The 139,310-nt window shown below is 33.6% G+C and overlaps 15 protein-coding genes, 4 long non-coding RNA genes, 2 other non-coding genes and 1 pseudogene across 38 annotated transcripts in view; 16 read left to right on the plus strand and 6 right to left on the minus strand.

Moving 5' to 3' along the window:
* Window positions 1-3,394: 3,394 nt before the first annotated feature.
* LOC105107464 (B3 domain-containing transcription factor VRN1-like) lies at window positions 3,395-7,244 on the minus strand. The gene is made up of 4 exons (XM_011001390.1): window positions 6,921-7,244; window positions 4,429-5,044; window positions 4,138-4,337; window positions 3,395-4,046 (listed from the first exon to the last, which is right to left on the minus strand). The coding sequence occupies exons 1-4, from the start codon at window positions 6,978-6,980 to the stop codon at window positions 3,777-3,779; spliced, it is 1,146 nt and encodes a 381-aa protein (XP_010999692.1). The 5' UTR covers window positions 6,981-7,244; the 3' UTR covers window positions 3,395-3,776.
* A 2,154-nt stretch (window positions 7,245-9,398) lies between these two features.
* LOC105107468 (cell division cycle-associated protein 7-like) lies at window positions 9,399-12,741 on the minus strand. The gene is made up of 5 exons (XM_011001401.1): window positions 12,289-12,741; window positions 11,483-11,716; window positions 10,904-10,987; window positions 10,441-10,570; window positions 9,399-10,097 (listed from the first exon to the last, which is right to left on the minus strand). Exons 1-5 carry the CDS (start codon window positions 12,615-12,617, stop codon window positions 9,705-9,707), a joined length of 1,170 nt encoding a protein of 389 aa, XP_010999703.1. The 5' UTR covers window positions 12,618-12,741; the 3' UTR covers window positions 9,399-9,704.
* A 1,218-nt stretch (window positions 12,742-13,959) lies between these two features.
* On the minus strand, window positions 13,960-24,267 carry LOC105107475 (phox domain-containing protein). Of its 4 annotated transcripts, none has more exons than XR_838897.1 (16): window positions 23,849-24,267; window positions 22,819-23,224; window positions 22,468-22,645; window positions 22,224-22,363; window positions 20,112-20,994; window positions 19,831-19,931; window positions 19,514-19,658; window positions 19,361-19,429; window positions 19,167-19,212; window positions 18,178-18,653; window positions 17,033-17,112; window positions 16,344-16,479; window positions 15,597-15,633; window positions 15,326-15,515; window positions 14,623-14,705; window positions 14,283-14,489 (listed from the first exon to the last, which is right to left on the minus strand). XR_838897.1 is itself a non-coding variant. In XM_011001414.1 (15 exons), the coding sequence occupies exons 1-15, from the start codon at window positions 23,946-23,948 to the stop codon at window positions 14,367-14,369; spliced, it is 3,156 nt and encodes a 1,051-aa protein (XP_010999716.1). In that variant the 5' UTR covers window positions 23,949-24,266; the 3' UTR covers window positions 13,960-14,366. The 4 variants fall into 4 exon arrangements, 2 of the variants coding, with proteins under 2 accessions (XP_010999716.1, XP_010999721.1); XR_838896.1 differs by having other exon boundaries at window positions 15,597-15,681; XM_011001414.1 differs by lacking the exon at window positions 15,597-15,633 and having other exon boundaries at window positions 13,960-14,489; window positions 23,849-24,266.
* A 5,875-nt stretch (window positions 24,268-30,142) lies between these two features.
* On the plus strand, window positions 30,143-31,858 carry MEE14 (maternal effect embryo arrest 14). Its single transcript, XM_011001434.1, has 3 exons — window positions 30,143-30,466; window positions 30,784-30,857; window positions 31,260-31,858. Exons 1-3 carry the CDS (start codon window positions 30,241-30,243, stop codon window positions 31,572-31,574), a joined length of 615 nt encoding a protein of 204 aa, XP_010999736.1. The 5' UTR covers window positions 30,143-30,240; the 3' UTR covers window positions 31,575-31,858.
* A 326-nt stretch (window positions 31,859-32,184) lies between these two features.
* Window positions 32,185-36,444, plus strand: LOC105107501 (Leucine-rich repeat (LRR) family protein). The gene has a single exon (XM_011001447.1). It carries the CDS (start codon window positions 33,055-33,057, stop codon window positions 36,067-36,069), a length of 3,015 nt encoding a protein of 1,004 aa, XP_010999749.1. The 5' UTR covers window positions 32,185-33,054; the 3' UTR covers window positions 36,070-36,444.
* Window positions 36,445-37,160: 716 nt separating this feature from the next.
* On the minus strand, window positions 37,161-37,772 carry LOC105111231 (two-component response regulator ARR22-like). Its single transcript, XM_011006545.1, has 2 exons — window positions 37,494-37,772; window positions 37,161-37,337 (listed from the first exon to the last, which is right to left on the minus strand). The coding sequence occupies exons 1-2, from the start codon at window positions 37,770-37,772 to the stop codon at window positions 37,161-37,163; spliced, it is 456 nt and encodes a 151-aa protein (XP_011004847.1).
* A 3,880-nt stretch (window positions 37,773-41,652) lies between these two features.
* LOC105107525 (BAT2 domain protein) lies at window positions 41,653-47,045 on the plus strand. Its single transcript, XM_011001482.1, has 9 exons — window positions 41,653-41,973; window positions 42,823-43,026; window positions 43,408-43,505; window positions 44,210-44,300; window positions 44,386-44,589; window positions 44,675-44,931; window positions 45,362-45,452; window positions 45,550-45,766; window positions 46,539-47,045. The coding sequence occupies exons 1-9, from the start codon at window positions 41,818-41,820 to the stop codon at window positions 46,748-46,750; spliced, it is 1,530 nt and encodes a 509-aa protein (XP_010999784.1). The 5' UTR covers window positions 41,653-41,817; the 3' UTR covers window positions 46,751-47,045.
* A 979-nt stretch (window positions 47,046-48,024) lies between these two features.
* On the plus strand, window positions 48,025-49,813 carry LOC105107516 (1-aminocyclopropane-1-carboxylate oxidase homolog 1-like; annotated as a pseudogene).
* Window positions 49,814-50,417: 604 nt separating this feature from the next.
* Window positions 50,418-52,107, plus strand: LOC105107509 (gibberellin 20 oxidase 1-like). Its single transcript, XM_011001458.1, has 3 exons — window positions 50,418-50,981; window positions 51,079-51,406; window positions 51,659-52,107. The coding sequence occupies exons 1-3, from the start codon at window positions 50,527-50,529 to the stop codon at window positions 51,917-51,919; spliced, it is 1,044 nt and encodes a 347-aa protein (XP_010999760.1). The 5' UTR covers window positions 50,418-50,526; the 3' UTR covers window positions 51,920-52,107.
* Window positions 52,108-57,498: 5,391 nt separating this feature from the next.
* On the plus strand, window positions 57,499-58,137 carry LOC105107539 (uncharacterized). The gene is made up of 2 exons (XR_838902.1): window positions 57,499-57,626; window positions 57,765-58,137. It is a non-coding gene; the product is annotated as an uncharacterized LOC105107539 (long non-coding RNA).
* A 4,918-nt stretch (window positions 58,138-63,055) lies between these two features.
* On the minus strand, window positions 63,056-63,992 carry LOC105107533 (uncharacterized). The gene is made up of 2 exons (XR_838901.1): window positions 63,332-63,992; window positions 63,056-63,186 (listed from the first exon to the last, which is right to left on the minus strand). It is a non-coding gene; the product is annotated as an uncharacterized LOC105107533 (long non-coding RNA).
* A 3,028-nt stretch (window positions 63,993-67,020) lies between these two features.
* On the plus strand, window positions 67,021-68,418 carry LOC105107545 (phragmoplast orienting kinesin 2-like). The gene is made up of 3 exons (XM_011001509.1): window positions 67,021-67,336; window positions 67,904-67,962; window positions 68,026-68,418. Exons 1-3 carry the CDS (start codon window positions 67,112-67,114, stop codon window positions 68,078-68,080), a joined length of 339 nt encoding a protein of 112 aa, XP_010999811.1. The 5' UTR covers window positions 67,021-67,111; the 3' UTR covers window positions 68,081-68,418.
* A 548-nt stretch (window positions 68,419-68,966) lies between these two features.
* On the plus strand, window positions 68,967-69,038 carry TRNAW-CCA (transfer RNA tryptophan (anticodon CCA)). The gene has a single exon. It is a non-coding gene; the product is annotated as a tRNA-Trp (tRNA).
* A 1,897-nt stretch (window positions 69,039-70,935) lies between these two features.
* Window positions 70,936-75,213, minus strand: LOC105107554 (serine/threonine-protein kinase SRK2E). The gene is made up of 9 exons (XM_011001521.1): window positions 74,472-75,213; window positions 72,967-73,041; window positions 72,759-72,860; window positions 72,596-72,649; window positions 72,409-72,501; window positions 72,173-72,265; window positions 71,935-72,039; window positions 71,756-71,854; window positions 70,936-71,478 (listed from the first exon to the last, which is right to left on the minus strand). The coding sequence occupies exons 1-9, from the start codon at window positions 74,646-74,648 to the stop codon at window positions 71,188-71,190; spliced, it is 1,089 nt and encodes a 362-aa protein (XP_010999823.1). The 5' UTR covers window positions 74,649-75,213; the 3' UTR covers window positions 70,936-71,187.
* An 8,832-nt stretch (window positions 75,214-84,045) lies between these two features.
* Window positions 84,046-87,240, plus strand: OTP51 (endonuclease). Its single transcript, XM_011001531.1, has 2 exons — window positions 84,046-84,778; window positions 85,096-87,240. Exons 1-2 carry the CDS (start codon window positions 84,200-84,202, stop codon window positions 86,974-86,976), a joined length of 2,460 nt encoding a protein of 819 aa, XP_010999833.1. The 5' UTR covers window positions 84,046-84,199; the 3' UTR covers window positions 86,977-87,240.
* Window positions 87,241-88,756: 1,516 nt separating this feature from the next.
* Window positions 88,757-97,371, plus strand: LOC105107571 (upstream activation factor subunit spp27-like). 14 transcript variants are annotated; one of them, XR_838912.1, is made up of 13 exons: window positions 88,760-89,252; window positions 90,199-90,307; window positions 90,411-90,585; window positions 91,222-91,351; window positions 91,820-91,937; window positions 92,051-92,225; window positions 93,801-93,854; window positions 93,979-94,020; window positions 94,124-94,165; window positions 94,298-94,379; window positions 94,908-95,033; window positions 95,390-95,435; window positions 95,538-95,627. XR_838912.1 is itself a non-coding variant. In XM_011001560.1 (11 exons), exons 1-11 carry the CDS (start codon window positions 88,930-88,932, stop codon window positions 97,354-97,356), a joined length of 1,317 nt encoding a protein of 438 aa, XP_010999862.1. In that variant the 5' UTR covers window positions 88,757-88,929; the 3' UTR covers window positions 97,357-97,371. The 14 variants fall into 14 exon arrangements, 6 of the variants coding, with proteins under 6 accessions (XP_010999862.1, XP_010999846.1, XP_010999856.1 ...); XR_838909.1 differs by having other exon boundaries at window positions 94,908-95,435; window positions 95,538-95,811; XR_838910.1 differs by having other exon boundaries at window positions 95,390-95,629.
* A 9,863-nt stretch (window positions 97,372-107,234) lies between these two features.
* Window positions 107,235-109,826, plus strand: LOC105107622 (uncharacterized). The gene is made up of 5 exons (XM_011001623.1): window positions 107,235-107,696; window positions 107,980-108,230; window positions 108,352-108,721; window positions 109,055-109,131; window positions 109,297-109,826. Exons 1-5 carry the CDS (start codon window positions 107,462-107,464, stop codon window positions 109,582-109,584), a joined length of 1,221 nt encoding a protein of 406 aa, XP_010999925.1. The 5' UTR covers window positions 107,235-107,461; the 3' UTR covers window positions 109,585-109,826.
* Window positions 109,827-112,747: 2,921 nt separating this feature from the next.
* Window positions 112,748-115,835, plus strand: LOC105107629 (la-related protein 6C-like). The gene is made up of 10 exons (XM_011001633.1): window positions 112,748-113,335; window positions 113,780-113,861; window positions 113,951-114,045; window positions 114,155-114,226; window positions 114,323-114,402; window positions 114,506-114,584; window positions 114,677-114,724; window positions 114,810-114,878; window positions 114,963-115,079; window positions 115,261-115,835. Exons 1-10 carry the CDS (start codon window positions 112,985-112,987, stop codon window positions 115,510-115,512), a joined length of 1,245 nt encoding a protein of 414 aa, XP_010999935.1. The 5' UTR covers window positions 112,748-112,984; the 3' UTR covers window positions 115,513-115,835.
* Window positions 115,836-115,910: 75 nt separating this feature from the next.
* TRNAI-AAU (transfer RNA isoleucine (anticodon AAU)) lies at window positions 115,911-115,984 on the plus strand. The gene has a single exon. It is a non-coding gene; the product is annotated as a tRNA-Ile (tRNA).
* Window positions 115,985-118,735: 2,751 nt separating this feature from the next.
* Window positions 118,736-119,976, plus strand: LOC105107637 (uncharacterized). Its single transcript, XR_838922.1, has 3 exons — window positions 118,736-119,001; window positions 119,480-119,671; window positions 119,779-119,976. It is a non-coding gene; the product is annotated as an uncharacterized LOC105107637 (long non-coding RNA).
* A 4,142-nt stretch (window positions 119,977-124,118) lies between these two features.
* LOC105107645 (uncharacterized) lies at window positions 124,119-124,955 on the plus strand. The gene is made up of 2 exons (XR_838925.1): window positions 124,119-124,528; window positions 124,635-124,955. It is a non-coding gene; the product is annotated as an uncharacterized LOC105107645 (long non-coding RNA).
* A 13,293-nt stretch (window positions 124,956-138,248) lies between these two features.
* Window positions 138,249-139,310, plus strand: part of SQN (peptidyl-prolyl cis-trans isomerase / cyclophilin-40 (CYP40) / rotamase) — a 4,027-nt gene continuing 2,965 nt past the window's right edge. The window contains exon 1 of one of the 2 annotated variants that reach the window (XM_011001655.1): window positions 138,249-138,616. In XM_011001655.1, the coding sequence (XP_010999957.1) occupies window positions 138,446-138,616 (171 nt within the window). In that variant the 5' untranslated portion in view covers window positions 138,249-138,445. Of the gene's footprint in view, window positions 138,617-138,804; window positions 139,261-139,310 lie in introns of those variants that run through there. The other variant, XM_011001665.1, reaches the window with a different exon arrangement.

Consider the following 139,310-nt stretch of genomic DNA (forward strand, 5'->3'; position numbering starts at 1 on the left):
TGTAAAAAGTTATGTAAAAGTTTTACAATAAAATATATATTTTATTCTTATTTAATATTCATAAGTATATTTTTTATATAAATTTTAACCATCCTTGTAAGAGCATTGGACAGGCCATTCTTTTCCCACCCGAAACCTGAAAAGTGACAAATCCTGTAACCCTTCTCAAAAAAAAGTCCGTGCAGAACGATGGGATGTGCTGTAAAAGCAAAGATCAAAACATTATATACATTCTTTACAAATGAAATCTGGATTATTTTAAACCATCCAGTCCAAGGGCTGACCAGAAGAAACCCCCTCCCCTGTATACATAGGATGGTCGCAAGACAACCTGGAAAAAAGGATTATCAGACCTGAACATGGGAGCTGCACGAATTGTCCTTACCTTTTCTTCCGGTGTTCCAGCTCTCCACCTCCTTGTCACAGTTTCAGAAGCGATTTTTGCACGGGCCGACTTTAGTTTCACATTCTGGTTGTTTAGTGACTCATGTTCATCAACATCTTCAACAAACTTGTAATGTGAAAGTGATTTGAGAACATATCATAAAGAGGAAATGCAAGTTACAACGCTTACTAGTTTCAATCATCCGTTTGCTTCGTCTGGTCTTTTCTGCTATGCCTGAGATAAGGGATCTAACTCCATCCTCAGTACTCGTAAGCTCCCTCCCATCTAATTGTGTACCTATGTCTCGAGAAGATGAGAGATTTTTCTCTCAAACTGTATGCATCCGTCCTTGCATGTGGCTTTTCTAGACTAGCAGTGCATGTAGATTGAACCCAGATGGAATGGACATGTTTATTAAATTCTCGCTTGTTATCGAGGAAAGGGATTAGAACATGGAGGTCTGAAACCCAAGATTTTTCAAGGCCATCATCTTCCTCATGGGGTAATAGACTTGGATATTCATGATTGGATTCTCGCAACCTACCAAGAGTATTACACGGATTCTTTATCTCTGAAACCGTCAAATCAAGCATATGAACATTGAAGTTTGAAGTTGATTTCTCTTCATACATGAAGACCAGGAAATGCCCAACACCAATGGAGAAGCATTCCACAAATTCATGCCAACCCTTGTGAAACCATAACTTGTTAACTTTTTGCAGTTCCACTAGACAGACACGACCACAGGGGACAGCGACTGTTGCAATAGAAGAAAGTTCATCTCCATATTTGTTAACCAAACTTTTTTGCTATCTTCTGTTGGCATAAGCAATTAAGTCACATTTCGAAACAAAGACACCATCTTTCAAGACAGTCGAGGCACTTTCTTTCAAGTCAAACAAAGCATTGAATCTTCTGGTGCACTAAACAAGAGCAAACCACAGAAAATACTTTAAAATGGAAAAACAAACAAGAAATTAAGGCTAAGGAAAACCAAAGAGAAATGAGAAATAACACCATTCAAGGCCAAATACAGAAGAATCATGCAGAAGAAAGACCCATCAAGCAAAAGATGATCAACAACTCAAACTATATGTCAAAACAATCTGAAAACAGTACAGACATTAGCAGTAAGCATTTCCAACTCTTTCTTCAACCTTCCCAAACCAATAGTCAACAAATTCGAAAAGTTTCAACTCCCATAAGGGCAGAAAATCATCAAGCAAAGTTTGTAAAAAGGGAAAAAAAAAATGATAAAAAAAGTCATTAGCAAAGTTGGATTCTAACTGAAGAACCATAACTCCTGCAATTTTCACGAAAACCAAACAAATTTCTAACTTTTTAAAAAACTTGACCGATTCTTGTACAGTAATATTGTCTGAGCTAAGGAGAATCTTCACTCCTCCCCCAAACATTAGCTAGAATAGTAATAGAACAACTTTCCTTTTCCTTTTCTCTGTAACCAAACAATCAAAGAGCTAGAAAGAACAGACTACAAAAGTTTCAAGAAAAAGTGTACCTGCTTTGTCTTGGAGAATGGAAGCAACTATTAACTTGTAAGACATGCAATATCTTCTTGCCGGAGAATTAGAACCGTCTGGCCCTACTGCTGCTTGTTACATTTTTTTCAGTTAGCTTGTAGCTATCTGATGATCATGACCTAACTATAAGTTTTACAATTACAGGAGAATTAGTACATCTCTAAGCAATGTACTAAGAAATAAGATTTTCGGTGGCAAGTGCCAACCAGGGTGCATGAACCACTGGATGATTAAGATCAACGGTTAATGATTACATCAGACTTCTTGATTTGGATCGTTTCGGTAGCCCCTCGTTAATATTGATGAATCAAAACGGTTGCAAATTTACCGTGCAGTGGTAAGAATGTCAGCATATAATCACTCTTGTATTCTTGAGGTTTTAACCAATAGTTCACTAAGATTTTACCACCTTTGACCACTTTATTGACCCCTCACCTATTTTCCTTTCTTTAAAGATGGCCTCATTCTGTATCTCAGTAATTACTTGGAGCTTCAACGATACTAATTCGATCATCAATTCTTTACGAAATCATTATCTCTCTGAAGAAAATTATTTTGAAAATAATGAATTCTATGAATGAATCCTACAAAATTAATGGCGGAGATGTTTCCAATATTGAATTCGGAGAGAATCTTTTCGTAGAATTAACAGTAAGTATCATTGCAGCTTAAACGGGAGCATGCAACAGTTTTTCTTTTTTACTGTGTCCTTGAAACTGGACAGAGATTTATAAGCGAATTGGCTGAGGAATTTTCACACATCGCTAACCTGGGAAACGGAAGAGCAACATGTCTGACAAATTCTTCGATCGTAACAGAGGGCTAGTAGGTTCAAAAATCAACTTGTAAGGCTTTGTTTGTTCATGTGAAGTGGTATAATATAGTTGTATTTCACACCAATCATTTTTGATTAATTAATATTTATTGCAATTTTGCCTCAAAATTCTTTAAAAATAATTATAATTTATAGTTCTTTTTTAAAACATTATTTAAAAAATATATATAATTTATATTTTTTCTTAAACCCTATGTGTTTAAGATTGTGATATGTAATGTTTTTCAAAATAGTATTTTATTTAAAAATATATTAAAATAATTTTTTTAATTTTTGATAGTAATATATCAAAATTATCAGAAAAATACTAAAAAATATCAATTTAATATTTTTTTTAAACAAAAACATTTTTAAAAAACACTCAAAAACATATACACTCTCAAACACACCCTCAAGGTGTGTCAAAAGCAAGGTCCAAATGATCATGCCGATCGCAGGCATCATACGCTTGCAAATTTGGCTCTCGTGCAAAGATGCTTCACAGGTATTTCACACAAAACAAGAAGCATATTGATGTTGGGCAGATAGTTCACAAAAACCACCATGGTTCACCAGACGAATTTGATACCTAATTAGCATATCTATGGAAAATTTTCTGCCATAGTTTACACCATGGGGAGATGAGCTAAACACTTCGAGTTAACTTTCAGACCATATTATGATGCCAAACTCTCTCCTGACACGCAATGAAAACGCAAACTCCCAGCAAACAAGCAAGCAGTAGATGAATACAAGGCAGTGAATGATACTGCAAACCTGACAAGAAATTAGGCCTAAGATCTGATGTTCTGGTCCATTGATGCCAACTGCATTGGACAATATATTTACAGGCCTAATAAAGCCACAAAATTTTCTGTTCAAGCACCTAAACAGTTAAAGTTCTACAAATTTGCTTTGACATCAAACATACCACAAACGACAGCTACACATCACCCAAAAGAAGAGTTGCTTAATAAAGTTTACCAATCCAGAAATGACCAACCATCATATGTCTATCTAAGATGACATCTTATTGTTAAGGATGATTCATAAGTCCACCATCTTCAAGAACACGGAATAATGTAACTTTCAGCACCACATCCCTTGATTTCAGCAGCTCAAAGATACACACATCACCTTCCCCTAAGTTATTCTCCAATGTGAATTCATACCATCCCTGACTAAATTTAGCTCGGCCTCCCCTGTAAAGGCATCGAACAGGCCATTGTTTCCCATCAGGTAACTGAAGTATAATGAACCCTGAAACTCCATTTAGATTTTTCTCGGCAAAGCCAGATGGCAAATACTGCACAAAGAAAAGGCATTGCTTCTTTATGCAAAGCGAAGTACACTGTGAATTGCAAAATTAGCATAGCAGATCATTGTTAATAACTCACCATAATGCAACCCCTGTATAAGTACGATGGTCGCAGGACAACCCTACAGTAAGGATTATCAGGTGCATATGCTTTAGCTGCATTCATTGCTCTTTCTCGTTCTTCAGCAGTGACAGTTCTCTTTCTTGCAGAAGCACTTTCATAAAATCTAAAGCGCATTTCACTATCATCATCATGTGGAGACGACAGCTGCTGCTCATCTGCAGTTTCATTGAGTCACTAACAAAATGAGAACATTCTATCCTAATGGCATAGTAAGAAGAAAACAAAACCTGAGTTAAACAAACTCACTAGGATCGGCTTTCAGCCTTTTCCTTCCACGTTTTTTAGGTTTTGGTGTTTCTCCATCTGGACTGTAGAGTTTCACTTCATCTTGGGAATTATAGAGCTCATTGTAATGAGCACCTACATTCCGTGCTGATTCATTAGCAACTTGTGAAATGCTAGAACCCTTTGTCAACCGCATAGTATCTTCACCACTCCAGTTTATGCAATTATTAAGTTTTGATCCACTGAACAAATTCTGCAGAGGAGGAGGATTGTAACTTTTGTTAACTATCAGTTGTGGAGGGGGGATGCCCGAGTTTTCAGCATTCTCATCATTGTCCAATTCTTCAAATGCAAGATATCTTTTCCCACTAAGAGAGTTGGAGTGGTAATTTATCTCAGAAGTGGGCAAATTGAATATATGAACATTAAAAATTGCATTCCCTTCATATTGAAAGATCAAAAAGTATCCAATGTGTATAGCGAAGCGTTCCACAAATTGCTGCCAACCATCATGAAACCATAATTTTTCATCAGCTTTTATTAATCCTATGCGAGACACATGACCACCGGGAACAATGAGTCTCACAAAACTCGATATGTCATGTCCAAATTTCTTGACAAAATTATCTGGGATCCTCTGCAGAAAACCAAACCAAGTTAGGCTCTGTCTCTAAAAGGAGACTCAAATATTTTGTCCTCAAAATTTAGTGTTGCAGATGACAATGATGTGGATAAGCTCAACTCAATAAAAGATTTGCACAAGAAGTAAACGCATAAAGTTGGAACATCCCATTTCCTTATAGTACACAGCATCTCTAATACAAAATACAAAAAAAATAATCTCCAAGACAAGCAGGCTCAATATCTTAGAACACACAAACGTGAAGTTTGCTCTGTGAGCAAACAGTGAAGAAGATTATCAAGAGAACATATATCTCCAAATACCCAAATATGATGTTACATGATAAGTACTTTCATGAGCCATGCAAAACCACAAAGCAAAATATCAACTGCAGACTACAGTTGATTCTTGTGAACTAGTTGTTTTTGTTTTAATTGAACATGATTGTTATTCTCAACACCGCCACCTGTTTCCATATACGGTATATCCAAATGATCCTAACTATCAGGTATGGAAAGATATAGCATTGTTTAAATCTAAAGCACAACATACAACAGAACTTACAAGCTCAATGTCTAAATATCAAGAAAATAAAGGACATGAAGTATAGAAGTTTTAGTCTTTTTCTAGAGGACATTATTGGCAAGCTAAAGAAAGCTTTTCAAATCTCTAGAACAATTAAATGGCAAGGCAGATTCATTAAAAAAAATTCCATGCTTCATTTTTTTTCCAATCATACAAAGCAATGCAAGAATAGTGACAATCCAGTACATTAAAACAGATTTTGAAGTCGAATATTATCATGCTTTCTTTAATTTCCAAGAAATCCTGAGAAGATAAACTAAAACTTTTATGTTGTGGTGCAGCGGAATGTTATGTAATGCAAGGAGAAACTGTTACTTGTTTTCTTCTTCATCCATTGCATTGCATTATCGTAACATATCTGTAGCGGTAATCTAAAGCTTCTTTTTTTTGGCTATCTTTAATAGCTGTATCATAATATCTTAAGCTTTTGTTGTAAAAAATTGTCAACAAACCACAAACTAACCTAAACAAAATTCCATAAGCTGAACAAGAAAGGATTTCTTTCAACAATATCTAAGCAAGCATTTCTTTTCTCAGGCATAATTCCAATTCTGATTTTCCACTGAAATCTCAATTCTTAGTTCCTATAAAAAATTCAATTGATATTTTCCACGTAAAAATTCTTTCTGTACATTAAACAGAGAAAGAGGAAAATTGAAAATTTTGACGTTATCATGTTTTCAGTTCTCAACACCACAAGGCTGCCTAAAAAAGGAGAGAGAAAAAAGGAAAGGAAGAAAAGGGAGCAGCGTTATTAACTGAGCTAAACTAAAAAAAAAAAAAAAAAAAACTATGAAAGCATGAGGGTAGAAACCCAAATTCCAGTTGGCCTTCCTTCACTTAGTCCACTCCTAAGAAAAGAAAAGTTAGAATTCTTGTCAAAACCAAGAAGAAAAAAACACGAAAACAAAACAAAAAAGAAATAAAATCTAAAAAACTTTGACAAACCCCTTTCTCTCAGGTATCATTCTATTCAATCTCATCCACTAAAAGAAGGTTTGGGTTCTTATCATTTCACAATTAATCTCACAAAGATTCAAACTTTATGAAAACCAGGAAAAAAAAACACTACAAAAGAAGCATTGGATAAGCAAGAATCTAAACAGCTATGACAAACCCTTTAACTTAAAATCACTCCATCTAATCTCGTCCACTACAGCAAGTTTTGGATTGTCATCAATTTAGTTCATAAAGTTTCGAACTTTATCAAAACCCCGCATGCAAAACAATCAAAAGACGCAAAAATGCAAGTAAATTAAAAGAAAAAAAAAACAAATGGAGGGATAAGGAAAGATTTTTTTTGTACCAGTCTCTTTTCTCTGATGGTGCTAGAGAGAATTAGCTTCTGAAAAAAAGGTCTAGGCATTTCTCTTCTGGGGATTTTAAGTACTGTAGGACAGATGAAGTGAGGAGTGAGTCAATTTAGATCATAGTACACTAGAAAGATGAGTTTCTTTGATTTCAGATCTGCTGCTTCTCCACACAACACTAACTGATTGCTATTCAAATAGTGTTTTTCAAAATTAAGATTAAAACCTCAGAAAAATAACACAACTTGACCTAAAAGGTGAACGAGTTATGTGTTTTCTCAGTGACTCACTGTATGGAAGAGGTGTGACTCGGAGGGCTGACCCACATGTTAATTATAGGTTAATGTTTTCCTAGTTGTATTTTTCCTTTTTTGGACCATATGGGCCAATCATTAAAGTGTAGAGATTCTCTACTTTGTACTTTCCTGTACTTGCTTAAATCTCCACCGTCTGATCTTATTTAGAAATCTGTTGATACTTGAAGATCTTCAAAAAAAAAAAAAAAACCCAGCTGTTATGAATGACAGGCTGCTTAAACCCACTGATCATATCCATGGCAAAAACTAACCTGTTTTTTTAGTCAATTCAATAAAAATAAATGATTTAAAAAAAAATATCAACAGGTTATTCATAATTGGAGTTTCGTGTAATAATGTTAGTTGTTTCGTATTAAATAGACAACGAACCTCGCCATTTAAGTATACCTGCATGAGTTTTTTAATGATAATTTTTAATTATTTTTGCGTATTAAGACTAAAATTGTGCTGTGATGAGAAATATACTTAATTAACTAGTTATTTATAAGTTACAGACCAAAAAAAATTATTTTCCTAAACAATCACCCACGTAATATATTAATTTTTATTCCTTAAAAAACATAATTAATTTAGAAAACAGGGAAGGAAAAGACAGTTTACACTAATGACTCAACCACCGAGACCTATCCACCACCACCACCCCCACCTCCTTTGTCCTGGTGGAGGCCCTAAACAACTAATAAAAACACGGGATTGGCCACCTCGAGGAATCTTTGCATTTTTATTTTTTATATATCAACTACTGCATAAAAAAAAAGGGTATGAAAGCTTAGCAAGTTGGGTCCAGTGCAGAAATTTATTTTCAAGGATGGAGAAGAAGAGTCGTTTTCATATGGGTGAGAAAGAGGTAAAGTGACTCAGTTTGGATTTGAAGTTGACTCAGTGTGGAATCAACCACATAGGAAACTCCTCTATTTCAAGACAAGGTTTCTGTGCACGTGTCAATCAAGGGTGAGTAGGGGACCATCATAGGTACATCACCTTCTTGGCTGTTGCAAGTGTTGGAGAGAGTTCAGCTCTGTTCCTTGTGGGCATGTTGCTGGAGAATAGTTGCCTTGCATTAATTAACCTCGAAGATATTGTTTGCCTGATAATCAATTTTATTTTTATTTTTTCTTTATAATCTAATTCTCAATTTTGTTTTCCAGCACTCATATAAGATGCCCGGTGTTTTAATAATACCAAGAAATCAATATCACTTGAGTTAGAAACATATTGATGTGATTTCTTATTTGATTTCCAACTATATTAATTGCAAATAATCTTATTATACAAAACATTAAAATATATATTCGAGGTGAAAATTACTAATTAGGGAACCATCTTGGTTTTTTTTTTATTGAGTCTTTTTACTTTTTTATTTATCAAACTCCAACTTTTTTCTTCATTATCATCATTTTCTATTAGATTTTTTTTTACTTTTTATTTGATAATTGTAATGTAATTATGTAAAATTAATATTTAATAACTCACGAAGTAATATTTAAAATCATCAACACGCTGTTTTTGCTATGTTCAAATCAATATGGTCTCAATTGCATGAGAAAGCAACACGAAGTTGACTGGTTTTGCTTTCAATGGGACTTGATTTTATCTCACTAGCTGGTGTCGACGGATTTGACAAATCGAAAGTTGATTTTTACAGATCTTGTGTTTGGTTAATATCTTAAAATAGAAAAAAAAATTAAAAAAAAAAAACGTGTTTGTTACAGAAATAGACAATACATAAAATAAAATTTGAAGTACATTTATATTTTTTCAAAACATTAATGATGAAAAAAACAAGTCTTTTTATCCCAGATGTGTTCGTCTCTTTTCTATCACTATCTCGATACGGTAAATAAAAAAAACTACCTTAGATACTCCTACTCGTGTCATCCTCCATAGTAACCATCTTGAATCCCACTTTTTTGTTCTTTTCTTTTCCCCTTTTTTTTTTTTTCATCTTGAATCCCACTTTTATGTGAGCGAATGAACAACCCCTCTGAAAGTGTAAGATGCGATTAATCATATGCAGAACAGTTTCTGAAAGATAATACACTACAGTAAGGATATGAATTGATTTTCTGCACTAAACGATTTCGGTTTCACTTGCTGGAATTGCCACATAACATGACACGCTAGTTCATCGGATTTGTTGTCAAGACTTTCAGGGCATCTCAAAGTGAATGATCATTCATTTCCATTAGCACTTGGTAGACCATCACTGGCAGAAGATGGACTTGCACAGAATGAGATGCTAATTCGCAGCATAGCATCACCATTCCAAATGTTCAACAAAAGGTTACAGATTTGCCAAATCGGTCAACAAAAGCTAGAAAGTTCACAAAAATGTATACATACTGCTTCCTTTGTATACAAAGCCATAGGAATTTCATCTTCAAAAGAAGTTTCATTCTGCTAGGTCTTCTAGTAGTAACTACACTGGGACAAAAGCTGATTCCACTTATATCTTGAGACAATCTATATCTTTGAATCGCCAACTTCCTGCACCGCAAGGGTTTCGTTCCTTTCCTTCAACTTGTTATCATTATTGACAGTGTTATCACCATCAGCATCCTCATATCCATCACTGCTACCATCAGAGCTGTTCACTTGCTTTTCCTCTTCTTCATAGCCATCAGGATGAGGATTGGGACATTCATTAAGAATGGGGACTTCAATTATGTTTGAAAGGCGGTGCTCATCTGCATTCACAGATTCATTGCAGGTGACAGGTCGTGATCCTTCATCTGCTGAGGACAGTTCTCCCTCTTCAGAGACCAAACTTTCAGCACCAGAGTCTTCCGAGTGTGTTTGAGCTCGACGTGTTTGAATGAGATAGTGTGCAACTGATTTAAAGCCAAGGCTTATAACCTGAAAGCAAATCAAAGTAAACCACTGCATCTTCCATTGGCCTAATAGTTCTTCTGTTGCCAAGCACAGAGGTAATATTCATTGCAGAAGGTTATTGACATCACCATAAAGAAGGTTATTGACATCACCATAAACCAAATATGGATGCCAAGCACATGAAATTGTGCACCTGTCTGAGATGGCATTACGTTTTGCAATTATAAAACTAAGAAATTGAACAGCTGAAAAGGTAAGATGCACCGTCAAAAAAATAAAGAATTAACCTGCACAGATCAGGGTTGTGGAGGAACAGTAGCTAAACAACAAGAATGACTTCTATGGACACGAGATTAATGGTATTAACCTTTCGATAGAGATTCCCAGTGGGTGCCCATCCTTTTGCATGCCGGCAAAGACTACAGTTACAAATTCCTCGACAAACAGGGCAAATCCAACTTGGATTTTGGTTGACTTCAATCACATTCTCTCCATATCTGTAAAACATGAAAAAGAGAAAATTGAATGGTCATCTATGAGCCCAATTCAGGAATTCATACTCATGATATAGAAACACATTAATAATCATATGGATTACATGTTACAGAACTTAGAAGTGGATGGAAATAAAAGGAAACTTCGATAACCTTAATCCAAGCCAAATCATTTCATCGCCAATATTTGCGTACACAACAGTATTTTTCTCATACTTTCTTTATTTCTTTGAAGAATAAAATGGGATTTTCAAATATGGTGTTGAGGATATAATGTCTTATTTTTTAGGAAAGTGTTAATATGATCAGCGCAAACTCTCAAATATCAATAAATACCTCATGAACAAGCAATCTCCACAAAACTGTCCCTGGACCAAGTTGCATTTGCTGCAATGGGTATGGAGACCAAGAGTTTTCTGCCTGCAAGAAAGTAGATCATCTCTAAGCAAAATGATGGCATTGCTTCAGTGAACTAAGCGGGGGAGGAGGGGATATACAAGCATCTTCTCGAGCAAGGCACCATCCTTGAGTGCTAACAAATTGAATTTCTATTTCATGTTAAGTGGATAAAATTGACAAATTTTATATTCACAATAATGTAACTAAATTGTGTACAGTGAGTTTTAGAGCAGTTATCGTATGCCATTCTTTTCTTGGAGTATTGATGAGTTGCGAAAGCTGGGATTCAAACCCCAGTTCTGTCCTCTCTTGCTTTAAAAGCGTAGCAGTGAGCTACAAGCCCATTGGTTTTCCATGCCACATGCATAATCTTTTTTCATCATTTGCCTCGAGCAAACGGTGAAGACAAATGGATGAAAGGCATGGAAGTAAAATGATAACGACATGAGGAAAGCATTAAGTTTATACTAACACTCTGCAGTGTGTACAACTTAAAAAAAGGAAAGAAGCAATCACCTGCATTGATGGCATGTTTCTCCCATCTCTGGATCATAGACGCGCCTCCCATCCTTGCCACATCCATCCACATTCAGAGTCCAGGTAGTCTTATGGTCACCCAAAAGATTCTCATCTTCTTCTGTGTATATTTCTGGCTGTGAACCTTCTCGTAATTGAATCTCTACATCCATAGAGGTCTCCTTTCTTGTAGGCCGTATCTCCATGTAATTAATTGGATCCATGATTTTCAACCTTGAAAAAAACACCAGACAAGATAATAACATATTCACAAGCGTAAGGTTAGACTTAAAACAGGGAAGAAACAATCGAGGCCCAAATACTCAGGATACAACATAAGGTTAGACACCAGAAGTTTTCATTTTCCAGCGCAATTGAGTTATTTCTTTCCTGGCAAACGAAAAACAACAAAAAAAATTCTATTCACTTAATTGTCTTAAGTCACAAGTTTTTGAGACCTAAGTTTGCTAGAACCGTTTGTTGAGTTCCTCTCTCTTGCTTTCTTTTCTAGAAAGTTTAAAGTTTCCCCTATAATTTGTAGCGGTAACCTTATTTTAAACAAACAAGAGTACAGGACATTCGGAATTCTTTTTCTACTCATGCCTTAATACCTCCAAATTGCAGACAACCAAAAATTGGAAAATGGGGCCTTGCATTCTGTGAGTTTGAAAGTTGGTAATCCCAAATTATATCCAATTCATCTTCAAAAACACAGATTATAAAAGCAAGGCACAGAAAAACTGCTCTTTCCTTTGCTTAACTATCCCAATAACCAAACAGAAAATTCATAGAAAAGGTAAATTTACCTGGAGGAGCGTCTTGGGGAAGCAGAGACAGGCAAAGGGGTATGGGGTTTCTTTTCAGAAGAAACAATTCCTGGGGTTTTCTTAGGTCGGCCTAGTTGTGCCTTGAGCTTAAGAGAAAGGTCAAGGAGACCCAACTTCTGCATTCTTTCCTTGTTCTCTTTGATCCTCTGGTCCCTGAACTGCTCATACCCTGACATTGCCCCTGAACTCGCTTCATTTCCCTTCTGTACAATCCTTTCATTGTTACTGTTAACACAGTGGCTCACATTCTCACTGGCAATAGTGTTAGTGTTGTTTTGCTTTGTTCTCGTTCTCCTGGTTGACACCATCTTTTTACTTCCCTCCCTCGCTCCCAAGTCTCAATCAATTAAGATTCAAGACTGTCATAATCAATAATGTTAGAAATGAAGGGACTTTCTTTTTAGGGTGGCGGGAACAGAAAAGGCGACGGATCGAATGAGAGAGTGACACGTAACGAGAAGCGAGTTTATGCCTTAGAACGTGTTTGTATTAGTTTTTAGAATTTTGATTTGTAAAAGTTTGTTTAAAAAAATGATAAATTATAGTTTTTTATTTTAATTAAGGTTTTATATTGAAAGTTTCTACTTAGATTCTATTTGTTTTCTAAAAAGTTTTTTCCTGAAAAATATTTTTTTAATTTTTTCATGTTTAACTATATTATAAAAAATTGATTAATAAAATTTATTTTTCATTAAAGAAAAATATAAGTTTTAGATGGAGAGAATTTTTTTTCAATTTAAAAAAGAAAAAAAAATTCCATGAAGAAATAAAAACTAAAATAGCATAATATTTTATTGTTTATATATATATATATAGTATTAAAATATATATATATATAGTATTAAAAAATAATAATTACTAAATATTTATGTAAGAAATAATATATTAGGATATATCAATAAAAAATAAAAAATTATATTAATTTAATATATTATTGCACGAGATGTATTAAATCAGATAATATTGCTAAAAAAATACACTGGAACACCAAATATATTATAATATATATCAATTATACATTTTAAATCATATAAATTAAATTATAAAATTAAAATACTATAAAAAATAAAATTATTTTTAATATTCTTCAAATATCAAAAAAAGTATTTGATAAAATAAAAATCCAGTTATTTTAAAAAAAATTATAACTCAAAATATATTATTTCTCAACTTATTTTCTTTGACAGGTCTAAAAACAGTAAAATGATTTGCACTCATTTTTCATTAAACATGAAAATTAATTCACTTTCTTATAAATCAAATAATTTATTTTCCATGAAAGTTATTTTTCTAGAAAATACTATTTTTTAACAAACAATAAAGGCTCAAGACGTACAACGTTAATTATACAGTGTCAACAACAGTCGACACCAAACAAATCCAAAGTCACATTCCATGGAGTTTGTCGCCTCGATCTCCTCACTTTAGTTAGTGGCACTGAGGGGGTTTAAGGAAAAATATTACTAAAACAAGTTAAAAAGAGGTTTGATTATTTTAAAAAACAACATAATTGATAGATAGTACAGTACGTACAGCCTTTTCTACCCTTCTGTTCTGTTACTCTTTGTAAACTCGGCAAGAAGATGCGGGCAAACGTGCGTGTGAGAGGAAATAAAATAAATAAATAAAAGCTTGGAAACACCCTAGGGATGAACCAATGTGAGTTAAAATTATATATCACAGATTTTGTTTTTAAATGTGCGACGATACAAAAACCCCATATCAAGGGGTACAGCTTGAACAAGAAGAACACAATACAAAAATAAAAAAACCCATCCTCTATACAGAGCTCTAACTTTGCAGCTTATGTACTGTTTGAATATTCGAGCTGTACAGCTAATACCCGCGTCCCGGAAAAAAGGTTCAACACATCATCTAGCCCTGTTTTGGCATTCCTAATATATAGCCTAATCGTTCTTTGAGAGCGAATGAAATCAATTGTTCAAAAGATGAAATCATGTAATCTATTGATTCTTGGAAATGGTTATTATATTTTGAATTCCAAAACAGTTGGTACGATAATCAACCAGCTTAGTAGTGATGGAACCAAGAAGTTGCTATGCAGGTGGAGCACGCATCTTCCCGTTGAGACCCAGCAAAAGATCCCGGAGCTCAGGGAAAACTGATAAAACTAATAGTTCAAGTATTCCGTACGTGAGTTGCTTCACACAAATAGTAGACTGCAATTCACAATAAAGGAACTATATCAGTCGGTTTAAACTAACATGACTCCAAAAGGAATTTATGACATGAAACAATAAAACGATTTCACAGCTCCCTAACCCATAACATAAAAAGGATTGAGGGCTAAACCTGAGTGAAGTAAAAAATGTCTCTTGCACAGCGTTTGTACTGCTTGGTTCCAATCAAGCTGACCAAGGTTGATGGAGCTCCATCTGACAAAAAGGGGAAATTTTCTAACTATGTTCTTGATAAACGTATGTAATCAAGCACTTAAAACTAGAATCCCAAAGTTAAAGGGTCTGCTTATCCAAAATTGAAGAGAACCTTGAACCTCAACTTGCAAGTTGCAAACAAACTACCATCGACAAAATCAGACCAACACAACTTTCCATGACTTGATTTTGCTAAGCACGCAAACATAAAGCAAAATATGTATGCGGCCTGTTTGGATGACAGTTGTAAGGAATGAAATCAAATAACTTTTCCCCTCTTGAGGAACAAAAGGAGCAAGAGGAAGAAAAGCAAGAGGGAGGATTCCAAACCATTAAATAAACTAACACTTTCCTGTTTTTCTTACCCTCTAACCACACGGTTCATGTTGTTCTAAACAGATTCCTGAAGCCCAATGGTAGCTGTCAGGAATGGAACTTGTAAAAATCAAAGGATCACGACCACAGAATTGGAGAAAAAATTGTTCACGCTATTAGAAGGAAAAATAAATCATTCAAACTAATGCAAATATCTCAAAGAGATGATAAATGAATCCACAATGACCACAGTTCCAAACTCAAGAAAAGTAATTATTGAAGTATCTTAAGAAAACCATACTCACCAAAGAGCATTTTCTTGATATCACTTGCTCTACGAGCAGCCTCAAGTTGTTCCTCAAATGAACCTTTATTAGAGACCTTAGTGCCACCCAGTTGGCTAATCTGAAAAGGCATGAGATTTTGTTGATCATCGTCAACTTTGCTTTGTGCACCTCCTGTTCTTGTAAAGAATATGCCATCCGGCCAGAGAATCTGCAAGTAATTCATCATAAGAAAAGGACAAGAAATCAATGAACTCCCTGTCTGATCAGGATAAGCAAGAAAGCAACATACCCATACTGTAGTTCAGTTCACAACTTGTTCAGAATAACTGTTTCAAATGGTTCATCTCAACATCAGATGGATGCCTTGATAAGGGCTAACCACACAATCCCCAATAGAAGCAATGCATTAACTAATAGGTAGCCAAGCAGAACAGTGACAAAGTAGAACAGTGAAATCAAACTTAACAGAAACACAACTTAATATAGATAGCCACGTCAATGCTTTACCCTTTGATGCTTTTTAACATGTTCACTATCAAACACAAGAAAAGCAGCCCATGTGCAATCCAGCCTCCGCAACTAGAAGACATACCAACGTAGATTTTTACCAAGCACCATTCACATGTGTTGGCAAACAGTTTAGGCACCTTTGATCTATGTTACAAATTAATTTTCAATTAGGTCTCTGGGATGCAACATGCATAGCAGCAAAAGCACATCAGTACTCCTATGATAAACCTCATTAACCTAAGCTGGTAGCCCATACTCAAGATCAAATAGGCCCAGAGTAATATTGAAAAGGTTAAAACGCCAATGAAAAATACATCTCCCATTATTTTGGTGTTACATGCAGGGTTTTAGGCGTCAAGCCCTCTGGGAAAATTTGCTTGTTAGAGTTGACAAGCCCCAGTCATACATAAGATGGCAAAAATTAACTGGCATAAGGTAAATTGTATTGCATAAATCAAGTATGCTGTTGATCCAGGATTAGTACAGTAAGTTTAATGAAGAAATAAAAAATTGTTTCAGTACTTACACCTTGCACCCACTGAATCCCAAGAGCAATAGTGTCCTCTCTCCGAAGCCAGTAAATTTGCCTCAAAAGCCACTCATCAATAGCATCTTCCATTATCAACTGCAGTATTTGCTTTGATATCCAGAAGACCTGTCTTCTGTATTAATAAAGATAAGCACATGTGAAAAACTGGCTGATGATACCACGATAACAGGCTGTGGAAGGTTATTCATACCATGAAAGGGAGCAGGATTATATTATACTCGGAAAAGTTGAGTAGAATAACTTTTCACAGAAAAATTATCATTGCATTTCGATTTCATCAAATGTAATCTGGAATTCACCAAATATGCACTTACATTTCTTAGCTCAAATACTAGAGGATAACCAAACTTCAGCAGACTTGAGTTCAATGTGTAGACTAAATTGCACAAATTCAGCTAAAGCTAAAGAATCTGTCTCAGAATTTTCAAATGGAATAGATTTTGAGGTTCTTTCCCAAATTTAAGTCCAACCATCAGTATGTAAAATCTTCCATAGCTAATTGTTTTTCCTGTGATATAGTTCTTATTATACATTTCATCTGATTCTTATCATATACAATTTAGGGCAGCATACACAACTATAAGGTCGGAGACAGAACAAGGATTGCTGTAAATAGCATATGCACCCCTTCCTCAATGAACTAATGAGAAGAAAAATGAACCAACCTCAGCCATCCTCTTCTTTTAAGTTGAAACACCTTATCAACTAGATTCAGCAGAGGTAAACTTACATTAGATGGTGTCCACTGCAAAAAACAAAAAAACAAAAGAAGAAATCAAGCTTCCCAAGGTTGCAAATTAAAACAAGCTTCAGAGATCACGTGGAAAACTAAACATCATTAGAAGAGCAATGTCTCATCTGAACATTGTGAGAAGACTGTAATATCAGACATCATCATATTGTGAAATACAGATTCAGTACTGCAGTTATTTTACTCACTTACTGTGTACCTAACTCAAAAAATTCCCACCTCTAGCAACATTTTTTTATTTCGATATGTTAGTGCCCTTGCCCAACATTCACCTTTCTTATCTGCCACAAAGTTTTTGCCAAGTTTAATCCTACATCTGCCGTTTACTGTCTTAATGCCATTTAATCTTGTGATCCTCAACTCCTAGAACCAAGTTTTTTTAATATATTTGATATCCAACAACCAATGTGCCACTCTATATGCCACTTCAGGCTTTCCCCAAGATATATGATTTTATCAACAATGCAAACTCCTCGAGGACCTCCATTACAATTCCTAAAGGACCTCACAATGCACATTCAGCTTTAAATCAATGGTCAACAACCTCAGCAATTTTTACCATGAAGTCGATCATTCAATCTGTTTAGATAAAAAAAAATTGAATGCATCTCTTGCTAATCTACCCGAACAGTTTTCCTCTAGACGTTTCTTGGCTTAAATGCTTCCACCAAAATGAAAATAAAAAGTTGATTAGTAAAAGTTCAGAATCAGCTGCTCTTTGATATAAAACATCAGGGAGACAGCAATCATCTAACAAAAGTGCAAGAAATAATTCAAAGGTGGGAAGCAGAAGGTGGTAATCTATATGTTTATAAGATTCACGTGTAAGGTTAATTAATTAAGAAGGAACAAGACTCAACTAAATGCAATTTCTTAATTTAACTTGTAGGAAAACACTCAACTGAAAATGAAAAATCTACAAGAAAAGCCTGTTGTTTTGCTCTATGAACTCAAACAGGTAATATGATTTGCATTAACCTCCAAAAATCTTTGGCAGCAAAAGGTCATGAGTCATGAAGAAAATGAGAAAGAAATTGAAGAAAACCAAACTCAAAATACCTCAGGTGGCATTCCAACTGGATCGTCCATATGACTGGACACTACTGCAGAGTTTTCAACAGAAAACCCACCATGGTTAATCTGTTTGCTTTTCTCCTCTAAAACATGTTTTTTCTCTAAACCTAAGGTCTGTGACTCATCACCCTGTTTGATCACCCGAGGAGGAAAACCCTTTGCATTCAATTCATTATCTGAATGCCAACCATTGGCTTGCGCAATATATCCAACTCCCTTCTGTTCCTGACTTTCTTGAATATAACTTTCCTCAGTATCAGAAAAGCTGTTCGCAGGTTCTAAGGTATCCTGCCTCAAGACATGTTTATTCACATCATCTGAATGCCAGGACACGTTCCTGCTGTAGATTGAAGAATCAGTTTCATCAAATGGAGAAGTCGAACCAACAACTTTACGCATAAAGCCATCTGAAACCCCTTTGAACTGGCGCACAATATCATCCACAGCACCATCCACGTTTACTGTTTAAGTTAAAGTACAAATTGAAAAGAGGAAAATAATTGAGCAGAGGTGATAGACAAGAAACGATGCTCAAGGTTTGCAAATAAGATCCGCAACAGTAAACTAACATTAACAGAAATGACTGTATTGTACTCAGATTGAAAGGGTTATAGAGGTCTTCAATAAATGACTGGCTTTCAAACTAACTACTTGTTTGCAAAATTGAGCCCAAAGCCCGTGATCTATACCCTACCCTCAAGTGGATGGATGGTGCAAAAAAGAATCAGAAAGATAGATTCAATTTAAGGCAAGAAATGCATTGTCTTTGATTCACTCATATTTCACGTATACAAGCCAAAGGAAGCAAAGCCTCTCTCCAAGATAGGAAAACCAAGGTCCCAAGAAATTCTCTATCATGCATGTGTGTGGGAGAGAGATAGAAAAGATATGAACAAGATGGTGCATTAGAAGTGAAGGCATATTTTCAAATAAGAAGCTAAGGTGAAGCAACACAGAAGACGACACCCACATACCTGCCAGGGTTCTCATGACCGAGGAAGATTTTCCAAAAGAGTAATTCTTCAGAAGGAAAAAGAAAAAAGAAAAAGAAACAAATGAAATTCAGAGTCATTCACCTTGACAAGTGAAAGCATAGATACGAAAAGGAGCAACAACATGCTAAACAAAAATCAACAGCAATGGAATACAATTTCCACAGAATCCATACTTTTGAGGAAACACTTAAGAAATCCCACACTTCATGCTGCTCCGCCACATTGGCTATGGACAAGAGATCCTGGGAAATACAATAAGATTAAAGAAGAGGACAAACGAAATAAACATTATTAAGAAGAAATACAGAGTACAGATTAGACACTACTTGAAGATATTTATCAAGCTGAATACAGCGTTGATGAACAAAAGCATCTTCAGTGCTTGACGAGAATATCCTTTTCGGAGGCAAGTGTAATGTGTAATTAGGGATCTCTTTTAGATGTTTATGCAGTCTCTCGAAATTCCTGTACCTGCAAAGGAGGAGGTGGAAATTGATACAATAGCAAAAGAGCTTCTAGTTATATAGAAACTCTGGATTTTTCACATGGATTACATCAATGCAGTGATATCAGCTATGGAGTGGAGTGGATCAAGAAAACATAAAAATATTTAGCTTTAAATCATCTTTAGATGAGAGCAGACCTTCTTTTCACAAACCAAGTTCTGTTCTCTGAATCTGTGACTGCTATTGAGTAAACTGCAAAAGAGTTTGACCCAAGTTTCTCAAAATATGCTCCGATAACCTGTAAAGACATGAATATACAAGCTTTAAGATATTTTAATTAGATTCAAGTATGATGACAGGAAAAGAGCACGGCTTAAGAAGCTGCTCTAATTTAAATCCCTTATTGCACAAAGAATCTAGTGACAATTTATGTTCTAAATCTGTATGTCTTGCAGTGATTTCAGAAAAGGATGCACACCCGACACTTCAACTTGGGACTATAAGGTCCCTCGCTGCGAAGTACTATGTCTGAAACCTTCTTAACAGCATGATCTGCACTCCTGTGAGATTCCGGGCTGTAAAACTCTGAGATAATGGACCCCCCACCATCTCCTGTAAATGCCTTCTTTTTATCAGGCAATACTTCTAGAGCAGAGGTGCTATTGGATCTCTTAATCCCACCTCTGTTTTCTTTTGAAGCGAGATTGTCAGCATTCTCCCATTCACCACCAACACGCGACCCTTCAAAAGACATTTCCTGGCTACCATTCTGCATAAACTGTCTCCCATCTCTATTCTCATGACTTGTTAAAGTATCTAGACTTAATCCATGTGTTAGATGCAATACTGCTTTCTCCTCCATCTTTGTAGACATTGTGTTGCTATTTATTGGCATACTTTTTCCCAAATTTGTAGTAGCTGCGGTGCTTGTAACAGAACTCTTTGCCATTGATTTCGGAACCCCTGCTTTGGCATTCTTGTTCTCTTTCTTTTTATAATTTCTTCCTTTTGCCCACATATTTTCCAAATTTTCAGGTGTAAGAACTTCCGTTCTTCTATGGTTCGCCACCTCTAATATTCGTGCCCACTCCACTGAATGTGGCTGCATAGGCTCTTGTTGGTATGAGTTATAATCCAGGCATGTTTCTCTGTGATCATCAATTTTAGCCAAAGTTTTATGAGTCCCTCGATAATCCATTTTGTTGTCAAAAATCTCAGATCTTTGACTATTTAAGGAAGGATCTTTTCTTGAGGTAGAGTCAACATTATGCACACTCCCTGCAGGGTGATCACCGCCAGCATCTTTTGGACTATCCTCTTTAATGGCAAGTAAGATCAATTCAAGCACCTCATTGATATACCTGGTCACATAAAGCATAACTATAAGATTCAATATGGTAAGGTGCATATTAACAGAAAAGAATTCCAAAAATTTATCTAATCTTGCAGGGTATTACATGCAAACAAAAACATGATTGTAAAACATTTGTAGACAATACACCTATCAGGATGGTCATAGCACCAAATACTTTGAAAAATGGTCAACTCATGAAAGATAAAACATTTGGAGAAGGATAGCACTGATTGGCACTTCTCCAATCAGACAATCCAACCAGCAGCAACAGGTGATAAGACAGCTTGTTGGGAAGAATTCAAGAATACAGTTTTTCCTACATTGAGAATAAGAATGCATAGCCGATGCAATACCAAGAAAATATTGTCCATAACAGTAAAAGAAATGTTGTGAGAATATTCTATTTTACCTTACAGGTATACTATATCAAGTACACAGCTTAGAAATGTGCATTTTAGCACAGTGCGCTGAGTTATCCAAGCTAAAAAACAAAATTAAGTGCGTAGAGCTGATAATTACATGGAATAGACAATATCAGTGCCAAGTTAATCTTGTACATAAAAAGACCTAAAAGAAAAGCTGTCAGAACAGCCTACTTCACCTTAAAGGGATCTTATATCAAGTGCACAATCCAGAAATACCCATTTTAGCAGAATTCATCAATAATTCAAACATATATAATCAATGAGCGCGTATTGCTTAACTGTTTGTATTCCATACAAGTGGTTCACAGTAAAATATAGCAAGTTCTTGGTTGACAGATTACAGCATTAAGCATTCACAACCAGCTGCTCTGAAAAAATATGATTTTTTCTTCTCTTCTTTTCAGGAAAACTTGCTGTAAGCTGCTTCACAGAATGTTGTCAATTTTGTTTCAAAAGGTTCCTAACAATTAGACAGCAATGAGCTTTCCCAAGAACTAGTAGAGCCACTTGTCCTCAACCTCCCCCAACCCCCTCCTTCCTCTTCTTCTTCGATAAATTTGTCTTTTTCAAGATTATATTTCATGTTACTTCTTTCCTATGAGCACGAAACATCAGGAGACAAATGGACACATTCTTAGAATGAGGCCTTAAGCAAAGCATCATCCAATTACCTTTAAATCCAATATTTCCTCAAGTTCTCATGTTGCACCTAAAATAATCTTTTTTTCTTTTTCTTTTTTTTGAAATCTACATTTACAAAGAAAAAAAAAAAGAGGCCTAAAACCAAGACTGGGTAATCTTGTATACTTACGCAGGGCTTGCAAGGTTTATAAGCGGCTGCATTACCAAGCAAGTTACGATCTCTCGAGCAATAGTCCAAACCAGTGGACACTGAGCTTCACGAGGTCTCAGTACTATAGCTAAAACTCCACCAATCAACTGTTGAAGAACCTTTTTGGAAGAGAAAATGGAAGCAAAAGAAAAGTATTGTTGAATAAAATAAAGACAGTATATATGGAAGGAGAGAAAAAAAAATTGGAACGCTCCACTCACACCTTGTACTCACTCTCGGGAGATATCAGTGCAGGGTGAAGCTCCTTAGAAGCAATTAGATGGTGTTTCAACCTTTCATCTCTCTCTTCAGTAGAAAGAGTTGCCATCACATCAGCTCCTATAGCTGCTTGATTTCTTCTAAAGAGGTCTAAGTGATCCCCTATTAAATCAACTATATCCCTGCAACAATAGACAGTCTTGAATTCTGATGTTTTCACACTTAAAGCTTCTCAATGGCTTTTTAACTAAGAAAAGTTTCTCAATGAATTGTGTGACCATTTTAAAAGTTTCTCGATGAATTGTGTGACCATTTTCATTTTAAAAAGGCTATTACAGGACAAAGAAAAACTCACCTTGTTAACAAGTCAATGAGGTTTATGTCTTTAGCCCTTCCAGATATCTCACCAAGCGCATCCATGATTACTGACCGCATCAGTTCAGGTGCCTCCCTATCTGGTGTAATTTCTGAATACCACAAATCTACCACGAAATCCTTCAATATCTTATCAATGAAATCACTAATTGCAGCCTCGACAACTGGAGAATCAATTTTCCTCTTCCACTTTGGTGGCGGCGGCACAGAAGAAAGTCGTGAATCATTCAGAGACAGTTGTTTCTTCTCCAAATGTGACAAATAAGAAGGTCGACGGGCTGACCGGCGCACTTTCCAGCTGAACTCCACCTCATTACACAAAATTCGTAACAAGGAAACAAAGAGAATTGATATGGGAAGATTCATCCACATTGATGAACTTGTATCTGTAATGAATGGCAATGATCATCACCGAAAAACACATTAAATTGATTGTTTATCATCATTATTCTGTTAGGCAAAGGACACCGGAAAATGCATCACACGCACGCAAATAACCAAAAACATTTATTTAAGTAATAAATCTAACCTATGAATCAACTCCATGCCACTCAACCTGCTTTTTATAGTTAACCTCAGCTGATTTAATTTCATCATTTTTTAACAAAAAGAAATGAAAACAGAGAGGACTCGAAAATTTAATTTTCTACCAAGTCCTTAATTTCCACAGGCAACCAAAACATAATCAGGTAGGAAAAATATAGTAAGATAAAATAATTAGTTTCAAAAAGTCACAGAAAAATTTGTAAAAAGCCTGGCTTAAATTAAAACTGAGTACCAAATAAAACAAAAGCATTTCACCTTGAAAGAAAGGTAAAATAATCACTGAAAAGCAACCAATGCCGTGTCAACAGCAAATTCCATAAAATGCTAACCCTGGCTCAATTGACACGACACCGGAACACAAATTCACTTATTAATAGATCAAAAATACCTAAAAATTAAACCTTCAAAACGAACTTCATTAGGAGTTAACAGGATCAAAATAGCTTAAGAAAGCGCGAACTTACGAGATAAGAAGTAAGTGACGCAAAAAATACAGAGACACCACCAAACCATTCGAACTTTAGCTTCTTCAATCAGATCCTGTATTGTCTCCATAGCCTTCATTTTGTTTGTTTTCTAAACCCTAGAATTCCTCAATTTTTTATCGCGATCATGAAAAGAAATTGAAAATCGAGGTTGCGGGAGCCCAGGGGAATTCGGAGTCGATTTTTATTCGCATTTGAATGATACGTGGAGAAAGAAAGGTGCCGGAGCTGGTGCCTTCTCCAACTTGGTTTTGCAGTTGCCACGTCGGAAAGCAGCAGTCCTCGGTCACGACCAACTCCAGTTTAAAGGGGGAAAAAACACAACGGGAATTTCCTAGAAATGATGAGCGATTTGGTCATCTACCATTTTTTATTCATTTTCACATTTATGAGCTACTTCTCCGTTGACATGTTAGAAATTCTATATTAGATTTAAATTATCTCATTTAACCGTCTAAATAAGATTTTAAATTAAGATGATTTTTCGATATTTAATTAAAAATCTTAATCACAAATGGTAAAAGTTTACTAAACCTATTACTATCTTAAATCACCTAAATCAACAACAACCAAAAAAAAAAATAAGCTTATGCAATTCATGGAAAAACAAATTTTAAAAACTTGATCATGTAATATCTAATCTAATAAAAATAGAAATGTGTGTTTATAAAAAAAAATTAAATTTTTTTATTTGAAATTAATTTTTTTATTTTTTTATTTTTTTAATATATTAATATTAAAAAAATTAAAAATATATATTTTAATATTTTAATGTGTATATATATTAATTTAAAAAAGTACGGATTAATGCTATGTTTAAATCAGCATGCGAAAATCTTAACAAATTCGATGTACCAAAACTTGTGATATCTGTTGATAAAGTTTTACCAACATGATGGAAATCTTAGGAAATCACACCCAAAGGCACCACGGCTTTGATTTTTTTTATATATATATATAAAGTGTGGAATCTAATAATGGGATTTGGCTTTGCATCATTTGTGTGGACAGGGACAGCCATTGCCAAGGTGGCCATGTTGATAAGGCAGATTTATGTCCAGCTACGCTGTGGAAATTGAGAACAAGATGGGCCGATGGATCCAAATTCTTTAAACGATTGTACCATTCGTGGAGTGAGAGGCTCAGTCAAGCCCAGAAAGTTAATCTGGGCTCGCCCTGAAAACAACAGTCAGCAGCCTTATATCTAGATCCGTGGGCCTGGAGCTGCCCAGTTTAAGTTTTTTTCTTTTTCCTGTTTTTGTTGGAGATGATAAGATAATAAGTGTGTGTCTTTTTTCAATAAGTTTATAGACTTTCAAAACTTTAACAATCAAGTAAAATTTGAAAAATGGTATGTATGGCGTGTAAACATTGTTTATGTGGCATTTAAGTTAAAAAAGAAGAGGAGTGAAAATAAAGAAACGAAAAGGAAATTCTTTTAAAAACTTTTTATTATTATTAATGAAGATGTCTAAGTTAATTTATGCATATCTCAACTAATTTTACAGGTTTTAAAGTTAATGATAATATAAGTTTTCAGTGGTTATAAGATTCGTGAGACTTGAACCAATGATATCTCGAAAACAAATTTAGAGTTTGACCAATTAAATTATACCCTTTTGGGTTCTAAAAACTATTTTTACATATTATTGACATCATTAATGTTTTATATTATTGCTTAATATATATGTTACAAGTTATAAACATCATGGTTTGAATAAAATCTCGATAATGTTTTTAGTTTTCATGCCATGCATATTTGCTTTGTAAAAATAACTTGATTGTTATAATTTTAAAGATCTATGCATTTAAAAAAAATCGTTTTTGACATGTTTAATTGTAATAAATCTCAAAATATATATACTTGTTGTGTTGTTTTTAGTTCCTGTTTATAAAAAATTTTCTTTTAACGCTAGGGAACAAAACAAGAAAGGAAGGAAGTATGGGAAATATTTTCCACTTTCCTAGATAAACATATATCTTAATTTTCACCATAAATTCTACTGGTAATTTATTTTTGAATTGAATAGTATACCATGAAGAAATTAAGTATTTACATCTAAAAACATTAAAAGAAACTAAAAGAGGTATTTTTTTTTATTATTGTCTATCTACACGCATAATATTATAGATGGAAATAATATTTTTTAATTTTTAATATCATCCTTAAACTTTTATTTTGTACAATTTAATTTTTTTAAGCTCATATTAACACCCAATTATATATTTTTTAAGAATAGAGGGTTCAATTGATTAAAGTGAAAAAAAAATTTGAATGGAAGCTAATTTGAAATTTATTTTAAAAGTTTGTTTTTATCTCTTATCCTTTTGAGCTATCAAGTAACCAATCCATGTAATTTTTAAAAGTTCAATTTTGATATTTTGATACTAATTTTTAATTTTATTTATTTTTCAGTTGGTTTTTATAGGGAGAGAGAGAGGAGAAGAGAGTGTCATTGGATTTTTAATTTAATTTTTTTAAGCTCATATTAACACCCAATTATATATTTTTTAAGAATAGAGGGTTCAATTGATTAAAGTGAAAAAAAAATTTGAATGGAAGCTAATTTGAAATTTATTTTAAAAGTTTGTTTTTATCTCTTATCCTTTTGAGCTATCAAGTAACCAATCCATGTAATTTTTAAAAATTCAATTTTGATATTTTGATACTAATTTTTAATTTTATTTATTTTTCAGTTGGTTTTTATAGGGAGAGAGAGAGGAGAAGAGAGTGTCATTGGATTTTTAATTTAATTTTTTTAAGCTCGTATTAACACCCAATTATATATTTTTTAAGAATAGAGGGTTCAATGGATTAAAGTGAAAAAAAAAAAATTGAATGGGAAGCTAATTTGAAATTTATTTTAAAAGTTTGTTTTTATCTCTTGTCCTTTTAAGCTATCAAGTAACCAATCCATGTAATTTTTAAAAATTCAATTTTGATATTTTGATACTAATTTTTAATTTTATTTATTTTTAGTTGGTTTTTACAGGGAGAGAGAGAGGAGAAGAGAGTGTCATTGAATTTTGGTATAAAAAGAAAAAAGTTGTTGTTGGTGACAATATTGACCACAAAAGTTATTGTTATTTGTATCAAATGGTTCCATATAAAAAAGAAGAGTTCAAATTAGGTGTTTGTTTACCTTGAGATTTTAAATTTTAGGTCATTTCTTTGTATTTTTTAAGGCCATGGGTTGGTTTAGCAATGTTCATATGATGTTTTTTTTCATGTATTTTAAGTGAAAAAAAAAAGGATTGAAATTGGGTTTACTTATAAAAAAAACTCTAGGATCTTGTTTTTTTTTACCATCACAACAACTAGATTTTAGGGATTCTCAAATAATATGTCATCTATTGATGCGATGATGTGTATTTTTTTCAAATAATTAGAGTTAATGACATGTTGTTTGATCTATTAACTTTAAAAACTAAAAAATCGCACATGGGAATTTGTTTAATGAATCAAATGTTAGGGCCGGTTTACAAGCTTGATAATGCTTGGTCGAATTTAAAAAAAACAATTGTATTTTTTTAAGTATTACCTTATCTAGTATGTATTTTTTTTTGAAATAGTTGTGGTGTGCATGATTTAATAAATACCTTTTTTTTGGTGAATTTTCCCCTTGTTTATCTTTTTTTAAATTATATTTTTTTTAAATGATATTGAGTTTGTTTGATTTTTAAAGAGATAGACATGATTATTCTATGATTTTTTTTATATATAAATTTTGATTTTTCATAATATTTTTAATATATCCAGCCTTATATAATATTTTTTTTATTTTATTTAATAAATTTTATATGTGTTTTAGTTCCTATTAATAATTTATCTTGATAAACATACTCATTAAACATAACCAAGTAAATTACATGTGTTATAATATTAGATATCTTTGATTTATATTTATTTTTTAGTTTTTTAATTTTGTTTTTGTTTATTGCTGATGACTATTTTTTTTATTTCTTTACACAATAACATTTGATTTGTTTGGTTAGAAATGTGCATAAACTTTTAAATTTACATAAGGGTTTTTATGTAAAAAAAGAAATTGGAAAATTTTGCTTGTTCAATATTTTTATTATTATCATGTTTTGATATTTTAGATTTGATTCTTATGCTTATAATTTTTAATTTTTTCCCTCTACTCTTTCATAAAAGATTTATTTTTTTAAAATTTTATTATTCAATCAAAGTTTACATTATGTTGTTTTTTGTTTATTTTTCATCTTGATCTTTAATTTTTTGATTTTTAATATTATTTTTATTCTTTCAATTTAATTCTCAAATTAATTTTTTTGTCACCCCTTGATTGATTAATTTAGTGTTTCTGGGAGTTTTATCATCATTATTTTTATTGCTATGTTTTATTTTGATTAATTTTAACTTTCATAATTTTTTGTACCTTGGCAACCAAAAATGGCATTGTCGATTTACAACATGATCACGATGCTCTAATGGCATCTCCGAATTTCTACCATGGCAGCCACAAAAGGTATTGTTTGGCTATTTTTCTAAAACCTAAAATTATCCCAGAAAAATATGACATCTAAAATTATAAAATAACAAATTTACGAGCTTGGAATCACTCTACATGCATCTAGAATATCCCAGTCATTAATATTTATAAAAAAAGTGACGCCAGCCATTCTATTCTAATCTTAGTAGTTCAGATGAGTTATTTACTTTTCTGCCCGAAATAATTTACCCCTCGGCCTCCTCCTGTACAGTGGGTTTTGCACCTCAAGTTACCCATGGAATTTTCTTTGCTCGTAATTTGAAAAAAAATAAAAAATAAAAGAAAATCAGTGTGACCACGTGTCAATCGGCCATGCAAAAATAAACAAACGACAGAATATACGAAAGACTTTTCCTGCCCACTGATCTGCACACCACGCCGCGTTTCGCTAACTGTTTAAAAAAACCAGCGTGCGCCGCTTCTAGTTCTTGCTTTTAAACTCGGCCCGGTGGTCGGCCCGGTCCAAGGTTCGGGTTCTGGGTTTTGACCGGGTCACTGGATTTTAACCAGGTCGGCCGAGTCGGCCGGGTCAATTTTTATTTTTTTAAAAAAATTAAAACAACGTCGTTTTAGTAAAAAAAATTAAAATCAACGGGTTGCAACCGGGTTTTTGACCAGGTTTTACCGGGTCGTCTGGGTTTCCGAATCAACCTGTTAGGTCATCCGGGTCACACTGAATCATGACTTATTTTATTTTTTCATTAACTCAACCCGGTTCCAGCCCCAGATCAGCTGGATCCCCGGTTAATCCACCGAGCCAAGCCAAATTTTAAAACTATGGGCAAAACATCTCTTCTATCACCAATCAAACGGCCACTTCGCCGTCTCTTTCACTGCAATAAAAATATCTCCAAGAAAGTATACTACCACTACTAAAAAAATCTAATCCTTATCCACTTAAGGCAAGGTCCCCTCGACTGCACTTTTCACGGCTATTGGTGTATTTAGTCCCCTTACTTTTAAATTTACCCATTACGATCCCCTTAATAGTTTTTATATTAATTTCATCCCTTAAACTTTATTTCATACTAATATATTTCTTCTTTCAATTGCAACTGAATGAAAATATATCACACTGTTATTGGGTTCAAATTAGTACAATTGTTTTTATTAATTTAATATAAATTTCCTGATTTTTTTAAACTTGTGAAAACAAATATAATTCATACTATTAACATATATTTCATAAAAAACAATTATGATGTAAATTCATCTATTTTTTATATTTTTATTCTATTATCAATGTTAAATGTAATCAAGGAAAGATGTGAAGTGGGAGGGACAATAAGATATTTAATTCTTTCAAATATTTTACAATAATTTTTTTAATATTTATAATAAAAATAAAAAGAATAGTTTTTATCTTTAAAAGAAAAGAGTATGTATTAACAACCTTTTTACTAGCTAACATGAGTGGCTGGAATATGATATTAATAACATATTTGAGATTGTGGTAAAAATTATTTATTATTTTAAAATATTTTAAAATAATAAATATTTTTTAAATTTATTTTTAATATTTTTATATTGCTACAATTAAAAAATATTAAAAATAAAAAATATTTTTTTAAAAAATACAGTGAAATTGCAAAAATAAAGACTACTTGATTATAGAAATAAGAAGAAGATGGATGATACTCGTATAAAAAACATTAAAAGGACTAAACTGAAACAAAACTACGACTAAGGACACCACCAAGTAGATCATCATCACTCTCCCCTTTTTCCACAGTATTTAGCACCCTGTCATCCCATGATTCTGTCTCTCAAGCCTTATCTAAAACACTCAACCTGAAGCTCTCTCTGTGATCCAAAACTACAACCAAGAAACCAAGAGACTATTGTTTTGATACAATGATAAAATCACTTCTCTCACGTTCATTTCCTTCTCCTTTACTCATAGAAGCCCGAGATGTTAATCGTTCTAGCAAGAAAGTTGTTTCTTCTACCATTACATGTTCTTCTTCAAGAAGCGATGATGCTTGTAATATTCCTAAACTCGACCCCTTTAGCCGAACCAAGATTGAGCGAGCTATTAAATCACCACCCCTGATTCAAAAATCCGAGAACGAACTTGCTGGTAATTGTTTTAAACTTGATCTCTTACAATTTTTTTGATTCTTGATTCTCTAAAGACCATGACATGATGATTTTGTGTTTCTTTTTTTATTTAAGGTTCGATCTTTCGATTTTTTATCTGATGCAATGATTTTCTTCAAGTCTCGTTCGTTTCTTGATTGGAATCTTGTATGTTTTATATCACATGGGCTGTTTTCTTGATTTTAATGAGGTTCTGTTACTTATGTTGAAATATTTGAATTTGTTAGTTTGGATGTTCTTTATTGATATTGGCTATTAGTGATGCCAACAGTGTAAATATGGTGTTTTTGTATGCAGATTATTGTTCAACCCTTGAAGGGGATGATTCTTATAGCTGCTGGAGAGCTTATTTTGAACTGAAAGATCTTGAAGTAAGTTACATATAGCATTGATCATTGAAATCTAGAGTGAAAGGGAAGGTTTGAATTACAAGTTTCATTTATATTAATCTCTTGATATTGAGGTGAGTTTGGTATATGATAGCCGTGTAATGGCATAGAAGGATCCATATAGGCGACCCAATTAATTTGGGATGGAGGCTTTGTTGTTGTTGCTGTATTAATTCAATAACTAATCTTAACACAAGCAGCCAACGAGTTAACTGATTCCAATTTGATTGAGCTGGTTCATTGGCTTGCTAGGAATCAGTTTATCAATACTGATATGTTCTGTTAAAAGTTGAGGGATAAACTTAAAAATTAGAGAAAATCCAATATGTATCAAGTACTTGAGAACCATTAAGTAAAGTCTTAACAAGTTGTGATGCGCTGCAGAGAGAGTCACCGAAAGAGGATGTAGAGAGGCTAATTATCCAATCTGGTGGTGTTAAGTCATTAATTGGGTGCTTACATGGAATTTCATCAATGCACAAAGGGAAAAAGAATGCTTTCAGTATGGCGGCACCACCGAATGTGATGAAAGAAAGAGAGAGACTGTGTCCAATACCAGATGGTTTGCCAAAATCGCTGGAGGAGCTTGAAGAGGAAGAAAGAGCTAGAATGCCGGATTCACCATTTACTAGAATGCTTAGAACTAAAGGAAGGTTCCCTGCTTGGTACTCTCCTGCTCCGGACCACGAAACAGATTGATTAACAAGTTGTGTCGTGTTGCATGCCTGTGCTCGGTTGCTTCTTTGCATACCTTGTATGCATGGATGTGGTGTGAATATGTGAAATTTCTATAGATGATATTGATTCATATGGTGTTTATATACTCCGGGATTTTTATCTGATCGTCGTTCGTCGTTTCTTCAGGTTGCGTCATGGGAAGTTCTTAGTGCTAGACAATCTGTTTGCAACATTCAATGTCTGCAAATTTTGTAAAAATTTGTTTCACGGGTTAAGAAGAAGAAATTATTTTTTGTTTTTCTTAATATTTTTGCGAGTTTTTGAGCATTAATGGATGCGAATGAAAGTGTTTTCTTTTTGTGGAGTTGGATTTTCCAATAAACTGTAGTTTTTTCAGTTTTGCATTGAACCTTTATTATCTGTTTTATGTATATATGCATTTGACTAGGGTGTGCCCAAAGAAGATTAAAATGATTAGCTTTGGTATTCAGCATTTAAGAGAGATAAACCACGCAAAACTTTCATTAACTTAAGAGCAGTTTAATGCCTAATATCTTGTCATATTTCGAGTTCTCCCTTCTGGGCCAATTTAATCAGGTCCCGATGTTTCCATGCAGCGGTGAATTCGAAATCAAATGTTTCAAGTTATATTGAAAAATTCCTACTTAGTTGTAGGATAATAATACAATTTGTGCATAATGGTTACTCGATGTTCGTAAGGGGGCATTCTGTTACAAATCTCTGGGAAGATGGAACGCAGGGGACAGTATATGCTACTCCAAAATAGCTCTTGCAACGCATTTGATGCAAACTACAGGGTTGTGCTCTTACCATTCCTATCGCTACCATGTCAATCTTACTTTCTTTCCCAATCCTAACAGCCTTAGTGCAGCTCGGAGGAAAGTAAGAAGCCATAACATTACTTTCCATGACAGCACGTGGAGGAGCAGAGGTATTTTTTTTTCCCCTCATCATCAGAAGAAAAAGAAAATAATCATGTTAATTCGACAAGAGATTCTCGCGTCCATGGTGGCAAAGGGATCGAACTCTTAGTAGTTCCTCACATCACTACCAATAAACCCATCTGAAATACCACAGGCACCACACAAAGATCCATTGTTACTATAAAAATAACGTAGATGAAGATGGTGACACCTGTTCTCCAAAATGGTTCTTCTCCAGTATTTAAGGTGTTATTTTGGTACCCAAGATTAGTTACAGATTGACATGGTCAATTGGTAGTTTTTTAGTTATTCTTAGTTTAGTTTCATCGAGTCATGTTCCCCACAATCCAAGCAAAACCTATGCTCTAATATTAGAGGTGCAGCCAAATTCCTATGGTGTCAATAAACTGCATAAATTTCGGGTGCCTAAAACTGGAGATCTCTTTCCACAACCTCTCAATGGCTGTCAAACCTTTCCTTTCTTTTCCTTGATATAACATCCTTCTCACATTCATTCCCTCCTATAAGCAGCCTTGGGACTTCCAAGGTAGTCAGTAATGGCTGAACCTCTCAGAGTCTTGGGCTGCTTTTTCTTTTTTTCCTTTCTCTCATCTTCTTTCTCAAACTTCTCTCTTGCCCTAACTGATGCTGAAGCATCTTCTATTGCTCGTCGCCAGCTATTGACATTACATGAAAATGGTGAACTTCCCGATGATTTTGAGTATGAGGTGGATGTGAAAGAAACCTTTGCAAACCAAAGGCTCAGGAGGGCATATATTGGTCTCCAGGCTTGGAAAAAGGCAATGTACTCCGACCCGTTTAATACAACTGGCAATTGGGTTGGCGCCGATGTGTGTGCTTATAATGGTGTGTTTTGTGCACCGGCTCTTGACGACTCTGGTCTAAGCGTTATGGCAGGTGTTGATCTTAACGGTGCTGATATTGCTGGGTACCTTCCAGCTGAATTGGGGCTTTTGACAGATGTTGCCTTGTTCCACATTAACTCTAACAGGTTTTGTGGAATCATTCCCAAGAGCCTTTCCAAGCTCACACTCATGTACGAGTTTGATGTCAGCAACAACCGCTTTGTTGGTGACTTCCCTTCTGTTGTTTTAACCTTGCCAAGCCTCAAGTATCTTGACATCAGATTCAATGATTTCGAAGGTAGTTTGCCTCCAGAACTCTTCAACAAGGACCTCGATGCTTTGTTCTTGAATGACAACCGGTTCACATCCACCATTCCGGAGACAATAGGCAACTCCCCAGTTTCTGTAGTCACATTTGCGAACAACAAATTCACTGGCTGCATTCCACACAGCATCGGCAAGATGACCAACTTGAACGAGGTCATCTTTATGGGCAATGATCTTGGTGGTTGCTTCCCAGCGGAAATTGGGCTGCTTAGTAATGTGACTCTGTTTGATGCCAGCCACAATGGGTTCGCAGGAATCTTGCCGTCCAGCTTTGCAGGGCTAAAGAAGGTTGAACTCTTGGATCTTGCAGACAACAAGCTGACAGGATTTGTGCCTGAGAACATTTGTAGGTTGTCAAGCTTAACGAACTTCACATTCTCGTATAACTACTTCAAGGGGGAGGCTCAAGCCTGCGTGCCTCCATCGAGGAAGGACACCGTGTTGGATGATACCAGCAATTGCCTTTCTGACAGGCCAAAGCAGAAGTCAGCCAGGACATGTTACCCAGTGGTGAGCCGACCTGTGGATTGCAGCGAGGACAAGTGTTCTGGAGGAGGAGGTTCTTCGAACCCCCATCCAAAGCCACAACCCACACCACCTACTCCAGAACATAAACAAACCCCATCTCCACCTGAATCTACTTCTACTCCAACACCATCATCACCAACCCCTGCCCCTCAAACACCAGAATTACCAAAACCAGAACCTAAGTTACCGCTGGCTCCAGTTGAACCAATTAGTCCATCAACACCAGAGGTATCCTTACCACCATCCTTTTCAATTAGTCCATCAAGTCCGGAGATATCCTCACCACCATCTTCATCAATTAGTCCACCTACCCCATCATCGGACCCATACAATCCAGGATCGAGCGGGCATGGCCAGACACCACCATCACTAAAGTCTGCACCGTCACCCGATCCATTTAATTATTCACCAGTTGGGCATAGTGAAACACCACTATCAATGAAATCTGCACCATCACCTGATCCATTCAATAATTCACCAGATGGACATGACGAGATACCACAATCACCAGAGTCTGCACCGTCACCCGATTTATTCAATAATTTACCAAATGGGCACGACGAGATACCACTATCACCGGAGTCTGCACCGTCACCCAATCCACTCAATAACTCACCAGATAGGCACAACGTGACACCACCATCACCGGAGCCGTCACCAGATCCATTTAATAATTCACCAAATGGGCACGACGAGATACCGCCACCATTATCTGAGATATCTATACCACCATCACCCTTAATTAGTCCACCAACATCGGAGAAACATATACCACCATCATCAGAGTTTGCTCCATCACCTGATTCTTATAATTTACGATTTGGCGGGCATGATGATACACAACCATCACCAGAATCTGCACCGTCACCTAATTCATTTGATAATTCATCAATTAGGCATGACAAGACACCACCACCATCATTTGAGATTGGTATACCACCATCATCCTTATTTAGTCCATCAACTTCAGAGAAACCTATACCTCCATCACCTAATTCTACACCATCACCTAATTCATATAACCTCGAACTTGGTGGGCATGATGGAACACCACCATCACTAATGCCCTCAGCAAAGCCCGAGACACCAAAACCATCACCACAACCAGAAATACCAATAGTAAATCATCATTCTCCTCAACTCCTAGTTCACTCACCTCCACCACCATCACAATCCCTATCCCCTCTAGTTCATTCACCTCTACCACTAGCACATTCATTCCCACCATCAATTCATTTCCCACCACAACTTGTACATTCACCCCCACCACCTGTATACTCTTCTCCACCACCCCCTCTGCATTCACCACCACCACCACTTATCTATTTCCCTCCACCACCAGTTTACTCTCCTCCTCCGCTAGTATATTCACCGCCACCACCAGTACACTCCCCCCCACTGCTAGTGCAATCACCCCCACTAGCACACTCTCCCCCACCACTACCGGTTTACCCTCCCCCTCCGCCAATACAATCAATCCCACCACCAGTGCACTCTCCTTTATCGCCGGTACAATCAATCCCACCACCAATGCACTCACCTGCTTCATCACCTATACACTCACCCCCGCCACCTATGCAATCTCTCCCTCCACCACCTAAAAACTCACCCCCACCCATAAACTCACCCCTGCCACCCGTGCAATCTCTCCCTCCACCACCCGTGCACTCCCCCCCACCACCAGTTAGATCACCTCCACCTCCAATTTTCTCTCCACCACCAGTAATTGTATCTCCTCCTCCACCTCCTCATGCTTTTCCTCCACCGCCCCCGAAAGAAGACCTGGTCCTTCCACCAAACCTCGGATTCCAATATGCATCACCACCTCCACCGACGTTCCCAGGCTACTAATTAGCATACATGACCATTGTTTGTAGTTCCAAAAGGCTAACGTACGCCGCTGAAAATAAACTTGGGTACTTCAACTTCTCGACGAGGAAATATAACGTTTCCCCCCCTCTTCATGGAATGGAAGTTCTTGTTGTTTACGTTACCAGAGATATGTCTCTTCCATTTTCTCTCTCTCTCTCTATCATATCTAAGCAAAAACTGAGGAACTGGAACAATATGTTGCTAACTTGACAGTGACAGTGATTTGCTTGTAAACTACATTTTCAAGGATCTGATATACAGAAGAGAATAACATAATTTTTTTTCCTTGTCAATGCCACATGACTGGTTTTTGTACTTGGTGGTGTGCATGCCATCAGAATTTCATGCAAGGTATTCCTGTGGAATGAAAGATCATAGCTAATTCACCAATGCTTTTTCTTGCATTTTGATTGTAATTTTGACAATTTCTCTGGCATATATGTAACCTCATTTTCAGACTGAAATCGAAGTGCCAACGTAAGCAAATAAAAAAATAATAATCCTGGTCTTCATTTCCTGAAGCATCTGCATCATTCGATCCTCGAAACGCCTGCTTTTGGAGTAAAATGGACTCCTTCTCTTCCTAAACCATAATAATTGATGGCTGGTTAAGTTTCTAGATCATCCTGCAGGGTGCCTTTCAGTTTAAGCGTAGTCTATCGAAGAATAGAGACTGATCATTAATAGATGTTCAACTACATATACATTGTTCTCCATTAAACATTTCAACACAAGTTCAATTTCTTTGATATATATGAAATCCTTGCAAGTAAAAATTTATCTTCGATCGTGAACAAGATCATTATACTATTAATAGGAAATTTAGAGGTTACACTGATTATTACAGGTTACAAGATATAGTCAACAAGGGAGTGATAATCTGACAACACAAACCCACCCACATCCATAGCTGGATAAACTTAGCAAACCAAACACAAGACATGGCAGCGAGAAAATTGAACCATTGTGCTCGATATCCTTGTTATAGGTAACATAAAAAAGGCTGGTTCCATAATTTGTCCTAGTCTGGGAAATTTATCAGCTACTGTGCCTTTTCTATTTGGTAAAGATCAGCTATTGTGGTTGATCTGATGGAGGATGGAGATGACCTTAGAACTTGTCAAAGGCTTCTCCTGATAATAATCTAGGCCAGCATCCATAAATTCTTGTATTTCTTGCCCGAGGGAACGTGTTGATACGCCTACAATAATGCTACGTATGCCCAGGGCACGGAGTTCCCTTGTTGCCTGCCATAAAGAAGAGAAAATGTTTTTTAACTTAGCTTTGATACTATGAAATTGCTTTGATACTGTGAGACAAGAGTATGGTTAAATCCCCCTGGAATGAAATCATGCTAAAAAAATGTATTGTACTTAATATTGAATGTTTAATATTCGATATACCTCGATCCCATTCATGATAGGCATTTCCCTGTCCATCACAATGAGGTCAAACTTTTTGCCTGAACAATGGAGGTCAACAGCTTCCTTTCCATTGGCAGCAACGTGGTTTTCGATTCCCAACTTACTCAAGAGCTTACTATGAATGGTTTTAATGATTCTATCATCATCGACAACAAGTGCAGTTATCTTGGTTCTGCCATTGCTTGTTGCCATCTCGTTTCTCTTGTTTAGTGCCAAAACCAGTTGAAGCTGATCTCCTATAGCTGCAGAACAAGCCATTATAAGGTCTTAAATAGATGAAAATCATCAGATACGTTTTAAACCATCTACAAGATGTGATTATCCTTATTTTAGATGGCCATAATGAAAGACGTTTCCACAGAATATCTGCAATGTTCTGCTGAGAAAGGATAACAACACACTGTAAAGATATGCATGCATGCACCAATAATTCCAACCTGCTTTAGTTTTTCTCTTTTACCCTCCGTAATAACAATTTAGTTAATCAAATCTTGTTACTCCTTGTAAGATAGCCAACGATTTGTTGTGTGAAACAGCATTTTGAAAACAATATCATTTTCTTTCCCTTTGGGAGTTATATATGCTAGGTCCTTGCTTTGCATATCTGAATCACAATCTAGCATGCAATATTCTCTTGTTTGGCTAAAAGTTACCCATTATAAAATATTTTATCTTTCAATTATATCCAATATGGAATAATATAATACTTCAAGAGCAGATGATTATTGCATTTTTTTCAGGCTTCCATTCCAGTGAAAACTTAAAAGTGAAGCAACTGCTACATGTTTGATTAAGTTTCGGTAATCAATTAAACGCCACAGATTTGCATGCCAGAATTGATGCAACCAATTCTACATATTCCTCTCTCTATATTCTAATTATTCATCATATCTTGGTTTAGACCTCTGTATTTGAACCTTTTCTAAAGACCGGTCCTCATCTTCTCATTAAAGTTGGAAGAATAGTGATTTATGCCAGTTTGTTTTGTGCAGATGATGCCTAAACCCTAGCTGTGTATTCTGCTGCTAAAGTTTTGTTCCGGATACACAAGTCATGGGGTGATGCTAATGTTCATAGAATATAGTACAAAATTGAAGTGGTGGGACGGTCAGGTTGTTGTAAACCAAACTGAAGCATGGATTGGCAAGCAGTTTTTCGAAGAACCAAGTCAATCTCTCTTCCGTTGTGCTAATTATATCAATGCTTTTCAAGTTGTTGATCAAGTAGCAGCTGTTGCTAATTAACTAAATGACTCAAAACTTAAGACAAGCGAAGGTCATATTTGATTCTGATCCTGTTAGATTTGGTCACTTACAATTTATGTTATTGGGTTATGCCGGCTTGAATGGCTATTAGAGGAATGCCCTTGAATTGTTTGTTGAAACGGAAACGAAGAAGAAGTGGGATTGGGATTGATGAGTTTACTCTTACAATATAGCTAACTTTTATGCTAAGTTATGCAACTTGAATCATGGGAGGCAATTACATTCGTATACGGTGAAAACTGGCAGTGATGGTAGTGACTTTGTGGTTGGTTCTTTGATTGACATGAATTAAAAATGTCGGTGTTTTAAAGAAGCTCTTGGGTTTTTTTTCGAGATATATGAAAAAAAAGAAGAAGGATTTTATTTGGTTTCGAAGAATGCAATGGTGGCAGCATGTTGTGCAGAAGGTGAAATTGTAATGGTTGGATTGGAAGAGTGGAGATTTAATGATTCTGCTTCGTGAAATACATTGATTTCAGGTTATTTTCAAAATGGCTGTCAAATTAGCCATTGAAGTTGTTGTTTGTACGAGGGAGAATGGTGTTAAATGGAATGAGAATACTTTTGCTTAGCTTTTTGAGTGCTTGTGCTGATTTAAGGAACTTGAAGATTGGAAAAATAAAAACCATGCTAGTGTTGGAATATGAAGTTTGCAGGGTAATTGCATTGCAATGGACTGGTGGTCCTAGAAGCTTGTAAGCTTTTTAAGCCAGTCGGAGAGAAGGATTCCGTGGTTTAGACTGCCTTATTTACTGGTTATGTCAAATTGAAGCAATACAGAGCTTCGAACTTTTAAGAAAATTTATTACCAAGGAGACTGTAATTCCTGATGCTTTGATCCTTGTCAGTGTGCTTGGTGCATCTACATTCCACCTCCAAGCTGCACTTGGTCCTGAACTTGATTAAGAAGAAATATATTTACATAGAATGTGGTTGTATTCTTTTTTTTAAAAAAAATAAAAATCTTTAATTATTACAATTAGCTAACTAGTTTCATGCTAAAATTGCAACAAAATGTGAATCATTTTCTTCTTCTTCTTCTTCTCACTCTAACTCGGTATAGTGAGAAGGCAGCAACTGCAGGTATCTGATCTTGATCTTGATATTGTTCATGATGAAATAGGTAGGAACTGACTAAACTTGAAATCAGAATACTTCATGGTTATGTTGCTTGAGAGCTCGTAGGTCTAATTGGCTGTGTTGCTTTTGTTCCCAAGGTTCTCTGATTTGGAGATGAGCTCTATGAATTAAAGTTTTTGACTAGCTAGTTATGCTATGAAGATAATGAGTAGTTTAAGAAACAAAAGATAACTTCACTCCAAGCCGAACTGGGAAGTGGTGTAGTGGCTTACTTTGTTCTGATTTTGATCATTCTGAAGAACAAAAGAAACGCAACTCTCAATCAACATCCAAGTAAGGTTGGGTCTTACAACCATGTTTTCACAAGAAATCTAGAGGCACCGTCCATTAAAGAAGGCACTGCGTTTCCCTACTGAAAGTTGATAGATTTATGTGGAGAAGCAATTTGATTTCAACTATGGGCATGAACAGAACAAAACAAAACCCAACTCGCAATCAACACAGCAAGATACTGACATGCCAAAGAAGAAAGGACTTCCACTGTTCAATTAACGGTGAAAGTCCTTTTTGATTTTTCAATATTCATGTTTTTCAGATTTGGTTCCTGTAATTTCAGTGAAAACTAAAAGAGAATGAGTTTCACTGTAGTCCATTTTGATCCCTCATTTTTCATATGTTTCCAGATATAGTTTCAGTGAATTTAGAGTGGACCTTCACTGTTCAGATAGCAGTGAAAGTCCATTTTGGTCCCTCAATATTCGTGTTCTTTAGTTTTGGCCTCGATAGGAGTCATTTCATTTCAATGAAAACCAAAGAGAATGGACTTCATTGTAGTCTATTTTGGTGTCTCTATATTCATGTTTTCTAGATTTGGTCCCTGTAGTTTTGATGAACACTAAAAGAGAATGAACTTTTGCTGTTCAATTAAATAGTGAAAGTCCATTTTGGCCCCTCAATGCTTGAGTTTTTTAGATTATGTCCCCGTAGTTTTAGTAAAATTTCCTTTTAAAGACTCAATTGATAGTGAAAGTCCATTTTGGTCCCTTAATATTAATGCTCTCCATATTTGATACCCCTAGCAGCAACGTAATTCCATTTTGGTCCCTCTTTTTTCATATTTTCATATTCAACCCCCATTGTTTTCATTAAAATTTAATTTTGATCCCTTGATTTCTTCGTATTTCTTAGAGTTTGTCCATGTAGCTTTAGTTAACATGCATTCTAGTGCCTCAAATTCTCCAAGAATATATATTTTAATTATCACATAATTAAATGAAAAAACACCCACCCCGCCTCATCATGCGAATATATTAACTAATTTAAACTAATTATTTCGACCTACCCAGGACTCGATGATACATGAGCTTGGAAGATTTAAAAAAAAAAAAGAGGCTAATTATTCTTACCACTTTGCACATTTCGGCTCGAGACCTTGCATGGACTCTACATTTGTTTTCTTTTTAACTCACGGGCTAGTAAAGCAAAATCAAGATTTTCCAGGGGCCAAAATCAAATATTTTGAGAGAGAAAAATAAGGTGAGGAAAAAAAACGAAAGAGGAAAAGCTTCTTTTACGAGTCTGGTCATGTGTCAACTGTCAAGTGCCGACTTACAGTTTATTTGTTTTTTTTTTTAACATTTATTTTTATATTAATATATTAAAACAATTTAAAAAAAATTTAAAAAATTAATTTAAAAAGATAAAGAAATTAAAGTTTCTTCAAAATCGCTTTTGTAATCCAAAATAAAAAACAAACAGGTCGTTATAATACTTTAACCTGTGTCGCCAGATACCCATGTAATTTCAACAAAACGCTGCCGTTTTAGCCCAATTCCTTAATTCCCACGTCGAATCAGACCGATCCTCACCTTAAAAATCAGAAAGACTTGAAACTCAAAAACAAGAAGAAAGGAAAAGCTTCGAATTTCAATACCGGTCCATTGATACAGAAGACAGCAATGGAAGATGGCACAAACCCTCAAATTAAAGAAGAACCCCATGAAGAAGAAAAACATGAGGAATCACAAACAAGCAGTGGATGGGGAGGGTGGGGTTTCTCTGCTTTCTCTGTTTTATCTGATCTTCAAAAGAAAGCTGAGGAGATCTCTCGCAATGTGAGTCTTTTTTTTTTAATCACTCAGTCATTCACTCCCTTAAGTATTTGCTTTCTTTTTGGGTTAATGAAATCTGGGTTTGGATTTATTTGTTTTCTTTAGTGCTAGATCTGGTTTGTTATGGGAAAAAATGTTTTTTTTTTTTTAAGTTTAGAGTAGTGTTTTTTTATGAATTGTTTTTTTGATTTGGATTGCTTTTTGATTTTTCGATTTCGGTTTTCTGTTTTCCGGGAAAATGCTAGTTTGTTTTTGCAAATGAATGTGATCTTGGACTGATGGTGATTTTTTTAACCTCTATGGAAATATCTACTTTGTGATATTACACCTTTTTTTTCATTACACTTTTTTAAGTTCTATGGAAATATCTACTTTATGGCAAAGCTATATGTTAAAACCGTTTTGCTTGCGGGTTTGCAAATGGAAGTTTTCATCGGCAAAGTTTGATCCCGTTTCTTCATTTGAACTTTTAATTTAATTTCTTAGGGCGTTAAGCCCCGATTCATACCAAAAAAAACTTTAAACTGTTTTGGGTTTCTTTCTATTTAAAGAATATGAAAAAGAAAGGTAAGTTTTGTTATTCATGTTTAAGTGCGGTGTTCAATAAAACCTGACTTGGATGAAGCCACCAAGGTTTCTACTTGGTTTCCCATCTGTTGGGACATGATTGCTCAAAAGGATTAATTTTTTGATGAACAATTGAGTGTTTGTTTATGAATTACTGGGATTACGCAAAAGGTGGGATTTGGAATTGTTTTTTTTTCAGAATATGTTGTCCTATTTATTTTGCATTTGCATTGTTGTTGGTGGATTTGGCTTGGATTTCTTTTAATAGTTCCTCTGCGTGTGCAGGCTGCTGTGGTTGCAGAAAAGGCAGCAAAAAGCATCACAGATTTGAATATTGCCGAGGACTCAGAATCTTCAAAAGGGGAGCCAGAGGAAGAAGAATCTGCAAGTGATAAGGAAACCAAAGGTGAGGAAACTGAAGATGACAAGCTTCGGAAATCTGCTTTGGAGAACTTGGAAAAAGCAAGTGAGGATTCCATCCTTGGCCAGGCAAGTTACTTGCACATTGCTGTTTCAAATTTGACGTGTCATTGTAGTTCCACTGGACACAGTTATAACTATTTTTTCTTGCATCTTCAAGTTCTATAACTTGCTTTGGCTTCTAGTCCCTTTACTTGACACCTGTTTAAAATTTTAATATGTATTGCCTCACTCTTGTTTTCATCACACCTTTTGAAGTTCTGCCTCATCATGTTACAGCTTTATTCTTGTGAATTTCTTCATTTGGCTGGCGCTAATATTTGTTTTACAGAATTGTGTTTTTTTTTTTTGCACATGGGTACTTGAAGTGCATTTCTTATTCATCTTTTTGTGATATTAGTTGCCTTGTTTAATTCTGCAAGCAGTATCATTTTTTCCCAACATTTTTAGGGCTTGAAGGTTCTTGATCACTCTGTGGAGAATTTGGCTTCAGGAGCTTGGCAGGCATTAGGAAGTGCTTGGAAAGGGGGTTCTAATCTGGTTCAAAAGTAAGGTTTTTAATCATCACAGCTAAACTTTGTTATTCATGCAATTGAAAATCTCCTTTGTAATTGAGGGAAATTTATTAATGGTTAATCCTGAAAGCATAACAGACTTTTCTTGTCTCTTTCCTTTCCAAACTCAATGTAGAAACTAGTTGAGAATAACAAATAGAGCTGCTATGGGGATTCTTTTTGGTGGTGTTGTTTCCTTTTTCAGCTTTTGTCTTTGCAGCTGTAAGCCTTGCCTCCATCTTTGTGCATGATATTAATTATAAATTTTAGTTTGATTGGAAGAAAAACCTAAACCATATAAGGATTCATTTACATATCTAGTCTTAACCATCCATTGGAAAGAGGAGTATAGGAGATCAGGATAAGATCCAATAGGAAAATGCCATGAAAGGTAGCAACATTTCATGAGATAAGGTCATGAAGGGTGTCTAGTTTGCACCGGCCTATGAATTTTAAAGGAAAATAATGGTACAATTGTGAGAGCACCGCATTTTGGAAGAAAGGTAGCAACATTTTTGTTTTATGTATGCTCTTAGAACTCCCAACCACCTCTCCTTGTCTGATTTTTTTTTTATTTTTAAAAACAGAGAATAGAAAAGTGTAACTCGAGTGGTAAGCTGCTGTGAGATCCTATATTTCAACCCAGATGTCTTATTTTCACACTCTTTTTGTGCTTTTTTTCCCATGTCTTTCTTCAGGCTCGAGAATTCTGCTGTGAACCTTGCGGATTCAATTCAGCAAGGTAGCTTACCAGGATCAGCCGGTTCAGTTGCACCATCCTTACTTGAGGTTGTGAATCCTGTTGTTTAGCTCTTCCTCTTATTTTTATTTTTTCCAAATTTCATTGTTGGTTACCCTAGCCATCATGTTGCAGACTGGAAAAGCTTTTACAGCAAAGGGAATGCAAGTACTTGAATATGTAGGCAAGGAAACCATGGATCTACTGATCACAGAGACTGGTATTGAAGTTGAGAAAAACACTAAGAACTCTGAAAAAGGAGCTGATGAGGATCATTTACTTGAGGAGATGACATTTGATCGGTGTTTCTATATATATGGAGGTCCAGAACAGTTGGAGGTCATTTCTCTAGCCTTTTACTTGAAACTTGCATTTGTTTGAATTGATAGTGAATATTGAAAGTGTTGGTTTGTAATTCTATCAGGAGTTGGAGGCATTGTCCAACCATTATGCTCTGTTATTTAACCGCAAAAAGGCTAAATTGTCATCAGAAGAGAAGTCTGCATATGATGGAAAGCTTAAACTGGTTCAGCAAATTTTTAGTTTAAGCACTGAAATGGATGGGAATGCTGCAGAGTTTGAAAAAGGAAAGAAAATAGAGTCTGCAACTGAGGGAAGTAGTGACGAGATGAAAAATTTACATGATTCAAGCGTCAGCAAGGCTGCTGACATGGCTGCAGGGTAATTTTGCTTGACGCATACAAGTTTTTTGTATTCGGTTTGGAAATTTAACATGTACTCTGTACTTCTCTTCACAAGTCTGTTATTTATGAAGCTGTTTTGGGTTTCCAGGATTTTCAGTAGTGGAACTATTGTTTTCCTGTATTTAGTGTTGGTCTATTCCTCATTATCTTAATCTTTTGATTTGTATATTTTCTACCTCACACAACCTTGATTTTTTCTCATCGGTGTTTAAACTTGATGCCGCATGTTCGCTTTGTTATTTCATTATAATCACTGGTTGCAAGGCAGATGTCACAAGATCCAATCATGAGTGGTGACAGTTGTCATTTGTCAACCACAGCAATAGAAATATGGCTGTCTGCTGTAGTTGAACTTCTTCTAGTTTTTGTTGTACACATGTCCTTGAAACTTTTCCTGTCATTTACAGGTTCACAAATGCTTTAGCAGGACAAGTTTTGAATGACATAATTCAAAGGACAGCTGGAAGACTTGAAACTCTTCACTCAGAGGGGGTCCATGTATGGGGATATCTTTTATTTATTTGTTTTTCTATGTTCACATTTCGTTCACTGTTTGAAGATGGCAAAATATGATAAACTATGCATGCCTATGCAGAGACTCTCTGAAATGTGCTGTTCGGCAGTGTCTCAACTTCTGATGCTTGGTAAATCTGTCATATCCAATACTAACAAAGGTCAGCAAGAAGATGCTGATGGGGATATTGTGGACATTGACTGGCCTGAAGATTCTGTTGAAAAAGCTAAGGTGATGCGCGCTAAGGCACGATCAATGGCAGGATATGTGGAAGCAGTTTCTAACAGCTTTATCACAGGTAGATTTACAAGACTCCCCCAGCTCTAATCTTATTGCTATTTTCTCTATTTTAAGCATTTTAGGCATCTTATTGAATCTCTACTTGATATGGTCTTTACATGATAAGGCCCTCCAAATCTTTTAGCAGTTCAGGTTTGCTCCTGAAATCATTGACCCAAGTAACAAGTTCTAAAGTTCTGCCATTTAGAATGAATTCTCCGAGTTTCTGATTTCTTGTTATTTAAATCATTAGTTTTTTCAAATCCATTTTATTGGAAGAAATCACCGCTCTTAATAGGCATGTATAAACTTATGTAGCACTGAGCAGATGCATTGTTTGTAAGAACTGTCCATGTGGGTTTTGTTAACGAAAGACCTTCCTACTAAAATCAGTTACTTATGTTATATGAGGGAAAGCCTGGCATTTTGGTGCTGAGAATATTATGGAGTTGACTTCTAGAAAAGAGAAGCATGCACATGTAGAATGTAATCAAGTTGGTAATTTAGAAAATGGTTGTCTGGGTGTCTTGGTTTATTTAATTGTTGTCTTTTCTTTTGGAATGAAAATATTTGGTCTTGTAAGATCTATTCGAACCATTACAAGACTCATTAGAATGATGGCAGTCAAGTGGCATGCACATTATGGGTTTCAGGATATCACCATTTATTGTCTACCTATTTATGCATTCATATATTTTTTTTTCCATTGTGGCATTGCGCATTGTCTACAGGTAAAAAAGATATGGATAGGTGATTTTATCTGATAGTTTGAGCTTATTATTTTGATCCAGGCATCTCCGATGTAGCAGAAGCTTACGCAGCAGCCATAAACGGTGCTACTGCAGATTCCCATGAAAACTTCCAACAATCATCAATTCAGGACAAAGTCAATGCCTTCTCTGAACTTCTCCGCACTGACCGGACCACTGCAGTGAGCAAAATCCAGGATGGGCTCCAGTACTTGTCATATGTAGTCATTTCCACATCTATGCCTGCTGCTTGATCACTCGATTTCGACCAGTTTCTTTTTTCTTACATCCTCCAACTTCTCACTAGTTATGTTTGTAAATAGATAAATTCATCTTAAAATGGGTCTTGCTGTCTGATCCTAAATCAACGGATCCACGTTAGCTTGAACATTCTTTTAGATCATTTAAGGGTTGAATTTTGAATGCTAGCCTCAAAAGCTGAACAGCTTATATCCCATGTCAGACAATATAAGAACAAAAGGAGAAATTGTTATGTTTGACATGAATTTGATTGGTTTTTAATGAATCAGCAGTTAGGAGTCTTAATAAGATTTATAGACAATGCGGGACTAGTTTGTGTTGCTCTTTCATGACCTGTTTTTGCCTGAATGAGCCCCCCCAATGCACACAATCTCTCGGGTCTCTGCAAGTGAAGGGTTTGCCTCTTGGCTTGCGAGTAACTATTCTCATGCATATCGTGCCATTTCAATTTTTAACTCTCATGAAAGTTTTTATTTAAGAACTGGAAGGGTGGTGTGTATGTGCTCTGAAATGAAATGAGAAACACATGAACTGATAAATTATATAAAATTAAAAATTAAAGTGAGAAATTGATTTTCATTATAAGAAATAAAAGATGGATGCTCGAATACGTGTTTGATCCTAAGATTTGGCTAATTTTATTTTTTAATTACAAAAAAAAATTAAAACTTTTCTTTTTAATTATTGTTTTTGAAATTATAACTTCTTACAATCTTAAAAGCAAGTTTTAATAAATAAATAAAACTCTAAATGGATAATTTTTAGGTAAATAGATCAAAATAATATAAAAATAATAAATAGAATAAAAATCATATAGAAAATCTACGATAGAAAATAGATGTTTTATTTGTATTGAATATTAATGAGGAAATATATTAAGAAAACATCAAGCATATTAGCTTCATATATAAATATTAAAAAAATATTTGTTAATATTACTATATAAAACACTATTATTATTAGCTTCATACATAACTTGATAATTATTTAAATACTTTCTAATAAATTTATTTAATATGAATTTTATTAAAAAAATATATATATAAAAAATCATTAAAAAAAAAACTTAGACATGCCTAGAATCAAAATCATAAAGCCTAAATCACCGGTTTTTTAGCTTTAAATTATTATTTTTTATATTTTTAAATTATTTTGATATATTAAAAAATTAAAAAAATATTATTTTAATATATTTTAAAATAAAAAATAATTTTAAAAAACAAATTTTACCGTACTCCCGTCGCTAAACAACTCTATGCAACATTTTTCTTCGATCATTTGGGGGTAGTCTAATAAAATGTCTAGATTCAGTGCACCTGAAAGCCCCCTTTAACACACGTTCTCCTAGTTTCTGTTGCAAGAAACACAGACCATTTGCTTCATACTAAGATTTATCTTGTACCATGGGAGATTTAGATTTGTCCTTCATTCAAGATCTTGAAAACAGACCTAATGTCAAAGTCATAGAACCTGAGGAAGTCCCGGTAATCAATTTCTTCACTTCAAGCCAGGAGGCACCAAAGAAATTGTCTCAGAGATAGGAAATGCATGCAGGAAGTGGGGATTCTTTCAAGTAATTAACCATGGTGTACCTCTAGAGTTATCTAAAAGAATGGTGAAGATGGCGAAAGAGTTCTTTGATCAACCAATCGAGGGAAAAAAGAAGGTGAAGCGAGACGAAGGGACTTCTATGGGGTATCATGATAGTGAGCATACTAAGAATGTTAGGGACTGGAAGGAAGTGTTTGATTTCTCGCTGGAAGATCCTAGACTTGTCCCAGCCATGGATAACCTAGATGATCAGGAATTGAGGACCATAAGTAATCGTTGGCCTCAGTACCCTACTGAATTTAGGTAACTTGCTTATTTTCCTACGCAATAGTAAGGCCAACACTCTCAGGATACTTTTATTAGTTAATTAGGGATGTGTCTATAACTATAATAATTTATATATAGATTTACTAGTCCTAAATTATCGAGCTGTTCGTTTAATATATACTTATAGAAGAATTAGACAGTATGTTTGATCAGATAATTTTTTTATTTGATTTTGTATGATTGGTTTGTTTGTAAATCATTTTCCTATTAGTTCAGATCTTACAGCTACTAGTAGTTCTGGTCTTAATGTTGCTCTTCCACTAGATTGTGTATCCTAACTAATAGATTGTAATCTTACCAGCGAAGCATGTCAGGAGTATTCTCGAGAAGTGGAGAAGCTTGGTTATAGGCTGTTGAAACTTGTTTCTGCTTAGGTTTGCCTGCTAACAGGCTAAATGGCTACTTCATTGACCAAACCAGCCTCTGTAGGATAAATCACTGTCCTCCTTGCCCTAACCCCCACCTAGCTCTTGTGGTTGGTCGACACAAAGGTTTCAGTGCCTTAACTGTCCTTGCTCAGGATGATGTTGGAGGATTGGAAATAAGAAGAAAATCAGACGGTGAATGGATACCAGTTAAGCCAATTCCAGGTGCATTTATCGTTAATGTCAGCGACATTATTCAGGCATGAAAATACAAAATACTGGCATTAATTGGCTAGCTGAAATCTTGACTGTCAAGTTTCATCTATAGTTCAAAGTACTATATATATTGTTTACTGAATCATTGAATTTGTTTGTATAGGTTTGGAGTAATGACACCTTTGAGAGCGTGGAGCACTGGGTGGTAGTGAACACTGCGAAGGAAAGGTTCTCAATTCCAGTACTAATCTTACCTTCTCACCATGTCAACATCGGGCCACTGGAAGAGCTACTAAATGAGCAGAACCCTGCCAAATACCAACGATATAATTGGGGGAAGTTCTATGCTAGCAGAATCCGCGGTGATTACGAGAAACGGGATGTAGAAAATATCCAGATTCATCATTTGAAAAAGTAACTTCCATAGCTAGAGTGAGATTTATGAGTATAGTTTATGTGCAGTAGCAACTTGGTTTAACTTCTTTGTATTAAGGTGACCAAGATGACATTCTGTTAAAATTTGGAAGAATAAATCAGTTTGCAATGTAGCAAGGGTCGTTCCTGCTAGGTAATACATGATCCTTTACTGGTTAGCTAGCTAGGCTGCTATTATGCTATACCTGCAAACACAGATGGATTCTCAATGATCCCTAGCTTAATGCCATCTTCAGTGTTAATTTTCATCTGCTTAATGCTTGCTTTGTGTGTCCTGTCAGGTTAAGGGGGACCTAACATATTGACTAACAACGTAGTTGATTAATAGGGAGCAAAAATTGGAGAACTCATGGGATAAAAAAAATCTTACCTTCAAGAACAGGATACCTACCTCTATAGTATCCTAGAACTCGCAATTGAAACTGTTCTTATCGAGAAAATGTAACGAAAGTTACCTCCACTAAAACCTAGAGGTAATTTTAGAGTAGGTATTGAAAACTCTATTTAGATGCTAGTAGATGTGGACTAAAAAACCAATATTAGATTAGTTCCGGCCTCTTTCCCACTAATCTGTCGTTGTGGTAACCTATCCATTGATGCAACCTGGCACCCGACAGCCCACAAATTCGATTGTTGGCTGGTGATGCGTAATTTGGTTCACCTACCCCAAACCAAGAAAAAAGAAAGGAAGAAACTGTCCATGTTCAATGTACGTTAAAAATTATTGCAGCGTGACGAAGTCATAGCCTCGTCTAGTGCAATTGGTTCTTTTTCGTGCGTTGGGGGATTCTATTCCAAATTATAAAACCATTAAGCACCATTTAAAAGGAATTATAAAACCATTAACATTTTCAGTCTGTCAAACTCTTGTGGCCATGGGAGAAATCGATCCAGAATTCATTCAAGAAACAGAATACAGGCCTAAATTCAAAACAATAGAGGCTGATGAAGAAATCCCAGTTATTGATCTCTCTGTTTCCACTCCAAGTGACACAAAAGAAGTTGTGTCAAAGATTGGAGAAGCGTGCAAGAAGTGGGGATTTTTTCAAGTGATCAATCATGGGGTACCGTTGGAACTAAGGCAAAAGATAGAGAAGGTAGCAAAAGAATTCTTTGATCAACCGATGGAGGAAAAACGGAAGGTGAAGAGAGATGAGGTGAATCCTATGGGGTATCATGATAGTGAGCACACCAAAAATATTAGGGACTGGAAGGAGGTTTTTGACTTCTTGGTGGTAGATCCAACTTTAATTCCTGCTTCTGATGATCCTGATGACAAAGAGCTAAGGGCTATGACTAATCAATGGCCACACAAACCTTTTGAATTCAGGTCTTCATTTTCTTCCTTCATCTTCTTATGTTTGGACATAAGTAATTCATTCCTTAATCTTATTATGTTAATTAGTGTTGTTCGTTGTTTTGGTCAGGGAGCTGTGCCAAGAATATACAAGACAGGTGGAAAAACTAGCTTTCAAGTTGCTGGAGCTTATTTCTTTGAGCTTAGGGTTGCCTGCTGATAGGTTAAATGGTTACTTCAAAGACCAAATCAGCTTTGCTAGGTTCAACCATTACCCTCCTTGTCCTGCACCACACCTAGCTCTTGGTGTAGGTAGGCACAAGGATGGAGGTGCCTTGACGGTCTTATCCCAAGATGATGTTGGAGGACTACAAATAGGCCGCAGATCAGATGGAGAATGGATCCCTGTTAAACCAATTCCAGATGCCTTCATCATCAATATTGGCAATTGTATGCAGGTACTTTCTTCTGATCAGCCTAATTAGCTTAATCTGAATTATTGCCGACGAATTCCATTCGTTCTTGCTAGCTGTAGAACGTCCTTCACCCACCACAGTCCCCACTCCTTTATCTTGTCCATGGACCCAACATGAATGATTGATGGGGGATTAGGTATGCATAGGACAGGCGTCATCGTTAACATATAAGAAGATGGTACAAATGTCCCATTTTCTTCCTAATCAGGGCTTGGGTTGTTGCCTCATGTGCAGGTTTGGAGCAATGACTTGTACTGGAGTGCAGAGCATAGAGTGGTGGTGAATTCTCAAAGGGAAAGGTTCTCGATACCATTTTTCTTTTTCCCATCCCAATATGTTGATATTAAGCCACTGGATGAGCTAATTAATGAGCAGAACCTTGCAAAGTACAGGGAATTCAACTGGGGAAAATTCTTTGCCAGTAGAAACCGCAGTGATTATAAAAAACGTGAAGTGGAAAACATCCAAATCGATCACTTTAAGGTACCAGAGTGATTAGTTTAGAGTGGGTTTTCTATGTATGTGCCTATACCCTACATACGTGATGTCGAGGTTGTGTGACCTTTTATGATTACTAAAGCATGGACTTGTATGTGAAAGTTTTCCTCGAGATATCTTAACTGTTATGGGCTCATTTGGGCAAAATTCCGGTTAATTTTCACCAGTCATTGAGCTTTTTTAACGAATTCTGATCATATATATATATATATATATATATATATATATATATATATATATATATATATATATATATATATATATACATATATGCTATCCTTGATCAGTGTGCGTGTGTGTGTATTAGACAATGAGAAACTTTTTTACTTCCCTTATGATAGTTCTGACTGAACTTCTTACAGGGATTTGATAACTTTAGAAGCCGGAGTGATATATACATGGAAGTAGTGTAGTAAAAGATGACATGACAGAAAATATGAACTCCATTAGGCACCATTATTTGTTATGTTCTTCCTTTTGGAAAAGAAAAGGAAAATCAAATTTTCAATACGAACCGCAAGATTTTCTTAAAGTTTGGTTCCATTTTCGAAGAGCAAACATTATTTAAACCATATATTTTATTCTCATGTATCCAATTAGAGAGCAACATCACGGGAAGGAATCCAAGTAATACGGTCAATCAAGAAACAGGCCCTTCAAGCACGCAGTTGATTATATGAAGTAATGAAATTTGATATAATTTCGCGACACTTGACGAGGTCTTTGAGGTTGAGGTTGAATTATCAAACTAATTTAATTGATTTTGAGAAGAAGATAGACGGAACAAATACATGTCATATCTTCAAGAGTTTCTGAAGCCGAAATGATGAAGGTGTTAGCCCTTTGCGTCCAGCTTCATTCAGAACCACGCTGATCTACAGATGCCAAGAGTTTATGTTAACTTTTAGAGTCTACATCTACCAGATAGATGGCCCCCTAGGTTGCGGGCCAGTTTAAATTCTCCCAACATAAAAAAATAATATTTAAATAATAAAAATCTAAGATAAATTAGGTTAAATTTATTAAAACACAATTTATAATATAAGACTATAATAACTTGTATAAATAAAAGTAAAAAAAAAATTATAAAATTTAAGATTTAATAACATGATGTTAAAAAAATATAAAGCTAAAAAGCCAAGGTTCATAAAAAAATACCCAAGTTAACTCGGGTTATCTTTACTAACCAGTCATTGTAATAACCAAACATAAAAAAAAAAATGACAAAGTTCAAGGAAAAATTATTTCATGTAAAATGATGAAATTAAAAAAAAACTCTTAAAAAATCAAACTTTTCAAAGCACTTAACAAAAAATACCTAAGTTAAATAAAAAAATTTAGTAAGAAAATGCAAACTAAAACAAGTTAACTTTACCACATTACACTCAAGACAACTCATCATGTGCTCACACATGCATTTTTCTAAAATAATATTTTATAAAACATGTTTAAGGGTTAATAATTAAATAAAAATAATTAAAAAAAACTAAGTAAACTCAAATTAACTCAACTAACTTGTAATATAAGATACGAGGCAGAGATAACCTAATAAAAAAAAGCAAAATAAATCAAGAAGCTCAAAGCCCAATAATTCAATGTTAAATAATGAAAACAAAAAAATAAATTTAAAAAAGATCGAATTTAAATTGAGTTCATTGTTAAAATTGATAGATCGGGTTATGAGACTGATATTACTCTGTAAAAAGAAAATATGAAAAAACCATAAGGAAAAATGTCAAACGATAAAAAAATTAAAAAATAAAATAACTAAAATTAAAACAATGAGGACTAAACAATTTACAAAAATAATTGAAAGAAACAAATTAGGGGCTAAGTTGAAAAACAAAATCAATGAAGAAAATGATAAAAAAAAAAAGCAATAAAAAATGAGGACAAAATTGAAAACCAAATAAAGTTAAATCAAACTCCCAAAGACAAAATAAAAAATAATAATAATCAAAAGGGTAAAAAAAATAACAAACAAAAGAATAAGAACTAGATTTGATTGAAAAAAATCTAATAAAATTAAATGATTAGAGACAAAATTAAAAACAAAATAAATTTAAAGAAGCATCAAATTTATAAAAATAAAAATAAATAAAAAGATGAAGATCAAATCCAAAACAAATACAAACTAGAGGACACAATAAAATTTGTTAAAGTTTTACATATATACCAAGTCTTAGGAGAAAAAAAAGAAGGGAAAGAGAAAAAAACCGATCATTGTTGAACCACCACTGGAATGACAAAATACACCACCTTAAAAGAAACGCTGTTATTTTCTACAATGGGTGAGTTAGCAATTGGCCTTTTTTGGCCACAATACATGCCTCTAGAATGGCATAAGGGTAGATAACTCGGCTACACATGTCAGGCATGCATAGGCCTATTTTATTAATTTATTAATATTATAATAATGTAAATTACTAAAAGACTCCAATGTCATATGAATATTATAAAAAAAATCATTATGCAAATACGAAATATACCCTCCCAACACAACTTTTAATTTTTTGAAGTTAAAAGGCAAATATAAAATTTTACTTTAGATAAAATGTGCAAATACATAACAACCCCTCCTTCAAATGCCCATATTTTTTTGGTTTGAAGAACATGAAGATTATTTAATTATGCAAATACACTAAAGCTCGTGGATCGAAGGCCAATTCTTCGAGCTCCTAAAGGAAATATAGTATTTTTATTATACAAAACGACAAGTTTGCCTCTCATCAATTCTTAAATGGCATTTGAATCTCATAAAAAATATAATTTTACGCTAAGTGCAAAGATAATCATTAAGAGCAATGAAAAACAAAATTTTTATTACATTACTGAATCTATAGTGAATTTCCTACATGTTACAGTAATTTATTAAGCCCTTTTAATTTTTTGTTAATAAAAATAATAAATCTCAATCAAAATCTTAGCTAGATGTATAAAGAAATAAATTAAAAGTAGCGTTATATTTTTCAAAATAAAACTATTAAATCAACTTTTCAAATAATAAGATCACTAAATGGTAACATGAATTTGAGCTTCACAAAAATCTAGCATCAAATGGTTGAACTTCTTTCCTCTTGTTTCCAAAGATAAAGAAAAGAAAATTCATCCAAATAATTAATGTTTTAAAAAAACAACAGTGGCAATTACTTAATTAAAAGTATCAAGTGGGTATAAGGCAACAAAAAAAATTTAAAGTACCTTTTTTTTTATCGTAATATATACTTATGTTTTAAAAGTTCTTTTGTAAGAAATACAGGGTTAGAAGAAGTGTAGAACGGAAAGAGAAAAATAAAAAGAGAGATTAATTTTTATTTTTATTTTTCTTTTCTTAAAAAGAATAAACAAGGGAATTAATAAAAAGAAAAGAAAAGAAAAATGAGAAAATGCTTCCATTTCTTCTTCTTCTTTTTTTCCCAAATAGACTTCCGTGGTGGCCCAAGCACATGCAGTCCTGCATGGTATCCTTTCAAAGAAGAAGATGGCATGTCGGCTTCTTCGATGGAGGGAGTAGACGTTTTTGGCAACCCTCCCCGTATTTTCCAGCGACGTTGCTGACCATAAAGTCTCCATTTCCGAAGATATTTCACAACGGAACCACCTCAAATTCTTATTTCTTTAAAATCAATAAAAACAACATTAGACTCAGCCACTGTTTATGTCACTGCCTTGACCATCCTTTCTCAAGACAATGTTGAGACGTGATCAAGAGAAAAAAGAGATGAAGATTGGGTTGGGTGAAGCCAACTCCATCTGCATATATCATCAATATATATGTCGGTGACATTATTCATGATCAGTAAAGTCTACAAATAAACCATTCTCAGACAAAAACTAGCATGCAGTCAATAGAAATTTTGGGAGAAAACTACAAATTTGGTACTCTTACGGATGCCCATGGTATTCCCATCATCCTGGTTTCTCTATATCATCAACGTGGTTAATTACATTATCTAGTGTTCAGCACTAACTCAGTGGCGTGTACGTGGCGGGTTGAACAAAAAAATAAATAAATGTAAAAGAAAAAAGAAAAAAGACAAAGCCGTGCGAAATTTATTGATAGTAGCATTAAACCTGCTAATAAAACCTCTAAACACTTCTGTATTAACAAATGGATAGCATTTGGTATAATAAATAAACGTAAAAAAAAAAAACGACAAAGTCATGATATACGGTCCATCAAGAAACAAGTCCTTCGAGAAAAAGGAAAACATGCAGATGATTATGAAAAGTAATGAAATTTGGTATAATTTCTTGAAACGCAGATGATTAAAGTTGAATTATCAAACTAGTTTAATTGATTTTGTGAAGAATACAGACGAAACAAATACAAGGCATATCTTAAACAATTTCTGCAACGGGAATTATGAAGGTGTTAGGCCTTCGTGTCCAGTTTCATTCAGAACCATGCTGATCTAGAGATGCCAGGAGTTTGGGTCAACTTTTAGAGGCTAAAGTCACGCGGGTTCATCCTGTGGATGTAGGGTAAACTCTTTTCCTTGAGCTTTCTGTCTCTTCTCTTGTGCTAGTTAATTAAGCCTTTGGGACCTAATTTATGGCCTTAGGCAATTTATTATTATATTTTTCTTACAGTTGAAATTGTAGTTAGGAGGCAACTTCAGTTTGTACTATTAATTTTCTACCGTGTCCTTGTTAGTAAACCTACGGCCGAATTGCATGACCGAGGTGTTCTAGAATCTACGGAAAAATCTTTCTTTCTATTTTCAAGCTTCCAAGCCAGGCAATCCACGAGCTTAGCCCTTTCTTGACGTTTCAAGCTATTGACTACAGGTGATAGTTGAAAGAGATTAACCATTTTTTACATTCATGGCGCCGTGTGTGTGTGTAAAAATGAGAGCAGAGTCTGGCTTTAAAACTCATATAAGCCTAAGGATAAGCCTTGTAGAAACCTACCACTTCAAGAGAAGCATGGAGCAAGCAAAGAAACTTTTGGTGTTAATTTCCATTTTCATCATCCTTCTCAATATTGCAACCAATAAGGCCTTATCGCAGCCACTCCACAATCCTAGCAAGCATTTTGTGCTAGTTCACGGGGCAGGCAATGTGCCTGGTGTTGGTGCAAACTTGTGCCTCTATTAAGATCATCAGGTCACAATGTTACCACTATAGATTTAGCTGCTTCTGGGATTGACCCACGGCAGATTAGCGATCTTCAATCTATATCTGACTACATTAGGCCGTTGAGAGATCTTCTGGCGTCTCTACCACCAAATGAAAAGGTTATCCTTGTTGGTCATAGCTTAGGGGGATTGGCACTTTCTCAAACCATGGAGAGACTTCCAAGCAAGATTTCTGTGGCTGTTTTCCTTACTGCCCTTATGCCAAGCCCTCCCTTAACATTTCCACTCTTCGTCAAGAGGTACATGCAGAAAGAAAAAGAAAAAAACTCTTATTCGATTGATTAACCTAACTTATTTTTCTGTTATGAATATCTAGTTATACTTTTTATATCACAACATGCAATCAATTTGTTAAGCTACATTCTTCTCATGTCTCACAATTTTCAACTTTTTCACTTTTCTTGTGCATGTGTTATTAGTTATTACCGAAGCGTGTAAGAAGGCAAAGTGATATGTTAGACAGCCGCTACACATTCGGCAATGATCCGACTAACCCACCAACATCTCTTACCTTTGGGCCCAAATACCTACTATTAAGATTGTATCAGCTCAGTCCAATTGAGGTAAGAACTTTACAGATTCATAGGCAAAATGTGGTTTCTTTCTTTCTTTCTTTTGAGACCCAATTTGTCACAATTTTTTACATTTATTCTCTTAATATTGAGATTCTGATGAAATTTATGGTGACAAAATGGCTTCAGGACTGGACATTGGCCACAACACTGGTGAGGGAAACACGTCTATTTACTGATCAAGAATTGTCAAGGGACCTTGTACTAACGAGGGAGAAATATGGCTCGGTTAAAAGAGCTTTTATCATTGCAGAGAAAGATTTTCAACAATGGATGATCCAAAAAAATCCACCCAATGAAGTGAAAGAGATACTAGGATCCGATCACATGTCCATGATGTCTAAACCTAAGGAACTTTGGGCTTGTCTGCAAAGAATTGCTAAGAACTATAATTGATGCCCGTATATTCCCAGGATTCCATATGAATAATAAAAATAAGGTGTTTCTGTTACTGCCTCAACATTTCTACTCTTAATAAAGAGCTACTGGGTAATTTTGTTTTTGTCCTTGCTTTTAATTTTCATCTTTATTTTAGTAATTGAAGCTTTATGTCCGGAGAGCAAAGATCGGCACAAGAGGGGTCAAGTTCAATTAACTTGTAGCATGCCCTTCATGCAGACATGCTAATCTTTGTAATTAGCAAAAAAATATCTCCAGAGGTATGAGTTACGAATTTGCTCACGGTATAAATATATTTGAGTTCAAGGGTGCCAGAATTAATACATGTACTGTTATCAGATAAGGTCTTTCGCTGTTGAAATGGCATCTAATTATGAATCCTACGGGTCGGGGTTTGTAATGTTCATATCCAAACCCTAGTCTTTGCTTACCCGAACTCGATCTGGTATCCATGGTTATCCAACAGCCGGCCTTGCCCACCGTACCTCTTTTGTTACTGTTATGATACCCACCTAAAGTCAGCATTCATGCTTATCAATGTAGCATTCAAGAAATTTCTAACTTGTAAAATCTCGACGCCTCAAAATTGCACGGAATATATGCACTGTAACTTTTAAAACAGTGAACCAAAAAAACATATCATCTCCCTCAACTTGAAGAACCTCGATGTTGCAATGATCCGACGCTTTTGTAATACAATCACACCGGTATTTATACATATCATAATCAGTTCTAACTCTCAACAGATTTGAATGAAAACCCAGCCAAGACTAGCCTGAAAGTTAACCCCAAAATGACCCAAACCCGTTGCTCTTCCTCTTCGCCTCATGAGGAACACCGGATCCTAGCAAAACAATAGAAAACCCAAAATCCAAAGACAAACTAGGCATAGGATATAAGACCCGAAACAATTAGAGCGAAACACTTATCTCGGCCCAGCTTTCTTTGGGCTTCAGAAAAATCCAAAGACACCATACCGTGGAATGACTGTCCGGCTGTTTACTGTGCTCTTGAACTTTTCAAAAATTACCAAAAAAATATGTATCTTTGGAATTCTGGCAACCCACAATTTGATGCTCGAATCAAATAACCATGCATGTCATGAGATTCTTTTTCGAGCTTATGCCGCAAGATTATTGGATGTGTTTAATCTTCCTTTCAGCGTAGATTATTTTATTAAGAAAAAACAACGTTTTTAAGACAACTAGGAGCCCATCAGTTTAAGATTAATAAACTTGACGGAGATCATTGTTTTTAAAATCATGAGTTAATAAATTATATTGGAACCCAAATGCTAGTAAAATTAAACTTTATTAGTGTAAAATTAATAAATTTAGTAAACTCAATTTAATTTTATAATTTTATTAAATTTATAATATAAACTAAATTAATTTAAATTTAGCTTTAAAATATCTAATGACTAGTTTTACAAGATTAAAAATATCTTTCAAACAATCTATTCTCTAGAGCTAAAATTTTACATGAACATATTAAACACATAAAAATATATTATAATAAATTTTTAAGTTAAATGGAGTTCGAGAACATAGTATTTCAGAGAGTGAAAGTTAGTAAATAAATCTTATTAAATTTGTTAAACTAAACTTTCGTATACTATCTGGGATATATTTGGAGCTACTAGTGAAATTTTTTTATGATTAAAGTTGAGACGAGAATTAGAAATTTCAAACTTTTCAATCATATATCATAGACCCAATAATTTATCCAAACAAGAAAAAATAACATGTTTAAAATTAAGACTCTAATCTATCAAGAATATGTAAAAATCAGGAATTCGAGCAGAATAAAGGAATTTTAACATGAAGAACTTATTTTTATTATCATATTTTATTTATCTATTTATTTATTTTTAAATAATTATTTTTCATTTGATTTTTTTCTAGCATATTAGACATTATTTAGAGATTTATTTTATTATTAGATTTATATTAATTAATTACTAGTTTAGCCTCATTAAGGGATTTATTAGAACATATTTTGATAGAATAACCAAATTATCATCATATTTATTTATGTGTATTTTCTATCATTTAGTGATTTTTTAATATTGAAAAATATTATTATAAGACTTTTTATTTTTTTCATGTCATTAATTTATTTTATTAAATCACTCATTAATTATAATATTAGTAATTCTTTTCATTAGATTTTAATATAATTTAATTTTTTAACTGGAATATTGTCAATATATAATTAATTAAAAAAATTATATAATTTTACAATCCAAATTTATATTATATTTTTTATATCAGATTAAAAAAATATGTTTTGCAACCTTAACGCGTATCATGTATTCCGGTAGCAAGTGGTAAGAACATTTGCCGGCAATTCGATATAATCGCGGTTGGGTATAGTGCCATTCTTTATTAAAAAACATTTCCCAAGTTATATAAACAGGCGTCGTGTGATTAAAGAATATTTTGCGTCTAATAAAATAAAATGTGAAATGGTGTTCTCATGTCACTTAGCTATCTTTCTTGATTAACCAGGTCAACTAAATTAATATCTCCCCTGCAAGGATCTCTTATGATCATGGATAATAATGCTCTTCGTTTAAGCTATAGTTATTGAAACACGTAGAGGAACAAAAAAAACAGACAGTGAGATTGCTTAATGAAACAGATAAAAGTAATTTAGTTTAAGTTTAAACAGGCTTATATATATTGTGTGTTTATTTAGTATGCATTGCATCTGCAGCAATCAATTTAATTAATTTTTTTATTAACTTGAATATTTAAACCAGTTTATATATATGCTGATTAATATTTTAAATCTTAAAATTAATAATTATATGAGCCTTTAATTACTCTGGAAAAACTCACGATTAAAAAGTAAATTCAAAGTGATCACCTCTAATAATTAATTAATTTTTAATATAATTAATTAAAAGTACGGCATGTTGACTATCCACCATTTAAAGGTCGTACAGAAACACTTAATCATATTCTTTTTTCCTTAACAAAACAGAGACTCGAATTTGAAATATGTTACGGGTAGGGGAATCTGAATACAAGTTGAGTTATTATATTGATTAAGAAACATGATTTCACTTCTATGAGCAGTAGCGTCTTGATATGAAATAACAGGATCATGCCTCTCTCTTTGTTCATAAAATTGCAGCAAGGCAGAACATGTCCACAATTCAAAGAATAAACAATTCCAAGCAACTGAGTTACAACTCTGTGAACCCGGTATATATTTACAGATTCCTCCAGCAAAAGTAGCATGTAATTAACAGGTGTTAAAAACTGAATCTGTGTCATCCCTGGGCTAATAATTTTACCATGAAGCATTTATTATCCCGGCCTATGCCAGCAATTACAAGAACACGTCCACCAGCAATTCGATTTAATCACGATGGGGCAGTGCTGTTCTTGATTGTTTGAAAGAAAAAGAAGATGCCCTGTGATTAAAATACTATAGTTCATGTGTGAAATAATGGAAGTACTGTAATGATGCTGCTATCATATCGTTGTCTCTATTCATTCGAATCTACATCTGGCACACATCACTCCTATGATTATATGATTCACGGGCAATAATGCTTTTCTTTAAATGGTCGACTATATAAAAAAAAAAAAAAACTAATAGTTGTACTCTCACGTTGAAGGAATTTATTCATATCTACAGCAATTCTAATAATACAGAGATTTATATTCAATTTAAAATTATTGATATATTTTAATATAACTCCTGCACAGCTTGTTTTGAAAGCTTATTTAAAATTATAGTTTCAGTTATTTTTTAAATATCTTTTTATGTTAAAATATATGTTAATAATTTTTTTTTATTTTTTAAAATTAATTTTTAATATTATCATATCAAAATAATTTAAAAACACTAAAAATATATTAATTTGAAGTTAATAAAAAATTTTAATTTTTTTCAAAAACACTTTTAAAACCCAGAAACAAATGTAGCATCGCACAAACCAATTCATTAGCAACTTGGTATCAAGGCTTATAGCCCAGCGATCCTGGCAGAGTTTCTCTGCATATGCATTCTGGATTTAAGTCTCATTATATATGCCTGTTACGTCCACGGTACTTTACCTATTTATTAGACTTGCAAAATATTTAGTGAATTCAGAAATTAGTCATGGTACACGTAAACTAATCTGGATACCCTGAAATATATATAAAAAAAAATTATTAATGACTTGAGCTAGAAATTAACATATCTCTTCAACTCATAATACTGCAAGTGATTTTATTAATTTAGGTTGTGCTTGGTATTATTTTTATAATTTTATTTAAGTTGTTTTAAAATTTTTAGCTCAAAAACGTTGTAACTTGAATTAAAGATTTGTTATAAATCAAGTAAAGTTCTTGCTTTAATCAAGAATTAAAATTTTTAACTTTTTAAATTTATGGATTCTAACTTATAATACATTATTTTAAAAAAATTGTTTAAAATTATTATTCTTTCTATTAAATCTAGTTCTAACTCAAAGTCATGATTTATTCTCATTGACAGGTCATTTATATATATAAAAAAAAGAACTTTCGAGTAATTACTCAACCTAATATAGGTTTTCTACTCTGGCAATGCCAGGCAAATTAATAAATAGGCACTGATTTAGTTCTTCTTTAACATGCGACAACGTTAAATTCATTTCACCGGAGGAGGGAGACTGATCAGTCATCTTCACAAAGAGAAATCAATAATATTATAGTCCCACTATCTTCAAAATTGAATTCAAAAAGCAGCTGAAGAGGCTGATATATATGCTGATATTATCAGACAAATACTTGTGGCAAGACAAATACATCAACATCAAAGTAAATTTTTGACAATGGAGTTTCCTGTCTCTGTGTGAGTGTGTAGATAAGTCCATATTGGACTTCATTTACAATCTCTCTAAGATGTAGTATTTCTCTCCTTCCCCCACTTCTACTAGAACAGCCCTCTTATCTGAGTGTTCATTGATCATAAGCATATATCCCTTAATTTAAATGAATAAAAATAGTCAACACAAATTAATGACAAAAGTAAATATATTGCAAGTTAATTAATGGGAATAGTAGATTAATTACTTCCAGAGATAATCAAGAAACTGAACCATCAAAATCGTCGAGCATGTAACTCAACTGGAGAGATAGAGTCTCCTGCAGGTCTCGTGTTCTAGCCTCTACTTTGTAATAATAATAATAAAAAAAAAAACATTACTAGATTAAAATCCATACAGATAGAGTTTAATTACAAAGAAGGCTTATCTCTCACCAACTGCAAACCTCTCCTTTATGTACACATAACCATAAAAGAAAGAAAACAACCTGAAAGAGTAGACGCTTTCTTGTGAAGAAACTTGACAGAGCGATCAACTTTCATGGAAGAAAACCAACAAAAGGAACCGGAGCAATATAAAGATGGTTTGCTAGCGGCGCAGCTGTACCATTCTGTTGAATAACTATTCCAATTGCTTCAACCACAGCCATGATAAACTCCATAGCCAGTTTCGCCAGGGCTATGCACATCTCTAATCTTTGTATCACCATTTTTATTTGCTCTCTCCTTCTTTCCTTGCGTCCCCCCTCTCCCTAACTTTTCAAATTAAAGCCACCGACATATATATATATATATAATGGCTTTTCCCTATTACCACAATGGGAAAAGAGAGAGAAAATACCAATTTTTTTTTTTTAAAAAATAGAAGATATCCTATAGTCTATTTTAGCTTTTGGAAACTCCAAGAGACATGTAAACAAGAAAATAGCCAGTTCTCCCTCTCTCTCTGTCTATTTCACAGTAATATTGACTGTTGAAGACATGGGGGAAACGCAAGTTGAGAAGAGATAAGCCAAATCTAAACTTCAAGTGTGAGTTTACCAATAGCAACAAGGCATATGGTTAATATCGTTGAAAAGGAGAAGATGCCATCATGTTATCCTTCTGGATTATATGCGACAAGCTTCAGCTAATGAACTGACCCTGACATGATATTTTGAGTTTCGCTAAGAGAGCAACACTTGGCCTTAAAACACTACGGGGTAAGTAAGAATTTGCCCCCAAACAATTATGCCTATCTCAGCTGAGTGATCCAACTATTAATTCTCCCAATTGAGTCCCCATCTACTGAAATTCAACTCAATTAACGCCCAGTGTTACCACGGTCAATAAATCCCTTATTGTTGCACGTGCCTTCAATTTAAGCTTTATTTTAGTGCCAAACCTGGGCTTCTTTTCTCATTAAATACCACACCTGTACGCTCCTAACTCTCTTTACAAACAAAAAGAGTTGTAAGCCCTTTTAAAACTGCATGATTTTTTGAGGGCTAAGAAATCTTTGTTAATGAATTTTTACACCAAAATGGGGGGTTAATATATCTCTTAACTGTAGATAATAATGGGGGTTAATGGAGTCAATCTTCAGCAAACGGGGCCTCAATTGGGACAACTAATAGTTGAAGCACTCACTCGGGAGATGCACGATAGTTTGAGGACAGATTCCGACCTTGCCCTGCACCCATTATGAATAGAATTGCCAAATAATTGAAATGGTCCCCATTCGACCAACCAGCGACGTGGCTTTGCAGGCCATGCTAATTGACCGATGGCCACTAAACCTTTTGAGCTTGCATTGCCAAAAATTAATTATTTTTTTTTAGTTTTGTTAAAAAATATTTTTTTAAAAAAATAAATTATAAAAAAATAAATTATTTTCTGATATTTGATAGCATAATAAAAAATTTATTTAAAAATACTTTTCAATATTTAATTATGTCATAGAAAATAATTTATAAAATAACTATTAATATTTTATTTTTTAAAATTTATTAAAATAATAAGAAATAAATCTTATAAATTAAAAAGTTGAATGAGAATAAAATTGAAAAAAAATATAATTTTATAAATTATCTCAAATAAAATAAATAATAATCAAAATAATAGAAATCAAATCTAAAAAGTAAAAAAATAAAAGATGAAGAAATTAAAATAATAATATTTAATATTTCATAAATTATTTCAAATAAAATAAACAACAATTAAAAGAATGAAGATCAAATTTCATAGATAAAAAATTTTAATAAAAAAATGATAAAAAAAAGAGTAAATAACAATTTTAAAAATAAGAAGCAAAATTAATATAAAAATTAAATTTTAAAAAATTAAATTAAAAAAATATTCAAAATAAAATATATATTATAATAAAAAATTTAAGAATCAAATCTAATATAATAAATAAATAATATAATATTTCTGGATTTCTCATAATTTCCAAAAAGTATTTTTCACTCAAATTTTATAAAAAAACACTTTTTTAAAAATTAAGTTAAATTATTTTTTGACTAGAAGATATTTCTTTAATCAACTTTTTTAATAATAAATAAAAAAAAATTAAAAATTTTATTAAAAATAACTGTTAAAAAAAAACTAACATAACCTCCGACTAAAACCTGGAATGCTAGCTGAGCTCGTTGCCTTCGTTTCAATCAAATCAAAAGAATAATAGCAAGAACGTCTAGTATAGTTTAAAAGCTGTTTAAAGTGGTGTTTTGGAAGCTGTTTCAACTACGCTACAGAATGAAAATTTGGGATTTAAAATATATATTTTTTATCCTTTTATTTTTTAAAAAAAGCATGGATCCCCGCGTAAATCTACATGGTAAACATCGTCTTCTTCTGATCCAGTGTGAGCTCTCTATCATTCAACTAAAAAATATCGAGGCCCATAAAAATACGAAGCCCATGCCCAAGAAATACAGCACAACAACTTCCAAGTCCAAGCAGCTAGCATGCTGAAAACCAAATAGGCTAGCCGTTGAAATTCAAAAGCACATGCCCTTTAACGATTCCCGTTGAAAATATGGAGGGGCATCTGAGTGCATAAAAGAGATCGAATGCTTGGAATGTCATGCTGCAGAGCTAGTCTCTGACAACATCAGTTCTAGGCCGAGTCATTGAGGAAGGATGATATTCTAAAGGGACTGTTATTTCATCCAAGCCTGTTGCAGGGGTCTGCATCTAACACTAAGGACCAAAAGGATAAGCTCAAGGAAGCGATAGCTTCTATATATGGAGGCTTTAGAAGATGAGCTGGTTGTGAAATCAAGTGAGCTTGAACAGGCTATTGCTCATCGTCAGTTGCTTGAAGCTCAGCTGGGGAGGGGGAGAGATTGATATGGTATCTAATCTCGAATCTGATTTTCCCAAGGAACAAGTGCCCCTAGCTAGAAAGGCTTTCTCGTGAAAATTGGAGCTGATAACTCAAGTTCAAGAACAGGTGAGAGAGATCAGCCCCAGGTGGAGACTCATAGTTCAGAAGAAAAGCTAGAAAGCACAAAGTCTAGGGCTGAAGAAACTGAAGCTATTGCAGTACTAGAGGCCCAAAAGGTGCATTTTACTTCACATGTATGCTAAGATTACACCTGTTTCATGTTTCCTGATCTTGCTCTGCAAACTTTGTTGACAGATAGCTGAATCTGGAAAGATCTATGCTGAAGAAAAAGAAGTTCAGGCGAAGCTACTTGAGAGATCTGTTAAAGAGCTAGAATGCACCACTAATTTGCTATAAACAGGTTAGTTTTCTAATTTATGGTCGAGTTAAAGCAGCTTACAATTTTAAAATCATTGTCTTATGTAACAATTGTCAGGTTGACTTTCTTAAAGAAGAAGCAGAACGACAAAGGTTGCAGAGAGAAGAGCTCGGAGATTGAGCTTCCTTCTGTAAAACATCAGGTGCAGAATGCTAAAAGTGTTGACACTGGCGTGAAAAGGCTCAGATACATTAGTTAGCTTTGTCTTTTTATCAGATTCTATTGTATGTTTGCTTAGATACTTTGATGTTGCTTCAACTTTTCAATGTAAGGTTTTCTTTCATCTACAGGCATTTGGAGGAGAAGGACAGAGGCCTTGAAGATGCACTGAATCATATACAAATCCTTGAAAGGAATATATCTAACAAAGAAGCAGAGGTAAAGCTCCTTTATTCACCATTTGGTACATTGTTACAAATGATTAAACAGAAGGTAGGCAAAGTTTTATAGTTCTTCCATCTCATATTTCATTTGTTGTATTTTAAGAAATTCTGAAAACAGTTCAAGGCATTGGAAGGCATGGTTGAACAAGTAAAACCTGAGGGCCATTTCACCCACTGCATGAGCTCTTCGTCGAACAAGTCCGAGAAAAATGCTGCCAAGTTCATTTTTTCTGATTCCCCTTTCACATGTATTGGTTTAGGCTTGGCACAACAAATAAAATATGAGAAGGATGAGGACCTTGCGGCGGCAAGACTGCGTATTGAAGAGCTAGAATCCTTAGCAGTTAATCGACAGAAAGAGGTAGGCTTTACACTCCAAATGTAAATCCAACTTGATATTTGTGTCAGATAATGTCTCACAAGAAGATCCTCATGTTCTATTTGCATTAAATGCCAGATTGGCTGCTGCTGAGAGCATGACCCATGATGTAATCCGCGATTTACTAGGAGTAAAACTAGATATGACAAATTACGTGGTAAATTTACGCTGTTCTGCACTACTCTTTTGTTTAATCATGGTTTTTTGGCAATTCAGACCATATATAGAATTGAGACTATGTGTCTCCTTTTTTGTTTTTGGTATAATATATATGATAATGTCAGATAAAGTGCTTAGACATAAAGCTCTTTCTGCATTTAAAAAAGGCAAGAGAAAAACAAAAAACAAAAAGTAAAGAGAGAGTAGTTTTCATGAATGTGTTTGTTCATGTACCTATATGTTAATGACAGTCACTGTTAGATGATAAACAAGTGGAGAATACTGTAGAAAAAGCTCACCTTGGAGCCTCAAGTAAAGGTTTTTTTTGCTTTGGTATTACCTTGGAAACCCACAAGTGAATTCTCTTAATGGTTTCCACTGTCCATATAGGAGCAGGAAGTTATGAAGCTTAAGCAGCAGCTCAGTGAGTTTATTGAGGAGAGGCAAGGGTAAGCATCAATGGTATTATCTTCTTCATATGGAATTTAACTTACCAAGTCCATTTATACCAGCGAGTGTTTGATCCACGTTCTATTCTTTACTGGAAATCATCAAAGGTCTTCCTGAGGGATTAAAGATTGTTGATCTTTCAGCGGTATGCTTTGTGTTCCTGCGTGTTGTCTCGTTTAAGCCATCATGCAATAATTTGAGAATTCAGAGTTTGCTAATGTCAAGTCTTACCTTGTAATGTGTTTAGGACTTCCGATTACGAGATGTTTCTGAGCATGAATGTCGTTTGAGGTATGATTTTTCGGCCTATAGTTTAGGTTGTGGATGGATTTTATTGGCTCACTTGCTTCAGCTTTTCTGCCTAGCAAGAGGTAGATGCAGCTTTTAATTGAATTGTAATGGTATGGTGGCATTGATTCCATAGCAGTTTTCTTTTTCGAGTTTATGAAGTTCGATCCGTTTGTTTGTGCACAAACGGAAGGAAATAAATGTTTTGTTTCTCCAACTTTCCATCAGAATATATTGACAGGATAGTGAAGTTCCAGGGCATTTGATTGCCACATCAATATTCTTCACATGGATGAAATTGCTAAAATTATTTTTATTTAATAATTTAAATTATTAAAATATAATTTAAATTATTTTTTAATATATTTTTTCAAGTAAAATCACTTTAAACTTAAAAATTACATAGATTTATATTAACTTGTACTTGATTTTTATCCAATAATTAAAAACAATGAAATTTAAACTTGTATTTATTTAATTATCAAAACTCTAATAATCTATTAAAAAATTATTTCAACCAAATAATTAAAATTATTAAATAAAATTTTAAAATATAATTTATATTATTTCCAAACCATTATTACTGTTACTCATATCGAGTGTCATGGAAAGGCAGCATGACCAACAATGTGGATAAAGGAGATGCAGACGTTGAATTAAAATTGCGTCATATATATTTGAGTTAAATAAAGAATCTTGGATATCGATATCAACTGGATCTGTGGCGCAATGGTAGCGCGTCTGACTCCAGATCAGAAGGTTGCGTGTTCGATTCACGTCAGGTTCAATTTTAATTTTTCTTTTCGTCTAACCACTCAGACGCCAGGAGGAGGCTTCCTCTTTACTCTTCTTTAGAACAAGCCTGAACGGATATTATTCCTTGTCATCATTACCGTTGTACACCTTGATCTGTATACAATCCAACTCCATTGAATTCCAATTCAATCTCAAAATATATTGGTCTCGTTTTAAATAAATATTTTTTATTCTTTATTTTTCTTTGAGTTCACAATATTAAGAAAAAATTATCACATTAATGTGTCATTAATGCACTCCTCACAATTATTAAACTCGGTTTTGCTCCAAGGATGGATAAGGTAACTCGCTTATTTTTTACTAGATTTCTTTTTAAATTGGTTGGGATATTAACCTACTGATCTGTAAATTTTTGTTATTTAAAATAGTATTATTTTGTTAAAAAAATACTAAAATATTATTTGGTGTTGATCGAAGATGACTACGTAATTCAATCCCTTGGCAGATTCCGACAAATATGGCTCCCTTCGATCTGAGAAGTGAAACCTAGAGAGAGTCATTAACCAATTTAACGGAATCCACAGTACACCTTGGACAATGAAGGCTCCATTTGTCATTATGATCCAATCATCTCTTGAAAAAAAAATAATTTTTTTTAATAATTTTGTATCATTTTAATATTAATATAAAAAATAAATTTTAAAAAATAAAAAATAATAATATATTTCCTAAAAATATATTTTATAAAATAATTTTTATAATATTTCCATGCTTGCACTCAGGACAGCCCCTCTAGCGACTGATTATTGTTATTTTCTTTGAAGCATACGCACACACAATACGCCCTGATCCCTTCACCTATTGTTTTTTTTTTTTAGTTTAATTTTTTAAATAAAATTACTGAAATAATATTTAAAAGTAATTTGATTATGCCACAATTTCCAAATAAAATAAAAAGGTTCTTTTCGTAATATTAACAGTAGTATTATAAATAATTATATATAAAATTTAATTATTAATTAATTTAATTTTTCATAGTCACATTAAATTGAGACCTTTGTTTTTCCAAGTTGAACTTTTCAAATCATTATAAGTTTATATATATAAAAAACTTCAGATAAAGAAAGTATTGTTTTTCAAAATAAGAAAAATAATGAATAAATTTTTTTTTTAATAGAAATAATTTTTTTCCTCATAAATTTAAATCATTTCAATTTTACCGAATTTCTATTTTAATTTCATTAAATTCTTATTGAAAAAACCATACTATTGATGAAAAAAGTAATGATTATTTTAAATAACTAGAGAAAAGTATAAACAATAAAAATAAAAAAGAATTTTGACTGCATAAACACATTTTTTACTTTGGAATTTAAATTTGAGTTTTTATTTTAATAGTAGGCCAGTTAAATAAAAATAAGTTTTGAGAATTATGCCGCAACATTACGCGGGTACCGAAAACTAGTTTCAACTAAAACAAGAGTCCAAGGTCCTAGCTACCGAAGAAATGAACAAGTAGATCTCCAAAATAGTATTAAGCAAAACCACAGAAGGTCAGATCACCAAGTTTTTTCCTCTGATGTTCGGCAACACGAACCATTTTCCTCTCTCTCGCCCTAGCTAAGTTGTCATTCATTGTGAGATGTTTTGAGATGTTAATAGTTTCAGCCAAATCATCCGAATTTTTCTGCTTGCTTCCATACCCCAAATAGTAAAGGAGCCTAAGAAGCTTTGCTGATAAACAGCTTTACCAAGAAATAATGATTGCAGATCACACGCATCCCTGACAAAGATAACCTGGTGTTCCTTTTGCCAGCAGAAGCACTAAAGACAGCCAGCCTAACCCTGTTGCTTTTGTCAAAGACATATCCATACCCTAAATATTCCCACAAAGAAAAAGTTATGGGAAAGGAAATTATAACAGAACAAGCAAGCAATCTGATTCAAGATAGGATATAACAAGACTATTACATGACCGTGTTACAAGGTGTACACAAACAGTATTTTATATGCCACTTGAAAGTGTGGCGACATATCACAAAAGAACAGAAGAAATCCTCTGAGGGTGCTAGCATAACGGGACACATGCATGTAGAAACTGGTCCTCCATTCTTTTACAGTCACTTCACTTTCACAGGCAATCAGCACAGCATTCTAGATAACCCTTCACCAGTAGGCATTCACATTGCATATACTATCTCTCCACTGCTATCCAGGTCAAGCTCAGGATCACTCTCCAAGTCCTCCATTTCGTCATCAATGTCCAGGCTGCCAGTCAAATATTGGTTGAGGCTGGAGGTGCCTGCTGCAGGTATTGTGGCTTCAGATATTATTTGCATTATCTCTTCAATGCTTTGCATTGGTTGATCGGGTTCTTCAAACTCGTTATTCATTGTATTTTCCACCATGAGGTCTGCTGGGAGATTCTTTAGAAACCATTCATGATTCCTAATCTCGGGAATGGTTATCCTCTGTTCAAAAAGGTATTCAAATTAGAAACTTCACCCACAAAAAGTCAATAATAGAGCCATGAAGGGAGGGAGGATGAAGGATTTGGGACAGGATATTGGTGAAGCAAAATACTTAGAGTGAAGAGGAAAGAAAGGACATGCCAGTGAAGAGCAAGTAACATATATCATTTGACGAAAAATAAGCAATCAAAACAATGTTTTTGAGATGGCAAACAGATAATCAATGTAAAAATGTTAACAGAATCTAATTTCAGGAATCAAGAGAGAGCATACTAACCATTGCAGGGTCTGCTACAAAAATTCTTGAGATTAGATGTTGGCATTCAGGTGATATGTGAACATAGTCCGGAATTGAATACTGGACATTTAAAATTCGCTGAATGAAACAACAGGATAGGTTCGTCAAGGTCTCAGCAACGCTCACATAATAAGCTAAGAAGAGAGGTGATACATTACGTGGATTGTATTGCGAAAATTCATGGGCTCGTCAGGGTCCTCGAAAGGGTATGCTCCTACCAGCATAACATATAAAGTCACACCACAAGACCATACATCTGCAATCTGAATGAAAGAATTAACTGCAAGACATCAGTATGACATCAAGTTGTAATGTACACATGTTGTAGTGCGAAAATGACATCCTTGCTCCCTAAGTTCATGCATGTTGAATCAAGTAAAAGAGCAGAAATCCTACCTTGCCATCGTATTCCTTCTTAAGTAACACTTCGGGAGCAATATAGGCAGGAGTTCCAACAGTAGATTTCGGTTGTGAGTGAAGCACAGATGACTGTTAAAAGCAGATACGGACAATATGCAACTATGTCAGGAATTGAACAGGAAAATCTTTACGAATGCTCATCCATGATCCTATAGACATCAAAGAAATCATATTATGGATTTTCAACAATAAGAGCATAAGGATTCTTGTACCTTTGAGTAACCAAAATCACAAATCTTCAATCGAGGTGCTGGGCTTCCATCCAACAATGTATTCTCCAGTTTCAAGTCACGGTGGCATACTTGCTTCACAAAGGAATAAATTAAAACACAACAAATCCCTCATACTTTTTGCTAAAGTAAGAACAATAAACAAAGGCATTATATAGGATTTACTAACCATTGCATGGCAGTAGCTAACTCCTGATATAAGTTGTTGAAAGAAAAAGCGTGCCTGCATCACAAGGCTGAACACATTACACAAAAAAAAAAAATATATATATATATATATATATATATATATATCAGAAGCACTAAAACGTATCTATGTGTTGGGTAAGAACCTCATCCTCACTGAAGCGACCAGCAATACATATGCGCTCAAAGAGCTCTCCACCAGATGCATATTCCATCACAATTGCCAGGTGAGTTGGGGTTAATATGACCTATAGTCGTGTCATTGAGTTATTGAATAAAAACTACCTCTATGTAAAGGGAAAAAAACCCTCTTTGTAAAGGGAAAAAAATAATAAGTTGTAGGAATTGACAGACCTCTTTGAATCTGACAATGTTGGGATGCCTAAGCGACCTGTGGTTAATGATTTCTCGTCGCACATTTTCATCTATCTGTTGCACAGAAAATAAATTAAGGTTAGTTTATCTATTTTTGATTTATTGCATATCAAGTACAAAGATTTCCTGTATAACACCGAGAATGCCAACTCCTAGGGATGGCAATGGTACCCCAGGTCAGGTTTCCTTATATACATACCCTACCCATTACACATGGAGTAAAAGATTTTGATATTTATACCCTTTCCATCGGGTGCGGGGTTTCCATATGGATATCCATTTTATGACTATTATTTATTATTCAACAAAAAAATAAAATAGAGATATATATTTGAATTTTATATATATATATATATATATATATTGAATTAAAAAAAATATAAATGTTCTATATATATCTAGAAAATACAAAAATATATCTTGGGTCGGGTTCGCCAATATCTATACCTTATCCATCACCCATCAAGTAAAGTAATTATCCATAGTAATAAATAAATAAAAATTGTTCATTTAGATCGATACCCATCAAGTTTAGATCAAATTGTCATCCGCTCTACAGTAATTGTCAGAATACAAGCTAAAAATGGATGGCCGATTTCAAGAAACCTAATGGCGAAGACTGGCAAGTTATTTCATATGAAAAGTAACATTCAGTTTCTTCACATTTCTTTCTCTGGCAAATTACTAAACCTATAGCCATGCAGGCAGCAAAAATTCACGGTTATATACAGTTTTGTAAGTCGCAGGTTTTCTAATTTGAAACTTGTGGCCAATATATGATATATTTTTTTTTATTTATATGGGGTGTTCGGGCCAGCTTGCATGCACCACAACTAATCCTCACGGTCCATTGAATACCCTACAAACCCAGTAGGTATATAAGGCACCACGAGGATGACAGGCGTGCACGCCAGAGCTCGAACCCAGGTGCAGTAAAAGGAAACAAACCTCTTCCACCACTAAATCAAGCCCTGGAATGCAATATATGATATTCTTATAGCCTGTCATTGTTCTGCCAAGTTATGTTTTTGCTTCTAATTTTTACCCCCTTATTGATCACATTCATAACAAAATTCGTCAGATCAGGCATCTAATAAGTAAAATCAGTATAAACATTTGATCAACCAAAACCAAAAAACAAAAATTCAAACAATCGCAAAACAACTATAGTCTGTAAACCTAGAAAAAAAGTGAAAGGAGCTCAGTTCAAGTATAGAAATAAAGCAAAACAACTGATTAGACACTGAAGTAAATCGAAACAAAACAAACAGAATTCACACCAAAGAAATACATAAATCAGCCCTCAAGCACGCACAAACAAACGTAAATGATAAATCAATTTAATTAACCGTTAAATTAAGAGTTTCCCATTAAGCTGTAACTAGAAACAAACTTAAGCAAGCTCAAAATCCCAAAATAAACTTCGTAAAAAAAAGGAGTGAAAAACAGACCAAAAATAAATAAAAAAACACAGTAGTACTAACCTTCTCACCTCTCTCGATATACTTAACAGCAACAAGATCATCAGTCTGTTTATCCCTCATCAACCTAGCCACGCCAAAATTCCCTGACCCAATATCTTTCACTAACTCATACCGGTCTCCATCGTGCATAATCGGCAAGTCCATTCCCGGTCCCACTGTCATCACCGATCGATCCATTTCTCCTTATAACTCCCTCTACTTTAAATATATCTCTCAAAAAAACAAGAATCCACGAGAAGAAAAAAAAAGGCTCAATCAATAACTCACATTATCAACATCACTAGAGAAAACCTTTTCCAGAGAGATCGAAATGGAACTATACGTGGACCAAAAAGATTCGATTTTTGAACAAAAAACACGTGAAAAGCTCACCAACCCTTCATGGGTTTTTCATTTTTTTTTATTTTTTTTTTAAATTAGAGAATGGGAGTTGCAGAGATAAAATAGAGAAAGAGAGAGGAAGAGGAGAGAACTTGTGATAAAGTTTTCTTTTTAATTATATCATTATTTTTTCCCTTCCGACTCCCTCTAAAAACTAACTCTTTACGCCTTCTTCCTTTCCTTCAATCTATAAGCAAAAGAAAACAGGGTTTTGTGTCTTTCACTTTGCCTTTTCACCTTCTTTTACTACTCTGGGTGATATCTTTTTTTTCCCCTTGGACAATGATTTTTGTTGTCTAAAAGTTAAGGAAGTTTCATGATACGGGTTTTGTCTGTATGGGGGTGGTGGTAATGAAATGACTCATATGGGTTTGTTTGCAGTTTGGATAAGGTTTAACTTCACAGGTCACGAGGACGAGGGCCGGGTGTTCTGGGTTTAGAAGGAAGGATTCGATGTGGGGAGGAAGACAGTCGCAACTGTGGACTCTTCTTCCTTTTTACTTTGACTCGCCTGCTTTCTCCTTCAAAGCCTTGTGCGGTGATTTTCAAAATTAATTTTGTTTTAATTTGAGGTGATTTATAAGACACAAAAAGAATTTAGATTATTTAGGTTTTAGATTAGAAGATGTAATTTTTATTCAAATTTTCTTATTTATGAATCTCTTATTTCATATAGCCATGGATTTTTTTACCAGCAACATAAAAACTTAAAATAATTAAAATAAAAATTCATAAAAGTTGAGGTGATTTAAATCTAAGGAGGAAAAATGTATTCTTTTATTCAAAAATCCTTTCTCATTATTTATTTATTTATTTTTATTTTAATAAAAAATATATTTTTATCCAAAGTCTAATTTTTTATACCACGCTTGTCATTTTTTGTTTAAACAATAATAAATTTGGGCTATTTTTGTTGTACAAGAAAATTGAGTTCTAGAATATTGTGAAAAAAAATAAATTTTAATTTATTTTTTATTTAAAAACATTTAAAAAACACTTTCTAAAGCTCGATAATTTTAATTGTAACTCTAAAACGTAATCTAATCGGTTTAGAAAACTAAAGAACAAATCAAGTCCTTATTTATTTTTTTAGCATAGTTAGATCAAAATCACCTCAATTAAATATTTTTTTAAGTTGAACTCGTGGACATAAAAATTGATGTTTTCATGGCCAAAATATAGTCAGCAACAAGAAGCTTTTCCCTCCACCTTTGACGATGACTTCATTTGTTATCTCTTAACATACATCAATGAAATATAATAAAAACAAAACTCATGACTAAGAAATAAATTAAAAAAAGTAAATGGATTAAATATGAAAAAAATAAAGAACTCAATTGTATTTTAACTTGAAGAACATTAAATTCCTGCACTGCAATGGCTTCGATATAATGAACAATAAACACACAATTGTTTTTTAATTTAAATTTAAGTTGAATGGATTAGCTTAATTATGTTACTTTGTGGTACTTTCCTCCTTATATTTCTACTTACTTGAGAAGCTAGGGTTTAATGTGTATTGATTATCGTATTATTCGATTAAAAAAAAAGGGGGCAGCTGCCACACTCCTTCTTCAGCCACGTATGCGAATAACAGTTACCACGAACATTGAAAGAGTTTCCTCTCACTTGATAATTGAAAGCCAGTGCACAAAGTACAATTTGACTTGGCATGAACATAGAGCCCACTATTCTGGACAGGACACGTATCCCTAGAAAAAAGTGATTTATGAAGCACGGGACAATCCACCGTGCAGATAGACAACACCTAGAGAGACCATCACCACACAATTGGAGCCAGCTTTTAATTCTAACCCTAGTTAATGATTTAGATATTTTTATTTTCTTATAAGAAAATCATCCAAGTTTATATGTTTTTTAATGATTTTGAAAGGTATGAAACCTTTTTTATCAGATAAAATTAATACTTAATAAAGGTAGCTGCCTGCTCTGCAATATTTGGTAGTTGGTGCAACTGTGTGGCTCATCTTCAAGGGTCGACAGAATGAAATTGACATTCTTAATCTATGCTCCATGATTTAGGTCAATTTGTATATCCAATCAAGCAATCCGAAGGTCCAGCTTGAAGCAAACCAACGGGAGGAGGCTTCGTGTATAAACGAATTCAAACTTTGGCTGCCATTTCATATTTCTTACCACCATAAAAAAAACAAATTAATGGAAGGAAGCTAGCTACACCAAATAGGTTTGTGATCCTGCCGCATCGATCCATGCATGCTCGAATATAAATATATAAGTCTTAACCCAACGGTGGACGGCACGACTTACACCTGCAAGATGGTTAGTGAGGATACAGACAAGCATGTAATGTAATAAACTGCTGAGTATGTTATTGAAGCATGATGGGTTACGTGAATTCAAACTATATCTGTTAGTATTTTTATTGTGGATGGGTGTCACTGGACACTGCTAGAAGGATCCATTGATTGTTTGTAGTATAAAACTACAAATAAAAGCTAGCTCGACTATTAAGTACGATTATAACTTGAGTTTTATAACCTATATATACAATTCAGGTTTAAAAAACTGCTGGTGTTCCGGTCATAGTCACGATATAGGCTGCTGTCTATTTCATACTTGCTGGAGTTTAAGTGAGCACGTTTCCGAATCCTGTTAATTTCCAGCAGGCATGCAAGTAGCCAATTATTGGGCATGCTCGAAAGTAGAAAGTTCTTGCCTCATGGCCAGGGAAAGAAGCTACATTGTCTTCGGGGAAGATGATGATGCAGGGGAAAACTTGAAGGATGACGCGGCTACTTTTGCAATTGGGTATGAATGGTTGTAAAGGTCATGGTTATTAAACCCCCAATGGCTTACAAGGTCAACTTGTTGGTCCTTCTGCAGCAGAATCACCGTTTCCAAAAAACTTATTTTTTTAATCATGTTTTTTTCTTGTTTTTAATTATTTTTTTTAATATCTTTAAATAACACCTTTTGAGATTGTACCAATGACCCAATGACTCGAATCCTTAATCCAGCCAGACTTCAAAATAGATCCGATAACTATAATAAAGGGTTAAGATGAGTAAAATGCTTGTAAAATAAATTCGTTTGAATGGAAAAAATACCCTCCCGTGCTTAAATTTTATGAAAAAGGGAAGGATGCTTGAAATTGCGAGTTAGACAATGCATCTAATAAAAGATAAATAGAATGGTGTGAGGTAGAAGGTATTGCTATTCAACGAAATAATAATAACAATTGTTTTTTAAAATATGTTTTGCTTTAAAATATATTAAAATAATAATTTTTTAAAGAGATTATTTTTTATATCAACATTTTAAAATAATTTTAAAATATTCAAAAATATTAATTTAAAGTAAAGATAAAATAAAATAAAATAAAAATTTTATTTTTTTCATTTTTTTGAAATGTAATAATAAATAAAGTTTTAATTGGGCTCTGAAATGTTATCCGTATTATGTTATCTCAGCTTTGAAAAATATTTTTCAAATAACATTTTCTTAAATGATTTTAAGTTTATTTTTTATAATTTTATTAACATTAAAAATTAAAAAATATAAAAAGATATTTTAATATATTTTTTAATTAAAAAGATTCTGCATTACCAGTCACAAGTATTCTTGATTAGACACCGCACTCCAATATTTGCTTGATTCGCGCTCTTTGGACGGAGCCTAATCATTCAGACCTATCCAAGGCGCATTTGTAGGGCGATGCAAAGATTGTTCCACGTGTATGGAATGTGAGCGAAGCTTATAGACCTTCTACGAATACACGTGTACCCGAATGCATCACATGAATGGTTTCCAGCTGACATCCATGCATGCATGGAAAAGCAACCTAATCTTTTTCTTTGATTAGGTCTTTTTGCAGCAAAAATACAGGAGATGGAGCATTTCTAAAGAACTAGCAAAGATCTCCCGTCCACAACTCAGCAGCAGCATGGCCATCCATTTAAACTGTCAATAAGGTTTTTCACCTTAAGAAAAGCTTTGTAAATTTACAATGGAAACATAAAATATCTATGCTCATGTTCTCAAGAGTCATCATGGCTCATGTCCTCGTGCAACAGCTTATCTATGTGCTGGGAGTTGTATTAACCATAAACACTCCGTTTGTTGGTAGAGAAATTGTTTTTTTTTAGAAAATAAATTTAAGAAAAAGTAAATTTTTAAAAAATAAATTATTTTTTGATATTTAATAGTGTTATGAAAAATAAATTAGAAAATATTTTTCAGTGTTTAATCATGTTATAAAAAATAAAATAAAAATTAATTTATTTTTTAAAAATTTACTTTTTTTTTAAATTTATTTTCTAAAGATAAAACCACTTTTATTTTTAAGTTTGGTTATTATTCCCCTTTTTTTTCGCAGGCTTGAGATGATTGTCCACATGCTTAGGCTCGTATTGCACATTAAACTTTTTCTTGATTTCTGTAGCCACCTTAATAAAAGATTTTGCTTTAAAGGTGGAAGAAGTTTGCTTTCTTTAAGTGCCTCATCGGCTGATATCTCAAGTAACATGTGAGACATAGGCTTAGACCATATGAAGTGCTTCCCCTTGCATTTTTCATTCTGTGTGGAATTCATTTCTACAAAAAAATTACAAATTTATACAAAATAAAATCATATAATATTTAGATTTAATAAAATTCATATAAAAACTATAATTAATATTTAATAGAGAATACATAAGAAATTATAATAAAATCAACATCCACTCCAAATACATAACAAAGATAATACAAACTCAAGCAAGATATAATAAAAACAAACACATATAATTAACACTCAATTACTAGTTTTTTTTAGTATTATAATCATTCCACATGGTTGATGCAATTATTTCTCCTTTTGTTATCTACTCCCTATTCTCTTCCCTTTCCTCCCATTGACTTAAGTTGATTGTTCATCTAATTTTTTTACTTTCCAAATATATTTCTTCCATAAGAAAAATCATAAAGATCAACTTTCATTATGTGATTATGAATAATACAACATGCAAGCACAATATCTATTTGTGTTTTATAAGACCAAAAAGATTTTCCATCAATTGATTTAAAATGACTCTTCAAAATACCAAACCCACGCTCACAAGCGGTTCTCAATGAAGAGTGTCGAAGATTAAATAACTCCTTTTCATTTTCCAGTGAATGTTCTATAAACTCATTCAAGTGATATCAAACTCCACGAAGAAAGAGAAATGATTCATTTTCGAATACCGTAACCAGCATCATCAAAATAATATTTTCCTATAAATTAAAAAAAAAACTATTACTATCTTTATGTAATACGATATTTTATATGTTTATTGCATATAATACATACTTTATTATATACCTTCTGGAATTTTTAGACCATTAGATCTTGATAATGCATCACCTAAAACCTGTGAATCATGTGCATTTCCTTCCAACCAGCTAAAACATGGATAAATTTCAAATCAAAAGTTATAGCTGCTAAAACATTTTGTGTTATTCTTTCTTTTCAACCTCAAAACTTTTCTTAAATCTCAACAGGAATATTTGCAGGAACATGGATACCATCAATTGCTTCCACACAATCCTATATAAATATGAAAAAATAATTTATAACCTTTTCTTCTAGATGTAATTAATTAATATATAAAAATATTAGTATTGTTTTCATACCTTAAAATAAGGATAAAATCTTCAATTATTCATTATCTCTACTAAAATTATATCATTTGGATCTTTAATAAGGTGTTTGTATAACTTAAGAACTGCTTTTAAAACAATTCTAAAGTAACGATGGATAGTTTTAACAGACATATAGTATATACCACTAATAAAACAAAATCTTTGATTTTGGCCTACAATTTATAAGAACACAATTACTTACTTCTTAATAGATACATTTTGAGTTGATCGTAATAGGTTACGACTGTGAGAACATCACACAATCTATATAAGACAATAGGTTTCATACGAATTTTTTCAACGTAATGTCTATCACCTCGATTCAAAATGCTGTCAATATAGAATTCTCGTTGAGCAATTGCATTTATACGTGGTTTTCTTGGTATAGAAATTCTATTTCTTTCTTGTTCAATAATAGCTACCCCTGTAGCTATCATAATTATAGTTGCTCTCATATATACTGTATGAATTATCTTATTATCCATAACATGAAAATGAAGTTTTCTGATAATAAAACCTAAAAATTTAGGAAAATAAATATTAAAAAAATGTACAAAATACTTACACAATCAATATAATAAATTATACTCGAAGAAGCTGACAATGTATAATAGTTATGGTAATGATATCTGATTCCCTAAATAAACAAGGTTTTAAAATATATTATTTAAGACCATAAAATTCAATTTCCCGATGATAAAATCCTTTTGAAAATTATACAATTCACAAGTTCATATCGATTAATAGACATTGCACAATGAAATCCATATAATTGCCGGTATGGTCCCATAAATTTATCCATATATAACAAATATAATCAAACACTAATCATGAATTAATCAAAGTAAAATAAAGCAAGCACATTTATAAATATACCAAAATAAAGTTATAACTGTGGAAAAAATCATGATTTTTCTATGGTATAAGTGTTATCCATGTTTTTTATGTTTTTTGTTCATTCCCCTTAAACTTCCTCTCAGTCTTAGTCGATTTCCCCTTTAATTCTCTCCCCTATTTTCTTTGTTCTCTCTTGCCATTCCTTATTCGTTCTTTAAAGTCCTTAGCTTTCTCTCTCGGTTCTCTTTCTCTAATTCTGCTATTTTCTCTTGCCATTCCCTTGTTCTTTCTCTAATTCCTTAACTTCCTCTCTCTGTGCATAAAGAAGCAAGACAAAGATCAAATATTCAAAAGACAGGAGGGCTAGACCTAAAACTCCTTTCCAGTTCTCATCCCTCTCTCCCCTGGCTATATGTACTGATAATGCTAGGAAAGTGAATTAAAAATAGAGCAAGGATTCTCCTCAATAGATTCACTGATTCCCTTCCCCTTTTACTTTGCCTCTCTCTCTTTGTGCTTCCACCTGTACATAATCCCTTGGTTATGTTATGGAAATAGAAGTCTTTTTTTGAGAGGGGAGTGGATATGGTGGCTGGATCCGGGGACAGAAAAACAGGGTAGGGATTGGTTGGGGAAGTTTGGGATTTTTATTTCTTTGTGTTTTTGTGGTTCATCTGGTTACAAATGTGAGCTACCGAAAGTGCAGGAAAAATTATGCTTTTTATGACTTGCTTGTGATGAATTTGGTTTGTTTTTTCTGTGAACTCGCCGAATGTGATGATGCAAGATGAAGAAAAAAATTGGGTACATGAAAAAATTTGACTGGTAGAAGATAAACCACGATGGTTTGTTTGAACAATATGGAAAAAAACACATAGAAATAATAGTTTTTTTTGAAACAGACACAACAAATTAAACAAGATCAAAGGATTTTTGTTATAATTCTTACAAATCTAAACGAAGAAGATAAAAACATAAAGGGAATAATATAGAGAAATTTAAGGAAAAAAATACTTGAAATGAAAAGGAATATCCAATTGTTCCAAAGATATTTAAATGTTCTTGCTTCATCTGTTTTTGAAAAAAGACACAGAAAGGGGTGAGATGTGTTTTATGTAAAGATAAAAAAGTATTTTTCTTTTGACAAGGAAAGCAAAATAATTTCTTATAATGAAAGTAACTTTTTTCTTTTGATTGAAATTAACTTTTCTTTGACTAGCTTTCCAGATAGTTATCAAATATGAAAAAATATATTCTAGAAATTTGTTTTCCTAGAAACAAACAAGGCAAAAGTATGCAGAAAGTATATCTCTTTACTAACTGCACCATACTTTTTAGATCTGGCCTAGTTAGAAGTTTGGATTTTGGGTTTTGATCGGATTACCGGATCATTTAAATTAATTTTTTTAAAAAAATTAAAATAATATTATTTTAATAAAAAATACAAAAGTCAACGGGTAGCAATTAAGTTTTTGACTAAGTCAAACTAGGTTTTTTTTTTGTCTGTTTTCTTCAATCCGGCCAGATTCTAGCCCCGGGTTAGCCAAGTACTGAGTTGACTTGTCGGGCCGGACTAAGTTTTAAAATCATTCTCTGCATGCTTTGGAAGCCATTAAAAACAAGAGTAATTTTATACTCTATCAAGCTGAAAAAATCAATAAAATAAAATATTTTAAAAAATAATATAATTTTTAAAGTCATTGTAATTTGCAAGTGTCATCTAGTATTATTTTAAACTATAAAATTTGAAAAATATAGAATTTAATAAGAAGAGAAAAAAAAAGAGAAAAACCAATATTATTACAAAAATATTAATAAAATAAGTTTAACAACACACAAAATAATAATAATAATAATAAATGAAATCGATCATACTAGTCATCTAACAAAATTAGAATTTAGTTGCTTGAGCTTCTAAGAAGGTGTTTAGGTGAGAGGTGTGATTGGTTTTTTTTTTCTAAAAACTACCATACCTCTTACTAAAAAATATATATTTTTTATTTTTAAAAATTATAATATATATTTTTTTAAAAAATAACTTAAAAAAAACTACCACAGCTTACACCCAAACACTTTTCTAAACAGACGGGCTGGCCATTACGGAATACAACCACTGTAAAAAAATTGAAGAATCCACGAGATGAGTGGAGACCGGCTGGTCAGGTGTGTTTTCTCGCGCCTGGTTTGCCTTGGAATCACCCTTTTCCACTCCTCTCCTCCCTTGTAGTAACAATATAGAAACTTCTTTATAGATCATTAAATCTGAAAAGCTAAAGTAATTTAAAGTGACTTCATTTTCAAAATTATCATTTCGGACTCGAATTTCAAAAATTACGTGGACAGAAAATACATCACTTTGAATATTAATGATGACATGCCTAATTCTCTATTCAATTTTAAAGATATAATTTAATTAATTAAAATTTAAAATTAATTTTTAAAAATTATCACTCATCATTTTAAAATATTATTAATTATTTAAATAGTAGTTAAATAATAAAAATTTAAAACTAAAAAATTTATTTTCTTTGTGATTTTAAATTTGAATTATTAGTTGATCATATAATAATTACTAGAAACTTATATAGTTATTAATTTTATGATTAATAAAATTAATGTGGTACATAAAAACTAGTTTGAATATTTATATTAATTTTTTAAAAAATATTAATAATTAATTTAAAAATTTATAAAATTAATCAACAACTTGATTACCGTTTAAGAAGAAAAAAGAAAAAGGAAGGAGAAGGTGGAGCCACCAAAGGCACAGAGCTTCCTGACCTATACTCGCCTTTCGAGTCTGCACTAATACCCCTTCCCTGCCCACCCTAGTCAGAACTGGAAGCTTAAACCCATAACAACATCCAATGCTTCTCAAAGGCGCTCAAGCCCGTTCTCTCATCACTTTCTACCACCATAATAAACCCCCTTTAAACCCTGCAGTACCCGACATCCTAACCCTCACTTCACCTATGCGCACTTCCCTCTTCTCCCCATCCCTCTCCCTCTCCCTCCGCCAACAACAGCGCATCCACTTCCCCGAACCCATTAACACCCCCCAAACACTTCACCCAATTTCAACCCCAAAGTGTTTCAGTACTTCTGTCGAACAGTTGGCAAGCGATTCTCAATCTGAAGGGATATTGGATTTTGATGAAAATGAGAGGGAAACTTTTAAATTTGACGATGATGGGCTGGGAACTTCTGGTGCTGGAGGGGATGGGAAGCACTTGGATGCTCCGGAACTGGAGGTGAAGGAGCTAGCGGAGTTGCCGGAGCAGTGGAGGAGAGCGAAATTGGCGTGGTTGTGTAAGGAGTTGCCGGCGCATAAGCCAGCCACTGCAGTGAGGATACTTAATGGGCAGAGGAAGTGGATAAGGCAGGAAGATGCTACTTATATTGTAGTGCATTGCACTCGAATACGCGAAAACGAGACAGGGTTTAGGGTACTATTTATAATCACACCTGGGTTTTCAATTTTTTGTTCCGCAGCGCTAACATCTTAGTTCTTAGTGTCTTTTTTTTACGATGATTGAATGTTTAGATACTGAGACTTGACGAGTTGTGATATTAATTTAAATGGGCAATTACTAAAATTTAGTATCGCATAGGAAAATGATAGTGGAGATATTGACTTGTGAATTATGCTGTTGTAAAGCTAGAACCTTTTAGGATTAAGCTGGAGTTTTTATCTAAATCGTTAGAGCGAAACAGAGAAAGGGAGAGTTTGGTTATTGAGATTTTTTCTTTTGGTTATTGTTAGGTGTATAAATGGATGATGCAGCAGCATTGGTATCGATTTGATTTTGCGTTGTCCACTAAGTTAGCAGATTACATGGGCAAGGAGCGGAAGTTTGCGAAATGCAGGGAGATATTTGATGATATTATCAGTCAGGGACGCGTTCCCAGTGAATCAACTTTTCATATCCTTGTCATTGCATATCTTAGTACGACAGTTCAAGGTAGCCTGGAGGAGGCATGCAGCATTTACAATCGGATGATTCAGTTGGGAGGGTACCGGCCACGACTTAGTTTGCACAATTCTTTGTTTAGGGCTCTTGTGAGCAAACCAGGGGTCATTGCAAAACATCATCTCAAACAGGCTGAATTTATTTATCATAATTTGGTGACATGTGGACTTGAGTTGCAGAGGGATATTTATGGTGGTCTCATCTGGCTACATAGCTATCAGGACACTATAGATAAAGAAAGAATCACATCACTAAGGGAAGAGATGAGGCAAGCGGGAGTAGAGGAGAGCCAAGAAGTGCTCGTTTCAGTCTTGAGAGCTTGTGCAAAGGATGGTGACGTGGAGGAAGCAGAAAGGACTTGGCTCAAACTCGTCCGTCTTGATGAAGGTCTCTCTTCACATGCTTTTGTGTGTAGAATGGAAGTCTTTTCAAAGGCAGGAGAACCTATGAAATCTTTTGAGACATTCAGAGAGATGCAGGAGGTTTTAAGTTCTTACAATGTCGTACCGTATCATAAAATTATAGAAGTCTTATGTAAGGCTGGAGAAGTGGAACTTGCAGAGTCACTCATGCAAGAGCTAGTTCAGAGTGGTATGAAGCCGCTAACACCATCTTTTATTTCTATAATGGACATGTACTTTAATTTAAACTTGCACGATAAATTAGAATCAGCCTTCTCTGCATGCCTTGAGAAATGTCGACCCAACCGGATTGTCTACATGATCTACTTGGATTCTTTGGTGAAAGTCGGTAATTTTGACAAAGCTGAGGAGATTTTTAACCACATGCGCAATAATGAAGCGATTGGTGTTAATGCCAGATCATGCAATACTATTTTAAGAGAATACCTCTCTTCTGGATACCATGTGAAGGCAGAAAGGATATATGATCTTATGTGCCAAAAGAAATACGATATTGATTCCTCATTGATGGAAAAGCTTGACTCTGTTCTGAGCTCAAGCAGGAAAGTGGCAAGGAGGCCTATTAGACTCAAGCTTAGCAAAGAGCAAAGAGAAATTTTAGTGGGTTTGTTCTTAGGTGGTTTGCAAATTGAATCAGATGGGAAGAAACACATGATTCAATTCGAGTTCAATCAGAATTCTATCATGCATTCCATTTTGAGGAGACACTTACATGACCAGTACCATGAGTGGTTACATCCATCTTGTAAGCCTAGCGATGATAGTGATAGTGATGACATCCCTTGGAGATTTTGTACCATCTCGCACTCTTGTTTTGATTTCTATGCAGAACAGTTTTGGCCAAGAGGCCAGCCTCAGCTGCCTAAGCTAATCCACAGGTGGATGTCGCCTCAGGTTCTTGCATACTGGTATATGTATGGGGGGCACAGAACATCATCAGGGGATATTGTGCTGAAGCTAAAGGGGAGTGTTAAGGGTGTTGGAAGGGTTGTCAAAACATTGAAATCAAAATCTCTGGATTGCAGGGTGAAGAGAAAGGGGAAAGTGTTTTGGATAGGTTTTCTTGGAAGCGTTTCTACATGGTTCTGGAAATTGGTAGAACCTTATATATTAGATGACTTGAAAGATTTGCTAAAAGCTGGTGATCCTACCTTGGAGAATAACATGGAAGAACTTCAGAATATGAACTTTGATAGTGGGTCTGATTTTGACGAGGAGGCATCTGAGGACAGCGACATGGACAGTTTATAGGACCTTTTGTACGTGTATTAGGCAAAATGTTATAGTTTTTAGTTCTAACTTCAGCATCAAAGTTGTTGAATATGAAAGTTGCTAAAGATATGACATGTTACCTTGCTACATGGGAAGTAATTCTTATGACTTGAATGGTTTGTGCCAGTTTGAACTTCCTACCTTACTTCGCAGCCATTACTTGCTACCTTTTGAATGTTCCATGGGATTATGTGATGAGGCCTGATCAAGTGATATGCTCTGTACTAGATTGTTTTTGGTTATAGCTCATTCCCATATCTATTTTTGTACAGCGTATGAAATACTTCCAGGGGGGAGAAGATGCAGGGTGGGTTTGGAAGCTGAAGGATTTATACTTCAGTCCTGAAGTAAATAGTGAAAATCCAGTATTTTTATTTCTCTATAATCCAAAATTCAGTCATAGTACTAAATAAAGTATGATTATGAAAATTTAAAAAAAAAGGGGGGAGGTAATGAGAACAGGCCCGTCCAACTGCTCGTGCAGCCTTGGTGTTAGTGTCAAAAGGCAAAATGGTCTGAAGCGCGGTAACATGTCATTTCTGAAGTGCTAAAGTATTACGCTTTGTATTAGCAATCCTGAAATTGTTTACGAGCATCATTTAAAATTTGAAGTGCATGTACTTGCTGAGACACAGCAATTTCTTCTCTGGAAACTGTCTTTCAACTTTTGGTATGGTACTTAATTGTTCTATATTCTGAAGGGCTCCACATTCTTCTTTTAACAAAAAAAAAAACGGAGACTTGGATCTATATTTTCTGAGAGCACTGACTTTGCTTGCGGACTGCTCCTCATCTTGCTATTTGCTTCATGACAGTTAGATGCCTGTCTGGGAAGCTGTAGAGCCCAAGTTTCTGCTGGCTACGTAGCATGTTAAAGCTCTTCACTGAGTTTGGTTTTTTTGAACAGTTCATCTAGGATCTGCGGCAAGTTTCTGCAAGTTATAATTTTTTTCCGTACCTTTTATTTTACAGGTAAATATTGGAATTTATGTTGAAGACAAACAGCACAGGGGTCTCCGTGCTGGTGGACCGCTCAGTGGAAGGATCTAGCTTGAATTGGGCCAGCAAAACCACATTATGCCCCTGCTCTGGACTTGGTCAGATTGTCTCAGGCCCTTTTCGGATTCAGTCGGGTTGGGCTTTTTATTCTTCTTTTTTAAAAAAGAAAAATAATGAAAACTATTTTGTAAACAAAAATACAAATAACTTAAATAATGTTATTCAATAACTCGGATTGGGTGATGTGGATGGTGGGGCAGGCCAATTACACAGTTTCAGTTATAAGAAAAATATTTATACAAAAAAAATTATATACAGGGATCCATCATTAATGTTTCATCTAGAAATGAAGGAGCATTTTTTATTTGTTTTGGTATTATTTTAGTTTTTTTAATTTTTAATAATGTATATCTTTGAGAAATAAATATATTTTTAAAAAAATAATTAGAATTATCTAAATTTAGTATTGGATGCATAAATGGATTGAAACCATTGAAATTTAATTTTTGATGGTGAGTTAGATTTAGGAGGTGTTTTTAACATGTTGAAACTATATTTTTTAAAAAATAAAATTTATTTTTTATTTAAAATTAATTATTTTTTATTTTTAGATTATTTTAATATGATAATGTTAAAAATATTTATTTAAAATAAAAAAATATTATTTAAATATATTTTTAAGAAAGAAAAACATTAAATTGCAACTGCTGCTTATATTTCCAGAAATACTTTTCAGTTGTGAATTGAGGATCGCTTTCTCATAATTCCAGAAATACCCCTACACACCTCATGCCTTTTTGCGTGATACGCTACCTGACCTTGCATTGCATGAGAAACCGACGCCACTTCTGAAACAACATAAAAAATTAATCAAATAAAATAAAGAAAGAAAATCGTTGCCGAGTCCGAGAAGAGAAGAAAGAATCGAGAGAAATGGTGTCGGATTCGGACCTCGTGGCCCGGCTCCGTGAAATACTCCGGAGTTCGGACTTAGACACGGCCACTGCCGGCAGTATACGGCGGCAGTTAGAGGAGGATTTCGGCGTTGATTTATCGGAGAAAAAAAAATTTATTAGAGAGCAAATCGATACTTTTCTTGAAACCCTAAATAAAGGAGATGGTCAGTCAGGGAATGTGACAGAAAATGAAGATAACGAAAACGACACCGTTGAAGACGATGAAAATGAAAATGAAAACGACGGTATTAAAGAAGAAGAAGAAGAAGAAGAAGATAGTGAGACAAAGGAAAGCAAGGGGTAATTTTTTTCGAAAGTTGTCTTCTTTATTTATTTATTTATTTTTAATTAAACAAGCAATATAGTGTGTAATGAATGAAATTAACCCCGCATGTATGTGGAAATTGCTTGTAATTTTTCTTTTTTGGAAGGAAATTAGGTTTTTTATTGCTTGGAACTGGAAATTAGATATATAGATCTGTTGTTTATCATTGATGTAAAAATTGATCGGGTTTGTTTTTTTTTTTTTTAGGAATTGGGATAAGTTTTTTGTGGTGTTATTATGTAGTTCTAATTAGGTCAAGAAATGTCACATTTGTGTCTTATGAGTCGTATAGGCTAAAGTTAGTTTTTGTACTATGGTTTCTGTTATGTTTCAATTTATAAGAAAATGAAAGCACCAAGTTTAACTGTGGGCAATGAATCATGTTAAGCTACTTAGAGATTATTTGGGATTAAATTGGGATGATATTAGATGTGAGGGTTGTATATGATTTACTTTGAGTTTAGATTGGAAGTGAAATCATATGAATTTTTGTGTCTGTTGGTTCAATATTGGGATGTGAATATGAGAGAGGTGGCCTTTTTGTAGATTTAAGTAATACAGTCTAGTTATGCCATTTTGTCTTTCATGAGTTATAAGAAATGACCTTTTAATGGCGGACTAGTAACGGGTGTATCATCTCTACTTTCAGTGCTTTATAATTTGCATTGATCATTTCTTTCATCTAGTTGTTGCACTGGCTTTCTTTTGTATTTTAGGGGGGTTAATTTTGAATTCCTAATACTTGAGTTTCATTTCATAGGCTTGATTGATTTCTGTTTGTTTTTACACACACACACACACATCGAAAATAGGTGTTCATTTCATTACATTTTGAATTGAATGTGTGTCAGATAGCCAATCATTCCAAATACAGGTTTCTTATTAATCATGCTTCGTATGCTTGTGTTATCTGTCTTTTAGGTCAAACAAGATAGAAAAGGTGAGGAAAAGAGGCGGTTTTGCTAAGTTAAGTAACTTATCTCCGCAACTTCAAGCAGTTGTTGGAGTGCCTGAATTGGCCAGAACTGAGGTATGCCAATCACCAACAAGATGATTTATTTCTGGAGGTCGGTCCTGGTGGTAGTTCCTGGATCAGGATCTCACTTTTGTTCTCCTTACTTTTGTTATTCCAGGTTGTGAAGAGACTCTGGGCCTATATCCGTGAAAACAATTTGCAGGATCCAAAGAATAGGAAAAAAATAAAATGTGATGAGGCATTGCGCGCTGTCTTTCATGTAAATTCAATTGATATGTTTCAAATGAATAAAGCCCTGTCCAAGCATATCTGGCCATTAACTGGAGAAAATGGTACTTTCTTGAATAAGTTGTTCTCTTTTGTTTCTTTCTGTGGGGGACAGTGGGTGGTTAGTTATTATTGGTTGTTAGTAGTATCTTCGTGCTTTCAATATGTATGGTTGCTTAGGATTTGTATGTATACTTGTTTTCTGTTCTAATTATGTTGTGTTCTGTTAATTTTGGAAACCTGGATTATTTTGCTTTGGCAATTAAATTTGTCAGTGTAGGTTTTATATACCCAGAAAAAAGAAAGAAAAAAAAAACTGTGGTGGGAGAGTTTTTCTTATAATCTGACTGGTTTGACAATTTTTTTTCGTCAGCTATTTTGACTATGATTTTTTTTTTTCCTTTCCCTTTCCTGGGTTGATATTACCATCCTCCTTCACTTTCCTTTGGCTGTGGTGCTACACTTTATTATTCCAGGGAAACTAATCCTTTTCCCCAGTATTTGGACTACATTAGGATGTTTATATTTTCTGCACTTTCAACTTCAACTACTACAAACAGGCTTCCTATTGAACTTCCACTTTATTTCCTTATGGTACATTGTAATCTTCTTCATTATTTACCTTTAGAGATCTCTTCTTAATGTGTCATCAGATGATTGTTTGGCTGATATATTAACCAATGATATCATTGAACTATCAGAAAGTGTAAAGCAAAAAGAAAAAAGCAAAGACATTAATGATTCTGGGTCTGAAGGAGACAATGGAGGGGAACAAGAGGATGACGAGGAAGAGGTAAAGAAAGAGAGTAATGAAAGAAGCAAGAAAGGACGGTGGGTTTCTTGTATCCTTTTTTATTCCTTTTTTTCTCCATGAGTGAATTGCTATTCTTGTTTGCCATTATTTTGAGGTTACTAACGCTCCTCTGTTTGAAAGAGTGGAAATTACTCATGCTCTCTTTAACTTATGATATGGATACTTTAGGAGTTGAGTTTTTTTTATGACTAAAAGCAACTTCATCCTTAAAATATGACCTCTGAAAGTGATGAGGTGGTTAGCTTTTCATAGCCAAATTCCTGCCATTCTTGCCCTGAAGAAATTTTGTTTGAGGTGCTGAAAAGCATTAGTTGTCATAACCTTTCTACATGTTTGTATGGTTACCGAATGGATGGTATGGGGCTTTCTGTGACTGGCAGTCCTAGACAGATATTAGGAAACATTAGGATTAGAATAGCATTCTCATTCCATTACATAGAATATTTGTGGTTGTTCTATGGACTGAATGATCTTATCTTATCGAGCAGGTCTGCTAAGGTGGATGAGGATGTTAAGAAAAGAGGAGGTGGTTTTACTAAATTGTGCAGTCTTTCTCCTCAACTTCAAGAGTTTGTTGGAGTTCCAGAACTCGCCAGAACTGGGGTATTTTAATGAATGTCTGGATACTTGCTTGACTTGCAGAATGATCATTTAGGAGTCCTTTTGTAAATTATATTTCCTACTTGCTTTTTTCCCTTTCCCTTTTGTTTTGGTAGGTTGTGAAGAAGCTTTGGGCCTATATCCGGGAGAAGAACTTGCAAGATCCAAAGAATAAGCGAAACATAATATGTGATGAATCATTGCGTTCTATTTTCGATGTCGATTCTATTGACATGTTTCAAATGAATAAAGCATTGACTAAACACATATGGGCTGTCAGTGAGGAAGATGGTATGTGTGTGCTAGCGAGCTTTTCTTTTCAATTTATAGTACAGTAAGGAAGTCTTTGTCAATGCCATTTTCCAGAAACCTCAGCTCCTTCATCTTCACCATAATTAAATGCTTTCTTGATTTAAACCAAAGTTGGTCGTTTACTTAAGTTTGAAATCAATTTTGGCTTTTAGTCTCCATATTGAAAGACATACTTCTAATTGATGTGTCAAATTTGGAACAGGGGATCTCAGCAAATCATTCATTATTTAATTTTTTGAACATCTCAAAATTGCTTGATTGAAGCAATAAATAACAGAATGAACTCTTTTTTTATGTGATGCATGCACAATCTCCTTTCAGTTCATGAAAATAAGGATAGGGGTTGTGGTTCTCCTTCTTTAAAGTTACTTTCTGTCCATGGAAAAAAAGAACTTGGCTGGTGTATTCTGCAGGCTGTTATTTTTTTTTTTGGACAGGGAGATAATTGTTGTTACATGCATCTGGGGCTTGAATATCTGATTGCCACTACTTAAAGATGAAGAGGCAACTATATTACTGGGGAGCTAGGCAAAAAACATGATAAAATGTGTAATATAGTTGTGTCAAACATATCTCATACCCATGCGTGTGCTCTCATTCAGTGCAGTTCTCAACTTCCAGGCAGTGTGGCCTTTATTGTCTTAGAAGTTGATCCTAACTACCGACACTATACATCTCAGTGAGAGCAAGCTAGTTTATCCTTCAGCTAGGTTTCATAACTTTTAAAGGTTCTATTAAACTCTCATTTTAAAATTGGTGGTCTCCTCGTGAAGTTCATGGCGAATTTCTTGCGGAGAGTGACCTTAATTTAATATTTGGCATTTTATAATTAAAATTTTGTAGTTCTTGTTCCATTCTCAAAGAGGATCTCTTTTATCAATGGGTTATTAAAAACCTTCATGATGTTTAATTTTCGGCTTTTGAACTGATTAGTGACTCACATATTTTAGATGAATGATTAAAACATTTTAGTGATATCCCTCTTTGCACATGTTGCATGGTTTTGATTTAATCAATGTAGATTTTCTCATTTTCCAAACTGCTTTTCTTCCTTTTGTTTTATGTAGAAGATTTTGTGAAGTGGTCATGAACATAATTGATAAGGTTTTCAAGTTATCATATAAAGAATTGATGGATCAGCTACGAGGAAGAAGTTTTAAAGCATGTTTGGAATAGCTTTACATGAGCCAGGAACTTCTTTATCTCCATATTAGTTGCTGGCAAAATGTCAAATACTTCTTTTCTCTTACCTCTGGCCGACTCTAATTTAAATGTAGATGGCCCCAACTAGTATGCTCTTATCATAGATAGCTTAATGAATTTAGGTGTTTTATGAACTGAATAGTTCCTTTTCTCATTTACCTTTCCTCATTAAATTGTTGATTTTATCAAATTGCAGTTGTCAAAAATATAGTGCAAATTTCTTTTGTTATGTTAACACTAAATCACAACCCAAGTATTCTCCTTTGTTTCATAAAAAAAATGGAGTTATTTATTAACTGAGAATGTGAGAATGTTTTAGTTTAAGTAAAATGTTTTGTCCTGATCTCATAGCTCCAAGCAACTCTTCACCAAAGAAAAAGGGGATTAAACAAGGAAGAGAAGAAGGTGAGACTAGTAGCTATACCAACACTTTTATTCTCCCAGTAGTTGCACAACCTACTCACATAAGAAAATTGAGCATGAATCCTGGCACTCTAATAGTAATGATTTGTTATTTCTCACTGTCCAGGTCCTGATGAACCTAAACAGAAAGAAAAGCGGCAGAAGAAAGGTACTTTTATTCTCTCAGTAGTTGCACAATCTACTCGCATAAGAAAATTGAGCATTAATCCTGTACCTCTAATAATGACGATATGTTATTTCTCACTGTGCAGTTCCTCATGAACCTAAAAAGAAAGAAAAGCAGCAGAAGAAAGGTATTTCTGATCTCCTTGCTCCCCTTCAAATTCCTGATCAAGATTTTGTTCTGACCTTTCAATAATTTTGATTTTCATATGTAACTACCATGAATGTACATAAATTCCATTAGCAACTGAACCTTCATGCAGTGAACAAGTTGGGTAGATGAACAGTTTTTCATGGACACTGTTTCGCCAACTTCAGTTAATTGATCCGCTGCCAAGCATGCTGGTAAAGCTTGCACAATATCATGCTCAGGAAATAAGCTTGTGACTATACGCATAAAGCAAATATAGATACACTACAAAGAATAAATTGGAGGACTGAAGGTCACAATTAATAATAAGAGAGTGAGAAGTGACTAATAATAAATATTATGAGCAGGCTTTTGGCTTGGTGACACTCATACCAGCCAAGCTTGTGTTGAGTTTGAGCTTGACCCAAGGCTTAAATTTTGTGCGTGCCATGTCTTGTTTACATGTTGAATGTATATATAATCGAGTGTGTATGTGCATGGATGTGTGTGCATGTGTTTCAGAATCTTCTCTTCATCCTACGATCTTTATTGAAGTTTTCAAGAAAGCTTTTTGAGTGGAGGGTATCATCAACATGTATATATAATCAAGTGTGGATGTGGATGGATGTGTGTGCGTGTGTTTCAGAATCTTCTCTTCATCCTACGATCTTTATTGAAGTTTTCAATAAAGCTTTTTGAGTGGAGGGTATCATCAGTTACATGGTTTATCTATTTTCTTGTAGAAATCTAGTCCTGATTTGGTCTCCAGCAAGATAAGGAAAAACCAACTTTGCTACGAATTGCGAAATGCACCCTTACAACAATCAGAGTGCTGGTAACTTGGAGATCTTCAGGATCTGAATTGCAAGGCATGAATACGTACAAGTGCAATGCACCTCCTTTTCAAAAAGAGAAAACAATGATCTTTCAGTGCCAATTTTTTTATTTATCCACAATCATATGGTGTGTTAATGAATAGTGAGGAAAAGATAGCTGAAGCTAATTTATAAATGCAAATCACATCTTAAGGTTGAATTTCAATGTTTTTTATCTGAAGTTAACCCTCTGAGATGGTACTGATGAATTTTAAACTTCTCGGCTGAAGACACTTCCAGTCATGACTGGGCCTGCCACCCTTCTGCTCCTAGCAAACATAACACGTCCTTTTGAAGTGTGGTTATGTTTAATTTTCATGACCCTGCTAAGCCCTGGACCTTTTTTTCAGGTTTTTTCTTATGATAATATCTGGCTGTATCATATTGATGCATTTGGTAAATGATAAGCTTTACTCTTTCTTTTTTTGTTTTAGACTTCTGTCAAATTCAGGCACCTGCAACTTTATCTTACTGAGAGTTTTATAATTGTTTCTTAAGGATCCAGCTGGCAAGAGGAGAATTGTTTGCGACAAGAAGCTAAAAGAAATATCTGAGGTTGACTCCTTCAATGGCTTCACAGCCTCAAAGCTCCTGTCATTGCATTTTATCAAGACAGAGCAGTGAGTGGCTTATATGTACTTAACTTGAGCCCATCTGAAGTGGGAATTTTGCTTGAGATGAATTTACTCATTTACATTTTGCTCTGGCAGCCTGTGTGCTCCTTGCTGAAGAAATGGAAATAGTTTTGCAAAATACAAGTTCTTTCTACTAATTTTCTTCACAGGATTTCTAATTTGCATTTCCACCCCATTTCCTCTTCCGTTTGAGTAGGTTTTCTTTCAACCTTTTTTTTTTTGGTTTTTCTGTTCTTTAGATTCTCTTGACTTTGTCATGGACGTGGGTGGTAACTGGGGGCCAGTTAGTTTACCTCCTATACGTGATTTGCTTTTTAAGCGCGGGTTTTTCTTAGAATTGCACAAAGTAGAAGTGGAATTATAAGTTGTGGCCACATGGAAAAATAAGTTTGTCATGCAATGCGGTCTTGCTAGGACCATAAGGTCGAGGAAACTTTCACATCATGTTTGATCTCTTGCAAGTTGCAACATGATTTTGTTTATGAAACATGCGGTATGTTCCTTTGTTCTCTGTGCCATCAAACTGGTGGGTGTAAGACGCTAGCCAGAATGTTGGATAGCTCATGAGTTGTAATAGTCTGGCATGACATATCAATCCTCTTCTTGTGACCTTGTGTGATGGAACTTGAATGCTATTAATTGTTTTTAATGCCAAAAAAGAAATGCTGAGTTCATCGGTTGAAGTGTTGCTGCCATGGTGCAAATATTCGAAGGTTTCCTGCAGGAAATTTTACATGGAAGAATGTTGAAAAAAATTTAGATTAAAAATGTCTTATGCTGAATCAAAGCTTGACGATCTCCTTGTCAATGTTTTGATATTTGCCTTCAAATAGTCACATTCTCTGGGTGGCAGTTATTTCTCACGGGTCTTTTGAGTTTAGAGGCTTATCATCTGTCTGATGTGCACAAAAAACCGCGATAGCGTTAAATGACATGTTTCTTTTACGTTGGACCCATCATTGATTGAAGGTATCATTTTGCATGACTGGCTTGGAATTTTCTTCCTCCAAAACGTGTTTGATAGCCAAGGAATAAAGCATAAACAAAACTCATTGATTAAAGGTCGTCACCTTGAGGACTGGTTACACTAAAGATATCAAGCTGTGACCTCGAATCTTTTTTTCTTCTGTGAAGCACTGTATCTTGAAAGAGTTAAAATGCTAAGTCTGCACTGCATCTTTCAATTCAAGAATACGGGATCAGGAATGTTTGCTTCGTGGAGAACCTGCGAAAAAGGTTCCCACTAGTGGATGGTGTGAAAAGAAAGCATTTGTCACGTCTTCAAGTCACTTGTGCATCATTGTGAGAACTTTTGCCAATGAGAAAATGCTGTTGTTCACGTGAAATCATGTGTGCCCCAGGGTCTTGTCTTGACTGATTATCCATTTGAAAGTGGAATCCCGTGGTCTATCTTGTGCTTTGGGGGGGGGGGGGGGTGTGTAAATGGCTAAATGCTATCTTGATTTCTATATTACTACGAGTGTATTGTTTTCTGGAATGGTGGGCATGGAGCAATTTCTCAATTGCCATTTTCCTCTTCCGGCCTTTTGTTATTTTTATCACCATTATCTTTGGACCAATACTTTGACAACATGTTTTCACACTGATTATATTTCTTGTTTCCTTGGTTCTTGTGATGATATGGCAGCAAACTTACATCACTCGCGTGTCACACATGTTAGTGGAAGCTGAGATTCACCCTTCACCACCTCCCATAGCATCCACTCTTTTGGAAAAGACATGGAAACAAGTTTGATGTGATCAAAATCATAAAATATAACAGTTAGTAATAACTCTTGTACATTGAGAGGATTCTGTTGGCGTTAGTGCACAGGGAAATAAAAGGCGAGAATGACAGAAGGGCCAAAGGGTGCGAGGCCCTCTCTTTTGCGTTCTTTGTGAAAAGCTAGGTTCCAAAATGTCATTTGATGGAGAGGAAGAAATGGACGTGGAAGGGAAGAGAGGGGGGGTTTGACGAATAAGCTCAAAATAGAAGGGTAAAGAGACAGAAGTTGATTACAAACATGTTGTATTAAGAGTATATTATTTTAAAAAATAATTAATAAGGAAAGACAGTGGAGATAAAAACAAAAGAGAGAATCTACAAGGATGGACCCGTTAATATTCGATTCGTTCAAAGCACCGCCGTTCTTATGTGGCGAGCCGATTCCCTTCTCCTCTCTCCACCTCATAACACGTATCTACCCACTACGCGCTTGCCCCGACAGTGTCCCCCGTTCTTGCCACCCGCCTTGCTTTTTTTTCTTCTTTCCCCTCCTATTTCTCTCTCTACCCACCAACTTTGTCAACTTCTACTCTCTCTCTCTCTCTCTCTCTCACACACACACACATTTACGGCCAGCTAGCAAGTAGGGTTTTCATGGAATTCGTTTAGATCATCATCACCAGTTTCTCTTTTGAACCATGTCATAACTGGTTCTTCGTTGTTTGGAGGACAAGCCTGCACCTGATTTGACTTCAGGCTCAATTGGAGTCGATTTGAATTAAGACCTGAGCGCAGTTTGGCATCTAGCTAGCCTGGCGCGGTCTAGTGGTTTTATTTTTATTTTTTGAATGTTTCTATAGTAATTTATACACACTAGTTGGTGTATTGATGTGTCATTTATAAGAAAGTTTAAAAAAGAAGAAGTGACAACCGATCAAGAATACTTGACTAATCACACAATTTGAGATGTGATGCTTTAGAGAAACAACGCCATTAATTCGAGTGTTGTGGGGGTGGTTGCTCATATCATTTCAAAATTCTAATTGAATGCAGTTGTAAAGCAATTGAAACGATTGCGACCAGGCTGCCTCCTCTCTTATCTCTATCGAGATGTTTACGTCATAATTTAGTTTGGGAATCGGCAAGTGGCCTTTTTTCTTGCATCTCTCTGGTCCTCTCATGGGCGTGATGGTAACTCTAGGCATAGGACTTGATCATTACACTGTGCAAGATGCGCATGGGGTGAGTATGGGAGGGGACTGTGGCATTCTCATTGTTCATCTTTCTTCTTTTCCAATAAATGTGACAGATCAGTATTTTCTCTTCAGATAGAGAAACACGACCAAATAAATATCTTGACAGATTAATTAGTGTAATTCAATAAATAGCACAGCACTTAATGTGTTAATATAATCCATGTATTGTGTTAGTAATTAATTCATTGAGTAGCATTTTTCTCAATAGCTCGCGCAACCAATTAAATACATGTAAAGAAACCATTGACTGATATGTTTTCTTAACTAACTTTTCGATCCATTAATTAATTATATTTTCTCAATTAACTTTTCAATCGTGTTGGTCTACCATTCTTTTTCTTCATCGTTGCTTAATTAAAAAAACTTCAAATCCAGGCACATGCCAAAGAAGAATCGATCAACAAACTTTCTCCAAGTGAAATCATCGTCGCCAATGGACAGCATTCAATGGGAGTCCAAGCTAATCGATCTCGTATGGTGGATGGTAAGAACAGTTTCAACTGGCTGGGGAACCAACCAATAACCAGGCTTTGTTTGTTATCCAAATAATGATAAACCTTGGGAAAATTGCAAAGAGGCATTCTCAGAGAGTTTAAAAAGTAGGGTGAGATGTCAAAAAAGGGATGGGTAAAAATGATGGTGTTAGGGCATGGGGCCGGGAAGAAGTGGAGTTCTTTCAAGGACCGAGCATGAACAAACAATAATGCTCAACTCCTGAGAGCAGACAAGGACACCAAAACCCTAAATGACGAGAAGAGCCTCCCAAAAGAAATAACAAAAAGATGTTAAAACTGTACACCTCCATTATTTAAAAAGATTCCGTCTTGACAAGGGCAGCGAGAGAATAACAGGAAAGAAGATACCCTAACAACTTAGGAAAGAAGGGGTCACAAAAATGCCATGAACACGAGCAATTAATTGTCATCACGTGAAAGATGCTTTTTGAGGGCGATAAGGATGTCGTTTGTGTCCTGTTCGAAAGCCCCTTATATAAGGTATCTTGATTCGCTGTTTCTCTGGATTCAATGCAATTTGGTTCGTGAATTTCTTGAAAACGAAAGGGAATTGCCCCATTCACTGAATCTCGCCCCCGACTAGTTAAGCTCCTTGCTATAACATTCATGGTTGTTTCTCTAGCTAGATCACGCCATCAAATATTGCATGCATGATATTTACACAGTTTAACCTGCATCGCTAGCTAGCTAGCCAGGTTGTCTGTTTTTTCACCTGGTAATTAGAAAACTACAGGAAGTTAAACCCAAAATGTAACAACTGGGAATAAGAAATATAGATCTGGACGGACTTAATCGCGCTCCGAGTGTGGATTTCGTGCATGGTAATTAAAGGAACTTTTCAGTCAATTTTGGTCCTTCTTTTTCTTTTGCGTCGACTTGCATCATCATCGAAATGATGATTCCTCTTTTTTCTTTTTTTTTTAAGAGTTGTCTCGCTGCAAATTAATTCGGTAATTACAGTGTTTTACTCGAGTCATTTATTGAATAAATGCTAGTTTTTTTCCCTCGAAGATCAATCAACTTGTATATTCAATAGTATTTGATTAACCACAAATTAATCAATATTAATTAATGTTTGTGTATGTTTAGTATCTTGATTAAGCCTCATGATCTGCTCCGGATTCAATAACAAACTGCCCCAATCATTTTTTGAGCTGAAAATTTTACCATTATGATGCTCTGGTGAAAATGATTGAACATCTTCGTCGCATGCAAATACCATACTTAATTGCCTCGACAGAAAACATTGAGCGCCCGACGATACTGCTCACCAAACCTGCTTCTCCCATCAATATCTCTGGTCTAATAAAGATGTATTTATTTTTGTTTCATGACTTTCATGAGCATATATATAATCTACGAAAATGGGGTGCGGAGTCCTCGATCGGTTGTATTTATATTCCTTTTTTAAATCCGAGGCAGAGAGGGTGGGTGGGTGCTTCGATTTTATTTTTATTTTTATTTTTCCTTGTGATCTTTATTATGGTGGTAGATAAGCATGAACACTTTTGAAAGCTACAGATACCATTTCTTGGATTCCTGAGGGGATCCTCCAGAATAATTAAGACGATGCCTCGGCTTGGCCTGGCCGTCGAATATATTAAGAATTGCTAGGCAGCTCACATGGTCAAGCTAGCTACCTCATCTCTCTCTCATTCCTCCCTTTCTCGATAGTAAATTCCACACTTCCACTTTTGCTAAGCTATCTTTTCTCGAAATGACCAATCTTTTTTTATTTCTTTCTTTTCTTTTCTTGGGGTTCAAAGACTCTGGATCCCTTGTGACCTGGCTCTTCAATGCAGAGCCATCATTACCTTTAATTAGAGGCAGAATTAAGAGAACCTTGTTCCCTTTGACCTCTATTGGAGAAGAATATTAAACCCTACCGCACAATAGACGAGAGGCACGTTTCATTAATTTGACTGTAATGGCCTTGCCGCTGTTTTCAACATGAAATGAATGTTTGTTTCTTCTTCCATTTTGCTTTTTAAATTTATTTTTCAAAAAAATATTAAATTAATATTTTTTAAAGTATTTTTATATATATAATCTTAATGTTCTGGTATTAAAAAAAAAATTCCATCAATTTTCATTTAAAAATACTTTAAAAATACCATTCAACATATGAGTAAGTTTAATGAATTTTTTTTTATTATCAGTCAATTTAAATTTTTTAAAGGCCACGATATCTTGCACTTGGCTTCCATGCATCAAAGGTCCTTAAATTATTATTAAAAAGAAGTATGATCTGCTCACAAGTGTATCATGATTTTATACGTAGATCTAAGACTGAGATTTTTTTATCTACCGGAAACCTTAGTGGAAGGATTGCAGCGCAAGGAGAAAATTAAATTAAATTTTGCGAGGGATCAAAATGAGAGCTTTTTAAAGTTATACGTGACTACATTTTTTTTTAAGTGAAAGTTTCAAAAAAAAAATAAAGGCAGATTTTTCTCAAAAAAGAAGAAGAATATATCCCATATGATAAGAAAAATAGTTAATAATACTTTAAAATATATGAGAAAGTAGTGAAACTTTTCTTATATGTTTTTTTCTTTAAAATTGATTTTTTTTAAATATATTTACCAATTTTTTTAAATATTAAAATAGTTAAAAATTTAACTATATAATTTTTTTATTTAAAATATTGTGAATTGTTACAGTATTTTTATATATGATTTTTTTATATAATTTTTCTCTATTTTTAATGGTTTGTATTTATTTTTTTTATATTAAACTGATTGAGAATTTAGTTTCATATTTTTTTAAAACAATTATAAATTGCTACAATATTTTCTCGTGATTTTTTTTGCTACAATATTTTCCCATGTGCTTTTTTGAAATTATTTTTGTTAAATTTATTTTTTTAATATTGAGCTGATTGAAAATTGAGCTTTAGTTATTCCTGCATGTTTTGTTTTTCCATTTTTTTTGTTTTTATGATTTTTTTATAAAATTATCTTTTTTTTGTTTGCTTTTTCAGAATTGTTTTTGTCAATTTTTTTTACTATTGAGCTGATTGAGAATTTAGTTTTTTAGTTTTTTTAAAAAAATATTATGAATTGTTAAAGTGTTTCTTTACATGATTTTTTTGTAATGATTTTTTTTAGAATTATTTTTGTCGATTTATTTTTTTGTATCAAGTTGATTGAGAATATAGCTTTGTAGTTCTTTAAAATACTATGGATTGCTTCAGTGTTTCTCCACGTGATTTTCATCTTAATATAGTGTTTTCCCACATGTTTTTTTATTGATTTTTTTTTCAAATTATCTTTATTGAATTTATTTTTTCCATACTAAATTGATTAAAAATTTAGTTTTGCAGTTTTTTTAAAAACACTATTAATTACTATAATATTTCTCAAGAGTTTTTTTTGTTATGATTTTTTTCAAGAATATTTTTATTAATTTTATTTTTTTAATATTGAACTTATTGAAAATTATAACTATAAATTTTCTCATGAAACACTGTAAAATTGCTACAATTTTTCATATATGGTTTTTTTTCCTTTTATTTTTTTGTGATATTTTCCAAAATTTTCATATTGGTTTTATTTTATTAATATTGAACTGTTTGAAAATTACAATTGTATATTTCATCTTGAAATACCATAGATTACTATTGTGTTTTTCTAAATTATTTTAATATTAAGCTGATTGAGAATTTAATTTTAACTTTTCTCGCATGTTTTTTTTTATTTGTTTTTTGCTTCTTTTTTTTCCATGTCTTTTTTTTGTATTTTTTTTTAAAGTTGGTTTTGTTGATTTAATTTCTTTAATGCTGAGTCGATTGAGAATTTAGCTTTATAATTTTTTTTTTTTTAAAAATACCATGGATTCTTATAAAGTTTATGCACGTGTTTTTTATGATTTTTTTTTCAAGATGGTCTTTGTCGATTTTTTTTTCATATTGAACTTGTTGAAAATTTAGCTTTATAGTTTTTTTAAAAAAATATTATAGATTACTATAATGTTCCCCACATGATTTTTTTATTATGATTTTTTTAAAATTATTTTTTTAAAATTTATTATTTTTAATATTAAGATAGTTAAGAATTACAATTTTAAATTTTCTTATAAAGTGCTATAGATTACAATAATATTTTCATGTTTAGTTTTTTATGATTTTTTTAAAATTATTTTGATTGATTTTATTTTTTAATATTAAATCATTTAAAAATTTAGCTTTATATCCTTTTATTAAAAATATTTTAAATTACCATTTTTTTATATAATTTTTTTAATAAATATATAAAAATATATAAACATATCATAAGCTCGTGGCATGGCGCAATTACGATATCTAATCTGACATTAAGTCTTGTTAGCATCTTACATATCTCTAGAACACATCTAAATCACGTAAGCTCAAGATTCGTACGTGGGGTTTCCTCACAGTTATTTGATTTATAATTAACAAAAGGGTAAAACGATAATTTAAATAAAAACAAAGAGTGTTTTATCACAAGCATTCGACTTTTAGCCGATGAAAGGAGTTCAATACTGAACGTTGAAGATAGAATTTAAAAAGTCTTGCAAGATAAGAAGAAGCAATTCTACAGAACGGATAGTGGTTCCCACGGTAATTAAAGAATTAATTAAAGTGATTGACAGGTTTGATCGTGACGGATAGAGAGATTCTTAATTCTATGGAAGAAAAATGTGGGAATCTAGTGGCTGTAAGAAGCTTGTCCTTTTTCCCTTTTCTCCAAACCTATTTACATATGTTTCCAACTGAAAAATCTGGCAAAATCAAGAACTGGACCCACCCTCATCATCCTCAAGATTCCTTATCTCTAAGCTTAACCCCTTGGTAAGAATTTGACAAGTCTACAATATTGGTTTCGAGGTGTGTTCGATACGGTCTTTTACGTGTAATGTCGTGTCCCTTTCTTGGAAGGGAATCTACCCTACTGTTGTTCTTTTCTATTCAAACCCCAAGTTGGCCGATGACCAACGATAGTTTGTAAAATGTATTTCTATTTTATAAACATTAATTTCCTAGCTACTTCTTCTTCTGTTTTACATTCCTGGCTACTTCGCTTTACATCAACACCAGCATATCCAAGCGGGTAATTTTTAGAGTATCTGATTATTTTAAGTGATAGGGGACACACATCCTTAAACAAAAACATCTAGAACATGCCATCAAAGATTAAGGTACAAGTAAATAGATATAAATAAATGCAACAACAACCTTTAATGCGAAACCCAGATTCGTTTTCGAGGAAAGAAAAAGAAAACCCAGATTCCATAGACGGCGATGCTTGGACGGTTGAGCAGAGATGACTATGAAATTGGGTTTTGGAATCAACAAAGGAACCTTTTTTTTTTTTTTGCCTCTCCTAATCCACCAGTAAAGCTATGAAATGAAAAGGCAGTGATTTCTCCATAAAATCGAGGAAAGAGCACTAAACCACGAAAAAACGTAGAAGAATCTTGCAAATTCCAATAGCAAGTAAACAACCCCCACTGACATATGCAAGTGCAAGGAAGTAAAAGCACAAAAGAAGGTGATTAAGATATAGAATTTGCTTCGATATTCTATCTCAGTGGCCTGTTAGTGTTCCCTTCAAGGAAATGAATGATTCTTGACCTCTACCACAAAGAAACCTGGAAAAAAGGGTTCATGCATTTATTTATATATAATAGTGCTCCCTTGCTTGACCGCGGAGCCTGGCAGGTCAATTTAGCAGATTCGAGATATTTTACGGGGCCAATTCAACAAAATTTAGACTGACTTTTGTAAAATGACCTAGTTTTAGTGCGTTTTGTAGTTGTAGTAGTAAAGTTAACAGCAAACTCGCCATCGGAGATCCAATGCTTTTGGGCGATGCCTTCGAGCACTGGTTTTGCACCCTTTTTTATAAAAAGTTTTTGCTTCCAAGGAGCTCAAAGGCTACCATAGGCTTGCCTTGAAGATTAGTTTTTCTTGAATAGTACTGTTTTGATGGTGATTAACAGAATTAATTTGCGCATGGTATATTATTCACTTTATACATAAAGCTATATTTAGATCCATTATAGTTGTTTCGTGAGCTAACATCAAAAGAAAAGAAGTATTGCATGGAGTGATGGCGTGCTGTGCTGGTGGCTAACAATTGATTCGACCAACCAAGTAAAAGCTAGGAAACCAAGAGCCTTGTATTTTTTATTTTTTATTTTCTCTAGAAGGCACCGGGGAGTTTTTTCATGACCGCATCCATTGTTCAAAAAAGTTTGATTTTTTGTTTTGAATAATCAAAATAGATGTATAAGTATATTGATTATATATCATCAAAGAATATCATGACTTTGTATTCATACATATTTAATAACACCCATAGTATTGAACCTGAAAATTAAATTATCCATGAAATTAAATTGGATTAATTCAAGATATAAATATCTCATCTTAGTCATAGATAAGTGATAAGACCCGAATCTAATATTTCAAACTAAAATATTTTATTATTGAAATATAAATTGTGAGATTTAGAACAAAATACTGACGGTGCTAGCAAATTAGTATCGCATGAGTCTAAATATTTTTTTATATTTAAAAAATTAATTTTGATATCATTATATTCAAATAACTGAAAATACTAAAAAAATATTAATTTTTTTAAAAGTATTTATAAAACTCAAAAACAAATTAACAGATTCAAAATCTTGAGTGAAAGAGCATGATTTTGTGGTTGATTTTTAGCATTTCCTCATCCTAAACTCGGAGGAAATAGAAAAATTATGAGAATTTATAACCATGTAATTAAATCTGTCCAAAAAAAAAAAAGATGGTGAGTGACTGCTGTGTCGTCTTTGAAAGATTGAAGGGCTAAAATAAAATACTGCACACGAAAAACGACTTCTCGACAAGTGGGTGGGAAATGGCAGTGCTTTTTCCAGCGTCACCTTCAAGCCACGCAAACACAACCCTTGAGAAATCTAGAAAGCCAATAGAATAGAAAGGCATTTTCTTGTTGTGGAATAAAGTAAAAGGAAAAGCTAAAATGTACTCGTTGTACGATACAAAGGAGATTCCCAGTCTGTACTGCCCGTCGATTTCATCTGAGTTTTGAGTTGAAACGCCACCGTGTGAGGCCACTCTGCCTGGGGCGGCTGTGACTTTATTAAAAATAAAAGATAAAATCTCATGGATATCGTTCATTTTTACCCCTCGAGGCTCGACGGAGTTATGCCGTAACATCGACTTGTTGAGCGGGTTTGCTCTGCCGACTTTTTTATACACAGCACAGCAAAGAGATCCTTGTGGTTTGTTTTCTTTTTAATGTGTCCAAATTGATCTGATAAATATTCCTTGATTTTTTAAATGTAAAGATTAAAAAACATTTTCCTGTTTTATTTTAATATATATCTTTTAAATCAAGAGGGATATTGCAGTTATTTTTCTAAAAAAGGAAACGGAAAAACAAGAAAAAAACTCATACCAGACCACGTGATTTTGCTCTGGAGGAGAAGAACCAGCCTCTTTACCATGATGTGCGATATACTATTTTAGTAAGAATAAATCAGTTGGTTACAAAATAATAAACTTACTGTAATTTCCTTTCTTTTCTTTTAAAAAAAAGAGTAGATTCGATGTATTATAATTAACTGTTCCCTCCCCCTTTCCCTGTCCAGAATTTGATTACTTAAGCCAAAAGAAAAGGCAAATTAACAGAGGATCTCTCACAAAGCATGTTTGCTTAAACATGATCAACTGTTTGATTAGTGAATGGGATGAAGAACAATTAAGTAATTAACAGATCTGAATTTATTAAGAGTTTTGAGAAAAGAAAGGGCTTTAGGGGGTTTATACTTTATATTATTTATCTGGTCCCTTTACTATCAATCTTGTTTATTTTGGTATCTATACCCCTCAATCCCTTGATCTTCTCAGCCACTGGGTTCTTTAGCCAGAACATCAGATAAAGTGACAGAACTGAAGTGGATTAAATATAAAAATTGGGGGACCAAATAAGGGGGAGTTTGGGTGAGGTAAAATAGTTTTAGAAATAGATAAAATAAGATAAATAGATAAAATATGCGGAGAAACGAAAGTGAATTTAAAATGCTAACACAAAAAACGCATAAACAGAATCTTTGGGGTTTTCTTTTCATTTCTTCGAGTCTTCTCTGTATTTGACAAAATAACCCTTCAGAATCCAAGACAACAACACTTCTTCTTCTCCCCCCCCCCCCTCTCTATATATGTGCAGATCTCTCCATCTCTCCATCTCTCCTCCTCTTATTAGTTTCGGAGATTTATCAAAACATCATCATAAAGTTTTAATCTTTTTTTAGAGAAAAAATGGGTTCGCTTTCACCTGAATTGAGCTTGGATTTTGTCAGGCCTTCAACAGCAAAAACATTACCTTTCTTGCCTAAAACGATAGCCGATTTTCTCAGGGAGGTTTCGGTGATCGGTGATCCTGCTGTGAAGGTTTTGAAAGTGGATGGTTTTATTAAAGATTTAGAAGAGGAAAAGAGAAAGATCGATGCTTTTAAACGAGAGTTACCTCTTTGCATGCTCCTTTTGAATGATGGTTGGTTTGTGCAATTTTTTTAAACGTTTGTGACTTGTTCTGTTTGCTTTCTGAAGCATGTTTAATGGATTTGATGGGTTTTTTTTTATGGGTTTTGATTAATGGGGTGCTTTGGATTTTCAGTTTGAAGAGTTTTATCTGTGGAAAAAATCTTAAAATGTCTTTGGTTTTTCATGATTTTTTACTAACGGGTTCATTTTAGCTTAAAGAATGAGAAAAGTTCTAAGATGGTTATTTGTTTATTTATGCTCATTTTTCTTACTGTTATTTTTTCTTGTTGCAGCGATTCAAGTTTTGAGGGAGGAGCTAATGCAACGTGGAGCGTCAAAAAATCAACAACCAGTATTAGAAGAATTCATTCCATTGAAGAAAAATATTGATGATCATCATGAAAATGATGTTTTAATTGAGGAGAAAGACTCTAAAGACAAGAAAAATTGGATGAGTTCTGTTCAATTATGGAATGCTGATGATCATCATCCCTCTACTGATTACTTGTTTGATCCAAAACAAAATCTCAAATTAGAATCTAAGGTATAACAACAATAGCCACGATTGAAGTTCATGTGATTCGTTTCTAACTGGAGTCTTAAAAGAAGAGAAAAAAGTTGGAATTGATTTATTTATATGTTTTTGTGTTTTTTTTTCCCTTCAGACAAATAAGAAAGGAAATCAGTATGGAAACGAGGATGCATTCCAGGCTTGTATAGGCAGGACTGCAGCACGAACGTTTATGCCATTTACAGCCTGCACTGGTTTGTCAAGCAAGGAGGAGAAATTGCCAGTTCCTTCTCTTTCTCTTTCAACTCCTGGGATTAAGAGCTTAAAAGAGGAATCCAACTCGACTGGGTCAAGAAGCAGCTGTAGTAGATCAGTTTCCACTATTTCTGGCCCTAATTCAGAATCAAATTTACGAAATGGACCTCAATCCCAGCAGCAGACTGCTAGGAAGCAGAGGAGATGCTGGTCACCAGAGCTGCACCGCCGGTTTGTCAATGCTTTACAGCAACTTGGAGGTTCTCAAGGTTAGTATATGATGGTAGATTTGAATATAGGTCTTTCGGTTTGAGAATCTTGTTAGTGTGGGATTATGTATATTGTTGGATGACGAATGATACATGGAATGTGAAGTGATAGTATATGCTTGGCTTGAAAGATGAAAATCATGGATTAGAATTTTAGGTGCAATCATAATTTTGTCTAGAAACGCGGGGATGGGGACGAGAGATCACAAAATGTGTAAACTTGATGTATCTACTGGAAGTTCAAATTAGAAAATTTCATTTATTGCATCGCGTTTTAGCTCATTGATCCATTTTTCTTAAGCATTTAATTTGAATTTGTTGGACATTCTGCAGCCGCTACTCCAAAGCAGATTAGAGAACTTATGCAAGTTGATGGCTTGACTAATGATGAAGTGAAGAGTCATTTGCAAGTGAGTTTTCAATTCTGTCTCCTTCCCATGGTGTATGATTTATAGAAGCACGGTTAAAAGAAAAGAAAATGCTTTATGCATTGAATCAATTTTCTTTTCCTTCATCTCATTGGAAGAGTCATATGAAGTTTTCTCAGTTCTCTTGGAACTTTCTTGGCATTGCAGAAATACCGACTTCATACAAGAAGAGTGACACCAGCTACAGCTGCTGCCCCTGCAAACCAATCTGTTGTTGTTTTGGGGGGTTTGTGGATGACCCAAGATCAGTATGGTGACTCCTCAAAGGCTACAAGTTCCCAGTCTGGCTCCCCCCAAGGTCCTCTTCAGCTAGCTGTAAACACCGGAGGGACCTCCACTACAGGAGGTGATAGCATGGAGGATGACGAAGATGCAAAATCTGAGGGCTATAGCTGGAAAAGTCACATTCACAGATCAGGAAAAGAAGATGTATAGAGTTTGTCCACCATGAATTTTGCAGATAAAGTATACATGGGAGGATTATATAATTATAGAAATAATACTAGAAAGATTAAAAATTTAAATGAAGGGTTCTTGAGAATGAGCGAGGCTGTTAATTTTTGCAGGAGTAGCTTTCTTTCTGTCTTTAAATTGAGTTTCTGTATCCAGTCGGAATTCATATAAACTTCTAAGACACCCTTTGTGTTAATGGAATAGACAAGACCTTTTTCATATCATCGATGTTTCCTAATATCATTGTTTAGAACTGTGTTTGGTTAAGCTTTTCCAGCAAATATGAGGTTTTGGAATAAATATAAATAGAGACTATCGTTCCACAGTTTCTTTTTGCTAGCTAGGTTTGAAGCTGGGATGGAATTGGATATGCTACTATCCGCTTTGAACTTCATTCCATGGAAATGGACCTGCTTCTCGGTGACCTATCGATGCCTATGTTATGTACTCTCTATTGTTTGAAAATCTTGAAGGTAGAACTCTTATGTGGAAAACCATAATAGATCCTCAATCTGGTTGCCTGAAAGACCAGGTGAAGTGAAATAAAGCTTGAAGTAATGCAGCCAAAATGTGTTCACCCAGAATAATCGTTGGATTCGAACTCTACTGTAATTTTTGCCTGTCCCCTGAGGTACTTGAGCAGGAAGTCAGGAATATTTCATTTTCAATGTTGATAGTTCCTCTGGATTTTTATAAAGCTTGGCAGAGAATTTTCGAAGGTCTTATCAACCTCAGGCACATTAACTCGGAACTGTTTGTCCCTGTTTGGAAGAGGATATCACTGGTAGCATCCCCCCCTCCTTTTCCGTTCTAGCTTCCCTTCTTCCAGATAAAAATAACAGAACCCACATGCCCTTAAAGAAGGGTAGAACCAGAAACGAGATTTATACTTTATACACAAGAAAAGGCTGTCAGCTTCTTCACCTTACATTCTCTGCCGGCCGGCCAAATTAATTTCTGGTCACTCACTAAGCTACCCTTTGCTTTTTTGGGATGCCTGGTGTGTTACTTGTATTTGTTAGGATGATATGTTGGGAATTATTCTGTTCTCCATAGCCATTATTATATTGACCGAGATGAACCTCAACATGCCTCAAAGAAATTATTGTTTCAATTTATGCTAAAATTACTTTTGTTGATGCTGTTTTGGCTGTACATGATGACAAGACAAGATCAATACTTATCTTAGTGAGAATATTATAGGTTTCTATTCCTTTACTTTCTTGTGATTATGTCCAGGACACTCAATTATTTTGGAATCAGGATTCTTGTTCAAGGAAAAGATAAGATTGACAAGCAAGAAGTTGACATTATTCTTCCAGTTTTAGTTCACCAACGCACTCATTTTCGCTATGCACACTGTATAGGTCTGTTTGGGAAGCAAGAGATTTGGCCAGCATTGATAATGACTCTAGGCCTAATTGCGGATCGCATCTCTGGTAAATACAGGGAAAAAAAATCAAGCGTGTTTAGGCTGTTCTTTCTTTATTCATTAACTCGAAAAAATAAAAAATCTATTCTGGGAAATATTTATCATTAGAGAAGCAAGTTTAAGCTCTAAAAGCTATAATCAATCTTATCAGTATCCATGATTTTGTAGCAGCTTGACTGAATCATGTGGTCTCCAAACAGCTTCTTGCTCGGTCAATTGTTAAAAACCCTAGATTTTATCCTCTCACCTAACCCAGTTTCCCACATTTTTTTTTTCTCGAGAGAGGGGAAAAAAGCCACAATCAATTGCAAGGCTGATCTGGGTCCATGACAAAAGAGTCACTCTCAGAAACAAAATAATAGAGAGAATCTCATAGACAAGATATAATGAAGGAGCCCACAGAGATAGGCCTACCTTCAATAAGTATAAATTGTTTGGTGAAAGAAGCGAGGGAAAATGATGGAACCACTCATTAAATTCTCACCCTAATAAGGTTAACAAACTTAATTTATTTTGTTTCTATGCATCAGATTCTTCAAACCAAAGGATTATCCCGTTTCTTTTTTATAAATTAGACGATATAGAATAGAATTTATGCGGTGGCTATGAACATTAGCTGCCCCCATGATAGCTAAAAGATTAATCAATCTATATATATTGTCCCTATAAAATAATAACCATTCCCTATCGAAGATTTCCTTCAAAGCCCAGCCAGAGATGATGATGATTCTTGATAGGTGTGGTATAATTAGGAAACTTGAAAAATGGAGAAAGCTATCAAAAAGGGCAAGCCCCCAGAATTTATGTCTACGGATTTTAACAATTGACCACGCAAGAAGCTGTCTGTCTGCAGACCAGTTTGTAATTATAAAGTGTTTGATATCACGTAGATATTGTTTTTTAAAATATTTTTTATTTAAAAATATATTAAAATAATATTTTTTTATTTTTTAAAATTTATTTTTGATAACAATTCAAAAACACTAAGAAAAATTAATTTAAGCAAAAAAAATTAACAAAAAACAAGTTGAAACTAAACACCTAATTATGAATAATTATATTTACATGCAATGGTAAAATCAAGTATTACATGCCATAATGAAACAAAATAAGTACATATACTACAGTCGTTTGATTGGTGAGTGGATTTATGTATCATCTAAAATTTCATTTTAATTAATATATATATATATATATATATATATATATATAAAATTAATTAAGATTTATCTAAGATTAGATTGATAATGAATTTAGTTTTTGTATTAAAGATGGACTCACGCTATGTTTATATCAAAATTCTTTATTTAATCTTCACATATCAAAAATAAATCCTTATTCCATTAAATTTTAAATTGAGATTCAAATCTAAATTACATTCACAGATATTATTATTTTTTTATTGTTATATTTGAATTTCTAACTGGGATGATAACGCTGGAAGCTCACCACTAGATCCAACACGATGGAAGGTAAACAGGACGCTTATCCAAATATTTTAGGCCGGGCCTTAAGCCCCAAAGCCAATTCTAGATAAACGAAAACGCTGGATAGGGCATCGTTTTGGGCCTGGACCATTACCTTTGTGGATAATCATGGGCCGCATTGTGCGACAGCAACAAGAATGTGTCACACAGAAGCAGTGTTTTAGGAAAATGTTGGGAGAGAGAGGGAGAGGAGTGGTAAGAATGATCCATGTGGTAATTTCTCAGATGAGCAAACTCACGAGCCTCAAAAAATTCTGGTCAAACCCTGAAGCAACGGCTAGGTGTAATAAGAAAACTAGCAGCACGCACGCATGGAGCACCTCTGCTTGGGCGCTAAATGTGGATTCAATATCACGACATCATAGTTGCTCAACTTCAGGAGCAAGTGAGAGAGAACACAAACTACCATACAAAATCAGGAAAAAAAAATTGTTCGCTAGAGAGGCAAAGAAAATAAATAGCGATGGCACAGGCACAACCTGAAGAAGAAATGTCTAAAGAAAAAGAAATGAAAGAAACAACCAGACCCAAAAAATATAGCGGTCCCGCGTCCTTTAAATTCAACGCACAGGCACCTGAGTTTTTGCCAAGATCACACACCACTGCAACCCAAATGCCTATATCAGGTTATTTTTATCCTTACTTTAATTATCTTGGTGCCACTGCTGCTGGAGGGTCTGACTGGTTCTTTGTTGGGAACCAAGACCATGCTGCCTATTTGATCTCTAATAATCCAAATCTTGCAATGCCTAATTGCCCCACCAAGAATAGCGATGTTCTCACTGACGATCTTCGAAAAAAGATCATCAAACAGGTTCTTTTCTTCCGTCGAAATCTCATTTTCTGTCCTACTTTCTGTTGGTTCTCGATTTCATCTCTCGTTATTCTTGTATTGGGGGTTCATGTTTAATTATGTTCATTAGACAATCACATGATTTGGTGCTGTTAAGTTTTTTTCTCTTGAAATAGTGACATAATAAAACAAAGTATTTTTTAAAGCTTTGTAAAACCTTGGCATGCCAAAATCTTGCTTGGCTTCTAATAATCTTCGTTAAGCTGTTTTTTTTCTTTTGTTATGTCAATGCCTATTCTTTCCCTTCATCTGGTCTGCTGTTTTGAAATCCATTCATTAACAACGTATCATGTTTTTGGCACTAGAGTCATCATGCAATTACGTTGAACATCATATGTTCTATTCATAACGAGTCCCGGTTTTGAAATGATCTAAGAATCTGAGAACTGTTTGGGTCTGAAATAGGTGGAGTACCAATTCAGTGACATGAGTCTTCTTGCTAACGAATCGATGTCGAAACACAATAATAAAGATCCTGAAGGCTATGGTAAGGATCATTGAAGTATTCTCTACGGACCTGTATTTTGCAGCAGTGGTAGCTCGAATTTCTAATCTTATGTTTCGGTTGCATTGCAGTGCCAATATCTGTTATTGCTTCAACTAAGAAAATGCGGTCACTTGTTATCGATAACGATATGCTTGCTCAAGCACTCAAGTCTTCATCAAAACTTGTAAGTCCTTTCGCTTAAATTGCCTCGTCATTGTTTTGTAATTATCAAAAGTTGAATTGTTAAATCTAGAGGGACCATCTCTCTTTGTTGTTACCTTGATGTTCTAAAGTCCCTGACTGAAGATGGCAAGAAGGTTAAGCGTAAAATCCCTTTCACTGATAAAGATAGAGAAGAATTACAGGTAAATCAGCACAGATTTTCTCTGTTGGAAAAATGATCCGAAAGTATTTTTTACAACAGTTTTGCTTGATGCAATACGTTTTTTTTCTTCCTGCAGTCTCGTATTGTTGTTGTGGAGAATTTGCCAGAAGATCATTCTCATCAAAATGTCCAGAAGATTTTCAGCGTAGCTGGAAGGTCAAGTCTATGAGTTGGAAGCTAACATTTCTGTTTCTACTTTCTAGTATTCTAGAAAACATCAAGTTTATGACTGTGTGTTAACAACTGCCATTGTAAACAGTGTGAAAACCATCAGAATATGCCATCCTCAAGAATCCAATTCTTCCGTTGCTAAAAATGATTTCATTGTAACCAATAAGGTATTAAACATGAATTGACACAATTTCTATGCGAACCAGGATAGTGTTAAAAGGAAAATTTTCATGACTCCTTTTCCTTTTATATTCTCTAGCTGCACGCACTTGTGGAACTTGAAACCCAAAAAATAGCTGAGAAAGCGGTATGTTAATGCATATTATGTAAATTTGGTTTTAAATATCTCTTATTTATGCAATGAAATTGAAAGCTTCTACTAAGTCCAACAGGTTGAAAAGTTGAATGATGAAAGGAATTGGAGGAAAGGCCTTAGAGTAAGGTTGCTTCTTCGATGCTCGGTATGCATAAACTAAGCTATTACTTGCACCATCTCCTGCTCAACAAAAGACCGTAGCTTACTATTTGTCCAAAAACAATTGCAGCCAAAATCTGTTCTCCCCAGGGGCAGAAGGTCCGAATTTGATATTTGGGAGGAGGAAGATTCACCTCATTATGAATCAACTGTAGATACCTTCAAACCAAACAATTCAGAGAGTCATGTGAGTAACTTTCTTGTCTAATTAGTCTTATCTTGGCATCTATGTGTAAGCATACATATCTTAAATCCTCAGTCTGCCAGGATCATAGAATTGATCTACCATTTTCCTAGCCATACCAGTTGTCTAATTTAATAACAATAACCATGTTAAATATTAACGCCTTGTAAACTTTTTTCCTAAGGCTGAAGATAGTTCAGGAGCATCAAAGAAGGCATGGGCTGCAAAAGGCCATGGCAAGGGCAAAGGCCGTGGTCAAATCAATTGTAGCAGAGGTCTGCTTGCTCCTGTAAAATGTGCCAGCACCCCTCAACGTGAAGCATCTGCTAAACATGCTTCTAAGGGTCCAAGAATGCCTGATGGAACCAAAGGTTTCACTGTGGGTCGAGGCAAGCCATTGATTACTTCAGCTCTGACCAGCTCAATGATGGAATAATGTGCATTTTTCCCCCTTCTGACCAATCGGTCAATACTTTTTTGCTCTTATATTTTGTAGTTTTGAAGAAGCAAGAAATTGGTTTTTGTAGAATCTTTAGTCTGATTTACTCTTTTCAGGCATCACCAATGTTTCTTAATAATTTGAGGTGTATAGTGTAGCACGGAATTGTCTTGTGAAAAATACTGTAGCATGATAGCAGTGTTTTTCTTGAATGCCATTTTAGGTGGGAGTGTTGTTTCAGTTCCCTTTATTCCTGTGTAAACTGTCTGAATAAAGAATTTGAGGGATGCATTCTCTCCCTCTCTCTGTCAATTTTGTTATGATAATCTCGCTCTATTTCATGCTGCTTTAACATTATAAAGACATATTACATTTGAAATAATTCAAAACAATGTGGCCTATTAGCTCAGTTGGTTAGAGCGTCGTGCTAATAACGCGAAGGTCGCAGGTTCGAAACCTGCATGGGCCAGGATTTTCAGTTTCAGTTTCCATTTTTGGAAAAATCTCAAATAAATCCCTAACTGTATTTATAGAATTCTCAGTTGAGTCTCTAAACCTGTTTTCGATCTCAATTGGGTCTTCATAGGCTTAGAAAATCCTCAATTCCATCCATTCAAATAAGTATACATTCATGCATAAAAATGAATCTATTTCTATAGTGTTTGAAACTAAGAATTCATCAAAACTAAAGGGACTCAATTGAGATAAAAAAATGTTTTCAGGACTAAATTGGGATTTTGATTCTTCCCCAATTTTCTGTTCCATTTTCATATTTTAGGCTGCCATGTGAGTCATTTCACTTCAAATCCAATTAGACTCTGCAGACAAGAAGAGATAATCATCTTTCTCATGAGAGCATCTCAAGAAATTACCGCTTTTGAGTTATGCCATTTTTAGAATAAAACCACCTCTGCAGTTTCCTCCAATGGAAGAAACAATGTTTCTTTTGTCTTCTTGTTGCTGCCATCGCTTTGTCATAAAGGAATTTGGCAGAGTCACACCAAGAATATTCAATGAACTAGGTGCAGCTGTGCATTTCAACATTAATATTATCTGTAATAATATAAAAGGTCATCCCCTCACACGTCCGATTTCTGAAAGTCCTGATGTAAGTATCTTAATTTTATTCTTATGGTTTTTTTAAATATATCAAAATAATATTAAAAAAATATTTCTAATACCATCACATCAAAATTATCTAAAAATACAAAATAAAATTGAGACTAAAAATTTAAATTAATTTAAAAAAAAAAAACAATTTATCCACCACTCAAGTAGATACTTGTACTTCGAATCTTAAATTAGTAATTTTATATCTAGATATTATGAGATATAGCATCTTTGTTATCTTATCTTTTTTACCAAGGTGACATGGTCTAGAATTCGCTGTCATATCCTTTATTAATATGAGATCCTAGTCACAGTTTAACTTTTTTTTTTTTTTAAAAAAAAGAGCATATATATATATATATATATATATATATATATATATATGAATCTTATAAAATAGCTAAGGCTGCTGGAATCAATTAATGGAGATAGGTCGAATTCAAGTGTTTGGAATAAAAAGAATTTCATTTTTTTAATTATTATTGTCCCTATCCCCTTCATCTTCTTCAAAACGTTCCTTAAAAACTCCATAATCAAGAGGATACGGAAGCTAAAAACCACAGCAAACAAGACATGACATCTCCTTCACGTTGCACAGTACCATATATTGTTGAAGAAATCAAAACACGACAAGCCAGATAGATCATACTGACTCCATCAATTCATAATTTCACAAGCACAAATCACGCTTTTGAGATTATTTTTTTTTGTATCTAGGAGCAAAGATTCTTCTACTTCTTTTTTCAAAATTATAGTGGATGTCTTTGAATTGTAAAAATACTAATAAATCTTAATCCATCAACCCCATATATCTATATTTTTTCCATAGTTTTGTCTTACTTGATGGCAGTGGGAATTAAATTCTTCAGTTATCACTTCTTTTGTATATAAGTGAATGATTAGGTCAGTCCCCGGAATTATATGTCACTAACTACAGCATGCGCATGACATTACATAATTGCTCGTTATTTTTATTTTTTATTTAAGATGTTATTATAATTTATATGTATTTTGATTAATTTTTAAAAATTTAAAAATTAATAATTATATAAATTTTTAATAATTTTATAACACTTGAATAGATGAATTCTAGAGAGTAAAATCCCTCCAATAAGCATTATGCTCTTGAGCCGTCAAGTAGTGGTCCAGCTTGTGCATTGATCCTGGCAAATCAGATCCTAAGAAAGTGTCTGAGCTGGGGCAGATAAAGTTTTCAAAGTTCATGGGCACGGTGATCTTCGTTAGTTATCAGTGAAGCTCAGTGGAGACCCGTGCATGAAACATGTAGTCTATGATTATATCTTCTAATAATCATGTAGCTGGGATCTAGCCAAGGTATTTTCTATCATTAATCTAATATCTTACGTGATTAAAAAAAAATCTAATATTTGCGTGATTAATATAGGGCAAAAAAAGAAGAAGAAGAAGAATAATGAAAGGGTTATGGATGCCAATTAACTGGGCTCATATTGAAGTCATTTCCTTGTATTTAAGAGTCATTTATGGAGGGCTGATTATTTGATTTAGTTAAATGTTTAATATTGATGCTCGTGTCTTAATTAATTAAATTAAACCTTTCAATTCCCATTATATATAAAGCCTATGATCGATTGATAGATAAAAGGGTTGACGTGTTTTGATGTGATCAATCTCAAGAAGTGAAAGATTAATTTAATAAGCTTACTAATCAACTTGTTAAATTAGTAATTACGTTGTCTCAAATTATTCAAATATATAAAAACAAAAAATTAAGAATGCACTTATCGCACACAGAGTTCCATTACTAATTTAATCTCACTTATTCAAAGCCATTTTAAAATTAAATCTGGTTCATATGTATCTAGAAAAGAACTAGAAATAAGGGATCATCAACGTGTAAATACAAGTTAATCCAAGTGAATTATTTTTATTTAAAGAAATTTTTTTTTAAGAAAATAATATTTCCTCTCGGTAACTCAACTGGATTAGGGCGAACGAGCCTTTTTTTATTTAACTCTTACGGCTAGACTCTTTTAAATCATGGATTTTCCGAGCTCTACAAATGACTGCTCTTCGACTCTTCTTTGTTTACAAGGTCCCCGCATCAATGGCCATCACAATCAGCATTGCACAGCTTCTTCACACATGCAAATGGCTAAGACACTCTTCTCATACTTCACCATTCCCTTGTTTCTTTGCTTGTCTTCGCTTCGCTTAGTCACTTCATTCCCTTTTGCTAGTGGTGAGATTGATTACAATTACAACTACAATTACTATGACAGGTCATGCCCCCGTTTGGGAATGGTTGTTAAGTGTGGTGTCCGGGCTGCTTTCAAGAATGACACCAGAATCGCTGCATCCCTCCTTCGATTGCTTTTTCATGACTGCTTTGTAAACGTAATACTACTTCTTAATCCATTTCTCTCTTGCCACAGGGTCATTTTTCTTGGCAAAATTTCCGGCCCTTATACGGCAGTCTAATCTTGCTAGACTCAGTTCATTCGCTCATTTATTTACTTGTGTTTGCTTATAACTAGCTTGTTCCACGAACTTAAGAGATTATCTATACTTTTTTAATGTTGTAAATAAACGAAATACACAAATGAATATAAATAGAAATAAACACACAAGTTGTTAACAGGAACAATCTCAACCTTTTACTAACATAAAAGGATATACACAATTACATCTGCGTGCACATTTATTCTGCCTTCAGAACCTGCAACTTGATTGCAACATGGCTAGAAATTGAGACTTATTGGATAGATAGAGATTAGATTTATTTCTCATGTTGGGTCAAAACTGAAGAGCAGGCTATAATACTATATGCACATGACTTAAAATTGATTGACCAACTTATATAATGATCTTATAGGGCTGCGATGCTTCGATGCTTTAAGATGACACGATTGATTTCAGGGGAGGGAAGAATGCTTTTCCTAACCCTAATTCAGCAAGAGGATATGAAGTCATTGAAAGTATCAAAGCAGATGTTGAAAAGGCTTGCCCGTCAACTGTTTCATGTGCTGATGTATTGACTCTTGCAGCAAGAGAATCTGTCCTTTTGGTACTAACATTGCTCATATTCTTTATTCATTCATCGTGTTCCTACGACATATTCTATTCATAATTTGTTCTAAAATCTTCATCCATTGACTTCATTTTCTGGTTCAGTCAGGAGGGCCTTATTATCCTCTTTCATTTGGCCGAACAGATGGATTGACTGCAAGTGAGAAGGCAGCTAATGAACAATTGCCATCACCTATTGAACCACTAGAAAACATCACTGCTAAGTTCACATCAAAGGGTCTTGATATGAAGGATGTTGTAGTCCTCTCAGGTTCTTGCCCTTTTTACTGTCTGGTCATCGCTCTCTATGGAACTTGTGATGCTCATCTAGCGGATGATTATGTAACTGACGTGCAAGTTTTTTGATAAAAAGGGGGGTTTATTTAGTGATTCTAATGGGGATTGATTTGCTATTTAGAAAAATGAAATAAAAAATATCTTTGTGCTTTGACATAATATAAAAGTTTTAATAACCAAGTAATGTATTTAAATTCATCACTTTTCTTATTTTATCCAATTAAAATCTGAAATAGTTAAAAACCATCTAACATTCACAATTTGAACACAAGACAAGGCAATTTGTTTTCTTAGAGCTGTTAAAAATATAACAATCTTTGTGTGACCTGTAAATATGGAGATAGCATCTAATTCTGCCAAAGCCAAGAGGGGAGAGCACTGAGACAATTCACTTCACGTACAGGGAAGTCCGCTGGTGGTTTCTTCTTCGGTGAAACAATCGGGGGTAATAAAATTCTAAAGCTCTGAGAGGATGGCCAACCACATGGGCACTGGGACACGGCCACACTCCTACGGGGAGGAAGAAGTGGGGGGTTTTTTGCAATGGGCAAAAGCTTGACAGATCCATGCCGCGTGGAGGTAGAAGGCCTACGGGTCATTAACTTCTTTTCCCTGAGAAAAAGCAATGTTGAAATGAGAGAAAGAAGCATTAAATAATTTTGTGCCAGCAGCAACAGCATACAGAGGATGCAGGTGTTATCTAGAATAATAGGGCGTAAAGTACCTATAAGTACCTATAGTCATCAAATCTAGGACTCAATCCTGGATAGGCGGCGAAACTGCAACATAGCAGGAGTTGAGTTGATTGATTATGTCATTCATGGAGCTGTAAATAATATTTAAATTTCCACGTAATGATTATTTAGGAACAAGTCTTCAGATTAGACGAAACAAACAATAACATGCGAAGACTAATGAAGATATATCTGTTGAAACAATTAAGTAGTTTCCGGTCTTGTTCACTTCCCTTCGGCAAATCACACGGTGAGGAAGCGCCACCTTCTCAGTGGTGCTTCAGCAAAATTTCATAATTAGTTCAATGGTGAACACAATAACATGCAAAAAAAAATCTCAAGCTAGGTTTATTGGAAGGTATCGAGCCATTATAAGATCCAAATTTCCTTCCCTAGTGCTTTAAATTAACATATCAATAATTTATGATTCTGCTTTGAAATCTTGCACCGGAGGTATTTTCTTATGTCTAGAATCTAATATTTTCTTGGTTATTATGCTAATTGACGATGGTGGGTTCCATTAACTTAATTTTCGAGTCATTTGATGTAAATTAAAGTTATCTGTAGGTACTTATAGAATCTTATGGTCACGTATTCCCGTAACATACAATTAAGATTTAATTTTCAAAAATAAAAATAGAGGTAATAAGAATGTAATATAATAAAAATATGTTTTAAAATATTAATATTATTGAAATAAAGTTAAATGATGCCACACAACTAATTAATTTTTGATAAATTAGATTTAATACATTAAAAAACAAAAAAATATAAAAATTACTTCCATACATTAAAACTAAAAAATTTAAAAATATTATTCATTAATCCTTGCTGAAATTTAGATTACATGTGTTTAAATGATTTTTTTAAAAAATAGCTATTATGAATTTATCCTAGTAAATTGATTTGGCCAACTTATAAAATTGACCTAAAAATCCTAGACTAAAAATCTATAATATGATTCAAACAATTCTTGAATTTTAGTTGAAAACAAATTATTAATTAAGCTCAAACAAGTCTTAGAATGTAACTGATAAAATAAAATAAAACTCATAATATCAAATCCTTGTTTTGCTGTGAGAAAAAGAGAATGAAAAAAAAATATCACAGAAATGATCATAGGTTTATTTATAACATTTTATATAGCTCATTAATCCTAGAAACTAAAAAAAAAGATAATCATCCATGTTATTTTTAAGTTATAGTAAGATTCTAATCTCATGTTTTCTTCTTCCTCCTTTGGAAGGAACATAATTATTGGTATTAATTCTTTCTTTTTTTATCAAATTCCTTTCTTTTGTCGCCTCCTAGGATTATTTTAATACCAGAAAACACCTTTTAATACTAGAAAACATAATTGAAGTTGCTGAATAATCTCCTTAAAGTTCTGCTATCATTTTGTTTTCTAAATCAACTTGAATTATTATTTTTTTGTTGTGTTTTCTCTTCACCTGATAAAAAAATAAACAAAATAATAAATTATAATACTTAAATAAAATAATTAATATTCTTATATATAATAAAAATTCTAAAACTAATTATAAATCCACGAAACATATAAAAATTTCATAAACATAAAGCTAACAAAAAATTAATTCTTTTTAAAAATTAGTTACCTTATTAGGAAATCTCATGGCTAAAATAAGATTGGATTTAGCCTCTCTTACCCATGGATAAGTTATATTAAGGTCTTCTTTAGTGTGTTTAGTATTATAGTAGCTGTTATGGTTATAATTTGAAAAAATTTATTTTATAAAAAGTAATTTTAGTTGAAGTTTATTTGGTATTTATATATATTTGGTTAAAATCGTGGTTGAAATTAAGGTTAAATAAAAAGTAGTTTAATATATTTGGTTAATAATGCTTTTAAAATGGAGGTTATAAAATAATTTTTTAAAATATATATTAATATTAATGATTTTTAATTTAAATATTATAAATTTAACTATTGTTATTACATTATGAAATCAATAATATTTTATATAAAATATTTTTTATTATTCCATTAAAGTATCTACAAGTCCATCATGTATAAAATATATTCAACAAAGACTATAGTGTTTTTGGTTTCTTAAGCGCGCAACATCAGGTAAAATATAATCATGAACAAAATTAAAATTGTGATTAAAATCTACAAATGTTACGTCATCAAGCAATCTTTGTCTAATTTATATATTGTTATTAACTAATATTAAACACTAGTTTTTTTGAATAAAATACAATTAAAAAATAAAAAATAATTTTTATTTTTTATTTTGCTGGGTTGGATCTGATTCAAAACTCAGATACGGTTTAATACATGTTAAGAAAATCCGGCTGAAACAATAGAATTAACTACACTGTTGATACTAATTAACAGTATAAATAATATGCAAGAAATAGCAATTGTTTGTTTTTGTTCCTTTTATGTTTTGGATGCGAAAAGAAAATTTATGATCAATAAATTATATTTTTTTAATAAATAAGTTATATCTATATTTTAAATAAAACATTCTTTATTAGACAAGTTATATCTATATTTTAAATAAATCTCTTAAACCAACATTAGCTTAATATTTCAACAGACATTTTAAATCTGATTCGATTGACACTTTTAAAACCAATATATTTAATATTTTTGTCCTGTGCTGGCTACATGGAACATGTAATTGATGGTGGTGGTTCCATACTTCCATTAACTTAATTCTCAAGTCATTAGGTGTTCATTAAAGTCATCTGAACTGTTGCTATTTTGACTGTACTCCTGGTCACTTTTAGCAGCTGCACAATGGTTTTGCCACTTTATAAGCTAAACTAATGTATTCACTCGGATTACGTTGTTTTGCGTATAAATCACCACGCAATTAAGGCCCTCGTCAGAGGTCATTGGTGTTATTGGACAACTTGTTACATTCTCGAGCAAAATTTTAATGTATCAGAAACTTTTCTCAAAATTCAGCATTCGATTCCTCCTTTTCTTTACTTTAGCTGGTGACCAGATTGATAATTACATCTACTATGATAAATCATGCTCTAACCTATCCTTGATTGTTAGAGATATTGTCCAGAAGGGCTTGGCATAATGACTCCAGAAGGGCTTCACCTCTCCTTCGCTTACACTTAATTTCATGACTTTTTTGAATCATATCGTAATGGAAGTGTTGAAGTCTCTGTGGTGGTTTAATAAGATTTTCCTGTTAGTGTCCATGTGTGGGGACATAAAATTTTTTTAAGCAAGCTTGTTTAGTGGTGAATCATGCACCGGTACAAGAGCCACACAATTCAGTGCCCTGTGCTTCAATTAAGCATATAATTTATAACTCTGCTGTGTAATCTTCTAAAGAAATATTTGCTTAATCTCATTCACTTTAAACTGTAACTTTGCCACTTAATAAGCTAAACATGAAATCATTTCAGTTCTCCTTGGTTTAACATAAATCACCAGTGTTTCCCACGATCAACGTTGCGCAAGTTGTTCACTTTCACGTTCATGAGCAAACAAGTCCTAATCTCTTCTCGTACTTCATCATCATTGCTTTCTTCCTTTTCATGTCTTTGCATCAATTAGCATGCGGTGCCGGTGACCGTCCAAGCCCTGGTTTTGAAGGAGATTCCGATGGCCTGGGTTGTCATGGTTCACATGGATCTCCTAAAACCGGAGGAGGTTCTGATGACTTAAGTGGTCATGGTTCATATGGATCTCCTCCTCCTGCTAAAGCCGAGATAGGTTACGATTATTAAGATAACTAATGCTCCCATATCGCCCAGATTGTTAGGCATGGTGGCTTGGAAGCTTTTCACAATGACAATATAATTGGTGCCTCCTTCGGCTGCACTATTTGGGGGTGCGTTGGCGAAATGACTCAAAGTTCAGAAGATAATTCCTGACTTTTTTCACATTTTTTTAGAAAGAAAGCTTTTTGAACTTTAATAAAAGCAAAACTTTTCCAGAGAAGCTAGGGAAAGACATCTTAGAAATGAAGTAATGATTTGCCATACGACAGAGGTTCTGCTTGGCGCGTTGAGAGTAATTTGTCGACTACTGAAAAGGTTTTTTCCTGTATATGCTTCTCTGTTTCGAGCAGGAGCATATTGCTCCCATATTAAAGTATGACCTGGTAAGAACACATAGCTAGTCAAGCCTCAAGATTGTAGGATTCTGTCTGTTTTTATTTGGGGATGTGAATGCAATAAATGACATTAGGCTTGAATTCTGGAACTAGGTTGTTTATTTGGTGATGTGAATCCAATAAATGGCATAAATTCTTGCAATCACAGGAAAAGGTGCCCAGAAAGCTCCTCCCCATTTTCGAAAGGGGTTTTCTTGGGCTTTGATTTTTTCCAAAACCTTTCTTTCCTCGCTTTTCTCTCTCGTCCTCATTCTTTCGAAAGGTCTCTGACTAAAAAGATAAACCTCTAAAATAAATACAAACCCCCTGTAATCACTCTCTCTCTCTCTCTCCCCCCTCCTGTCTCTATTTTGTTATGATCAACTCCAAAAACACTTTCTCACGCCTTTTCCCTTTCTTTCTTAACTCGCAAGAAACTAAGACTGCATTTTCTCTCCCCACGTTAATTCCACACGTGAACACTGCTCAGAATCCTGAAAATTCCTGCATTTTCCGAGCGTCATGAAAAGCTCTAAACCGAAGGGAACCCACTCTTAAGTTCCCAAAACCAACAGCAAGAAAACCCAACTCTAGTTAAAACCCTCAAAGAGTGCACCTACTTGTAAACTGTTTCTTAATTTCTACCCCATTAGACCAGCAACAACAAGAACCACCACCCATGGAAGGGACGCAACAAGCTGCCTGCACGACCCGCACGGGTCATGGGTCCGTGGGACCATTAATAGCAGTTCTTGCAGTGATCACATTACTAGGAGTCATAGCAGGAATGATTGGTAGGTTTTGTTCAGGTCGTCGGGTCTTGGGTCATGGACAATATGATTTGGAAGGATGGGTAGAAAGAAAATGCTCCTCTTGTCTTGATGGCCATGTTGGGCCCCCTCCGACCCGACCCGCGGATATTCCGGTAGCATCACCAGTTGTGAAGGGGAGACCACAAGAGACCAAGGAAGAAAAGCAAGAACAAATTCAACATAAACCACTTGCATGTACTAGTGAATCTTGATTCTTGTTTCTTAATGCCAGTGCTAGTATATATCATTTGAGATTCAGGGGATTCCCGTCTCTTGATTTTTGTAGTTTATTTTATTCTTCTGTTAGGCTTTTTTATTTTTTGTTAGTGTGGCATCATAGATCAATGAAAAATAAACCACTTTTGTTTTCTCAAGTTTTTAATGGATTGGAGCAATTCATGAAGTGCACAATTTCAGTTTTTTCTAAAAAAATATTGACTTTATTTATTATAAAATAACATGCTTTATCATACCCTCATGAGAGCTCGATGTCGAGGTAACCTTTCTTGGAACGAGAATTAATGTCGTGGTCTTTGTTTTGTAAAAAAGAGAGTCGTCACCTAGTATTATGGTCACTAGAAAACCTAACTGGTCTTTCAGAGATTCTAAAACAAGAGACTGATTGCGTAAAGGGAAGGTTTTAGCACTCCTAGTATGCCCTACCTAAGCTAAGCTGCTTGGTGTTTGGTTTGCCTTATAATCCTTATAATTGTTATGGTGTTGATGTTTTCTAATCCCATCAGTTTTTTAGGACAAGTCTGCTCTGATGAACAAACTTGGGTTCAAAGTCTGAAGGAACAACCTTTAGATATGTCTATAAAGCGCCAAAGAGAAACAGTGCAGATCTCTTGAAGTCAATGTCTGATTTGAAATAAATTTACAATTTATGAATTTAAAGACAACTAAGATAGAAATCTAAAAGATTCAATGTGTTTAAGATCTCATTTTTTCCTTAGTATTTCAAGTGTTCGCGATTCGTAAATCGTAAAGAAGAGAAAAGAGTTAGAAATCTAAGGAAATTCAAGGTGCTTTAAAAGCCTATTTTTACTTCAGTATTTTATCTTTTCATGACTCATAAATTGTAGAATCAAAATTTGAAATGTCCCCAATTATCATTAAGGCTTCTTTCAAGGATACGCAATTAAATTATTCTAAATAAAACTTTAAACATAAATCTGTCCATATGTTAAAAATAAACAAGTGTATTCTTATTAACAATATCTTGGACATTTACATTTCATAGGTTTATTTGTCATTATATTATTAAGAGATAAGGACTTATTATTTCTATAAAAATATTTTTTGATATTTATCACTTGGGTTTTTTCACCCTAATATTAACAGTGAATAATGACGAATTATTCCCAATAATATTTTGAATATTAACCCTTTTTGGATTTTTTTATCCAAATATTAATAATGAATAATGACAAATTATTTCTAATAATATTTTGGATATTAACCCCTTCGAGATTTTTTTATCCAAACATTAATAATGAATAATGACAAATTATTTCTAATAATATTTTGGATATTAACCCCTTCGAGATTTTTTTATCCAAACATTAATAATGAATAATGACAAATTATGCCTAATAATATTTTAGATATTTACCCCTTTGAAATTTTTTTAATGTAAACATTAATGGTGAATAAAGATGAATTCCCAAAAATAAAATTTGTATATTTTTGGAATATTGGCCAACACCCTTTGGAATTTACAAACATGTTGTAAAATTCAAGATGCAAGAAAATAATTTTCGTGTTTAAAAAATCCATGCTAAAATATTTTTTTTTGAAACCTCAAATATTTTCTCTTTTTTTGAAAAAAAAAGAAAAAATTCAAAAGGTATTGGTCGTATGCATCATACAAAAAATAATTTTACATTTTTATAAAAAAACACAACCATGCCATTAAACCGAGTATCACAGTTACAAGAAAACAAACCGTACACGTATGTACCCCAACATTCACAGGAAGCTTACAATGGTTCAACTCAAACCATTGAGCCCCAGCATACAAACTTAAACTTAAAGCTTGAATACAGTTCTGCCCATTATTCTCAAAAGAAAAACACAAGTCCACACGCACCTAAAAAACAAGATTCTTAAACTAACATCTATAACATAAGCAGTGACCCACCACCATCCTTTTTATCTTGAAACAAATGCCATATTCATTTCACATGGCAGGAAAGAACACATATTAAATGCTGAGACTAAAAAACAAGTTATATGCTATCTTATTTTCATAAAACAGAGATAGAAAGCATGTAACCAAAACCTGCCGAAAAAAAAAAAAAAAAAAAAAAATAAAACAAAACCCCCCAAAAAAAAAAAAAAAAAAACAAAATCCCTTAATTAAACAGACCCTCCCTTATGTTTTTTCTTTAATTAGACAGACCTTCCTTCATGTTTTTTACTCTTTCTTCTGCACCTATAAGCCACTTATTCCTATGCCATATTCCATTTGCAAAGTGACGATCAAAGCAACGGAAGGCAGGGATGATGAAAACCTTTACAACCCACGGTTTCTCACAACAATAGAACAAGAAACTAAACATAGCTTATCAATTCAAAGCTCAAGTACAGCATGACCCGTCATCTTCGACAAAAAGGATTAAGTCATATACACATGGAAGCTAAACATTTGAAAACCGAATCTAATATACTCACAACAATAGAACAAAAAACTAAACATAGCTTATCAATTCAAAGCCCAAGTACATCATGACCCATCATCTTCGACAGAAAGGATTAAGTCATATACACATGGAAGTTAAACATTTGAAAACCAAATCTAATATAGACCACGTTACTTACCTCTTCTTTTTCTAATTTATGACACTGTCATGGTTGGTTTTACACAAAAATGAAAGCTGAAAGAGCACACCTTTATATCATGTATATCAAAGACACCAAAGAAGAAACAACAAATCAAATGGCCAGTTATCTCTCTTTCAAAGAAAGCAGGAAGGAAAGCACACTCCAAAGCCAGCCGAGACATCACCTCCTGAAAAGGACTTTCTCATTTTTCTTTCTAAATGAGTCGTCGTATGAGTAACCAGAAGAAGGCAAAACAAACACAGCTCTAACATGAATAAATCTAAACTCAAAGGCATGAGAGGAACAGTGGGCAAGCATACAACTTTGTTGCTAAGATGGAAAACAAACGTCCTAAAATAAAAGCAGAAAATAGATTTTGAAAAGAAAAGAAAACCAAACAAATAGCTTTACATACATTAAAGGAAAAAAAAAAAAAAGAAAATCAAGACTCATACCTGCTGATCCTGCACGTTTGAATGCAGAGAAACAAGATGCAACTAGTGGAAAAGCTTCTGTCTTTTTACCAAAGAAAGCCTTTTTTTTTTTTTTTACCATTAGGAAGTTTTTTCAAAACCTCTTAGAGTTCTTGTAAACCCTTGTTCGGCAAGGTAGGATAAACTCAAAGCAACTTCTTCTTGTTCTTGTTGCTTCTCTATTTCTCTTACTCTAAGCCTCCTCCTGGCTCTCTCGGTTTTTTCTTTTTTTCCTTTTCCCTTCTTTGTTCTCTCTGTTTTAAACTTGTTCCCTCTCTTTAACTCTCTATCTTTGAACTTTTTCTGTCTCCCTCCACCTTTCTATTTTTTCTCCCCTCTTCCTTTTCTTTTCACAGCTTGTTTATATAGTCAATCCAAACTTGGAGGCCCCTCTTATGCCTCCTCATCCCAGCTGTATGTATTAGGGATGAAATCTCAGCCCTTCGATGGTGTGAGGCTCCTCTCCATGTACTCATATACAACTGGCACATAGGAGGCGCAAAAACATTTTTTTTGGACTGGAGCTCCTGCATTGCAGCTGCACATTTTACGTGTAAAGGGGGGTTGTCATGTGCACCAACTTACATGATGCAAAGATGAAAAATTTCAAAAAAACAACAACAATAGGTTATAGAAGAGGGAAAAGGTTGCAGGCGGGGATACAGTACCATGCTCATTAATTCAAAACAGGTTTGTTCTCATACGACACTGTCTAGCTAAAAAAAAAAATTAATGCAACAAAGAAAAACACGGCGTCGTTTGTTGTTAGAAAGGTAGCAGAAACGTGACCCATTATAGCAGAATTTCTATCATTTGCTGATCCTATCCCGTTTTTCTATTTCTTTAAAACCAAGTCAGGTTTCTTCCAATTTACATCAGCAATTAACTCCCTTACTTCAGTCTCTTTTTTTTCTCAATTCAGTCCTGCAAACTTGGGGGGCAAAATCCTTCCTGCGGTAGAAAAAAAATTTTGCAGTAGATTTTTTTTGCGGCAGAATTTTTACTTCTTCATTAGATATTCAAATGTGAATCTTGAGCTTTATATATCGAAATTAAGTGATTCAAAAATCCAAATTCATCTACACATATAGAACTACAACTTTCATGAAGAATTTGAGGTAAGATAAAATTGTTTTACAAAACAGAATCAGGCCGTAATCAGGTTAGTAAAAAATAATCTCCTGATCTGATTCAAAAATTAACAAATGTCGAGCATCCTGATATGACTGAGAATGTAACCTAAGAATAAAAGCCAACAAAATCATAATGGAAGTAGAGTTTTTAGTGCAACTGGGGTCAGAATCCTACTCGTGGCAAAATTCTCTACTTTTACGTCAGATATTCAAACAAGAATATCTTGAGCTCCTAATATCGAAATTAAGCAATTCGAAAGCTCAAATTCATCCATGCTTCTAGGACTACAACTTTGATGAAGGATTCGAAGTGAGATAAAATTATTTTAAATAACAGAAACTAGCAGCAATCTAGTTGGTAAAAAGGTCTCCTGATCTGATTCAGAAAACTGACGATGCCAAGTATCCTACTTTGATTGAGAGTCTGCCATAAAAACAGCGTGTCCTATGACCCAATAAAAATATAGATTAATTTTTCAACATGTCATGAGTGATAAAATATGGTCAGGATGGTCGGATATTACATAGATCAGAATCAAAGTCTAAGTTGGAACAACAAATTACGACAACGGCAGAGCCAGTTTTTTTTAATGTAACTTATGAAGGATTTATCCAACCTTAGAAATCAAATAGCAAAGAAACAAATTTAGCATTTTAAAGACTCCTAATTAGCCTAAAAATGCTGATAATTTTGCTAGTAAAAGGGAAGGATAAGAAGAGCAGATGTCAGCTGAAACATGGTCCAGAAAACATTTCCTTCTCCTTTGTTGTTGTTAATCTCCCATCAACCTTGAACCAAAACTCCTGCCTTCAATTTAAAAGGGATATATACAATCTTCATTAGCATGTATGGCTTAAAAAAATGAGTAACAACATGCTCATTGAGGGGTCTAATCTTTGATTAATCAATGAAATTATCTCTAAGTGGTTTGATTATAAAATTAGTCGTAATCTATTTTACAAATTGCTAGTCGAGGAATTGTTGGTTCTGGAGCTTTTTGGTTCATTTGTTTGCAAAGTTTATTTGCCCCCCTGCTTATTATTTGCCTTGATTCGTATTAGCTTAAACCTCTGATTAGAAAACTATTTCTTAATGTCACCTTCCATTGTCAATTCTGAGAGATAAGCTAAGCCCTCCCGCTTTTGCTATAGTCATTGATATGTTGAATATCTGCTTAGTTAATTCTTCAAATATTGTTTGTTGGTAATTAAGGACCAGTGACAGTGGGAAAGCACTATACTCTGTAGCGGTCACGGCATTATCCTAGAGGAAATGTGGTGGTGGTCAATTCTCTGCCGCTGCTGCTGCTTTTTAGATTGAAGAAAGTAGTAACTATTGTTAGCATGCCTCTGTTATTCTAGAATATGATGGAGAAAATGTTATGGAGTAATATCAGAATAATAAAGGAGATGAATTTTTTTGTGAAAGATAGTCCTTTTGACAGCTTTTCTTTTCCATGTCAATTACGTGCAATTACAGAGAAGTAGTGGTTACGTTGACCAGAGAAAACCCATTTTAGAGGAGGCCATATCTCGTGGTAAGCATCATCGTGAGCCGGGAACGAGGAAAGTTTTTATTTGTAGAATTGATGATTCTTGAAAAAACATGTGATGTGGGTAGTTTCTTTCCTCAGCCACTTCCAAGAAATCTAGAGTTCGAGTTCAAGGAGAAAGGTGACTCTCCCTTCCCTGGGACAGTTATAAAAGATCTGTACTGTGTTTTTGGGCTATCTCTCTGTAGTTTCTTTCTGTTGGAACTTGTACATCCATGTGAGTCAATCTTTGAGTTGCTAGTACAATACTTTCCAGAATCTAACAGGGACCAATGAGCTCTCTTTTGTGTCTGGTTTTCAAACAGGGTTAATATACGCGTGAATCCACATGATTTATTGTGTATCAATCTTATTTTGTTTAATGTGGCAGCATCTTTAGTTATCTTCCCTTTTTATTCGAATCACAGAGCCAATTTAACAGATGTACCAACCTCCATCAGCAATAAATCACAGGTTCTTATTTATCTAGTGAAGCTTTTCTGCTCCAACTAATGGAGGTTGCAACTATATAAAAATATTCCATGCTAAAAAGTTTTTTTCAAAAAAAACTTTTAAGATTTTTACAATAAAAGGGTGTTTGGTATAAGTTTTAATATTGTTTTTGGTTAAAACCTGAATTTCTTTTTTTGAATAAATTTTTTAAAGTGTTTCTAATTATTTTGATGTTTTGATATAAAAATATTAAAAAATATTATTTTAATATATTTAAGTATTAAATTCAAAGCATTTTATGAAAGCAGATGGAGGAAAGAGACCTGGTTATTTATATGAATCTGCCCATTTGGAAATTACCCGGCGAAACATATCACAGACCATTTACTACCTCTGGTGAGGACATTAGAGTCAGAGATGGGTGCGGACCAGATTTGGCTGGTGAATACAAATTCATGCATCTATGTAAGTATGGTGAGTAAAAAAACTGATTAAATAAAGAAATAAAATAAAAAATTAATTAAATTAATTATAATATTTAAAAAATATTCAATTTAGTTATTTTATATTAAAAATAAAAAATTATATTGTTTTTTGAATTTCTATAATGAATTTGGTTTTGATTTGGTTTATTTTTCATGTTTGGTTTGAAAAAATTAAACCAAAATGAAAAACTAGTTGATTGGGTTTTGATTTTTAATATAAAAAATTAAATTAAAACAGGTCGTTCGAAGAGGTTCTGATTTTTTTATTTTATAAAATTTTAATTTAATTATTTTTTTTATAAGTAAAAACCAAACCTCTGTATATAAGCATTGGCTCGCATGGGGCACGAGGGTTGCAATGTCAATTCATGCCGGTGTTGATTGAAACTTGGGTACATAACAAGACAATTGACTGCATCTAGTGACAAACTTGGGTACATAAGAATTTTTTTAATGTAAGAAATATGCAAGCATGGCTAATTTTTAGTATAAAAAAAATTAAATTATATAGAAATTAATTTAATAGGAATTGGTTATGAATAAATAGTAAAAATATATTTTAATTTAAAATAAATGTTTTAAATAAAAAAACTTTGTAAATACTGAACCAATGCTTTAGATTGATTCATATATACTAGGATTAATTTGTTAATCTACATGTCAAATCTTAAGATCATAATAATTTAATAGAAAGTAAATTAAAATAAATTATAAATTTTAATTTTCAATAAACACAATATTAAATAATAAAATAAAAATAAAAATATATTAAGTAAACTCAATTAACTTGTCAAACTCGTGATCTATATCATGAGATCAAGATAATTAAATAAAAAAAATTAAAACAATCATTAAACTTAATTTTCAATAAATCTAGCATTAAAATATAGAATTAAAAAAACTATAAAAAAAGAACTCTGATAAACTCTGATTAACCTATCAAACTCGTAACTCAAGTTACGAGACATGAATAATTCTATAAAAAGTAAATCAAAATAAATCATGAAATCTAATTCTCAATCAACTGGATGTTGGATTGTGAAATTGAGAAAAAAATCAATTAGAAAAATAAAAAATGTTAACTCACTAAGTTAAACTACCAAACTCGTATTCCGAGTTATGAGACTGTGATAATCTCGTAAAAAAATAAATTGAGAAAAATGATAAAACTCGATCTCTAATAAACCATATAAAAATGAAGATGAAATTGAAATTAAAAAACCAATAAAAAATGCTAAAAAAAATAAATTGAGTTAATGAGAGCTAACCCACCAAACTCGTGTCCTGAGTTATATGATGAGAATATTCTTGTAGAGAGCAATTCAAAACAAATCATAAAATATTAAAAAAAAATTAAAAAATAGAATTAATAAAATTAACTCGTTAAACTCATAATTCATATCACAAAAATAAAACAACAACATAAAAAATATATTAAAAAAATTATAAAACTCAATTTATAATAAATCTAAAATTAAAAAGATAAAAATAAAAATAAAATAAATATTATTATAGCAAATAATATTTTGGGAAGAAAGAAAAGTAAAATCTAATTATTAGTTTTTTTGTTGATATACTGAGAAGTTTCTAATAGGACATCCTTAGTAATCTTGTGCTGATATTTGATGTTGCAGTAATAATTATTGTTTGAAAAATATTTTTTATTTAAAAATAATATATTTTTTATTTTTAAAATTTGTTTTTAATATTACCACGTTAATTTTTATTATAAAAATTAAAAATATCAAGTTAAAAAATTCACTAAAAAAAACGGAATTCCGCTAAAACTAACAGGCTATAAGAAACTGTGACCGACAACTAACTGTGACCGAGAACTGTTAAAATGACGAATCAATCAATCAACTTCACCGCACGGTGGATTTTTTGTTTTGCAATGGAGTGGGCAACATTCACACCTATTATTTAGAGCGTTTAATTAAAATAAAATATAGTTTAATTTAAAATGAATATTTACAATAAAAAAACTTTGCAAACACTGAACTGATATCATGTTGAATTAATTCCGGTCTATTTAGATTAATTTATCAATATATATTTTCAATTATAAAATCATGATAATTTTATAGGAAATAAATTAAAATAAATAATAAATTTTAATTTTTAATAAATTCAATATTTAAAATAAATTTTTTATATGTTTTAAAATTATTTTGATATATTCATACCAAAAATATTTTTTTAAAATAAAAAAATTATTTTAATATATTTTTAAATAAAAATTCCTCTAAACTATTATAGTTACCAAAACGTCAAATACACTGCCACTCTATAAGAAACTGTGACCGAGAACTGTGAAAATGACGAATCAATCAATCAATTTCACTGACGTTCACCCCCAGGGCACGAATTAATTTTCAAAACCTTTAGAAATAATTGCACACCCAGGGCCGCTATCAAGGCCCCCGCAATCGAAGGAATTCCGGCACCCTGACACGATGAAACGCTGTAGAGCTTATGTAATGAATTGGAATTCCATGGCCAGTTTCAACCACCATTAAAAATGCATTATTTCCACAGCGATCGAGTGGGCCTCCTTTGTTTGGCTCTTGGTGTTATTATTATCACTCCTATTTTAATTTTCCTCGACTGTGGGGTTCCTCCGAGGATGCCTTTCCTTTTCCGGTGAATCCTAAGATGGAGATGCCGTGCCTTGTGCTTTTGTGACATCTATCATCGTCTTATAGCACGAGAACTAACCTCTTTAATTCTAAATGTTTTTTAGGAATATTCTTAAGATCGTTACTGGTAAATTGGTTTGAATATCATGATCCACCTAACCTAAGATGTATTGATTTTTATTTTTTTATATATATATATATCGAAAGGATCAAAGTGTTTATAAGGGTAGATTATTCTAACCTGTAAGAAAATTAAATATTTTCCTAATTCATTTTAGGTACACAGTTCATGTACAAATTGGTATATGCATTTTAGACACGGTTTATTCTTGCGTTTTTAAATCATGTTTAGGCTTTCATGACTTAAAAAAATATCAAAATGATTCTTTTAGAGTTTTTTATTGTTTTGATTTGATGATATTAAAAAATTAAAAAATATATTCAAAAAATTATTTTAATATATTTTTAAATAAAAAATATTTTTTAAAAATTACTATAAAATTAAAAACTCGATGATTAAAATGAAATTGATTTGGGCTAGTTTGCTTTTGATTCACTACTCCGAAGGTACGAAGGGGAGGTCAAAAGGTGTTTGGTGTAGAGTTATATCAATTGACGTATCCAAAAGCGAAGGGAAGACCGAGAACCTAACCTCCCTAAACCCCCGCGGCGCTAATTATCCAGGGAAAGCAAAGTCACAATAATTTAGTACTTCGCATCCGTTCATCAGGAGATGTTTGTGTTGTTGAATGAAAAATATTTTAAAAAATAATTATTATTATATTTAAAATATGTCCTAAATAAAAAACTAGAAGGTACAGGTTTTTTCTTACAGGAAATTATATTGTTCATCTCCTCAATCGATATTGTGGATAAATCATGTAATATTTTTTTTATTTTTTTAATTTAGTTCATGACTTTTTTCTGCATAATAGTACATTTTTTTAGCAAAATTCAATGGTAATTGAATGAAAAATATTGTTTAATGATGAAATTTAAAGATTGAGAATAAAAAAAAAAAGATAGCTATAAATAGATGATGGTTTCAAAGCTAATAAAAAAGGTTTGATTTGATCATTATATTTTTAAACTATAAATGGTCGGTACCTTAATATTTTATCAATTTTATTTTGATATAAAAATTTATTTTTATTATGTTTCAATTTTTAATTTGAGATAAGAAAGAGAAAAGAGGGGTCACCGCATTCTAATGTAGAGAGATGAAACATTCTTAACGTTGATTTAGATCTTTAAAATAATATATCTTTATATCAAATAATTTTATTTGGTGAGATAAGTTCATATCATATGGTTATTTATCTTAAAATTGCCTAAAAATATACTATTTAAGTTGGGGAAGATTTTTTGTTTCAAGTGTTAAGATATTTTTTTGGGTTTCAAGAGGTCATAAATAAGTTTATCACAACTCTTAAAATGTTTTTCTGTATGTTTTTAGGTTTAAAAAATTATTGAAAATAAATTTTTGTATCAAAAAGCCATATGGTTTAATTTTTAACCACCACAGTTGACAGATTTTTAAAAATCATTTGTGATAGCAAGTGGCATGTTATCTAATGTTTTTTTCAAAAAAATAGGACAAACGACATTAAATAGGTTGGACTGACTTGCCAAATCTAAGAGCATCTAATATTTTTTTTTAAAAAAAAAATTATTTTTTTTCTTGTTTTAAAAAACTAATGCTTTTAAATTTTTTCCATTTTTTTTACTCACTTTAAGATTAATAATCTTTTATTTTGTTTATAATTCTTTCAAGTGAAGGTTATTTTTTAGCTCTCTCTGGTATGCATATATTTAGGTTAGGTATGAATTAAAGAGAAAAAAATTTATTTAACCCTTATAAGTTCATTATCTTAATTATAGGTGTGATAAGTTAATCTATAATATTAAGGCTATTATTTTTTATCTTTTTATTAATATGTCTTTTTTAAAATATTCTTTAAATTTATATTTCAATTAATATCATTTATTTTTTATATTTGCTTATTTAACCTTTGTTAGACAAGGAATTTCTTTAAATTAACTTATGTGTGTTTAATCTTTGAAGCTATTTTTTATTCATATATATATATATATATATATAATCTTTTATATAAATAAATTTATTTAAAAAAATAAAAAAATTCTAAATAATTTTTATAATATATGCAACTTTACATAATATTTTTTTCCTTTTATATTATTTAAACAACTTAATGTGTATCTATTATTATTGTTGTTTGAGTGAATAAAAAAAATATTTTGATTAATAAGGCTTAGCAAATACAACTAGGTATATATTTTATCTTGTGATATTAAATATATTGATGTATATTTAATTTCTCAATTTTATTTTTATTTAGCGTTGATGATTTTTTTAAAAAAATTATTAGCACACATAATTCTTATTATTTTTTTCATTTATAGACCAACTTTTTGATTTTCACTTAAAAAATCTTCTAACAATATAAATGCATCAAAAAAAAATATTTATAATTTTTTTAATAAAAAATAAAAATAAAAATATTTAATTAGCAGCAAAAAAAGTCACGTAACTAATTCTTATCTAGACATTATACATTGAGATCCCATGTGAAATATTACTATTTGAAAAATAACTAGAATGACAAATTAAAACACTCATTTCAAGACCTCTAATATTATTAAAAAAATCTTTACAAAAATAAATTTAATAACACTTAATGCTCAAAGCAAGTAAGCCACCCATCGTTTTTGCACAATAAAAATGTGACTCACTCCAGTTAGCTGATGACCTTTTAGATTAGTCCAAATCTTTCTGATGATTATATTATTATAGTCAAAGTTTTGATGTATTTTTTTCCCTCTCTCCTCGTCTTTATTCATGCAGTTCATTCAGCAATTTATTTGAAATATTATATTTTTAAATAGTAACAATTTTAAATACGGTGTTCAATTGTGACAAGTAAAAACAGTATTATTTCACTATTTCTTTAAATTATATTATTTTAACAATTTTGAAAACAAGAAAAATAGCCAAAAAAACTGTACGTTGTGTAGAAACAAGGAGAGAGACACGTCTGAAAATGCCGTTGACAGGCAGGCAGTCTAAAATTTTCTTTTCCTTTTGTTTTCATTTATTGCAAGGAGTGAAATGAAGTTGGAGTGCTAATTGTATGAATTGTTTACTATATAAGGGGACCAGTCTGGGGTGGTTTCACTAACTGCGTTCTATGCAAAGAATTCTCTAGAATCCAAAACTCTCTCTTCTACATATATAGCAAGCAAAGAAAAAGGAAAACAGAGAGAAAAATAGGGAGAGAGATGAGGAGGTCAAGGTGTTTCCTAGACATAAGCATAGGAGGTGAGTTGGAAGGAAGGATAGTAATAGAGCTCTACAACGATGTTGTTCCCAAAACTGCCGAGAATTTTAGAGCTCTTTGCACTGGTGAGAAAGGCGTTGGACCTAACACCGGTGCCCCTCTTCACTACAAGGTATTAGCTTTACTTTAGCAACTTTTTAATAATTCTGTGTATGTTTTGTGTTTGTGTTGATGGGTTCAAGTTGGTTTTTTGATTGGCTGATGAAAATACAGTCTTGTCCCCCTTGGGTTGGTAGTGTTTACTGTTGTTTTGTTTTTTTTATCTGTGATCAAACATCAAGGTGTGTGTTAACTATGCTTGTACTTGATTAAAGACATCTTTTGTTGTTTAAAACCCGATGGTACTTTTGGGAATTTTAAGGGCACTAAAGTCTTTTGATTTTGGATATTGTTAGGTATCATGGTATTTGTTGTGATGATTGTTTCACTTTTATACTTTTGGTTGGCGATGCTAAGAATTGAAAACGAAACCTTTTCGGGTCTGGTCATTGAGACGTGAGAAAGAAAGAAAGAAGCTTTTCTGGGTAGAAGTCAGGTTTTCAGTTAATGATGAAAAAGTCATTGTTGTCCTTGATTGTTTAGAGAAGTAGTAGTCGTGACTTTGTGCCTTTTTTAATTACTTGATTCTAAGGAATCTTCAAGTATTCTTTTCCCATTATTTCGAGATACTGCAGCGATGATGGTTTCTGGTTTTGGACCACTGGAAATGCCATGGCAGGCAGTTTCTATTTGTTCTTCTTTTTTTTCTGGCTTCAGGTTGAGGTTTTATTTTTTCATTTTCTGGTGGTAAATAAAGTTCTTGTGCT

This window comes from Populus euphratica, unplaced genomic scaffold (assembly GCF_000495115.2).
Source record: "Populus euphratica unplaced genomic scaffold, PopEup_1.0 scaffold3.1, whole genome shotgun sequence".
NCBI lineage: Eukaryota > Viridiplantae > Streptophyta > Magnoliopsida > Malpighiales > Salicaceae > Populus > Populus euphratica.

Bases quoted from the DNA above. Each gene is read 5' to 3' on its own strand.
- OTP51 (XM_011001531.1), top strand. From the start codon at position 84,200: ATGCTTCTCAAAGGCGCTCAAGCCCGTTCTCTCATCACTTTCTACCAC. The intron at 84,779-85,095 runs GTACTATTTATA...GGTTATTGTTAG, and splicing joins AAAACGAGACAGGGTTTAGG to GTGTATAAATGGATGATGCA.
- LOC105107464 (XM_011001390.1), bottom strand. From the start codon at position 6,980: ATGCCTAGACCTTTTTTTCAGAAGCTAATTCTCTCTAGCACCATCAGA. The intron at 5,045-6,920 runs GTACAAAAAAAA...GGTTTTCTGCAG, and splicing joins CCATCAGAGAAAAGAGACTG to AGGATCCCAGATAATTTTGT. The intron at 4,338-4,428 runs GTGAGTTTGTTT...ATGAAACTGCAG, and splicing joins AAGGCTGAAAGCCGATCCTA to ATGAGCAGCAGCTGTCGTCT.
- LOC105107545 (XM_011001509.1), top strand. From the start codon at position 67,112: ATGGTTGAACAAGTAAAACCTGAGGGCCATTTCACCCACTGCATGAGC. The intron at 67,337-67,903 runs GTAGGCTTTACA...CTGTCCATATAG, and splicing joins CAGTTAATCGACAGAAAGAG to GAGCAGGAAGTTATGAAGCT. The intron at 67,963-68,025 runs GTAAGCATCAAT...CATTTATACCAG, and splicing joins TTTATTGAGGAGAGGCAAGG to CGAGTGTTTGATCCACGTTC.
- LOC105107501 (XM_011001447.1), top strand. From the start codon at position 33,055: ATGGCTGAACCTCTCAGAGTCTTGGGCTGCTTTTTCTTTTTTTCCTTT.
- LOC105107554 (XM_011001521.1), bottom strand. From the start codon at position 74,648: ATGGATCGATCGGTGATGACAGTGGGACCGGGAATGGACTTGCCGATT. The intron at 72,861-72,966 runs GTCTGTCAATTC...ACACGACTATAG, and splicing joins ACATTGTCAGATTCAAAGAG to GTCATATTAACCCCAACTCA. The intron at 72,040-72,172 runs GTAGGATTTCTG...TCTTTCATTCAG, and splicing joins AGAAGGAATACGATGGCAAG to ATTGCAGATGTATGGTCTTG.
- LOC105107622 (XM_011001623.1), top strand. From the start codon at position 107,462: ATGGGTTCGCTTTCACCTGAATTGAGCTTGGATTTTGTCAGGCCTTCA. The intron at 108,231-108,351 runs GTATAACAACAA...TTTTCCCTTCAG, and splicing joins ATCTCAAATTAGAATCTAAG to ACAAATAAGAAAGGAAATCA. The intron at 108,722-109,054 runs GTTAGTATATGA...GACATTCTGCAG, and splicing joins GCAACTTGGAGGTTCTCAAG to CCGCTACTCCAAAGCAGATT.
- LOC105107571 (XM_011001544.1), top strand. From the start codon at position 88,930: ATGGTGTCGGATTCGGACCTCGTGGCCCGGCTCCGTGAAATACTCCGG. The intron at 90,586-91,221 runs GTACTTTCTTGA...TTGAACTATCAG, and splicing joins GCCATTAACTGGAGAAAATG to AAAGTGTAAAGCAAAAAGAA. The intron at 93,855-93,978 runs GTGAGACTAGTA...CTCACTGTCCAG, and splicing joins TAAACAAGGAAGAGAAGAAG to GTCCTGATGAACCTAAACAG.
- MEE14 (XM_011001434.1), top strand. From the start codon at position 30,241: ATGATAAAATCACTTCTCTCACGTTCATTTCCTTCTCCTTTACTCATA. The intron at 30,467-30,783 runs GTAATTGTTTTA...TTTTGTATGCAG, and splicing joins ATCCGAGAACGAACTTGCTG to ATTATTGTTCAACCCTTGAA. The intron at 30,858-31,259 runs GTAAGTTACATA...GATGCGCTGCAG, and splicing joins TTGAACTGAAAGATCTTGAA to AGAGAGTCACCGAAAGAGGA.
- LOC105107509 (XM_011001458.1), top strand. From the start codon at position 50,527: ATGGGAGAAATCGATCCAGAATTCATTCAAGAAACAGAATACAGGCCT. The intron at 50,982-51,078 runs GTCTTCATTTTC...TGTTTTGGTCAG, and splicing joins CACAAACCTTTTGAATTCAG to GGAGCTGTGCCAAGAATATA. The intron at 51,407-51,658 runs GTACTTTCTTCT...CCTCATGTGCAG, and splicing joins ATATTGGCAATTGTATGCAG to GTTTGGAGCAATGACTTGTA.
- LOC105107475 (XM_011001414.1), bottom strand. From the start codon at position 23,948: ATGAAGGCTATGGAGACAATACAGGATCTGATTGAAGAAGCTAAAGTT. The intron at 18,654-19,166 runs GTATGTGGGTGT...TAACTTAAACAG, and splicing joins GGTCATGAGAACCCTGGCAG to TAAACGTGGATGGTGCTGTG. The intron at 15,516-16,343 runs GTAAGTACTGAA...AATTACTTGCAG, and splicing joins GGATTCAGTGGGTGCAAGGT to ATTCTCTGGCCGGATGGCAT.
- LOC105111231 (XM_011006545.1), bottom strand. From the start codon at position 37,772: ATGGCTTGTTCTGCAGCTATAGGAGATCAGCTTCAACTGGTTTTGGCA. The intron at 37,338-37,493 runs GTATATCGAATA...TCTTTATGGCAG, and splicing joins CTATCATGAATGGGATCGAG to GCAACAAGGGAACTCCGTGC.
- LOC105107629 (XM_011001633.1), top strand. From the start codon at position 112,985: ATGGCACAGGCACAACCTGAAGAAGAAATGTCTAAAGAAAAAGAAATG. The intron at 113,336-113,779 runs GTTCTTTTCTTC...GGTCTGAAATAG, and splicing joins GAAAAAAGATCATCAAACAG to GTGGAGTACCAATTCAGTGA. The intron at 114,585-114,676 runs GTATTAAACATG...TATATTCTCTAG, and splicing joins ATTTCATTGTAACCAATAAG to CTGCACGCACTTGTGGAACT.
- LOC105107525 (XM_011001482.1), top strand. From the start codon at position 41,818: ATGGAAGATGGCACAAACCCTCAAATTAAAGAAGAACCCCATGAAGAA. The intron at 43,027-43,407 runs GCAAGTTACTTG...CAACATTTTTAG, and splicing joins AGGATTCCATCCTTGGCCAG to GGCTTGAAGGTTCTTGATCA. The intron at 43,506-44,209 runs GTAAGGTTTTTA...GTCTTTCTTCAG, and splicing joins GGTTCTAATCTGGTTCAAAA to GCTCGAGAATTCTGCTGTGA.
- LOC105107468 (XM_011001401.1), bottom strand. From the start codon at position 12,617: ATGGTGTCAACCAGGAGAACGAGAACAAAGCAAAACAACACTAACACT. The intron at 10,988-11,482 runs GTGATTGCTTCT...ACTTTCTTGCAG, and splicing joins GAAACATGCCATCAATGCAG to GCAGAAAACTCTTGGTCTCC. The intron at 10,571-10,903 runs GTATTTATTGAT...CATGTTTTACAG, and splicing joins GGAGATTGCTTGTTCATGAG to ATATGGAGAGAATGTGATTG.